This window comes from Nelumbo lutea, chromosome 4 (genome assembly GCF_056320005.1).
Source record: "Nelumbo lutea isolate HS-2025 chromosome 4, American lotus-T2T, whole genome shotgun sequence".
NCBI lineage: Eukaryota > Viridiplantae > Streptophyta > Magnoliopsida > Proteales > Nelumbonaceae > Nelumbo > Nelumbo lutea.
This window is the reverse complement of record NC_142687.1, coordinates 59813391-59957569: the sequence shown is the minus strand read 5'-3', so window position 1 is coordinate 59957569 and position 144179 is coordinate 59813391. Positions and strand designations below refer to the sequence as shown.

Here is a 144179-nt window from a genome sequence, read left to right as displayed (position 1 = left end):
TTGAGGGAGAGGTCCTCTCTTGTCAGGTAGTGTATGATCATTATGGGCTGAGAGGTTAAGTGTAAGAACATTGAGGATAATACCTGATGGGCTAATCTTGCATCTGCCCACAATCCGTGGGTGTTACAAGGTGGCTTGGCCCAGGGACCACTTAGGGTAAGTGTTGGGCCCATAGAGCCCATCTAATGGGTTTCAGGGGTGCACTGTCCATAGCTGTGTATTCGGCCAGGCCTTGTAACAAAGGCTGGGCTGAACCCATGTGGCTGATGTGTAGATCAATGTTTGGGTCCCATGCCATACAAGGAAGCCCAACTGGGCAGCAGTTTGGAAGGCTAAATGAATACATAACCTTAAATGGGCCTTAAGCCCATTTCGAACTGGGCTGATTTGATTAGTCACTTAAGGGGCGAATTCTGAGATGGATCAACTGATAGGATTGGGCCCACACCCTATCCAGTTAGAGAGTCCAAGATCTAAATAAGATTTAGATGTAGAAACTTCCTAATTAGATTAGGAGATGGCTGATCTAATCTGCAGATAAGATAAGGGTTATCCCTTATCTTAAAGGGATTTCTAATCCAGATATGATTTGGGTTAGCAACTCTTAATGGGATTAGGAGCTGATCCCTTTAAGTCTATAAAAGGAAGAAAAGAGCAGCAACCTTTAGACATCAACACAATCACAAGCAACATATAGTCTTGTCTTCAGAGCTGAAATCATAGAAGAGAGAATTTTGCTCCCTATAAATACTCTCTAGCCACTTCTTTCCTGCAACTGCCGCCTACAGCAGTTCGATCTCCAGTTCTTGGGAGAAATCAAGATTGGATATTGATTCCAATCTTTTGGAGAAAAGATTGGTGGGAGTTGTATTCAAAAGCTGTCCAGGTGATTCTTGAGAAGGATCATGTTCTTTTGGAAGAACACTGTTGATTCTGCTCCGCCCTGCACTGTGCCATCTTCAGTGGGAGCAGATTTTGGATCCTACCTTGGGTGTGAACATCTCCATTGAGAGATATTATTTCTCTGTATTAGGCATTATCTCTCCCTACTCCTTTTGGTTCAGATCTGGTTCAGTTTGTGGTTCAAGAATGATCCTTGAAAATGCGATTTTCTAAATGGAAAATTTGATTACCAGTTGAAGGGAGAGAGAAATTTTTGAAATCCGCCCTTATTCCGCAATCTTTGGGCATCCATGTGATGGATTTCCTATCCCTTCAGTGGTATCAGAGCTATGGTTCAAATCTTGAACCATTCTGTTTCAGATCTGAACCTGCGCAAATAGGGAGAAGGCGTTCTACCCAATTTGCGCAAATATGGGTTTTGGGAAATTTGTTCTAAAAATTGACGGGAAAATAATCTGAAATTAATTTTATATAAATTTGATTATTATTTAGAATAGTTCTTTATAATTTTCTTGATTTATGGGCTGTTCGTACAAGAGGAGATCGAATTCTTGGTTTGTGTAGGGAGAATTGCAAGATTTGCAGTTTATTGAATTTATTTATTACAATTGGTCTGTAATAATTTTTTTTTTAATTTTAGACTCAATGTATAGGCATTTGATCTGATGTAATAATTAATAGAAATAGGATTTCTATTTATTTTTATTTTTGGATCAAAGATGGCGGCGCACTGAAGGAGATTTCGCAGATGGGACATTCGCTATCTGCGATTTGTAGTTTGTGAAACTGCAAATCTGTTATCTAACCTCTGTTTTGCAGGATGGAGTGTGCGAACAGCCTTGATTAACTGATTCTTGTTTTTCTTTTATCAGTTATTTAATTTCAGATTATTTTCTTGAATTAAGGATTTAATTAAAAATCAAACCCTAGACCCATTCGAACCAAGATTGGTTCAAATTGTTTGGACCAAATCTAAGGTTTAATCAAGGCTGAAAGTCAGCCCTAATTTTCCCACTAATGGGCTTGAGGATTGATATTTAATTAAATGGTTAATTCGGCCCAACCTGTAAAGGCCCAGTTTTAAATAGTTAAAACTACTAAAAGCCCACTTCAAAGGATAAAGCTATATGGGCCGAACTGATAACCCTAATTCAGCCCATATACCTAGATAATATTAATGGTTAATATTATGGATTTTTAACGGGCTTCTAATGGGCCTTATAGATAATTAATTGATTGGATCAATTTATCCTTGCGTGAGATGTTTGGATGTGTGATGTGCTGCGTACATGGGCCATAAGTGCTTGGCCCATGCTCATTTGACAGTGGCTCTTGTGCACACCATGGCTGAATGCACATCATTGCCATTGTGTTCTTTCTGGTCATTGGATGACCTCCCTTAGTGGTGGGCCCCTCACCTCATCAAGAGGTTACGTGCGGAACCCTAGCCGATTTAAGGCCCACCGAAATCTGGCTTTATGAAAGTCAGTGGGAGTCACTTTCGTTTGACCTAAATCAAACTAGGGCATAATTATTTGTTCCCTCCAGCTAATATTAGTGCAAGTGATAGGGAGATTCATATGATGAACTCTCTAAAGGCCTTCCATCATTAGCATGAGGATGCATCCTTCAGTAATGAGGAAACGCACCAGAAAATGGGCTATCCATTTGCTGTTGGGCTTGTCTGAGTGTTTCATAGGATGATAGGGGCGTCATAGACCGATGTGGGAGGGGATTCACCAGAAAATGGGAAGTCTCTCACGGAACCTTGGCGTTCACGAATATGATGGGTAAGCACTCACTGGATAGAAAGGTTTACCTGAAAATGGCTCTGAACCTTGTCTGACAGAGGCCAAAGGGAAAACTCATATGATGAGTGGATATGATACTTCACAGAAAGGTGGTGGGGTTATGCAGCTGAAACAGTTGCTCCATGCACCCTATGTCATTTCCCACATTTCCAGAGACAACCCGTAGTCTCCGTCACTGAGAAAGGAGGGAAATCTTAGAGATGAATAAATAGAAATGGATCATAGATTAAAATCCATATCTATGAAATGAACATGAATCAAATTAGGTTGTGGACTGATGTTTTATCTTTTATCAGAAAATGGCAAACGGATCTTTTGCAAAGCTTCTTGACGACAACAAGCTTAAGGGCCCAAATTATGCCAACTGGTACAGGAACCTTATTATGGTCCTAGCTTCTGAAAAGTTGGACAAAGTGGCAAACAATCCTGCCCCGAAGCGTCCGGGTGACAGGGCTTCTGAGGCCTGAAGGAGAGACTATCAGGAATGGGAGGAGAAAAACTCCCTGGCCCGGTGTTACATCATTTCCTCCTTGGACAACCCAATACAGAGGCAGTTCGATCAGATCGAACTTGCCAATGACATATTGGACAGTCTGAGGACAATGTATGAAGAGCAGAATCATTCTACTCGACAAAAGGTCTTGAAACAGTTCATGACCACACGAATGTCCAAGGTCCAACAAGTTCACGACCATTGTCTTTGGATGATGGGTTACATCAACGAACTAGAGGCTCTTGGATCCGGGCTGGATCTTCCAACCCAGAAAGATGCTATCCTTAATTCTTTGCCTCCTTCCTTCAATCCGTTCATCATGAACTATAACATGAACAAGTTGAACATCATGTTATGCTTGCAAGAGCTCAGCAATATGTTGCAAAGAGATGAAGAACTGATTAGAAAGGATGAGCATGTAGATATGCTTGTTGACTCTAGCAAGACGAGCAAGAGAAAGAGGAAGGCAAAGAAGCCTTAGAAGAAAGCCACTAAGGGTAAGAAGCAGAAGAAAGACAAAGCATCGGATGCCTATCACTTCTGCAAGAAGACCGACCACTGGAAAAGGAATTGTCCTACCTACCTGGAATCCAAGAAAGGTAATTTCGAAACTTGTGTTATAGAAACCAATTTATTTGTAGCTTCTGCATCCTGGTGTATTGACTCCGGGGCTTCAACTCATGCGTGTAACTCACTACAAGGTTTCAAGATAAGTAGAAGGCTGAGTGAAGGAGAAGTCACTCTCTACTTTGGGACTACTGCAACAATAGCAGCCGCGGCAATAGGAACCGTGGAGTTAATTTTTAGAGAATGAAAAATTGTACTGAAAGATTGTCTTTATGTACAAAATTTAAGAAGAAATTTGATTTCTATTTCAAAACTGTGTGCAGATGGTTATTAATACGATTACTATTAAAAGAAATAAGAAATTCATCGCATACGGGGAACTGGAGAACGATCTCTATGTTCTACATCATTCTCTAGAAACTAACATAACCGAAACTACGTCAGCTGAAATCCCCAAGAAAAGAGCCCGTGATACAGTTAATCCCACGTGTCTGTGGCATTACCGACTTGGCCACATCGGTGTTGACCGAATCACAAGGTTGGTAAAGGATGGTCCTTTGGATTTTCTAACTGTAGAAGATCTTCCCACCCGTGAGCCTTGCCTACAAGGCAAGATGACGAAATGGCCATTTAACGGTAAGCCTGAAAGATGTACAGGCACACTTGACCTAATACATACTGAGTGTTAGGACACGAAATCAACACGTGTATTTCATCACCTTCACAGATGATTTCTCATGATATGGTTACGTGTACCTAATGAGATACAAGTCTGAATCCTTTGAAAGGTTCAAAGAGTTTAGACAAGAGGTTGAAAAATAGTTGGGGAGAGAAATTAAAGCCCTTCGATTTGATCTAGGTGGCAAGTATCTCTCTGACGAATTTGGAGACTACTTAAAGGAAAATGGGATAGTATCACAATTAATTCCTCCTGGTACACCATAACTTAATGGTGTTTCAGAGAGGAGGAATAGGACCTTATTGGATAAGATCTGGTCACTTCTCATACACTAAGAGTTACCCACATCCTTTTAGGGTTACGCATTAGAGACTGCGATTTACGTGCTGAATCAGGTTCCAACCAAATCGGTTCCGAACACTCCATATGAACTTTGGACCGGAAAGAAACCAAGTGTCAGACACTTGAAGATTTGGGGTTGTCCAGCACACGTTAAAAGAACGAGTGCAGACAAGTTGGAATTCAAGGCCAGTCGTTGCCTACTTGTAGGCTACCCAAAAGGCTCTGTAGGTTACCTTTTGTATGACCTAAGTGAGCAGAAAATGTTTTGCAGTTGAAATGCCCAATTCTTTGAGACTGATTACATCCTGGACACCCATCGTCAGGAAATTGTTCTTGATGAGGAGAACTCAGGAGCAGTGGGAGATGTCCCACAAGTTCCAAGGACTTCTAATCCATATATGATTTGGGTTAGCAACTCCTAATGGGATTAGGAGCTGATCCCTTTAAGTCTATAAAAGGAAGAAGGGGGCGGCAACCTTTAGACATCAACACAATCACAAGCAACAGATAGTCTTGTTTTCAGACCTGAAGTCACAGAAGAGAGAATTCTGCTCCCTGCAAATACTCTCTAGCCGCCTATAGCAGTTCAATCTCCAGTTCTTGGGAGAAATCAAGATTGGATCTTGATTCCAATCTTTTGGAGAAAAGATTGGTGGGTGTTGTATTCAGAAGCTATCCAGGTGATTCTTGAGAAGTATCAAGTTCTTTTGGAAGAACACTACTGATTCTGCTCCACCCTGCACTATGCCATCTTCAGTGGGAGCAGATTTTGGATCCTACCGTGGGCGTGAACGCCTCCATTGAGAGATATTATTTCTCTGTATCAGGTATTATCTCTCCCTACTCCTTTTGGTTCAGATCTGGTTCAGTTTATGGTTCAAGAATGATCCTTGAAAATGTGATTTTCTAAATGGGGAATTCGATTCCCAGTTGAAGAGAGAGAATTTTTTTTTTAAATTCACCCCCTTATTCCGCAATCTTTGGGCGTCCATGTGATGGATTTCTATCCCTTCATTAAGTGTTGAGATTCACGTCAAACAGTGGAAGGTAACAAAAAATAAGTATGCATATCAAGTTCAGGATTAGAAATCCACTATAAAAAATGATAAGAAAAAATCAAGACAGTCTGATTAATTTTGTTAGGGATGATCTTGAGATGGGAAGGATCTATGATTAGTGTAATTTAAGACTACATTGCTAAGGGACTAGCAATGGTTAAGTTAGGGGTGTAATAACCTTACATTTTGATGCCTTAAGGGCATCAATTCAAGGGTATTTTCGGCCTTAGAGTAGTCAAAGTGCACCCTTTTTCTAGCTAAAATCAATTATGTGACCTCTGAAGGTCTCTATGCAAATTATGTAAAAAACTGGGAAATTTTCATGGCTGAAAAGTAGTTTTTGGGAATTTGGTGTGAAGTCCAACTGAGAAAGGGGGCGTTTTTGTAAAGAATTGAGAACAGGAGGGCGCCTCCTATCTACTAAACCCAGTTGGCGCCCATCCTATTGTATTACCATGCTCCCCTCTCCTTAGCAAACCCTAAGGAGCCTTTTTAACCTAATCTTTTCACTCTTAGCAAACCCTAGCCGCCCCTAGGTGTTTAATCTCCATCCTTCACCTCTTTTAATCTCAACCACTCATTTTAGGGCTCTCCTTTGTAGCTTCTAAACCCTAGGGTGCCACCTATTCTGCTAATTCTCACCATTCAGCTCCTCACCTTTAAATCTCAGCCACGACCTCCATTCTATATCCCAACCATTCAATCTAGCACACCACATATTCTTTTAATCTTAACCCTTTAACCCTAGATGTTCTAATCTACACCCTCCATTTCTGGGTGCCCAAATCTCAGCCCTACATAATATTGGGTGCCCTCTCCTTCCATTTTTAGCCATAAGATCACCCCAAAACCATTTCAGCCATCCATTAGAAACCCTAGGGCATTCATAACTTTGCTAAATCTCAACTGTTGCCCCCCATCTTTCACCTTATTTCTAGTTGTGTCCACCCTTCTCTATAAAAAGGGTCCTAGGGGCCCTGTAGAAGGGGTTGATCAATTCACCCAGGTAAGACGGAAGGCTGATCTTGAGAAGTTCAAGAGTAGAGGAATAAGAGGATGCCCAGGCAAGAGGAGGGGTTCCTACTAGCAGTTCGTCAACACCACTACTACCACCTCTAGATTTGAATCCTAACCATTTTTTCTTCAGTTTTACAATTATTTTCAATTCTATAATTTTCAGTTTAATTTTTCCTTCACGCCAATTTATTTTTATTAGATTTAATTTGTCTTTTATTTCTTTTTTGCATATCTGATATTCAGCTAGGTAAGACGGAAGGCCTAGCTTGAAAGTTCGAGGGTCAAACGAGAGATCGGGAGACTGCTACCTCTAATCGGATTCTCAGACATTTTTATTTCTTTCCTATTATTTATTTACTTTATGCACTTGTTATTTCTAGTATTGTTTGAATTTGGTTTTAATGAATTCCATTTTTAATTAATTAGTTTTATTTTTCTATAACTCCCCTCTGTGTTCTATCTCCCGGATCTAAGTACGTAATTATTTTTCCCTTGTTGTGGATACGACCTGTTCTCACCCATTTACTGCGTTATTATTTGTTTAAGAGTCTGAATAAAATTATAAATGTTTAAATTGGTGTTCTAAACTGTTTAACGATGCACTTCCAGACACACTAGAAGCTTGCTTAAGTCCATATATGGATCAACTAAGTTTACATACCATGTGTTCCTAACCTGCAGCTATGAAACCTTGTGGTTGCTGCATATAGATATTTTCAATATGATCTCCATTCAGGAATACAGTTTTAACATCCATTTGCCAAATCTCATAGTCACGGTATGTAGCTACAGCTAGCAAGATCCTAATGAGTTTAGGGAAGGCCACAAGTGAAAAGGTTTTGATGAACCTACAATTTATCTATAATTTTTGAGGACTTTAGCATGGATTTTTATGCTGGTTTTATTAATTTTTGCCTTAATTTAGCTTAATGCTAAGAATAAGTTTCAGGGGTAACTAATCCACGAAAAGAATGTTCAAAAAGACCAAATTCAGCCCAGCCCGGTTGTGGAAGCAAGAGAGAGCACTTCGGCCCAAGAAGAGCAAGTGGATTCCTTGAAAAAACCCAAGAAAAGAAAGCCTAGCAAAGAGTAGAACTCGGCCCAGCAAGGAAGGCCCATTCTTAGCCCAAAAGAGCAGCTCAATTTATAGTTATCATGTGTTAAGAGAGAGCCTAAATGCAGCCCAAATAGCAGCCCTTAGGAGGCTTTCAAGAGAGCTCTAGAAAGTTCAAGAAAGGGGTGTAATACACCCCATTCTATAGGCTTCAAGAAGGGGCAAGAGCCCCCTTGAAAAACTATATAAGGAGGCCTCTAGGAAGGGGGAGACGGGTTCAATTGCTTGAGAGGAAGGCTCTCCCACTCTTAGAGGTTCGACCACCTTGAGAGAAGAGAAGAGAAGAAGGTTAGGCACAAGGAAGAAGAAGAAGAAGGGATGAAGGAAGTTCAAGACAAGCAAGCTAGAAGAGAAGGTGAGTTTGAAATTGGGGGTTTGTGATTCAAAGATCATTTGTAATAACTCAATTGTAGTTTCATTCTCCTTTAATTTAAATTTTGTTTATTTGTTATATTTTATTTCTTCTTTCTCCTTCTTCCATTCTTCCTTGATGTATTTTAGCTTGTAAAATTTCAGTTCAGCAATCTAATTCTTTTTTATTCATTCGAATGGTCATGAATTGTACTTGGAGTTTCTTGAATAAGGGTGTTATTGTAGATTAATTCGGCCAACTAACCTTCAAAACTCAGATCTGAATTCTCAAATCTGAGATTGCAAGATCTGAATTGCTTGAAAGAGAATTCAGATCTGCAATTTTCAGATTGGCCGAATGGATCTAAAGCTTGGAATTCCTAGAGTGTTTGAGAGAGACTCTAGGAATTCAGATCTACTATTCAAGAACTGAATTGGATGCAAGATTAGAGATAACTTGCACAATTCAGTTGGTGATCAATTCAGTTTTGAATTGATGCCTTAGAAGTATTTGAAGAACTGCATGCATGGGGATTAGATTCTTGTTAGAGATAGAAGAATTGTCACGCATGCATAGGATGAACATGCGCTTGAGAGAGGCTGTTCATGACCTTGGGGTTTCACCAAACCAAGGCTCAATTATGATTTATTCGAATGATCCAAATTGATAGGTTGCTGAATTCTGAGATTGAAATTTACTGCTTACTCTTTTAACTTGATTTGAAGGCAATTGGACCAATGATTTGGATAGATTTTAATTTAGGATTTTTTTAGCTTTCATTAAAGTTTTGATTTATTTGTTAATCAGATAAGAAGTACTCAATTTAGTATTGATACTTGTTTCCTAAATCCTCGTGGGAACGATACTTCACTCACTACTTTATTACTTGAACGGTTAGTGCACTTGCTAGTGTCACAATGAGCCACACATCATGTTTTTGGCGCCGTTGCCGGGGATTTAGGGAAGCAATATTAGGAAACATTGGGCATTCTTAATCTAATCTCATTCAACATTGCATTCATAGTTGGTTCAATTTGCTTAATTTTTCATTTCAGCTTGGATTGCAATTGTTGTACTACTATAGTTGTGCTTTAGTAGATTACTTTCTCTTCCTTGTTTCAGTTTAATTTTAATAAAGGGAGGCATGTTTTACTTTCTATCTTGAAGTTATTGTCTTTTAAAAGAAAAAAAATAAAAAATAATAAAATAATAAAATAATATAAAAAGCTGAATGTTGCAGATCTGAGTTGCATTCGGAACTCAGATCTGCTATAGCAGAACTGTAGCACTCAGCTGAGAAAATTTGTTTATGTTTTAGCCCTTTATCTTCTTTTTCTTTCATCACAAAAAAAAAAAAGAAAAATATATATATAGAAATTGAAAAAAAAGGGAGAGAGAGAACCATATAACCAAAAGAATGGAAACCAAGGATTTAGATCAAAACTCAGACCTGAGTTCAGATCTGAGTTTTGTTGTAGCAGATCTGCAACAGTTCAGATCTGAGTTCCCTTGAACTCAGACCTGAACTGTTGTAACTTTCAAGGCTAATTGGGGGTTATCACCACCCCAATACACCCTAGAACAAATCTGCTATTCCCCAAGAACAAGTGGATAGCCATGGTTGAAGAACTTCGGATCTGCAATCACCTAGATCTGAACTGGGGTTGTGAACAGAGCAGGATACAGGGCAGACTTTGCTGTGTTAGATAACTTGTACTCCAATCTATCTGAGCTGATTTGGTTGAAGAAAAGCATATTTAATCTGAGAACTTTTTTTTTTTTTTGCCTCAAGAGATTTCATGCAAAGTGGCACTTCCACACCATTTTTTCTATTAGAGTTCAGACCTATAGCAGGGCTACTATAGCAAACCTGCTACAGTAAGACTGAATCAGGGTAGGTTTTGAACAGGTTTGTATTACAATTAACATTACTAAATTGGCATTGTGAATTGTCCTGGGCTGATCTTTGAAATTTTTTTCAAGTTAGATAGCTCTGATTTCAGCTGCGCATGAATAGAAAGTCTAGCAGATCTGAATGGGTTTGTACAGCCATGTGTACTATATTCCAATAAGTCTATATTCCATCAAGGGCTACATTGATGGAGCAATGTTTCTTCTCTTGATACTTGATTGTTCCATCCTTAGTTTTAGTTTTAATGTAGCTTATGCAAATCAAATTTCTCTTCTTCTTTTGGTTCTAAAAAAAAATTAAATCTCAAAATGAGTTCAGATCTGAATTGCATTCATCAATCAGACCTGCACTCATCCAAAAAATTTTGGTTGCATTGCTGTATTTTGTTTTAGTTTACTTCTTTTAAAAAAAGAAAAGAAAAATAGAAAAAGAAAAAGAAAACAATGAAAGAATAACATGTGAGCTTTCAGATCTGAAACTCAGATCTGCCCTGATTCAGTCTTGCTGTAGCAGGTCTGCTATAGTAGCCCTGCTATAGGTCTGAACACTAATAGAAAAAATGGTGTGGAAGTGCCACTTTGCTTGAAATCTCCTGAGGCAAAAAAAAAATTCTCAGATTAAATGTACTTTTCTTCAACCAAATCAGCTCAGATAGATCGGAGTACAAGTTATCTAACACAACAAAGTCTGCCCTGTATCCTGCTCTGTTCACAACCCCAGTTCAGATCTAGGTGATTGCAGATCTGAAGTTCTTCAACCATGGCTATCCACTTGTTCTTGGGGAATAGCAGATTTGTTCTAGGGTGTATTGGGGTGGTGTTAACCCCCAATTAGCCTTGAAAGTTACAGCAGTTCAGGTATGAGTTCAAGGGAACTCAGATCTGAACTGTTGCAGATCTGCTACAACAAAACTCAGATTTGAACTCAGGTCTGAGTTCTGATCTGAATCCTTGGTTTCCATTCTTTTGGTAATATGGTTCTCTCTCTCTCTTTTTTTTCAATTTCTATATATATTTTTTTTCTTTTTTTTTGTGATGAAAGAAAAAGAAGATAAAGGGCTAAAACATAAACAAATTTTCTCAGCTGAGTGCTGTAGTTCTGCTATAGCAGATCTGAGTTCCGAATGCAACTCAGATCTGCAACATTCAGATTTTTTTATTATTTTTTATTTTTTTTTCTTTTAGAAGACAATAACTTCAAGATAGAAAGGAAAATAGGTCTCCCTTTATTAAAATTAAACTGAAACAAGGAAGAGAAAGTAATCTACTAAAGCACAACTACAGTAGTACAACAATTGCAATCCAAGCTGAAATGAAAAATTAAGCAAATTGAACCAACTATGAATGCAATGCTGAATGAGATCAGATTAAGAATGCCCAATGTTTCCTAATATTGCTTCCCTAAATCCCCAGCAACAGCGCCAAAAACTTGATGTGTGGCTCATTGTGACACTAGCAAGTGCACTAGCCGTTCAAGTAATAAAGTAGTGAGTGAAGTATCGTTCCCACGAGGATTTAGGAAACAAGTATCAATACTAAATTGAGTACTTCTTATCTGATTAACAAATAACTCAAAACTTTAATGAAAGCTAAAAAAATCCTAAATTAAAATCTATCCAAATCATTGGTCCAATTGCCTTCAAATCAGGTTAGAAGAGTAAGCAGTAAATTTCAATCTCAGAATTCAGCAACCTATCAATTTGGAGCATTCGAATAAATCATAATTGAGCGTTGGTTTGGTGAAACCCCAAGGTCATGAATAGCCTCTCTCAAGCGCATGTTCATCCTATGCATGAGTGACAATTCTTCTATCTCTAACAAAAATCTAATCCCCATGCATGCAGTTCTTCAAACACTTCTAAGGCATCAATTCAAAATTGAATTGATCACCAACTGATTTGTGCAAGTTATCTCTAATATTGCATCCAATTCAGTTCTTGAATAGTAGATCTGAATTCCTAGAGTCTCTCTCAAGCACTCTAGGAATTCCTTCAGCTCTTCTTTCTTCTTCCTTGTGCCTAACCTTCTTCTCTTCTCTTCTCTCAAGGTTGCCGAACCTCTAAGAGTGGGAGAGCCTTCCTCTCAAGCAATTGAACCCGTCTCCCCCTTCCTAGAGGCCTCCTTATATAGTTTTTCAAGGGGGCTCTTGCCCCTTCTTGAAGCCTCTAGAATGGGGTGTATTACACCCCTTTTTTGAACTTTCTAGAGCTCTCTTGAAAGCCTCCTAAGGGCTGTTATTTGGGCTGCACTTAGGCTCTCTCTTATCACATGATAACTATACATTGAACTGCTCTTTTGGGCTGAGAATGGGCCTTCCTTGCTGGGCCGAATTCTACTCTTAGCTAGGCTTTCTTTTCTTGGGTTTTTTCAAGGAATCCACTTGCTCTTCTTGGGCCGAAGTGCTCTCTCTTGCTTCCACAACCGGGCTGGGCTGAATTTGATCTTTTTGAACCTTCTTTTCTTGCCTTTTTCCTTCATTTTCTTGGATTAATTACCCCTAAAACTTATTCTTAGCATTAAGCTAAATTAAGGCAAAAATTAATAAAACTGGCATAAATATCCATGCTAAAGTCCTCAAAAATTATAGATAAATTGTAGGTTCATCAGGTTTCCTGATAATCGATTCCCTCTTTCTGAGTGTACCCTTTCGCCACAAGATGAGCCTTATAGGTCTCAACCTTACCATCGGGGTCCTTCTTCCTCTTATAGATTCAAGGGGAGGGTCTACTAGAGTCCAGACTCCATTGGTCTCCATTGAGTTCATCTTAGCTCTCATGGCATCTACCCACTTCAAGGAATCTATCTCCAATATAGCTTCTAAATAAGTCATGGGATCCTCCTCATTGGTTATGGCTTCCACCAAGTAACTTTCTTGGTCATAGCCGTAACAAATTGGATGCCTAAAAACCTAGGTAGATCTTATGGGTTGGTTATTTTTTGGAGTTGGTGGGACATCTCCCACTACCCCTGGGCTCTCCTCATCAGGAACAACTTCTTGATGAAGACTATCTAGGATGTAATCTTCCTCTAGGAAATGGGAATTTTGACTGCAAAACACCTTTTGCTCTTTTGGATCATAGAATAAGTAACCTACAGAGCCTTTTGGGTAACCTACAAATAGACAACAGTTAGTCTTAGATTCCAATTTGTCAGCACTAGTTTTTCTAACATGTGCCTTACATTTTGGAATTTCAAATGTCTTACACTTGGTTTCTTACTGGTCTATAGCTCATATGGAGTGTTAGGAACGGATTTGGTTGGAACCTGGTTCAATATGTAAATTGCAGTCTCTAATGAGAAACCCTAAAAGGATAGACCCCTCCTACATTGGTCTATGACACCCCTATCATCTTATGAAACAATCCAACAGATCCAATAGCAAATGGATAGCCCAATTTTATGGTGCATCTCCTCATTACTGAATGACCCATCTTCATGTCAATGATGGAAGGCCTTTAGAGAGTTCATCGTATGAATCTCCCTATCATATGCACTTATATTTTCAGGAGGGAACGAATAACTACGGCCTAGTTATATTAGATCAAACCAAAGTGGCTCCCACTGACTTTCATAAAGCCAGATTTAGATGGGACCTAAACGGCTAGGGTTCCATACGGTTCCTCTTGGGAAGGAAGTTGATGTGGGGCCCATCAAGCAGGGAGATCATCCAATGATCTTATGGACACCATGGCAATGATTTATATTCAGCCATGATGTGTGAAAGAGTCACTATCGAATCAATACATCAAGCATCCATACATCACATGCATGAAATCCATAATTAATCCAATCAATTAAATAACTGTAAAACCCACAATTAATTCCCATTTAAAACCCATAATATTACCAATTAATATTATCTAGGTATATGGGCTGAACTGCAAAGAGCAATTCAGCCCATATAGCATTCATGTTGAATTGGGCCAAGGCAGTTTTAACAAATTAAAACTAGGTTTTACAGATGTGGGCCGAATTACATCTTGCAATTAACCATCAACCCTCAGCCCATGAAGGAAATTTTAGGGCTGAGAAAAGCCCCCATCGAACCACATATTCAGTCCAACCAGTTTGGTCCAATCTGGTTTGAATGGGTCTAGGGTTTGATGTTTCAATTCTAGATCCAATTCAAGAGGATGATCTAAAAATTAAATATAGATGATAAATGACAATCAAAATTAGTAAACAAACACACCAGTGGGCTGTTCGTGTGGATCCAAACCTTCAAGAAAAAATTAGTCACAGATTGTAGTTTCAATTTCTACAAATCGTAGATCACAGATTTCTTATCTGTGCAAATCCTCTCCTTCATGCGAACCAGCTTTGTCTTCAATGAAATAAAATAGAAAACCTAGTTTTTCTATTAATATGACATGAGAATTGAATTCCTATACATTCCGTCTAAGATTAAAAAAAATAATTACAGACCAATAATGAATAGAAAAATGCAGACGTGTAGATTTCTTGTGTCGTAGAAAGATTTCGATCTCCTCCATATGAAAAGCCCAAAATTCAAGAAACATAAATAGAATAGTTCTAAATATATAACAGAATATTAAAGATTAAATTTTTAGACCAATCACCCAAAACTTGGAACTGATTTCCCAGAAAAATGCTAACTGCGCAAATTGGGTAGAACCGATTATGCCTATTTGCGCAAGTTCAGATCAGATCTGATTTTGTTTCAAGAATGTGAACCTGGCTCTGATACCACTGAAGGGATGAGAAATCTATCATATGGAGGGCCAAAATTTGCAGGATGGTTGGGTGAAATTTCAAAAATTTCTCTTTCTCTCATGTGGGAATTGGGTTCCCAATTTTAGAAAATTGCATTTATATGATCATTCTTGAAACAAAACTGGACTAGATCTGAAACCAATAGGAAGTGAGGGATATACCTAATATGAAGTAGTAGTAACTCCCAATAAAGGTGTTCGTGCCCAAGGATAAAACCAAACCCACTTCCCCTGAAGATGACACAATGTATGTTGAAGTAAGATCAGCAGAACGACTCTTCAACAAGAACCAGGATTCTTCAGCCAGAATTAGACAGGGGCTGGTGAGCACGACTTCAGATTGCTTTTTCTACCAAAAAGCAATATCAAGAACACTTCTTGATCACGTCCACAAGTGGAGATAGAACTGGATAGGGGTTGCAAGAACATGAGAGAACTCTACAAATTGTTGTGTTTTAAAACTGAGGAATTCGCCCCCTATTTATAGCCTTCTCAGGATTAGCCTCCTAATCTAATTAGGAGAGAGTTTCTTGATCTAAATCTGATATTTGGATTTCGACTCTTGAATGGATAAGACTTATCTTATCTTTCAGCTAATCCTAATCAAATTATCAATCATATCTTGCCCCCTTTTTAATTAACTAACTTAAGCCCAATTCGAATTGGGCTTTAGGCCCATTTACTACTTATCTTATGTGCTCACTTACTCCTTAACCTGTTGCTCAGTTGGCTCTCTTTGTATGGCGTGGGACCCTTATATCGATCTACACATCAGCCACATGGGTTCAGCCCAGCCTTTGTTAAAAGGCCTGGCCGAATTAACAGTAAGAGACAATGAACCCCTAAGCCCATCACCATGGGCTCTTAATGGGCCCAACATTTACAATAAATGGTTCTTGGGTCCAGCCACCTTATGAAAACCCAAGAACAATAGGTTGATGCAAGATTAGTCCAACAGGTATTACCCTCAATGGTCTTACACTTAACCTCTCAGCCCATAATGACCAATAACCGTCCGACAAGAGAGGACCTCTCCCTCGGCTGCAAGGTACAATGCTGCACTTTCTACTCACATGGATCTTGGAAATTAAAACCTTTTTGCAAACATTTTGAAACCATAATATATATATATATATATATATATATATATATATATATATATATATATATATATATATATATATATGAATATCCCTATATAAATATATTTTGCAAAAACAAATCTCAACGTTTGAAATCAACTGCCGACAGTTTTGGTTACCAACAATGAGGGTGCATTTTCCGATCATTCACTTTGTCTGGAAAAGGGGCTGATCCTATCACTACGATCACCCACTCAAGTGAATTCTTTGACTGACCCAACATACTCAGGTTTTGGCCCACTCTAAGGATCTCACTGATTGACATATCAAAGACAACCAAATCTGACACCTAGTGCAGTACCATAATCAAGTCTAGGGGTCAGGTGTAACATTCCAGTTTTGCCCATCTATCTCCAAGGTCCAGGGCAACATTGGAATTTGGTCTGATTCAAGGTTTCAAGAAAACCCACACTACATGTACCTCATGTCTCACCCATGCAGCTAAGACAAGCCACCCTAACCATCTTGGCGGCACATCAGTGTCAACCTTTGCAGGAGAAATCTCCCTAGATCTATCCAACGGCTGTGAAGATTCTAAACTAACATTAGTCTCATAAGTGTCCAGTTTAATGGTATTACACAGAAACACACCATATCACATGAACCAATTATGCACTTTATTCATTTACAATAAATGGCATAAAGTACATCAATCTAATTGGAGCTAAGGGCATATACTGTCTAGCAGTAACTCCCAATGCAGGGTTCACACTCAAAGAGATGACCAAAACACGCTTCCACTGAAGTTGAGACAGTGTGTAGTGAAGCAGGATTAGCAAGATGGTTCTTCAGCAAGAACCTAAATTCTTCAACAAGAATCGAGCAAGGACAGGTGAGCATGACTTCAAATTGTTTCTTCTACCAAGAAACAATATCAAGAAACTTTCTTGATCAAATCCACAAGTGGATATCGAATTGGCTAGGGATAGCAATAATTGGGGAAGAATTCTACAGTTTGTTGTTGTGTGTTTAATCTGAAGAATTTGCCCCCTATTTATAGCCTTCTCTGGATCAGCCTCCTAATCTAATTAGGAGAGAATTTCCTAATCCATATCTTATATTTGGATCTAGACTCTTTAATGGATTAGACCTATCTTATCCTTCAACTCATCCTAGTTAGTTTAAAACTGAATTTGCCCCCTTTTATTTAACTAACTTAAGCCCAATTCGAATTGGGCCTTAGGCCCATTAAGCTTATATGCTCACTTACTGTTTAACCTGCTGCCCAGTTGGCTCTCTTTGTATGGCGTGGGACCCTAACATTGATCTACACATCAGCCACATGGATTCAGCCCAGCCCTTGTTACAAGGCCTGGCCAAATTCACTATAGGAGACAGTGAACCCCTGAGTCCATCACCATGGACTCTTAATGGGCCCAACATTTACATTAAATAGTTCTTGGATCCATCCACCTTATGAAAACCCAAGAACTGTGGGAAAATGCAAGATTAGCCCATCAAGTATTACCCTCAATGTACACGTAGCCTCTCAGTCCATAATGATCAAATACTGTCCAACAAGAGAGGACCTCTCTACAAGATACAGTGTTGCACTCTCTACTTACATGGATCCTAGGAATTAAAACCTTTTGCAAACATTTTGAAACCATAAAATATATATGTATATCTTTATATAAATATATTTTAAAAAACCAATTTTCAACGTTTGAAATCAGCTACCACAAGTTTAGGTTTCCATCAGAGAGAGTGCATTCCCTGATCATTCACTTTGTTCGACAAAGGGGCTGATCCTATCACTATGATAACCCACTCAGGTGAATTCTCGGACTATCCCAACTGATAACTCTACATTTTGATGCCTTAATGGCATCAATTCAAGGGTATTTTCATCCTTAGAATAGTCAAGATGTGCCCTCTTGGTCCAGTTCAGGGTTTCAAGAAAACCCACACTACATGTACCTCAAGTCTCACCCTAGCGGCTGAGACAAGCCACCCCAACCAATTTAGCGGTACATCAGTGTCAGCCTTGGCAGGATAAATCTCCCCAGATTTATCCAAAGGCTGTGAAGATTCTAAACTAACACGAGTCTCATAAGTGTCAAGTTTAAGGGTATTACATAGAAACACACCATAATGACATGAATCAATTATGTATTTTATTCATTTACAATAAATGTCAAAAGATACATCAAGCTAATTGGAAACAAGATTTGATCTTGATATTTTTTCTTGTTAGAAGAAACAATTTTGAAGCTATGCTCACTACCCCATTCGATTCTTGCTGAAGAATTAGAGGCTCTTGTTGAAGAACTACTTGTTGACCCTGCCTCATCCTAAGCTATGTCATCTTCAATGGAGGGAGGATTTGGTACACTCTTTGGGTGTGAACACCTGCATTGGGAGGAGCATTTTTGCATCGATTTTGTATTAGGTATACCTCTCCCTAATCTTAGTTTCAGACTTGGTTTGGTTTGTTTACAAGAACGAACCTTGAAAATGCAATTTTCTAAATTGGGAATACAATTCCCAGATGGGAGAAAAAAAATTTTGAAAATTTGCCCCAACCTTCCTACAAGGTCCGGCCATCCATATGATGGATTTCCCATCCCTACACTACAAGAAGAAGAAGGGCCCTAATGGAAAGGTTGAGACCTACAAAGCTCGGCTTGTAGCGTATGGTACACTCGAAAAGAAGGATTCAATTATGATGAACCTTTTCGCCTATGGCCATGCTCAAATTCATACATATTCTATTAGATAGTTACACACTATGACTATGAAATATGACATATGGATGTCAAAATAGCATTTATGAATGGAGATCTTACTGAAGATATCTATATGCAACAACCGCAAGGCTTTGTTGCCTCGGATCAGGAACACATGATATGTAAACTGAACGGGTCCATTTATGGGTTGAAGCAAGCTTCCAGAAGTTGGAACATCCAATTTGACTCAACGGTCAAACAATTTGACTTTGAGCAGAATCCAAATGAACCCTATGTTTACAAAAAGATTGTGGGAGAAAAGGTTACTTTTATGATTCTATATATAGATGACATTCTACTCATTGGGAATGATGTAGGAATGTTAACTATGGTTAAGGATTGGATTTCACAACAATTCTCCATGAAAGATCTTGGAGAAGCCTCCTATATCTTAGGACTTCAACTCTATAGAGATAGATAAAAAAGGATAATACGATTATTTCAATCTACTTACATTGACAAGATCATCAACAAGTACAATACGAAGAACTCCATGAAGGGATTCGTTCCTTTTAGGCATGGGGTCACTCTCTCCAAAGGAATGTCACCTAAGACCTCTGAGGAGATTGAGGGCATGAGAGAGGTTCCCTATGCCTCAGTCGTAGGGAGCATAATATATGCCATGTTGTGCACTTGGTCAAACATTACTCTGGCTGTGACTGTGGTAAGTAGATACCAATCTAACCCTAGACATGAGGATTGAACTGTTGTGAAAAACATATTGAAGTACTTACGAAGGACTAAAGACTATTGTCTTGTTTTCAATGGTCGCTCACTATAGATGGTTAGGTATACTGATGCTAACTTTCAGTTTGACCCAAATGATAGAAAGTCTACATCTTCACGATGGGGTCCTATGTAGTTAGTTGGAAAAGCAGGAAACAAGGGTACATAGCAAATTCCATGACCGAGGCCGAATATATTGTCTCAAGTGAAACTACCAAGGAAGTAGTATGGATGAAGAAATTCATCCATGAATTAGGAGTTGTTCCATCCAATACATCACCCATTCCAATGTTGTGCGACAACATTGGAGTCATTTCGAAGTCTAAGCACACTGAGAGGAAGTATCACATACTACGAGAGATTATTGGTAGATGGGACATCTAGATTCAAAAAGTAGCATCAGTGGAGAATGTGCAGACCCATTGACTAATCCACTGACACATAAAGTGTTTGAGAAACACGTTGAAAATATGAGACTAAGGCTTGTACCCGATTGGACCTAAGTGCAAGTGGGAGTTGTTAGATAGTGTATGCCCTTAGCTCCAATCAGATTGATGTACAGATACATTTATTGTAAATGAATAAAAGTACATTATTGTTTCATGTTAATATTAGTATGCTTCTGTGAATTTACCCCTTAAACTGGACACTTATGAGACTCGTGTGAATTTACCCCATTGGATAAACTTGGGGAATTTATCCTACCAAGGCTGACACTTATGTGTTGCCAAAGAAGTTGGGGCAGCTTGTCTTAGCTACTAGGGTAAGACCCGAAGCACATGTAGTGTGTGTTTGGTTAAAACACTGAACCCAGACCATTTTTCAATTATGCCCTGGACCTTGGAGATTGATGAGCAAAACCGGAAAATAACACATAACCCCTAGACTTGATTATGGTATTGCACTAGGTGTCAGATTGGGTTGTTTTTGATATACTAATCATTGAGATCCTTTGAGGGTCAAAATCTAGGTATGTTGGGGCAGTCTGAGAATTCATCTGAGTGGGTGATCATAGTGATAGAATTGACCCTTTTACCGGACAAAGTGAATGATCGGGACTACACTCTGATGGAAACCTAAATTGTCGTTACTGGATTTCAACTGTGTTTGAGATTTGGTTTTGAAAAATATATTTATATGATATATATTTATAATGTTTTAAGAAAAAGTGTTTGCAAGAGGTTTAATTATTGAAATCCATCCAAGCAGAGAGTGTGACACTGCACCTTGCAGCCAAGGGAGAGATCCTTCCCTGTCGGGCAGTGTTTGATCATTGTGCACTGAGAGGTTAAGTGTAAGAGACCATTAAGGGTAGATTACCTAATGGGATATATCTTACTTAAGTCCATTATCCTTGGGTCTTCATAGGATGGTTGGATTCAAGGATCATTTAACTGTAAATTTTGGGCCCATTTTGAGCCGATAGAGATGTGCTTAAGGGTTCATTGCATATAGCAGTGAATTCGGCCAGGCCTTTTACAGAGGCTAGGCCGAACCCATGTGGTCTTATGTGAGGTCATTGTGGGGTCTCACACCATACAAATCAAACCTAAATTAGCCAAGAAATACTCTTGGTGTTGTGAGCCATATAGCTAATGGGCCTAAATCCCATAATTAATATGATTAATTAAGGTGTTCAGCTGTCATGTGACATGGGCGAATCTGGGTTTGGAGATGAGAATGGAGCACCCATTCTCTTAAGAGGATAAGACCTATCCCTTGATAGAGTCCAGATCCAAATAAAGATTTGGATAAATCTCCTAATTTGATTAGGAGAAGTGCTCCATAAAGGATAAAAGAAGAAGAGGGCAAAGTGCTAAAGAAGACTACAAATTATGCTCTCTCTCCTTTTCTCTTGCCACCCAAGAAACCCTAGTTTGACCTCACCTTTTGGGACTGATAAGGATCAATTCTTTCTCTGATCTTTGCAATAATAATATAGAGAAAATTCGTGCTCACCTCCCCAATTCGATACAATGAGTTGGTTTGCAGTTTTTTTGAAAGATGCGTTGCTGAACCAGTTTCAACTTCAAGCTATGCCATCTTTAGTGGAAGCTGGTTTTAGGGACTGATTTAGGCGTGAACTTCCACCCTGCGAGCTACACTTGTGGAATTCATATCAGGTATACATCTCTCTCTTGTTTTTGTTTCAAATCAGATCCAGTTTCAGTGCAAGATCAATCCAAAAAAAATGTTGTTTTTTGAATTGCGGGGAATTAGATTCCTAGAAGGTTAAGAAAATTTTTGAAAATTTGCCCATCCATCTATCATGGTTCGACCATCCATATGATGGATCCTAACCTTCCATCATTGCCATTGTTTGGGGTTTACAATGACAATTTGCATTCTTCATAACCCCTCTTTGATGAATTTGTTTTTCTACTCAGTCCTGCTTTGAGGGACTTATGATTACTGAAATAATCTCTATTCAAGCTACATAATTAACCCTTCATTTTGGCATTTCATGACATTTGCACCATTTGTAGAGATTACTGATAACTCTGCATTTTGATGCCTTAAGGACATCAATTTAGGGGTATTTTTGGCCTTAGAATAGTCAAGATGTGCCCATTACCCAGTTAAATTCAATGTTGTGGCGTCTAAGGGTCTCTGTGTAAATTTTGGGGAAAACTAGGAAGTTGGTGTTGAAGGAGTGAGAGATCCATCATATGGATGGCCGAACCCTGCAAGAAGGTTAGGCGAAATTTCAAAAATTTCCTCTCCCCTCATTTGGGAATCACATTCCCTGTTTTACAAAATCTGCATTTTCAAGGATCAATCTTGAACCATAAATCGAACCAAATATGAAACCAGAAGCAGGAGAGAGACTCTAAATACTACTCCCACTGGAGATGACACAGTGAATGTTGGAGCAGAATCAACAGTGCTTGTCCAACGAACTGAACCCTTCACAAGAATTTGCTGGAGGCTGCGAGCACAACTTCAGATCAGCCTTTCCCCAAAGGCTGATACCAAGATCTGATCTTGATCACTCCTACTTGAAGAGGAGATCGAACTGGCAGTTATGGCGGCGGCAGGAAGGAGGCAGCAAGGAGAAAATAGCATAGTCTCACTGGATGCTATGTTCTCTCTTCTGTAACTCTAGCTCTGAAATTGAGGATGTGATCATCTAAGAGGCTGCCGCCCCCTCCTCCTTTTATAACCTTAAAGGGATCAGCTCCTAATCCCATTAGGAGTTGTTGATCCATATCATATTTGGATCTAAATTCCCTTTAAGTGATAAGGATAGACCCTTATCTAATCTGCAGATTAGATCAACCCTCTCCTAATCTTATTAGGAGGTTTCCAGATCTAAATCTCATTTAGATCTAGACTCTCTGAGTGGATAGGGTAAAGACCCTATCCTATCTGCTAATCTAATCTCAGATCCACCCCTTAATTTAAATGATCAAATCAGCCCAGTTCGAAATGGGCTTTAGGTCCATGAAGTCTTAGTGCTTAGTATGCTTCCAAACTGCTGCCTCATTGGGCTTCTTTATATGGCATGAGACCCAAACATTGATTTACACATCAGCCACATAGGTTCAGCCAAGCTTTTGTTACAAGGCTTGGCCAAATACACTGTTATGGATAGTGTACCCCCTAAGCCCATCTCATGGGCTCCTAATGGGTCCAACACTTATACTAAGTGGTCCCTGGGCCAAGCCACCTTATAAAAACCCAAGGACTGTGGGCAGATGCAAGATTAGCCTAGCAGGTATTACCCTCAATGGTCTTATAGTTAACCTCTATGCCCATAATGATCATACACTGCCCGACAAGAGATGACCTCTCATTTGGCTGCAAGGAACAGTGTTGCACTCTCTACTCACATGGATCTCGGGAATTAAAACTTTTTGCAAACATTTTGAAACCATAATACAGATATAAATAAATAAATAAATATATATATATATATTTATATCTGTATATAAAATATATTTTGCAAAACAAATTTCAATGATTGAAATTGGCTACCGACAGTCTTGGTTTCCATCAGAGAGAGTGCATCTCCGATCATTACCTTTGTCCAACAAAGGGGCTGATCCTGTCTCTATGATCACCCCACTCAGATGAATTCTCAGGTTGTCCCAACATACCCAAGTTTTGACCCCTCTAAGGATCTCACTGATTGACATATCAAAGATAGTCCAATCCGACAGCTAGTGCAATATTATAATCGAGTCTAGGGGTCAGGTGTAACTTTCCAGTTTTTCCCATCAATCTCCAAGGTCCAGGGCAACACTAGAAATCTGGTCCAGTTCAGGGTTTCAAGTAAACCTACACTGCATGTGCCTCAGGTCTCACCCTGGTGACTAAGACAGGCCACCCCAACATTTGGCAGCACACCAATGTTAGCCTTGGCAAGATAAATCTCCCCAGACTTATCCAACGGTTGTGAAGATTCTAAACTAACACAAGTCTCATAAGTGTCCAGTTTAAGGGTATTACATAGAAACACACCACAAGAACATGAATCAAATATGTAATTTCTTCATTTACAATAAATGTCATAGTGTACATCATTCTTATTGGAGCTAAGGGCATACAACTATCTAACAACTCCCACTTGTACTAAGGTCCAATCTGCTATAAGTCGGAGTCCCATACTTTCCACGTGTCTCTCAAACACTTTCTGTGTCAGTGGCTTAGTCAATGGGTTTACTACATTCTCCGCTGAAGCTACCCTCTGAATCAGGACATCCCCTCTACCAACAATCTCCCGCAGTACGTAGTACTTCCTCTCGATGTGCTTCGATTTTGAGTGGGCTCGTGGCTCCTTATCTTGAGCAATCGCCCCATTGTTGTCACACATCAATGGGATGGGTGATGTGCTGGATGGAACTACTCCAAATTCGTGAATGAACTTTTTCATCCACACGACTTCCTTGGCAGCTTCACTTGCGGCAATGTATTCGACTTCGGTTGTGGAGTCTGTCGTGAACCCCTGTTTGCTGCTTTTCTAGCAAACAGCACACGATCCTATCGTGAAAACATACCTAGATGTAGACTTTCTATCATCTGGATCCAATTGGAAATTGGCATCAGTATACCCATGGATTTGTAGTTTGCAACCATCGAATACCAGACAAAACTCTTTTGTCCTTTAAAGGTACTTAAGTAAATTTTTCACAGCGGTCCAGTGCTCTTGCCGTGGGTTGGCCTAGAATTTGCTTACCACACTCCCTGCCTGAGCAATGTCAGGACGAGTGCATAGCATGGCATACATGATGCTCTCTATGGCTGAGGCATAGGGAACGTCCTTCATGCCCTCAATCTCCTCAGAAGTCTTGGGAGACATCTTCTTGGAGAGAGTGACTCCATGCCTGAAAGGAACACTTCCTTTCTTGGAGTTCTCCATGCTGTATCTCTTGACAATTTTGTCAATGTAAGCAGATTGGGATAATCCTATTATCAGCTTTGATCTATCTCTATAGAGTCAAAGACCCAGTATATAGGAGGCTTCTCCAAGATTTTTCATGGAGAATTGCTGTGAAAGCCATACTTTCACCGCAGTCAACATTCCTACGTCATTCCCAATGAGTAGAATGTCGTCTACATATAGAACCAGAAATGTAATCTTATCCCCACTAGACTTTTTATAAACACAGGGCTCATCTGGATTTTGCTCAAAGTCAAACATTTTTACAGTAGAGTCAAACCAGATGTTCCAACTCCTAGAAGTTTGCTTAACTCCATATGTGGATTTATTTAATTTACATACAATGTATTCCTGACCCACAGCTATGAAACCTTGCGGTTGTTGGATGTAAATATTTTCAATATGATCTCCATTCAGGGTTTGACATCCATTTGCCAAATCTCGTAGTCATGGTATGTTGTTACAACTAGCAGGATCTTAATGGATTTAAGCATAGCCATGGGCGAAAATGTTTCCTCATAATCGATGCCCTCTTTTTGAGTTACCCCTTTGCCACTAGACAAGCTTTGTAGGTCTCAACCTTACCATCGGGGCCCTTCTTCCTCTTATATATCCATTTGTAACCAATTGTTTTTACCCCGGGGGGTAGATCTACTAGAGTCCAGACTTCATTGGTCTCCATTGAGTCCATCTTAGCTCTCATGGCATCCACCCACTTCAGGGAATCTATGTTCAACATAGCTTCCGCACAAGTCTCAGGATCATCCTCACTAGTCAAGGCTTCCACCAGGTAACTACTATCCTGGTCATAGCCAAAACGGATTGGTGGTCTGGATACCAAGATAGATCTTCTAGGTTGGTCAATACTGGGAACATGTGAAACACCTCCCACTGACCCTGAGCTCTCATCATCAAGAACAACTTCCTAACGATGATTGTTCAGGATATAATCACTTTCCAAGAATTGTGCATTTCGACTGTAGAACACCTTCTGCTCACTTGGGTCATAGGTAACCCACAAAGCCCTTGGGGTAGCCTACAAATAGGCAATGGCTGGTCTTGGATTCCAATTTGTCCGCACTCGTTCTTATACGTGCGCAGGACAACCCCAAATCTTCAAGTGTCTGACACTTGGTTTCTTTCCGGTCCAAAGTTCATATGGAGTATTCGGAACCGATTTGGTTGGAACCCGATTCAACACGTATATCGCAATCTCTAATGTGTAACCCCAAAAGGATGTGGGTAACTCTGAGTGTATGAGAAGTGATCAGACCATATCAAATAAGGTCATATTCCTCCTCTCTGAAATACCATTAAGTTGTGGTGTAGCAGGAGGAGCCAACTGTGATACTATCCCGTTGACCTTCAAGTAGTCCCTGAATTCATCAAAGAGATACTCGCCATCTTGATCCAATCAAAGGGCTTTAATTTCTCTCCTAATTGTTTCTTGACCCCTTGTCTGAACTCTTTGAACTTTTCAAAGGATTCGGACTTGTGTCTCATTAGGTACACGTAACCATACCGAGAATAATCATCGGTAAATGTGATGAAATACACATGCTGGTTACGAGTCTGAACACTCAGGGGACCACATACATCACTATGTATAAGGTCAAGCGTGCTTGTACATCTTTCAGGCTTACTGTTAAATGGCCATTTCGTCATCTTACCCTGAAGGCAAGGCTCACATGTGGGAAAATCTTCTACAGTTAGAAAATCCAAAGGACCATCCTTTACCAACCTTGTGATACAATCAATACTGATATGGCCAAGTCGGTAATGCCATAGGCACGTGGAATTAACTGTATCACGGACCCTTTTCTTGGGGATATCAGCCAACATAGTTTCGGCTATATTAGTTTCTAGAAAATGATGTAGAACATAGAGACCATTCTCTAGTTCCCTGTATGCGATGAATTTATTGTTTCTTTTGATATTAATCGTATTACTAAAGAAGACAGAATATCCATCCGCACACAGTTTTGAGACAGAAATCGAATTTCTTCTTAAATTCTATACATAAAGATAATCTTTAAGTACAATTATTCCATCTCTAAAAACTAACTCTACAGTTCCTATGGCCGCAGCTGCATCACTTACAGAAGTACCCAATTAAAGCGTTTCTTCTCCTTCACTCAGCCTTCTGCTTACCTTGAACCTCTATAGTGAGTTACATGCATGAGTTAAAGCCCCGGAGTCAATACACCAGGACGTAGAAGCTACCAACAAATTGGTTTCTATGACACAAGATTCGAGATTACCTTTCTTGGAATCCAAGTATGGAGGACAATTCCTCTTCTAGTGGGCGGTTCTTGTCAAGAGGGATTTCTGCAAGCTGTCTGTCCGGTCTGCAGCTACCACCACCAGATCCAGATTCTGGATCATTTATTTATTTATTTATTTTATTTCATTTGTTGATTCCCATACTTTATTAAATTCTGATATTTATTTATTGTCTTGTTTAAATTCAAAACATTTAATTTCAGCAATAATAGATTTTATTTTCGTATTTTCTGCCACTCCCGATTGCATTCTCTTGTTCGGATCTAAGTATATATTAATTTTTCACTTGCTTCATTGTGGATACTCTCACCCATTTACTACGTTAGTAGTTGTTTGAGAAACGGTAAAAATTATAAATGTTTAAACTGGTGTTCTGAAGTGTTTAACGAGGCGCTTCCGAACACACCAATTATTACTCTAACTATTTTCTCTCAATGCTCATGGTTACCTTCTTTAATGCATGATTAGTTTGATTTATAATTTCTAACTTATAGTTTCAAAAAAATTGTCCACTTATAATGCTTCAACTATGAAGCATGGGGTGGTTGTTATGGAAAAATATTGATGACAATAAGGAATCAACAGAATTTTAACGATCATCTTTCCTAAGGGTAAATTATATGGGTTCAGCAACAATTATTCCTTGAACTTTCATTTGTGACAAAGACTCCCCTGAACTTTAACTTCGACACAAAGACCTTATTCTGTTAGAGCTCCATTAGTTAACTTCTAAAAAGATTCTCATTCAGCTATTTAAAACCATTCAAATTTCCAAATTACACTTTTCCTATTTATTTGAACAGTTTATGATTCAAATAGCTTTCTAAAATTTATTTATTTGAACAATTTATGATTCAAATAGTTTTCCAAATTACCCTTTTCCTATTTGAACACTTTAAGATTCTCATTCATGACAAAGACTCCCATAGTTGCTCCAATAATTCTTTGCTAATTTCTAGTTGGATTCAATATTTAAATGAAATGAGAGTTGTAAAGTAGGCTCAGCCACCCATGGGCCAGCATGGCCCAGCACAACTCAGGCTTGGCCTGGTCATTATAGCAAGTGGGTCATGCTAGGCCTGGTGTGAACTCCTATGCCATGCTGGGCTAGGGTTTTGATACCTGCAAGACAGCATGTTGAAGGGAAGGGAGATCCATCATATGGATGGCCGAACCATGCAAGGTGGCTGGGCGAGATTTCAAAAAAATTTTTTCTCCCTTCTAGAAATCATATTTCTAGTTTAGAAAAATTGATTTTTCAATGATCGTTCTTGAAACAAACTAGACCGGATCTGGAACCAAAATAAAAGGAGGGCTATACCTGATACGGAATCCACATGGGTAGCTCCCAATGTAGGTGTTCATGCCCAAAGAGGATACTAAAACCTGCTTCCATTGAAGATGGCGCAACCTAAGATGAAGCAGGTTCAGCAGTGCAGTTCTTCACAAGAACTACAATCCTTCAGAAAGGATCAAGCAAGGGATGGTGAGCATGAATTATATCTAATTTTTCTAGCAAAAATCAGAATCAAAATCCAATCTTGATCGGTTCAAGAAACTTGAAATCAAATAGGGTAGGGCAGCAAGAATAGAGGGAGAGAACCGTGAGCAGAAAAGGTGAGAAATAAAGCAATTCGCCCCCTCTATTTGTAAGCCTTCAAGATCAGCTCTCCAAATCATATTAAGATGACTTCTTCGATCCTAATCTTTATTTGGGTCTAAACTCTTAAGTGGATAAGACTTATCTTATCCTTTTGCTGATCCAAACCCAAATTCGCCCCAAGTCACATGACTGCTTAAGCTGTCATGTGACTTCTTAATTTATCCAATTCGTTATGGGCTTTATGCCCATTAAGCTTGTAGGCTCACTTTCCTTTTAACTGGCTAACTTTTCTCTCTTTGTATGGCATGGGACCTTAACATTGATCTTCACAAAAGCCATATCGGTTCAGTCAAGCCTCTATTATAAGGCCTGGCCAAATTCACTATTGAATATAGTGAACCCCTGATCCCATTAGTATGGGCTCTTAACAGGCCCAACATTTACATGAAATGGTCATTGAGTCCAACCACCTTATGAAGGCCCAATGACTATGGTCTTAAGTGAGATTATCCCATCAGGTATAAAAGCCTTAAATGATTTTACACTTAACCTCTCAGCCCATAATGATCAAACACTGCCCGACAAGAGATGACCTCTCCCTCGACTACAAGGTACAGCGTTGCACTCTCTGCTCTGATTGATCCGAGGAATTAAAACTTTTTTCATAAAACATAATATATATATTTTCATATAAATATATATATTTTGCAAAACAAATCTCAAACATGGTTGAAATCGACTGTCGGAAATTTTGGTTTCCATCAGAGAGAGCGTAGTCCCCGATCATTCACTTTGTCTGACAAAGGGGCTGACCTTGTCACTATGATCACCCAGGATTTGACCCCCACTAAGGATCTCACTGATTGGCATATCAAAAACAACCTAATCCAACACATAGTGCAGTACCATAATCGAGTCTAGGGAACAGATGTAACTTTCCAGTTTTTTCCACCAGTCTCCAAGGTCCAGGGCATAACTAGAAAATGGTTCATGTTCAGTGTTTCAAGTAAACACACACTACATGTGCTTTGGGTCTCACCCTAGTAGCTGAGACAAGCTACCCCAACCGACTTGTCAATACATTAGTGTCAGCCATGGTAGAATAAACCTCCCCAAGTCTATCCAACGGCTGAGAATATTCTAAACTAACACGAGTCTCATAAGTGTCAAGTTTAAGGGTAATTGAACAAAAACATACCAAGTATAACATGAATCAATTATGTACTTTTATTCATTTACAATGAATGTTTAATGTACATCAATCCTATTGGAGCTAAGGGCATACGCTGTCTAACACATGTCACAACATGAACAATTGCAAAGCATATATATATCTGTGTGTGTGTAAATTTTATTTTTGATCATGTCACAACATGAACAATTGCAAAGCATATATATGTATATCTGTGTGTGTGTAAATTTTATTTTTGATATCTGTATATAAATTTTTATTTTCAATTTTACTACACTATTTTATTCTAATTTTGTTTTTTAAATTTCATATTATTATTTCTTATATAAACAATTTTATACATCAAAATTCATATTGAATAAAATTTTAAGGATTTTTTTGTAATTTATTTTCTATCTTGTTAATTTATTTTATCTTTTTCATTATTTTTCTTAATTTTTCTATAACGGTTGTATCATTCATGGCCTGGCCCAATATGGGCCGTGGGTGGGCTTCCGTTTTGAGGAATCTAGGGAGGCACGACCTGCTACTATGCAAGAAGCCTACAAAAGTCACATTACACCTATAGATGAAATAATAGAGATTTATTACTTGTGATTGTAGATATAAATTTAAGGTTTTGCTTGTTTTTTCTTGATTTATTGGAGAAATGAGTGGATAATTTTATATTTTAAGATGAAGAGAGACATTCATGTCAGTGGAATTAAACAAAATTAAAAAAAAAAAACCTTGTTTTCTATATCAATGAAATGATCTTGTTACTTTAGTTATTTTTTTGGAAGAAATGAAAGTATTTTTGGGTTAATTAGGGTTTAAGAGAAAAAGGGTGGGAGAAAATATGGACAATTCAAATGAATATTTTGGTAACTTAGTGCACTCCATTATCTAACTTAATGGGTAAGGGGTATTTGTGCAAAGTGAAAGTTCAGGGGGTATTTGTTGCAATTTGCAAATGAATATTCAAGGGATAATTGTCACTGACCCCATAGTACATGGGTTGTTATAATTTACCAAAAAATTAATAAAATTCTACATATTGGAAAAGTTAGATATGTTTTGAAATAAACTGTAAATACAGTAAAAAACAGTAATTTTTTCTTGACTGAATTGCTCCTTGATACAATCCCGTTAGTCAAGGCTGTTCCTGCCCGACCAAACCTTTCTCCCTCTCTCATATTCCTGCTTCTCATTCCTTGGTTTTTGTCTTCATTTTCATCTATAGATTATTCATTTTATTAAAAGAAAAACAAAAAGGTCATCATCTCTTTAGTTTTCCTGTCTTTATTTTCATCTATCATTTGTCTCTGGTCTAGGCAAGCACCGCCAAATTTAGCAGAACTTCAACGCAAAATTCACCTCTAAATTTCATAGGTATTTTATCTATAAACCACTAGAAAAAAATGGCTAATTTGTACTCTGCAAAGCTTCATAGTTTCAGCCTTTCTGGAAAAAAATAGCTAATTTGTACTTGCAATTTCATAACTGGATTGCTGTTTTGCTTCTTTAAACAGATCTCATTAACTTATTGACCAGAAGGATACAGTTTTGAGTTTTGAGGGTTTTTTCTTGGTTGGAGAACCAAAGCTTTTAATTTTTCCTTCTATCTAGTATGCTCTTTATGGACAATTATCTATTTATGTTAACAAATGCATCTTTTGATTGTTTTATTTACTTGACCAACGTTCTCTTTTGGGATTTGAATCTAAAAACTGTTTTATCTAATTTCCTTTTTTTTTTTTTCAGTAAAGGTTTCAGGCAAAATTATCTTGTAGAATCCTTCATTAATTCCTTTAGAATATCTTTGGTTTGAAGGAAAAGATAGGAAAAGGAAGGGAAAGACAGGAATCAATACAAGGTTTGTAAAATTTTTCCTACCTTTCCCTTCCTTTCCCTACATTTTCATAAATGAATGGGCCACGACCAGAAAGCAATTTTTGTACACTACCTCCGAGTGCATTCAGAGGTAGCTCAGTTGCTAACGAAAATTTTCGGTGTTTGGAGGATCAGTACAAATGTGCAACCAAATGACCCCCAACTGCTGAAAAAGCAATATTTTCAGTGTTTAGAGGTCGATTAAACGCTACTGAACACCACCTAAGGAGCTCTTTGTCCGGTTGAATGTTTCCTGTTGGGCAGTTGCAAAAATTGGTCTTAATACTCTCAAACCGTTCCCTCAGTTGAATGTTTTATAGCTGAGGACTTTGAGTTCTCTTTGAGAAAAGATGATGAAAGAAAAAAAAAAAAAATTGCAAGGATTCATTCCTATTAAGACATTCCTCGGAAGCTTCTTTCTGAAGTCTAGTCGTCTAGAAAGAATGACCCTAAAGATCGACTTGTCGAAGGAAGGGCCTAAGGAGAAAGGCTTTAGGTTAAATGAAAGGGCAATTCGATCAAAAAATTGACTTTGGTTCTGTTTAATGCTTTTACAATTTGCTTTAAAACATATGTAATTTTGTCAATATTTATTAATATTTTTATACAGAACAGAGAGTCGCAGGAAAGTTCTTAACTTACTGCTTCTTTGTCTTCTATCAACCGAAAAAACAGCTTTAATTTGCCTCTAATCCTTTTTAATTCTTTTTTGGTAAACACTGGGAGGAAGAAGCACTAACGATACACATTGGTCTTTACAGGGTCTGACATGCCTCATATCGTTAAGCATCATCCATTACTGGAATAGCGCTACATTAAAAAAAAAAAAATACATCGAATGAATCAAATAACATCATTAAGCATCATCCATTATTTATTAACATCAATTTCAGCCTACTTTCATATTAACCCTCATCGATTTAAACTTTAAATCCAATCAAACTCCACTCACTTCCCATTACTCCACATCAACTCGACTTTAAATTTCAAAGAAATCGAATAACATCGAATAATACACTATTAATAGGGATTGAACCCAAACCACCCGCTTCACAAGTAGGAATAATCATAACCCAGCAAATAGTAATATAAGTTTGATATTTTTGTCCACGTACGGAATTAATTGATTCTTCCTCTATTTTCCAATGTAATGTTTTCCAAATATATTGGTGGTTCATACTTCATATTACATAAAGTTTACATTTCTCATGTATCTATACTTTATCTAGAGAATGTCTTGTATCCAAATTATACCAGTATGTCCATACGTTTCCACAGTATATCGCAATGCACATCTTAAAATTGCTTTCTAATATACTCTGCGATTTATCTATGAAGATGTTGTAGATAATGTTGTAGCATAAATACAAGCCATTAATTGGTCTTCATTCTGGCTAGTCATAAAGCATCCACTCTGAAGAGAAACTAATATGTAACAGTATTATTTTTAATCTTGGTATTTGTGTCCTAAGCTTCTTCCCTACATATTTTTTCCTCGTTTTTGCCTAACCTGGTGTTTACAAAAGTATTACAGAAGTAAATGGTTATAATTAACCCAAAAACTGATTTTCTATATACAGTCAGTCTTCTTTTTCTTTCACTATATCTTCAATTCAGAACAACAAAATTGCTTTTTAAGCCTCAATCAGTTACCAATTATCATTAGATCACGATAATTAGCATTTCCTCATCCAGGTTGAGCAACTTGCTGAGTGGCATGATATGCAGCCAGAGCATCCATTCCATTTTAACCATCTGGATTTAGGTTTGACTTCATTGACTTTTGTTAGCTAAACAAAAGTGCACAGGGAATACCGGCGTATTATAAAAAGAGATCTGAGCAGCCACATTCAGATCATAAATAGATATCTAAGATCATCCACTGTAAGACGAGTTGCAGAGCCACCAGTCAGATCTTCTCCTAGTGCAGATGCAACCATTTTTCGCTTCTCCTCCTTAAATGTCCGGAAGGAAGATGAACAAAATTAGAATATCAAAACCTTAATGTCAATGTACCAATATACTGGAATACCGTTATTACCGTTAAGAGATAGTTTCGACCAAATGATGGAAAGAAATTTATAATATACAAGGCTGTCAATTTTACATGATCCACAACATCATTACTGAAAATGCATTAATACAGCACAAAGAGCACATGCAATGATGTAGCCCAGAAAAATGTGATGGATCTATTTTGTTTGTATGTCTAAATAAAGTTTAGCATGTACAATCACGCTTTTTTTTTTTCCCTTGTTTTTCCCCTCCCACTTTATCCAGCCAGCAAACCAACCTAACCTTGCTCTTTTGAATCCCCTTCTATCTCTCTCCTTAAAGACATAAATACCACCATCTCTTTTCCCAATTGTCATGTGTCAGTTTCATTAAGCGCCCTATAAATTTCCCTTGCATCTTCCCTCACCCCTCACTCTTCCCTGCTGCCACGTGCTGACTGCCTCCAACAGCATGAAATGCTTTAAAGGCCCAATCACCACCCTCCAAAAGCTACTACCAAATACTCCCACTTACCCTTCCGCTTCTTTCGTCAGGTCCACTCACTCCGTTGGTTTATCACCCAAGTTTCCAAAACTACCCCCATCTTTTCATCTCTCTTAATCTTCCACTTCAGCCTCAACAAATGAACTTCCTTTTGTAAACTCAGCCCTTCCGTTATTTATGTTTCTTGAAGAGTAGAAAAGAAAAATATTCATTAAAATAAAAAAATAGGGAACTTAATACATCAGAGGGTGATGAGGCAGCACCCTGATTAACAAAATCTGATGCAACAAAGAAACATCACCATAGGAGAATGAGAGACCAAATGCTACAAACATCTGAAAAGAAATGTTTAAACCTCCGCAAAACACATGAATAGATGCACGTAGCTCCACATTTCTCCCCAAAATCATTAATTGACTCCTTCAAACACTTCTTCCTGATCGTCTCCATCCTCATTCCACAGCTCTCATCTTTCCTCTTTTGTGAACTTCGGATCTCTTTCTATCCAAGCTTAATTCCTTCATCCTCCCTCCGCTCTCCCCGTACTCCTTCCAACAGTTTGATATTTAACCCTTCACATATCCTCATCCAACACCTCCTCCTCCCCCCTTCTTCGACCCGCTCTCAATCCTCCCCTCGCCTTTCCTTTCTTTTGTTTTTTTCCTCCCTCCGCTCTCCCCGTACTCCTTCCAACAGTTTGATATTTAACCCTTCACATATCCTCATCCAATACCTCCTCCTCCCCCCTTCTTCGACCCTCTCTCAATCCTCCCCTCGCCTTTCCTTTCTTTTTTTTTTTTCCTCCCTCCGCTCTCCCCGTACTCCTTCCAACAGTTTGATATTTAACACTTCACATATCCTCATCCAACACCACCTCCTCCCCCCTTCTTCGTCCCACTCTCAATCCAACACCACCTCCTCCCCCCTTCTTCGTCCCACTCTCAATCCTCCCCTGGCCTTTCATTTCTTTTGTTTTTTTCCTCCCTCCGCTCTCCCCGTACTCCTTCCAACAGTTTGATATTTAACCCTTCACATATCCTCATCCAACACCTCCTCCTCCCTCCCCCCCCCCCATCTTCGTCCCACTCTCAATCCTCCCCTCGCCTTTCCTTTCTTTTGTTTTTTTCCTCCCCCCTTTCTCTCTCGAATTACTCGAAAGCTTTTATTGCGAAATCTGCCCCTCCCCAAAATAACAGACCCAAAGACTTGCCTACTGTCCCCCCCCCCATCTTCGTCCCACTCTCAATCCTCCCCTCGCCTTTCCTTTCTTTTGTTTTTTTCCTCCCCCCTTTCTCAAATTACTCGAAAGCTTTTATTGCGAAATCTGCCCCTCCCCAAAATAACAGACCCAAAGACTTGCCTACTGTCACCTCCCTCTCTAGTAGCCCCTTGATTGCCACTTCTCCATTATCAAATGTTATCAACCCTCCCTGATCCTCACTCCTCTTCTCTTCCAATCCCCCTTTTCTTGCCTTCGAAGTTACCTCCTGATTTATCACTTCAATCTTCTTCCCATTCTCAGGATCCATTTTGGTTTCAATCGCTCTTCTCTTTCTATTTTAAACTTTTCAGCCGAACACTTCCTCTTCCTTCCTCTACCTCTCTCTTCTTCCCCAGTTCTTATTTCCCCCTCCAGCTCCCTCACGGTCAACTCGTTTCGAGTGTATACTTCACTATCTAGTTGATTAACAGCCAAACCCCTCACGTGTTCCAGCTCCCCTCCTTCAACAATCAGCCTGTCCTGTCCTTTACTATTGGTTCGGTTCATCGTTTTTTCGGTTTTTTATATTTATAATATATATTATAAATAAATATATAATAAAAAAACTAGAAATGCATATAAAATATTATATTTTAAATAATAAATAATATATTATATATTATAAATATGTATAATGCATATTTATTATTTTATAATATATGAGTAATATAAAATATATGAAAAATATATATAGTATACATACATATACATATAATATATAGAAATACATGTATACTGGTCGGTTCGGTTAATTGCCAATTTTTTATATTGGTTAACCAAAACCGAACCGGTACCTTTGATTTTTTAAAATCTTGAACCGAAACCAAACTGATCGGTTCGGTTAACAGGAATTTTCGGTTCGGCCTTGTTGGTTCAGTTTTGTTTTTCAGTTTTTCTTGCTCACCCCTACTCACCTCTACCCATGTTGTTTTCTACCTATTGATTGCAATAAATTTGCCAAGTGAAATTCTTATTGCTACAAAAATTATGACTTAAACCAAATATTAGTAGGGCTCCAACCACTTTAATGCAATAGTAGTTTTGAGAGATTATTCCATCTCAGAACATTTTTGTATTCTCACTTCCCATACCTCTAGACCCCACACTAGGGAAGATGAAAAGAAATGATCCCTCCACAGTGTGTAGTGTACGATGTGAATAGGTTTTTGAGCCTACCAATACACTAAATACTAGGAGTTAGGAGTTAGGGCATGTGGCCACTTTCGAAGGCTAAAACCCTTCATTGAGGTGTCTTGCTCAATTCTTGAAATTAACTTTTTTTTTATTCTAGGAGTATTGCTCCTTTGATGCAATACACAATTTTGAACCTTGCTTTGTAAACCGAGTCATTGAATTTTCATTACTTCAAAATGCACTCCATTTTCTTTACATCCAAATTCAATCTCATGAACCTATGCACTAAGCATGATTCTAGCAGTGTTAATCTTTAATTCAGCTGGCCAATATCTGGTAACTGCACCCTTACATTGCCAGTATTAACACAAAGATTAGTAGCAAATGCATAAACGCCAACCATTCTAGTTTCATCTTCTTACATCACTTGACAGCCTATAGAGAACAGTATTAAGACTCATAGAAGTATTTGACAAACAAAATATTAGGTCTATGAACTTCAATACTATTGATTTTATTGTACCAATTCTTTATTTGTATTATGTATCTTACTTCAAACTCAGTTCTGTACAAAAACATATTCCCACGGGGAAAGATCTGCACGAACAAGACATGTACAATGGACTGTGTAACCAATCAAGAGTGAACACGCCAGTGATCTATACAACTACAGGTACCGAATGTACAGATCATTGGTGTATTCACTCTTGCTTGGGTTGCATAGCCTAATGTACATGCCTTGTTTATGGCAGATATAGAGTATATATTTCCACTTACATAATTATATGTGAAACTCTGAACCCTTCATCTGCCAACTTTATATAGGTTCATGGAAACATTGGACATTGAACAACAGTGTACATGTTATTACTAAGACAATTTTGATGTCTTGATATCCAACAAAGAAAACATAGCAATAAAATAATGCAAAATTGAAAGTGCAAGGTTGCAATGAAAACTAAAACTAAGAAGATAATAACATCATAAAAATTTATAATGACAATGTAATAGAAATAAGGCAAAACACAAGTTCGATTCTCAAATTTCTAATTGAAGCACATTGAAAATAGAATATCTAATTCTTTATATTGTCTTAGCACACCTGTCAAAACTCATATGACATATCTTAGTACTGATTTGAAGTAATTTTGTTTTGGCACAATCATTGGGGTATTGAAGGAGGGTTCAGAAATTGAATGAACTTTTCTCCCTTGTCAAGAAACTTAGATGGCAGAAGATATTACCTTAGGTCATTTTAACATGTGCCTTTGAGGCCCAGCCTATTAGTTTGATTTGTCTAGTCATATTTTAGTTGATGTTTAAAGCTTTTGAGTCATTATATGAGAATTTTAAGTGTCATTAAGTCTTCTTTGAAGTTTGAAAAGAAATAGGATTGCAGCAGCAATTCATCAAGTTTATATATTTTAGTCATCAACACTATAAATATGTTTGGGTGTTTTACACAAGGATTAATGAAATTTATTTGAGTTCCTAGAGCTTATGCTACCTATGATGAGTGTGCCCATGCCCTAAAGTGATTCTAGGTACCCTGTGAGTGATTCTAGATTTATTCTCTATTGTTAATGTCGAGAGTGTAGGGGTATTTTAGTCTTTATGTTTATGTTTAAGTTACTGATGTGTAATGTTCTATTAGTACTTGTGTCCCTCACTTAAGTAGGGGCAAATGTGCCTTTTATGATTTAATAGAAACATATAAATTGATCTGGCTGACTAGAGAGAGACTGATTTTCTCTCTTGTTCGAACCAGACTTCTCTCCTCCATTTTCTTCTCTTCTTCCTCTTCTCATCTTTCTCTTATTTCTACAGTGACTATTCTAACAGAATTCAAAGGCAGATTGGATTATAATATGGCATCAGAGCTAGGTTGAGCAAATCGAATCTGCCCAGAATTCTGATCTTCACGCATCCAGTCTAGGGCTTTCTTCATTTTTCTTCGCCATCAGTTGGAGATAAGGAAAGGGGCTGAAAAGGAGTGATCGCCCTCTATGCCTCCAGTCAAGCAGTTCATGGTTTGATGTGGTTTGTAGGAAGCCCCCCCCCCTAATTGATGAAGAGAAGAGGGCTGATTCGAGTGATGCAGTGGAGTGTCGAGTATAGTTTGATTTTCTGGTGATTAGGTAAGTGGTTTTTATGCAGTTTTTATTGTGAATCAAATGGTGGGTGTGTTCCAGATCGTGTGATGAAAATTCAGATTGTAGTGTGTTAGGGTTTATGCAGATTTCAGTGTGGTTTGAAGGGGGAGTGACCTTCGAGTAGTGTGGTGAGTTTTCAAGTAGTCGTGTGGTAGGGTTGTGGTGTAGAGAGTGCAGAATTCAGCAATTACAGGTGCTGAGAACGGTGCGGTTTAGTGTGCAGTGTGGTAAGAGGTGATATAAGAAATTTTTGTTTTCTCAGCCATGGGAGACAACAGTGACAGTAAAACTAGTGTGATGGTTCCTACTGACTACCTGAATGTTCAGATGAGCTCTATCAAGTTGAATGGAGAAAATTATGTGCCTTGGGTGAAATCTGTGGTGAACAGGATGCTTGGGCCTCCAATGAGATTGTGGATCACATCAAGTTTGACCATGGATACACATCTAGCAGTCCTCCTGTGATTAATTTGCTGGAAATTATACAAGAGTTTGAACACGACCAGCGACGAGCATTCCTACAATTTGTGACTGGGGCACCTCGTCTCCCTCCAGGGGGCTTAGCTGCTTTGAACCCAAAACTAACAATCGTGCGCAAGCACTGTAGCGAGTGGGTTGATGGAGATTTGCCTAGTGTGATGACTTGTGCCAATTATCTGAAACTTCCTCCTTATTCTTCCAAGCAAAGAATGAGAGAGAGGATTTTGTATGCTATTACTGAAGGACGGGTCTTTCCACCTTTCTTGACTTCGGGGCATGCCATCCACGTATATTCAACTGTGAATTTGTAAGTATTAGTTTAGGTGGTGGTGGTGTAGATAAAGAATTGGAGTGAGCAGATGATGATGGTGATAGGGAGCTACTAATTACGGAGGAAGGGGAACAAAGAAGCCCCCATCTTCGTTTAGCAATTAGGGGTTGTGTAAATACAAGGCATAAGAAATTTAATATCTAGATAGTAGCTGTAAAAAGTTGAAGGGACTCGGAGAGATTTCCATCCATCGTTCTTGTGTACAAAGTTGCTATGTACAGGGAACCCTAAAATGCTTCTCTCCAGCATGTGAATATGTTATCGGTGTTCATAAGGGAGGAAAAACCCTCTACTGAATCTCCTGAGTATGGTGACTGGGAACAAGAAGATGCACAGATTATTACATGGTTATGGAACAGTATGGAACCCAAGATTAGTATGAATTTCATGTTTCTCGATACTGCCAAGAAAGTGTGGGACCATGCTAAGAAGCTGTATTAGGGACAAGACAACACAACTAGAGTATATCAGCTGTATCAGGAATACTTTAATTTGCAACAGGGTAATCAAAGTCTTGAGGAATATGCCAGCATGAGAAACCTTCGTAATGAGCTGAATGTGTATCACCCCCTAACCTCTGATGTTAAAATTCAGCAACAACAGAGAGAACAACTAGATGTGACCAAATTTTTGGTGGGGCTAAAGTCTGAATATGAACCAATGCGGGCACAAATACTAGGAGGATCAGCTCTCCCTTCCTTAGAAGAGGTGTTTGCTCGACTTAGGAGGATTTCTATTGGATCTACCGAGAATTCTAGTGTTTTCGATAGATCAGCCTTTGCAATATCAAGGGGTTGTGGTGTTAGAGGTGGAGCTCGGGGAGCTCAATCTGGCCATAGTGGTAGCAGTGGACCAGTATATGGCCATAGTGGTGGTGGTGGACCTATGTATAACCGTGGTGGTGGTCGTATTGGTGGTCGAGATTCAGGGGAGTTCATGGCAGAGTACGCAGTTCTGGTCCGAGATGATGTACACACTATGGTATGGATGGACATACCATCAATTATTGCTATGATTTGCATGGTCCACCTTCAACTTGGGCCAACCATGCCATGACCAGTGATAGTAGTTTCAGACAAGAGAGCCATTTAGCTAATCAGATGCCCCCTATATTCCCAGGAAGGAGATGATGAGTGTTCCCCGTGATGAGTATGAGAGATTTGTTCAAGCCACATTTCAACAAAATACAACCACTCTTGCACACTCAAGTATGGCTTGTCTGGCATCCACACCCAATCCCTGGATTCTTGACTCTGGAGCCTCCGATCACATGACTAGAACTCCAGGTGTGAATCCCTGGATTATTGACTCTAGAACCCCCGATCACATGATTAGAACTCCAAGTGTGTTTTCGTCCCTCTCTTACTACCCAACATCACAATCAGTTACCCTTGTTAATGGTTCCACATCCTCCATTTGTGGTGTTGGTAATGTTAACATGGACCCTTTATCTTTATCCTCAGTGTTGTATGTCCCCAAATTTCCTTTTAACCTTATATCTATTAGTAAGTTGACCAAGTCTCCTAATTGCTCTATCACATTTTGCCCTTCTTCGTGTGTTTTTCAGGATCTCAAGACGGGGATGAAGATTGGTGGAGGGCATGAAGCTGCTGGATTGTATTACCTTGATGGTGGTGGAAGTACGTCAACAGCTCTCCAAACATCTCTTTCTCCTCTCTAGTGGCACTATCGATTTGGTCATCCGTTGCTGAAAGTTTTGAAGTCTCTTGTTCCTTTGTTGAGTCATCTTTCTGTTTTGGATTGTGAGTCATGTCAGATGGGGAAACATCATCTTCTTCCCTTTAGTCCTAGGGTTCATAAACGTATGTGGAGTCCTTTTTCTTTAGTTCATTAAGATGTTTGGGGTCCTAATAAAGTAATGTCATACAATGGTTATAGATACTTTGTTATTTTTGTTATTCTGATATGACGTGGCTTTATCTAATGAAAGAAAGGAGTGAATTGTTTACCATTTTCCAAAAATTTTATGCTGAAATTTGCAACCAATTTGGTGTATACATTAAAATTCTTCGTTCCGATAATGGCTGTGAATATTTTTCTACACCCTTTCAGGAATATTTGGAAAATGGCATTATCCATCAGACTTCATGTACCTACACCCCACAACAAAATGGGGTGGTTGAGAGAGAATCGTCACCTTTTGGAAACTACTCAATCCCTCATGCACCATATGAATGTACCAAAACCTTTTTGGAGTGATGTTGTGCTTACTCCTTGCTTCCTGATTAAACGGATGCCCACGTCTATCCTTGATGGTCATTCTCCTTTCACCACTTTGTTTCCTGCCTTGTCTCCGTTTCCCCTTTCTCCTCGAGTTTTTGGGTGTGTTTGTTTTGTTCATAATCTGGGACTAGGAAGGGACAAGTTAGATGCACGATCCATTAAGTGCATCTTCCTTGGCTATTCCCAGACCCAGAAAGGGCATAAGTGTTATAATCCTAGTTCTCGACGTTCCTTTGTGTGTGTTAATGTTACTTTCTTTGAGTCCACTCCGTTTTTCTCGGGGTGAAGTGATGTTTCTTCCTCCTCACCACCTCCTCCTCTTCCACTTCCCATTGTGGATCCCATCCCCCCTTGTTCCAACTACAACCAAATCTTTGCTTCCGATGCCCGTGTGCCACCACCTGTTGAACGGCCACCTATTCGTCAAGTGTATACACATCGCCAACATGTATCGACTCCTCCAGCTCCATCATCGTCGACAGACCCGGCAATTGTTCACACACCAACCCCAACCCCGGTTTCTGAACTTGATCTTCCCATTGCCTTGTAGAAAGGTAAACGCAGTTGCACCCTTCATCCTATTTCTAATTATGTTTCTCTCACTCACCTTTCTGCTTCCCATCGCCAGTTTACCTCCCTGTTATCCTCTGCTGTTGTCCATACGGATGTCCAGGAAGCTCTTGCCTCTCCAAGGTGTGACATGCAATGGAGGAACTCTCAGCTCTAACTCATAATCATACATGGGACCTCACCACACTTTCTCCTAGTAAGCAGGCTTTCAGTTGTAAGTGGGTATACACTGTTAAGTACTTACCTGATGGTAGTGTAGAGCGGTTGAAAGCTAGACTGGTTGACAAAGGGTACTCCCAAACATATGGTACTGACTACACGGATACCTTTTCTCCGGTTGCTAAGATTGGTTCAATTCGTGTCATGATATCTCTAGCTGCTATGTATGATTGGCCTCTCTTTCAGCTTGATATCAAGAATGCTTTCTTACATGGTGATCTACTTGAGGAGGTCTATATGGAGCAACCATCGGGGTTTGTTGCTCAAGGGGAGGATGGTAAGGTGTGCCGACTAAAGAAGGCCATTTATGGACTTAAACAGTCTCGTTCATGGTTTGGTAGGTTCAGTGAGGTGGTAAAGAAGTTTGGTATGAAACAATGCCAGGTTGACCACTCAGTCTTTAGTCATGACTCTCAGGCTGGAAAGATCCTATTGGTGGTATATGTAGATGATATTGTTATTATCGGGAATGATAAAGTGGGAATTGATAGGATGAAGATCTTTTTGCAGGAACACTTTCAGACAAAGGACCTTGGTAAACTAAAGTATTTCGTGGGTATAGAAGTAGCAAGGTCTAAGCATGGTATTAATTTGTGTCAAAGGAAATATGTTCTTGATTTGTTGGAAGAAATAGGATTGTTAGGCGCCAAACCAGATGAAACACCTATGGAAGCAAATACTAAGCTGAGCAGTGATATGGGTGAAGAGTTTGAAGATGCTGGAAAGTACCAGCGGTTGGTAGGTAAACTAAACTACCTAACCATTACTCGTCCAGATATTTCATTTGCGGTTAGTGTGGTAGGTCAGTTCATGCAGAGACCTCGAGTTCCACATTGGAATGCAGTTCTAAGGATTGTGAGGTATTTAAAGGGGGCTCCTAGTCGTGGCTTGATATATAGAAGTCGAGGAAAACTTGAAATAGAGGGGTATATTGATGTTGATTGGGTTGGCTCTATATCTGATAGGAGATCCACTACAGACTATTATACTTGGGGGTAATCTAGTGATACGGAAAAGTAAGAAACAGACAATTGTGGCAAGAAGCAGTGCAGAGGCAGAATATAGAGCTATGGCACATACTACTTGTGAATTAGTGTGGCTGAGAAATCTTCTACAGGAGATGGGATACTCTATTAACACTCCAATGAAGCTCTATTGTGACAATTAGGAAGCAGTGCATATCTCTTCTAATCCGGTGTTTCATGAGAGAACCAAGCATATACGGGTTGACTGTCACTTTGTGAGAGAGAAAGTGTTGAGTGGAGTGATAGATACTGCATATGTTAACACAGGAAACCAACGAGCAGATCTGTTCACCAAAGGGTTGAGTCGGGGAAGAGTGGACTACATATGTAACAAGCTGGGACTATATGATATATACTCACTAACTTGACGGGGAGTGTTAAATGTCGATTGTGTAGGGGTATTTTAGTCTTTATGTTTATGTTTAATTTGCTGATGTGTAATGTTCTATTAGTACTTGTGTCCCTCACTTAAGTAGGGGCAAAGGTGTCCTTTTATGATTTAATAGAAACATATAAATTGATCTGGCCGACTAGAGAGAGACTGATTTTCTCTATTGTTCGAACCAGACATCTCTCCTCTATTTTCTTCTCTTCTTCTTCTTCCTCTTCTCATCTTTCTCTTATTTCTACAGTCACTATTCTAACAGAATTCAAAGGCAGATTGGATTATAATATCTATCTTTTTATCTTTTTTACTCCTTAAGAAGCCATTAGTCATTAACAGCCATAATTTTCTCATAAAAATCCATTCATGCACATCCTACATCAATTGTGACTTATGGCTGTTGATAACTGCAATGGCTTCTTGAAGGATTAAGAAAGGATGCATGGAGGATTTAGTTTGAGGAGGAATGAAACAAGAGAACCAAAATGAACTGAGGTTATAGAAAAAATAAGGATTCTAATAAATCAACCAAATTCTAGGTTGTGTGGTTATGATATGGCAATTTTAAACACATTTTTCAAAAAGAAGGATGAACACTTGTTAGGAGAACCAAAATGAATGATGTTTAAGGGTTGCAAAGTTATTCCAGAGGAAAGTATAACACATAGACTACTGGTGGTAGATGAGCATAAGGTTTAAAATGTTGAAGTCAATGGAAATTTTGATCATCTAAATATAAGAAACATGTACAAACAGTTGTAAATACTGTACAAATTACAGACATGGTGAAAACATTGTGAAATATGCAAAAGTATAAAATGATATTTTATGAAATGAAAACAGAAGTACAAGCATACCTTTTGAAATATTTACCTTGTTCCAAATTATTAAACAAAGCTAATAAATTGAGGTTATAGAAAAAATAAGGATTCTAATAGATCAGCCAAATTATCTATTTTGCAAACAAAAACTAATATTTAACTTCATGTTTGGAAGGAATATCAAACTGGCTCAAAATAGTAATCATGTCCATTAGGTGGGCAATAACATTGCTACTCCACATATCTACAATATTATCACCAACTTATGTTGTAATACATCTCTTGTATTCCGCATAGTGCTGATAGTGTTAACTAGGAATGTCAATTCCAGTAAAATTTCATGTGGTACACATGGAAATGGAAATATGTTGTGGAAATATTAAGAAATTTATGGGCATTTTATACCATGGATGTGCACATTAGGAAAAGAAAGATAAGTAGGAAAGAAAGTAGGTGTCCACGAATTAGGTGGGACAACCTGAAAGGAGAAAAACTAGCTCATTAAGAGACAAGTTGATAGTAAAAGGAAAATGGAATTTAGATAGAAAGACTACTATTATGTGCATTGAAATGGAAAACTGCATGAAGAAAGTGGTAAAGGATGTCCTAGAAGAATCTAAAGGGAAATAGTAAAGTGCTGATGAAACTTGGTGGAATAAAGGAATTCAAAATATAATCAGATTAAAATCAAGCATGTTACAAAGAATGACAAAAGAATAAAATGCAAAAAAAAAAGCACTAAGAAAAATATAAAACCATAAGAAATGACACTAAGAAAAGGTAAAGTTGAATTAAGGGCATGTAAAAAGCTCCATCATAAATTAGGCACTAAAAAGGGGGAAAGATGATAGAAAAGAAAGGTAGAGATTTATACCATGTTAAGTGCATGAAAGAGAAAGATGAAAGATTTTAAGTAAAAGAATAAGAAATCAGGCAAAGATGGAAAAATCGTTGGTGTAGTTAATCTCCAAGCAGAAAGGGTTATAATCGTTGGTGTGAAGCCTGAAACTGTTCCTCAAGCAATTGACATCCTAGTCAATGGAATTTGGAGCAAAGTTGGGTTGGCGATGGAACCTGAAGCATCACTTTGGGGGGAAGAGTTAAAGATTGAAGAGGCAGCTGACCTGGCAGTTTGGAACCCACGTTGTAAGAAGGGGCCTGAACCAAGAAGTGCCTTGGAAAAGGAAAATTTTCAAAGAAGGGTCCAAGTCAGACCTGAAGGATGGCCAACTACATTGTAAGAAGTAAAGAAAAAATTTGGGTCCAATTACTTCAGATCCATTGGGAGGATTCTTGAGCGGAGTAGTGGACTCACTTATAAGTTCCACCAAGTTTGAAGATGCTGGATCATGTGAGATTTTAAGTGGTCACATGAGGCATGACCTGATATCAACTAGGGACCATAATTCTCATCTATCATCATCCCAAGTCGATGGAATTACTCGTTTCTAGTTGACCTTGAAGACTTTGTTGCAGTGAGTCCTAAGGCTGGAGGCAATCTTCAATACTTCTGAAGCAGCGATTCATCAACCAAACTCCAGATGTGTCAAGAACAGATCAGAGGACTTCGAAGCTGACGATGATAGTTGGTTGATTGTGACCAATTGGATGATAATAATGGTGACTCTGATTCAGAGTCTGGATAATTGGAAGATAGCTGTCTTCAATACCGGTGGCAATTGGTAGTGGTTCTAACCAGGTGGAGGCGTGGAGTATAATGAGGCTGTTAGCGTGGGAAACTGAAGTTCAAATAAGGGGTTACCAAAACCAAATATTCAATCTCGGCAGGGTGTCTGTAAGGGATTGGTGGAGAATCATTTGAGGCTGAGCAGAGAGACAATGGACAGGGATAAGGCATAAGCAGCAGATCAATGGAAGTAAACATGGGGTTAAAACAAATATGGGAAGTTCCGATGGTAGAAGCTCCAATTGGGCAAAGTAGCAAGCCCCAAATTGTTGAATAGGAAAAGACATTGACCCTTCCTGAGTCATCTGAACCTGTCCTTCCAATGAAACCAGATACTGTTGTTAATTCATTTTTGGCTTCTAACCTTTGCTCTGTGCCTGAAGCTTTCTCTCCAAGTTCCAAGGAGACCATCTTGCTGCAAGCCAAGCTTAAAATAGTCAAGAAGAGGAAGAATAATAATGGAAGGGAAGTAATTACAGAAGGGAAAAAGGGAAGGGGAATTTAGGAGATGACAGAAGATTTCTTTGAATATTTGAAGAGAAAGGAAATAGAGGCAGAAATATCTCAGGGATGGAGGTGAGAAACAATGGTGATGCGCCTAAAGTTTCTCGTGGGGAAGGCTCCGGTGAGTCAAGTGTGAGAGAGGCTCGACCTTAGATGAATGATTCTATGGATGATTTTGTGGAGAAGCTGGGTTGTAAATTATAGAACCCAAATGACTTGAAATTATATTTGAGGAAAAATTAGGAAGAAGGTAAGATGAGAAAAAGAAAACTTAGTGAGGTAGAAAGGTCGAGGAGAGATGTGCAGGGGGGCAAAGAATTTAGTGGGAGAAGGGTAACGATTAGAGGAAGTAGGGAGGAATGAAAGTAGGGGTCAAATAACCAAGAGGAAATGAAAATCTTGAGCTGAAACGTAAGCGGTTAGGAAGGGCTAGAAAGAGAGCAACTATTGAAGCAATGTTGGGGAAAGAAAGGTAGGACCGTAGGACATAGTCTTGATCCAAGAATCCAAATTGGCTGATGTTGATAGTCGTTGGGGAAGAAGTATCTGGAAAAGTAGGGTCCTCAACTGGATGCCAGCAACGAAAAAAATGAACATTCTGCCAATCAATCCAGATCAGTCCAAGTCCATTCACCACAAAGGAAGACTGATGTATGAGGTTTTCAGATCTGCTTAAATGTCTCTTTCTGAGAAAATAGTTATCATGCTACTTCACTTACAAGTTATGGTTCAGCCACTCGGATACCCTATGACCTGAACAAGCCGAGTAAATCATCAAACCAGCACCTACAGCCATGTACGAGTTTTAAAAGCGCAAGGCGCGAAAAAAGTGCAAAGGGCAATTTGCACCCGAGCCATAAGGTGCAAGGCGAGGTGTATGCCTTTTTGAAGCAGGACGAAAAAAAAATGCCAAAAAAATATAAAGAAAATGTCAGAAAATTCAAAAATAACGCCAAAAAATTCAAAAAATAAATATTAACATAACATTAATAAAAATATATATCTTAAATTTTAAAATAAATGTTAAAAAACCTATTATCTTAAATTAAAATACAAAAACATAACATGTAGAGCACATTCAAATGAAAACTTAAAAATAAAATCAAACATATAAAACATTTTCACGCAAGTAAAGCCCACAATCTCTTTTTTTATCCTCAATTGCATTAATTCAAATAGCTAATGTGATGTAAAACATCCCATATTCCTGATTCTACAAGCCACCTTTGTACCAAGCCCCTCGAGGCAAGCCCAAACAAGTGCACGCCTTTTGAAAGTGTTTTAAAAGGCATGGGAGGCGTACGCCTGGAGGTGTGCCTCCAGGCGAGGCGCTCCCAAAACGACCCAAGGCATATGCCAGAGGCACTGACACCTCTGAGGTGTACTCCTCTTGTGCTTTTTTCATAAAGCGTGCTAGAGGCGTACGCCTCATGCACTTCATGCACACCTGATATAAAAAGACAAAAAAAGGAAAAAAAAAAGGAAAGGAAAGGAAAGGAAAGAAAAAAAGAAAGAGAAGAAAAAAAGAGATAAGGAAAGAAAAGGAAAGGAAAGGGAAGGGAAGAAAAGATACGGGGAAAGAAAGGTAGGACCGTAGGATATAGTCTTGATCCAAGAATCCAAATTGGCTGATTTTGATAGTCTGATTCTATTTGGTACTGTTTAGATACGTTGGACCATTGATAAACTTTCTCCAGATACGAATACATCTCAGAAGATTTTTTCATTCTCCTCATAAGTACAAAAATACGATAATCTATAGAGCTCAAAATCCAAGAAACAAGCTTGTCATTATCCAGCTTCCATTGTTGTAGGGCCTTTACCTCGGTCTCAGTTGGTTTAGTGACAATAGGTATCCTTCCAAACATTTCCCTTCAACATAAAAATCAAAATGGAACTTCCACATCCCATAATTCTGTCCATTCATCTTCACAGGAATAATATCCCCTTTGTTTAAAGCCATTATAGCAAGAAAATAGCAAAAACAGGGTTTGATAGAAGTCTAAAAAACTAGGCTGAAGTGAAAACTGATCAAAACAAGTGATATAAACAGTAATCGAATCTAAGAGAGTCAAAAACTGAGAAAGGAAGCCCCTTACTGTTACCAGAGATTGTCCAAGATCCAGTAATAGAAGAAAACTGGATACACAGTCCAGAAAAGGAAAGTCCGGACACAGCCACCCAGAAGAGAAGTACAGATCTCTCTCAAAACTTCATGGATCTCAATGAAAATTTCAGAATATGCTGAGAAGGGCTAGGCGGCAATTTCTTTCAAATCTTACTGCAAACGGATGTCAAACAAGAGAGATTCAATGAAATCTCTCTTGCTGGATGCGCAGAATGCAGAAAACTGGTTCCTAGAAAGATCAAGACAGTCCAGAACCAATCGGCAGTGATGCAAGTTCTCCACGTATCAAGAAAACAAAGTGGATCAGAGAGAAGAGGATCAAAGAAAAACCTGCTCTAATACCATGTGAACCAAACTGAGAGCAAGAAAGAGAACAGAATTAGGGGTGTCAAGAATGGTCGACCCCCACCCCAAAGAGCCTCTTTTATATTAAAGATATAAAAGATATGTACAGTTACAAGAATGCCCTTATAGGGCTGAAATATAAAAGGAACAAATAAAATAATAAGAAAACTATATTGTACAACAAGGACTATACTAATAATGTACATCAAGATATATATTCACACTTCTAGTCCGGATCTCGCTCCTTTTCGTGTCTTCCAACGTCAATGCTGTAGAGATCACCAATGTGACAAAGATGTGGAGCCACCAAACACTGAGCAACCAACACTGTATGATTCCCAAGAGGTGAGTTGATCCCATAGCCCCCATTTTGGTTGTGGATGACCTTGACATTCCTATTGCTCATAGAAAGGGGGATCAGGTCATGCACTACCAAACACCCCATTACCCAATATGTGTCCTATGACCACATTTCCCCCTTTCACCATGCCTTCCTATCTGTAGTTGATAGTATTCCCATACCCAGAAATGTGGCAAAGGCTTTAAAATACCCTAAATGGACAAATGCTATGAAGGAGGAGATCAATGCCCTCCATAAGAATCAAACATGGGAGTTGGTGGATCTTCCAACAGGAAAAGACCCAATGGGGTGTAGGTGGGTGTTAACAGTGAAGCATAAGGAAGATGGGACAGTTGAAAGGTACAAAGCAAGGCTGGTAGCTAAAGGGTACACCCAAGTTTATGGTGTTGACTATGATGAGACATTTGTTCTAGTAGCCAAGATGAATTCAATATGGGTTCTTCTATCATTGGTTGCAAACCTTGACTGGAAATTGCATCAACTAGATATAAAGAATGCCTTTTTAAATGGTGATCTGGAAGAGGATGTTTACATGGTTCAGTCTCTTGGTTTCTGTGCCAAAGAAAGTGAAAGTAAGGTGCTCAAACTAAGAAAGTCTCTCTATGGTCTAAAACAATCTCCTCGAGTGTGGTTCAGTAAATTTCATATGGCGATTCAACAAGTGGGGTTCAAGCAATGTCCGTCTGATCACACTCTCTTTGTGAAGAGATGTCAAGAACAAGTGTTTGTGTTGATAGTGTACGTAGATGATATCATCATTATAGGAAACTAGAGCATAGAAATACAAAAGTTAAAGGAATTCCTAGCCTCTCAATTTGAAATGAAAGATCTAGGCCCCCTAAAGTACTTTCTTGGAATTGAGGTTGCCCGCTCAAAAAGGGGCATCTTCATCTCTCAAAGGAAGTATATTCTAGATCTGCTACAGGATACAGGCAATTTAGGTGAAAAACCAACCAATACCCCTATGGATGTTGACCACAAGCTAGGAAATTGTGATGGTGAACTACTAAAAGATGTGAAACAATTTCAAAGATTAGTGGGAAGGTTGCATAATTTGTCCATGGCATGCCCTAAAAGACCACACATGGAGGCAGCAGAGAGGATTCTTAAGTACTTGAAGAAGTATCCAGGAACAAGGTTACTATTCAGCAAACATAATCATCTGAAGGTGGAAGTCTACACAAAAGCTAACTGGGTAGGTGTTGTGGATGATAGAAAATCCACTAGTGGGTATTGTACCTTTGTAGGAGGATATCTAGTGACATGGAGAAGTAAGAAGCAAAGTGTAGTGGCAAGGTCAAGTGGTAAAGCAGAGTATAGAGCCAATGGCAGATGGGGTGGCTGAAGTTCTTTGGCTGAAGAACCTTTTAGGGGAACTTGGGGTTACTGTCCACAATCCTATGTCCCTCTACTGTGACAATAAGGCAGCCATTAACATAGCTAGGAAGCCAATCCTATATGATAGGACCAAGCACAATGAGGTGGACAAATTCAAGGAGCTTGTAAGAATGCACCTGCGGCACCCCTTATGTCAAATCCAAGGAGCAACTTGCAGATGTTCTCACAAAAGGACTTCCACACCTGCGACACAATGAGTTGTGTGACAAGTTGGGTATGATAGATATATTCAACCCAACTTGACGGGGAGTGTTGTTAGATTTAAGCTGTTTTTTTATTCATGTTGTTAGAATGCTGTCAGCGTAGACTGCTGTCAGCATGTTCTTTCTTTATGTTTTAGGGTGTGCCACCAGGGACCTACTTGCAATTTCTCTATTTTTTATTTTTGTTATAACACATTAAAATAAAAGAGATGCTGGGTGCCGCCAGCACTCATTTCCTCGACTCTCACGCTTTTCTCTTCTTCTCCCTCCTTTCTTCTCTCCTCTCTCTTCTTCGTCTTTCTTGTAAGATTACAAAGATTAAAGAAATTCAGATTTATGGCAGATCTTGCTCCAACACCATCTAATCTGCCATAAACAAATGTTAGAGAGAAGAAAGGAAGAATACAAAGTAGATTTAAGAACCAAAAAGCAAGTGGCAACTCCCCAGTATTGTTATTTAAATAGGGCAAACTTCAAGAAGGGTACAAAGACTAAAATGCCCCCTGTGGCCAGAATTACATAAATTAACAGTATACAACATCAAAGTCCTTCAAATGTGGCACCAGAAATCCCCTAAAGTCAAACCTTGCAAAATTCTAGGGTTTCATTCTAATGAGTTGCAAGCAGATTGTACACTTGTTGACGTTGACACCATCTGTATGGGTGCAGGGTGCTGGCAATAGCAGTCTCACAGAAAACATGTTAGAGCAGATCAAACTTGAAGAGGGCTCTAATACAAAGTTGAGTAGCAATCAACTGTTTCTTGTGTGTTTAGTGTGAGAAATCAAATAAAACAGCAAACAAAAATGAGAAGGGAAGGGAATATGAGAGAGAGAGAGAGAGAGAGAGAGAGAACGGGCTGAGAATTAGTTCTCATGCCCTTATCATTGGCATTTATTTATTTATCATTTTGATAGATGATAATGAAAATTTTATTAATTAAAGAACTAAGTATATATCACACAATTCCCCACAAAGAGGGGCAAGGTGCTGCCTCCAGACTACATCATAAAGCTTATAATTGAGCCCAAAAGAGCTGATTCCTATGTACTTGTTTAGCTAGGAAGTCTGCCAGCCCATTTGCCATTCCTTCCCATTGAATTGTGACTGAAATATTTGAAGTTAGCCACTGAAATCTTCTCAAAGCCCTCCTGTACGGCCAGGCTGCCATCTCTGGTTCTTTTAGCCATCCAATAACCAATTTGGAATCACCTTGAATCATTAAATGCTCCACTGCCAACTCTTTTGCAATTTCTGCTCCTTGTAACACAGCTTGGAGTTCTGCATTTACTGAATCGCCCCAGCCTATAGGACCAGAAAATAGAGCTACAATCTGATCCTCATCATTTCTAGACTCCCCCTATTCTATATGGCCCCAAGTTGCCCAAACTACAACCATCAAAATTTAGTTTAATGAAGCCTGCATTAGGAGGCTTCCAATCCACCACCGGCTTGCTTCTGGCTGAGAAACTTTTAGCTAGTTGTTTCTAATTATTAGAACAGATCCAAGGATTTTACCCAACTTATTGAAAGGAAGGGAGATCCATCATATGGATGGCCGAACCATGTAGGGTGGCTGGGCAAATTTTCAAAAATTTCTTTTCTCCCTTCCGGGGATCATATTCCCAGTTTTAGAAAAACTCATTTTTCAATGATCGTTCTTGAAACAAATCGGACCAGATCAGAAACCAAAAGAAAGGGAAGGCAATACCTGATACGGAGTCCACACGTATAGCTCCCAAAGTAGGTGTTCACGCCCAAAGAGGGTACCAAAACCTGCCTCCACTGAAGATGGCGCAGCTTGAGATGAAGCAGGTTCAGCATTGCAGTCCATCAGCAAGAACTGCAATCCTTCAACAAGGATCAAGCAAGGGATGGTAAGCACGAATTAAATCTGATTTTTCTTGCAAAAATCAGAATCAAGATCTAATCTTGATCAGTCCAAGAAACTAGAGATCGAATAGGGTAGGGTGGCAAGAACAGAGGGAGAGAATTGAGAGTAGAAAAAGGATGAAACTGAAGCAATCCGCCCCCTTTATTTAATACCCATAAGGATCAGCTTCTCCTAATCCAATTAGGAGTTTCCTAATCCAAATCTTTATTTGGACCTGGGCTCCTTAAGTGATAAGGCTTATCCCCTTATCTTATCTACTGATCCAAACCCAGACCCGCCCCATGTCACATGACTGCTTAAGCTGTCATGTGACACCATGATTAATCATATTAATCTTGGGCCCTAGGCCCATTAAGTGGGCTTACTTCCCCTTTTAATTGCTGGCTAACTTGGCTTTCTTTGTATGGCGTGGGACCCTAACATTGATCTCACAAAAGCCATATGGGTTCAGCCTAGCCTCTGTTACAAGGCCTAGCCGAATTCACTGTTGAACACATTAAACCCCTGAGTCCATCAGTATGGGCTCTTAATGGGCCCAACATTTACACTAAATGGTCCTTGAGTCCAGACACCTTATGAAGGCCCAAGGACTATGATCTTAAGTGAGATTAGCCCATCAGATATAAAAGCCGTAAATGGTCTTACACTTAACCTCTCAGCCCATAATGATCAAACACTGCCTGACAAGAGAGGACCTCTCCCTCGACTGCAAGGTACAGTGTTGCACTCTCTGCTCAGTTGGATCCTGGGAATTAAAACTTTTTGCAAACTTTTTTCATAAAACATAATATATATTTTTTCATATAAATATATATTTTGCAAAACAAATCTCAAACACGGTTGAAATCGACTGCTGGCAGTTTTGGTTTCCAACACAGGGAAAGCAGTCCCCGATCATTCACTTTGTCCGACAAAGGGGCTGATCCTCTCATTATGATCACCCAGTTGAGCGAATTCTCAGACTGCCCCAACATACTCAGGTTTTGACCCCCGCTAAGGATCTCACTGATTGGCATATCAAAGATAGTCCAATCCAACACCTAGTGCGGTACCACAATTGAGTCTAGGGATTAGGTGTAACTTTCCAGTTTTGCCCACCAATCTCCAAGGTCCAAAGCATAACTGGAAAATGGTCCAGGTTCAGTGTTTCAAGTAAACACACACTACATGTGCTTCGAGTCTCACCCTGGTAGCTGAGACAAGCTACCCCAACCGACTTGGTTGCACATTAGTGTCAACCTTGGCAAGATAAACCTCCCCAGGTCTATCCAACGGATGAGAAGATTCTAAACTAACACGAGTCTCATAAGTATCCAACGGATGAGAACATTCTAGACTAATTACATAATGTGAATCAATTATGTACTTTTATTCATTTACAATAAATGCCTAGTGTACATAAATCTAATTGGAGCTAAGGGCATACATTGTCTAGCATTTTGTTCCTCCCACACAGTCCACACCAAAGCAGCTCTAACGCACCTCCACAAAACTCTTCCTCTTCTCTTTGGCCACCTGAAAGTTGTAGGAACAAAAAGATTGCAAATCTGCTCCAGTTCTGTCCACCTGCACAAAAAAAAAAAAAAAAAAAAAAAGCTTTTTCCCGAAGGCCTACAACAAAAGGGCAAGTGATTAGTATATGATAGCAACTTTCTCCATTTTCTTTGCATAGGGTGCACCAATTAGGAGAGATACAAAGACTAGGCCTTCTTTTTTGCAAAACATCCAAAGTGTTGATTTTCCCGAGGAGACTTCCAAATAAAGGTCTCCCACTTAAGGAGGGACAAGATTGGACCAAACTTCCTTATGAAAAGGTTGAGGCAATGGAGAGGAGAAAAAGGAAGCAAATAATGAAGCGCAAGAAAAGGATCCCGAGGGTAAAGGCTTCCAAATACAGGAATCTACAGGAGGGTCCAAGCAAATGGGGTCAATAGTTTTAAGGAGAAAAGCAACCTGGTCAAAGCTCAGAATCTCTCAAATCTCTTCTAAAACCCAGATTCCAGTTTATACCAGAAGAAAAGGATGAGGATACAAACCTTTGAATTGGTTAATTTTTAAAACACAAGATGGAATACAATGAGGGAAAGAGGTCCTTGAGTGCACAGTCACCAATCCAAACATCCTCCCAAAACAAAACCCTATCTCCAGTACAAACATCATACCTGATCAGGTTCAGAAAACGGGAAGAATACTATGAATAGCCTTCCATGGGGATTTCAGCGTAGCACGCCGAGATACACCAGCATCCCAACCATTGTCTACAACACCATGCACACTTCTTACCACTTTATGTGAAAGTCTCTTCCTTTCTAGAGGCCACCTCCACAACCATTTGCTTAATAATGATGTATTTTTCTTCCTTAGATTGCCTAATCCCAAACCCCCTACTCCTTCCTCCTACACACTATTTCCCACCTAACCACATGATCCTTCCTCCCTTCCCCTGACTCTCACAAGAAATCCCTCATGACTCTCTACCTTCAAAATCACCTTTGGTGGCATTCTAAAGACGGAAAGAAGGTACATTGGCAAGTTCGCAAGAGTAGCTCTAATTAAAGTGATCCGACCCTCGAGGGAAATGTAGTTTCTCTTCCAAACTGCCAACTTATTTGTGCACTTTTCTACAATCGAATTCCAAAATCTTCCTTCTCTTGGATTATCTCCTAGAGGCATACCCAAATACTCCAGGGCCAGCTAAAGGTAAGGCAACCTAAGGACTCTGCTACCTCACTCAACTCCTTTGTCTCCAAATTTTCCCCCACTACACAAATCTTTTCAAAATTGACCTTCAACTTCGACACACATTCCCACAATACCCTCTCTTCCTACCCTCCATCCTCTAAACATATCTAACCCATCAGCTCTCGAAATGAGCCTACTAAACACATCGGCTACAGAGGTGAAAAGGAAAGGAGAAAGATGATCCCCTTGTCTCAACCCTCTAGATGCTGGAAAGAAGTCTCTAACCACTCTGTTAACTAAAACTGAAAAATGGTAGGTTTTTAAACAAGTTTCAATCCAGCCACACCATTTCTCTACAAACCCAAAGTTCCTCAAGGATTCCAACAAAAAAGACCAATCGACCATGTCATACGCTTTCTCCAAGTCCAGTTTATATATGAAACCTTTCTTCCCCTTCTCTTGAAGTCCTCCACACATTCATTTGCTAGTCACTAGACTGATGGGTCTAAAGTCTTTCAATTGAACAATATCTCCCTTTTTAGGAATCAAAGCCAAGAAGGTGGAGTTGATCCCTGGACTTATAAAGTGAATTTCCACAAACTCCTCGAATACTGCCAACAAATCTAACTTGATGATATCCCAACAATCCTGAAAGAAAGCCATAGTGAAACAGTCAGGTCTAGGTGCTTTAGATCTATCCATTGAAAACACAACTCCCTTTATTTCTTCCAATTCAAAACCTCTTCCAACTGATTTGCCACCTCTAAGTCCAATCTAGGCCACTCTAACCCTTCCACTCTAAGCCTCACATCCCCCTATCTTTTGTAAACTGCCCTAAAATGATTCGTGAAAACATTAGCAATCTCCTTTTGATCATCCACAACTTCACCATTTATCTCTAACTTTTCAACAAAGTTTTTTCTCCTTCTTCCATTAGCGATTGCATGGAAAAATTTAGTATTACCATCCCCTTCCTAAATCCATTAATGCCTTGATTTTTGTCTCCAACACATCTCTTCCCTCATCACTATCTCTTCCAACTCCTTCAGCGTCCATCTTAAGGTCCTTTCTTCTTCTAAGAGAGAATCGTGTCCTTTTTCATCCAAATTGCTAGAGAGCCTCCTGCCAATCCAATCTAAGGATTTAAGGCCTTTGCTCAACTCCCATCAAATTATCAGTATAAATATCTCCTTAGGAGAAGCACCTCAAGTTCCAAAAAGTCCTTGAAAATAAGATATTATCCTTTACTGTGGTAATTGCCAAGAAAACAAAAGATAGCCTACATTATTATGGTGTAAAACATTTATATTATCAACGGTATATGGTTTTCCAATTTTTTTATTTTTTTTAAAAGAAACTATATACAATTGATAATATACATGTTGTACACCACAATAGTGTAGGCTATATCTCATTCTCTTTGTAGTAACCTTACAGTGAATGAGGGGATTTTTGTCAATCTTTTACCAAGTATATTCCACCTCAGAAAAGCAACAACAAATTGTCCACACCACTTTGAAATATGAAAAGGCAAACATGAGATATTAATCTATAGGAGCCCACCTTTTTTGTATCTATAGTACATTATATCAACTGGCAGTTCTGAACATTCCAGCAACTTCAAGATTCCCCTCCCTCCATTAAGACTTGAATATAGCACAACTTCTACCTTTCTTCTCCGTGAAAGGCCAGCACTGAGGTTCAGGAAAAAAAGTAAACTTATTTTAAGTAAACTAAGATCACAAATCAAATTAATGGGCACTCATAACATCCGCAGACTAGTTGAGCTTAAGTGATGAGGTACCCCCATTTAATCAGCTTTATACTGTACCCTCCCATACACCCAAACCAACTCAAATTATAAAAATACAACCTTTGCATCCATGGAAATCCTTCAAAACAAGAGATCACATAGAAAGAAAAGAAACAGTATACAAAAAAAATAGAGCTAGAAGCAGACAACAGCAATCAAAAAACCACAACAAACAGCAAATAGAACAGGCTCCTACAAATAAGGTTTTCAGATGTACATGTACAGAGTAAGATTTGTCTTGAACAAAAACGACAAAATGATGAAACAGTAATTTAAAAGGGTAAGAGAACGGAGCCTCCACTTCCAGGCACTGAAGAGACTGCAAGTACTAGCACCCTTCCTTCAGCACCCCAACCTTTATTTCCTGACCTTGATGTCCCAATTGCCATAAAAAAGGGTGAGAGAAACTGCACCAACATTGTATCTCCAAATACATTTCCTATGAGTTACTTTCCTAATACTATTATTCCTTTATATCCTCTATTTCTTCTCAGACTATCTCCAAATCTATATCAGAAGCTCTTTCAGAGTCAAAATGGAGGGATGTGAAGATAACTGAGATAGAAGCATTGCATAAAAATGATGCATGGATTTGCCTGTAGGGAAGGACCTTGTGGGGTGAAAATGGGTCTATACCATCAAGTATCATGCAAATGGATCCATTGAGAGGTTTAAAGCCTGATTGGTTGCAAAGGGGTACACACAGATATATGGGGTGGACTACTTAGAGATATTTGCTCCTATTGCTAAGATGACCTCTGTAAGGGTTTTGTTATCTCTAACAGCGAACTTCGGTTGGCCCTTATATCAGTTTGATGTAAAGAATGCCTTCTTAAATGGGGATCTGCATGCAGAAGTATGCATGCCCCTCTCTCTTGGGATGAATGATAACGATATGCAGGGAAAAGTCTGTAAACTAAAGAAATCACTTTATGGCCTTAGGCAATCACCTAGAGCATGGTTTGAGAGGTTTTAGGTAGCCCTTATCAAATTCGACTATATCCAAACCATAGTTTTCAAGGTGCCAAGGCGAGGCTAGGTGACAGGGGGGCACCTTGTCGCCTTGTCACCTAGGCGATGGATTTTTTTCTGGTATTTCCCTAGGTACCATAACCATATTTCCTTAATAATTATTCATAATTTTCATAAGAAAAGTATAGTGTTCATGTTAAAATATAGAAAATCAACATATTCATGAGAAGAAAAGAAAAAGTAGAAAATGTGTTGACTAGACAAAATTTTAAGTTCTTCCTTATTGGTTCAGGCTTTAAAGTCTTTGGGGGTTCAATACAGCATTTAGCAATGTTTATATTGATTCAACCCTAACAAATAAGAAAAATACTAAAAAACAATTAGTAATATAAACACAAAAAATGAATAATAGTGCCTATTTTATAATTATAATGTCAAAAAATAAAGAATAAAAAAGTATTTTATAATACATAGTACAAAACTTGAGCCTCAAAGGGCACCTTGTCGCCTAGACATCACCTTCACAACTATGATCCAAACACAGTCGGATCACAACCTCTTTGCAAAGAAGAGAGCTACTTCTACCACTTTCTTGATTGTTTATGTAGATGATATAGTAGTGACTAGTGATGATGTGTAGGAGGTTGATAGTCTCAAGAGGTTTCTCAATACTGAATTTGAAATCAAGGATTTAGGGGAATTGAGTTACTTCTTGTAGATTGAGGTTTCTAGATCCAAAGATGGCATCTTCTTTTCTAGGCGCAAGTATGTACTTGATTTACTTACTAAGATGGAAAATCTTGGGGATAAGTCAGTTGCTACACCCATTGATTTGCATCATAAACAGTTTAGTTCTGACGAAAAATGTTGGATGTAGGGGAGTGTTTCAAAGGCTACTTCAGATGTTGTTGTATCTCTGCATGACCAACCTTAATATTTTCTACAGTTAGTGTTATCAGTCAATTCATGCATGCTCTTGGGATACACACATGGCTACAGCAGAGAGGATCTTGTGCTACTTGAAATCATGGTTTCAAATGTCGCGAAATGTTGCTAATGTCGCCTGGCATATGTTGATGTCGAGGCTCACTAACATGAAAATGGATGGTAATATAAAAATTACATTATTTTGGTCGACATTTCCTATATTTTGGAAATGTCGACCAAGTCGGTCCAAATAACCAAAAAAAAGAGAGTTTTTCCTATTATGTCAACAGGATGTCGACTAATGTACATTAATAATATAATATATTAGTATATTATATTAATATAATACAATATATTAATATAAATTATTCCATTAATAATTTCTATTTAATATTTCAAATAAAATATTTATAAAAAAGAATTAAAAAATATAAAAACAAAGAATAAATTAATTACTTTATAATATAAAACATAAAATATTTTCAAGTAATAAAATATTAACTAGTTAGTATTTTTTAAAATGTTCATTAAAATCAGAAAATGTTTATTAAATTTTATAATAAATCATATTCTACATTTAATATAAAAAATCAGAATAAATTTATTAAATTGTATACTAAATCATAATTTATTATCAATTTAGTATTAAAAATCATAATAAATTCATTAAGTTTAATAAGAAATCAGAATTTATCATAATCTTAATAGTACAAAAAGGAGAATCAGTTTGTTAAATTTATAATAAAACATAATGTATTATAACTTTAATATTTAAAAAATCAGAATATATGTATTTCTATTTACTAGTGTGGAATAAATATATTAGAATTTATAATAAGTCAGAAAAAAATAAGAAAAGAAAATATCAGATAACCTTGTAAAAACATCAAAATGCATAATAAATCAGTAAATCATCATTTACTAATTTGTTATTGATCTTAGTTTCTTAGCTTTATATAATGGTTGGGAATAAGATAATAGTCTAGAAATATGTATTAATGCTTCTTTTATCATTTTACAAAATATCATTGCATATTTCCACATATTTCATAATATTTCCACAATGTCTCTAATTTTTACAATATTTCCGCTTGACATTTCCGACATTTCCGACATATGTCCTATATTTTGGTAAGCGACATTTCCATCGACATCGACATTTTAAACCCTGATTGAAATATACACCAGTTAAGGATACTTTGTTTGGGAAGAATGGCAACATGAAACTAGAAGCCTGCACATGCAAATTGAGCAGGTTGTGTTGATGACAAGCGGGCTAGGTCTTCAACTAAAGCAGAGTATAGGGCTATGGCCCATGGTGTGTCAGAATTATTATGTTCACGGTCTTTGGTGGAGGAAATGGGCATTAGTTATGATAAACCACTAATGTTGTATCGTGACAACTAGGCTACCATCAATGTAACACATAACCCTATACATCATGATCAGATCAACAATATTTAAGTGGATAGACACTTCATCAGTGAAAGAGTAGCACCAGGAGAAGTGTGCCTACCTTTCATTGCTTCTGAAGATACATCTAAGATTGAGAGGGAGTGTAGCAATGTTGTGCCAGATGGAACCATAGGAAGACAGCATTCTTTTGATTTTTCTTTTAGGTTAATGGGCTTCACACATATGGACCTGTTAACAACGTTTATTTGTTCTTTTTAGTAGCCACCCTCTTAAGGGGTTTCTTGCAATTACATCAAGATTTGTATTTAGAATTAATAAAAGTTAATTAGGAGAGGGAATGAAAATAGATCATACTTCTCATCTCCATCCTCCTTTTCTTCCATTGTTCTTCTCTTCTCTCCTATTCTTATTTCTTCCTTCCTTCTTTTTGATTATTCCAATTCTCTATTGCTGGTTTTTCTACTGTAACCAAATTTATAGTTGCATCCTATAAGGCCTATAGATTCATAAAGTTCACTTAAATTTCCTTAGTGACACAACTGAGATGAGACAACAGGCAAGAATGCTGCAAAAATCATGTGAATTGATCATACTAAAAGGAAAGAACATAAAACAGAATAATGCCTAGCTTATTAGTGAACAAAAGTTATGACACCCAAAAGTATTGATAAAAAAATTATGAAACCCAATCTTGTTAAAAAGTGGGTGAGGGGGGGGGGGGGGGGGGAAGAGGAAAGAAAGTGAAAAATAGCTTATACCTGGAGAGCTAAAATCCGATCTTCCACCGTATCTTTAACAGTTAAACGTGAAACAGTTACTTGACGAGTCTGCCCAATTCTATGCGCCCGGTCAACAGCCTGATCTTCTGTTGTTGGATTCCACCAAAGATCAAGAAGAATAACATGACAAGCAGCAACCATGTTTAAGCCAAGGTTTCCTGCTTTGAGTGACATCAGCATAACAGTCACCTGCAATAAAAAGTATAATTTGATGTAAGTAAAAATACTATAGCTATAACCGAAGCCCATGGTAGACAACAAAACATTATGACAATTATATGTTGGTACATAAATAATGAGCACCCAAAATAGTAGCAACATGAGACTCCTACTAATTTTATTTACTCTCTGAAGACTTTAAAGCCCAAATTCATATCCCAGTTTCCCCATGAACTAATCTGCTAGAACTTTGACCAAGCTCCAGTTTGCCCACCAAAAAGAAAACATAAGCAGCCATAACCACTTGATTATTTTTGTTAGGGAGTCAAACCTCTGGATCACCATTGAAATCTTTCACAGCCTTGTCTCTCAAAGCCAAGGACATCGTCCCATCAAGTCTTCTGTACTGGATAAAAGAATCTTTCAGTGAAATCTCAAGTAAGTCCAGCATCCTAGTCCACTGGGAGAAAACAATGGCCTTGGTTGGTCCTTCACTTCGAGAGTTTGAATCTATGTCCCTTTGTTTTGCAGCATTAACCTCAGAGAAGCACTGCTCCGAGTGTGTAGTTTCAGAAGATAAAGAAACTTCATTATGCCTCCATCCTTCAGAATAAATTTCCGCACTTGACTCTTTTAATTTACAATGAGACAATAGAATATCAAGAGCAGCTCTGATTTTGGAAGAACTATATATATTCTGTGGAACTACAGATTTCTCAGCAACTTCAAAAGCATTCTTGGAATAACTACCAAGATCATCAGAAATAGAACTTCTTAAAGTAGCTCTAGAAAATACAACATTAGAACCAAGTTGTTCTTTGCATTGAGGAGCAGGGCATGTGTTATCATCACCCGTTAAATATTCAGATACACACTGATAACAAAAGACATGACCACATATCGTAACAACAGCATCCTCAGGTAGGTCCTGCAAAAGTATCAGATGTCATAATGGCCCAGAAGGATGGATAAAAAGTTTACATATAAAATATTGTACCTTCAAATAAAAAGAACTAGTTGGTTGTATGGGAGAATATCTAACATAATTAACAGAAACAACACTTTTGCAGTTCCTCATCTAAACATCATTACCATTGTTGCATGGACTCTCCTAAATGGATGAAGTGTCCCCTTGGACAAGTGCCAGTTGACGGCACCCCATGGACAGCTAATGTACATGATGGCTACTATTTTTTCCTATGGAACGTTGATAAGTCACAAACATAAGTAGTATGCACTATTGCACTTTTCCTTTAGACATCTAAATACATGTCCTTTCATCTTGCTGAGTCAGACTTCTGGACATATATTAGATTCTGAATTTTGTGCCAAAGTCCATGCAACACTGATTATGCAACTCTTGGCCATTTACTTTGTAGCTATCCTTTTATAGGGCCACCATAATTGTTGGGAAAGGTATCCAAGAGTTGCATAAACTCATTCTTTATTACAACTCTTCCATTTTGTAATAAACAAAATTTGGAAAGGTAAAAGCGAATAAAAATATCCTCTGACCAACTCTGCATGTGAAGGAGCAATCACACTCAAGCATAAAGGAAATGTACAAAAGAATACATGAACACCATAAGGAGAATCATATTACTCATAAGTAGATCAGATACTAGAGAAAACCAATGTCATCTCCAGCTTCCAAAATTTGATCCTCTCAAATTCATTGTATTGGGAAAAAGTAACTGAATTACATGAGAATGAAAAAAAGAGTTTATATAACTCCAATATTTCAGGAAAGAGTAAATGAATTATAATAGAATGAAAAAGGTGTGTACATAAGAGTGTACAGATCTGCACAAGATATAGACAAAAAGCAGCTCATGCCTAAGAAAAGCTACTTAGGAAAGGTGCACTGAATTAGGGTTGAAACTCGAGCGGGTTGGGTGGGGCTGAAGGTCAACCCAAGCCCAACCCTAAAGAGACAAACATTGCACACGGGCCAGGCCCAACCCAAGGTGGAGCCCAAGCTGATCAACCTAGGCCCAACCTGAGCTTAACCCATTACAACTCAGGATAGGTTTGGGCTTTGGTTGGGCCAGGTTGTCTTGGGAGAGTTGGTTGGGTTTGAAAGTATTTATGTATATATTTTTATATATCCATCTTTTATTGGGCTTTATGGCCCAAATTAAGAGTGGAATTGATTGAAAATCTGTACAATTTTCATTGCAAATGTACCAATACATATTTTATACTAGGGCTGTTCACAAAATGGTAAAAACCGACCAAAGTGGTCTGATTCGACCAATTTTGTAGTTTTCAAAGACAGTCTTTTTCGGTTTAGAAAACTTCAGAACTCAATAGTTTAGTTCGGTTGTGGGTTATGCTTTTATAAACTGAATCAAATCCAACCTGAACTGACTTAAGTAACCCAAAAAACCTAACATCTTACCTATCTTTTTTTTTTTTGATAAATAACCCAATTATGCATTACCTATCTTCAAATGTCCAAAAGACAACCCAATTATGCATTTAATTCAAAGCTAATGTCTAAAAGGCAAAGGCTATCAACAATGATTTTGGTTATGTTTAATTCAAAATGTATAAACTAATATCAATCAAAATATAATAATTTCTTTTTATTATTTTCTTATTTGTTAGGGTTTAATCAACATAGACATTGCTAACTGCTGTATTGAACCTCAAAGACTTACTTTAAAACCTGAACCGATAAGGAAGAACTTAAAAGAAAAAGAAAAAATAAATTGTCTAATCAACACTTATTCTTCCTCTTTTCCAATAAGAAAAATTGGGGTTCAGCCCCTATATTTTTTTATTTTTCTTTTTTTTTCTTCTTTTTCTTCTAATGAATATGTTCATTTTCTATACTTTAACATGAAGTTTATACTTTTCTTATGAAAATTACAGATATTTATCAAGGAAATATGACTATGGAACCAAGGGAACTACCATAGGATATATGTTTTTACTTAAAAACATCCATCTCCTAGGCAACTAGAAGACAAGGTGCTCCTTGTCAACAAGCCTCACCTTGGCACCTTGAAAACTATGACACAAATGTAAGATTAAAGAGTGGAACAAAGAGCACTTTGAAAGAATTGAGGAGAGGAAATTATGAGTAACTTCCCAAACTGAGCATTTGGATAACAAGGAGAGTCAAGGGTTGTTAAGAGAAGAAGACAAGGTCTTGAGATGGCTTTCGTAAAAAGAACTAGAAGAAATCTTGCTGAGGGAAGAGATGCTGGAGGCAAAAGTCAAGGCACCAATGGATTAAAGAGGGGGATGACAATACTAAGTTTTTCCATGCACTTGCTAATGGAAGGAAGAATTTCGTAGAGAAATTAGAAGTGAATCGTGAGATTCTAGTGGATCAAGAAGAGACTGCCAAGTGATTTGTGGATCATTTTAAGGTAGTATTTAAAAGGCAAGATGATGCAAGGGTTACTATGGATGGATTGAATTGGTTGAGTTTGAACCCTAAGTTGGCAAGTGTTGGAAAAGGATTTTCAGTTGGAGGCTAGTTGGATTTAAGGGTGTTTGAAAACATGATATTATTTGGTTGTAATTAATGGGGTGGTTAGAAATTTCTTTCCAACCACCAGAGGTTTGAGACAAGGAGGCCCCTTCTCTCAGTCTCTCCTTATTTATCTTGGTAGCTAAGGTTTTCAGTATCTTGAGAGCTGATAGTTTGGATCTCTTTAGAGGTTGGAGGGTAGGGACGGAGAGCACAATTCTGACACATTTGCAGTTTGTTGATGGTATAATCATTTACTTATCAAAACTATTTATAAGCTCTGGCCACATTTAACTTCTAAGAATGTGTCTCTACAGAACTATTCCATATCTCCTTCAGCATCCATCCACAATAGTGTTGTTTAATGTATGGTTGCACAGAGTTCACCAACCAACCCATACAAATATAGTTTTCCTGTATCCCTTTCTCATAAGTAGGATTGTCCTCCTTAGGTTTCTTCTTACCACCTGTGAGATTCCCCACTCCCAAACCAAGTCTGGATTTTATTCCTTTCTTGAGTTCCGCTTAAGATTGTTCCTTTAACCCAAAAACTGCAATATGGAGTATTTTGAAAACAAAAACAACCAACCAAACCTTCATTACTGACCTCCAAGTGAGAAACCAACAAGAGTACCACTAGTTCTAGGGTTTCAGACAACCTTGCAACCTGGGAGAATAGGTAAAACACCAGCTGCTCCGTCCAAGAGTTCCAGAAACTTGTCCAAGTTGAATCGATCTCAAAAAGGCTTCAAGAGAAATTGCCCAATGTTTAAGTGCCACTCTAGGTCAAACCCCTTAATCTAAAATACTTCTCTAGTCGGACAGGGTTTGAGCTGAATCTCCAAGCACCAATCTTGGGGTTCAAAACTAATCAAAAAATTCTCCAAAAACCTCCACAAATGAGGCCGCATCAAACACTTACAATCAGCAACTTAGTTCTCCATACACACTACCAACTGGAAGGTGTATGTGATTAAATGAGAGAGAAAAAGAAAACTTTGGATGCTCTGATACCAAGATGAATAAAACAGAAATAAGAAAAGGTATTTAATCAAGAAAAAGAGGTGTTGCAAGAGAAGTAGGAAGTCAGAGCAAAAAGAGAGAAGAAAGTAGAAGAGTGTGACGGAGAAGAGAGAATCATAGTCCTCTCCAGTCCCCTATTCACATCTTTTATTAGTTTCACGATAATGAATAATAAATAAATACCCTTAACAGGGCGGCTGGTAATAAACATAAAGATAAATGGTTGAGTTGATTCCATGAAATGAGAACATGCACAAGGAAAAGCTGTACTAAGGCTCTGCCTTGGAGAACAGAGAAGAAATTTCCTAGCTCTCAGTTATTCATTTTTCTGGACACCACAATAAGCTTGTTTGCCTTGGGGAACAGAAGTAAAATTTCTTTAGCCTTCAGTTTTTTATTGCTCATTCTCCTGCTATTATTTCATTAATAAAGTTTTCCTTGATCTGTTATCAATCAAAAGTTGCTTCTAGAGATAACTTCATGAGGAAATAATCTATTGAGATTACACCAGACAGGTCACCTCCTTGGAGATTATTTTATCAACAAGTACCTCATTAAGATTAAAATGCGGACAAGTCAACTATGGAGAAAAATCTTGAGTAATTTTTTCAACTTTTGTTAAGAACACAATTGGTTGAGTATGCACATGCAGCAGCAAGATCAACACTTATTTATTGGGATTAAAATAGAATAAAAACTTACAATGGAACAAAAAATTACGAGGTTTTACAAGGGGAAAAAAACTTACACTGCATACACTACAAATTGTAGTTTCCAAAACATTTAATAGATTAATTAGCATTTCCCTTGGGAGTTTCCTAGCCATCTCAAAGGAAGCTTTTCCCACAGAATCAGAATGAAATCCTTTAACAAGACAAGGATGGTCACAAGCCTGACGAAGACGCAAAAGCATCAATAAAATATTTGCATAATTTTGGTTCACTGTGCCAGCATCAGCATATTCCTGCAAGGTAATATTAGTAGCTTCAAGAATAAGCACGAAAATATACATGTTTACAAACTTTAGAGTACAATGGAAAACACAACCTCAGTTCACAATAGATGACAACTTTGACCAAGCAAGTGCACAAGAAATTTGAAATCTATGAAATGATGGCTAAACGATTATGCAGGGAAACATATAAAATGTATACAATTTTCTTATAAAAGATTTCTCAATGTAACTTTTGTATCTGTAGAGAACACTAAAGTGGATCCCACTAAGGTGGTCCCCACTGTTCGTATGTCAGCAATAAGTTATGATTAGGATTAGTCTTTTATGATAAGATTAGGATTAGTCTTTTATGATTTCAGCTTTATCTTATCTTGCCATGTAAGCAATTCTCCTTTTATAAGTATCTATGTATATAAATTTAAGAGTGGGGCGGCTGTTTCAAAACAACCAACTCTCTCTTTTCTCAAAGTCTCTCTCAAGCTCTCTCTCTCTCTTCTCCCTCTTCTTTCCTTATTCTTTTCTTTTTTTTTTTCTTCTCTTTTAAGTGTCTGTTCAATCTTGAACAACTACTTGGTATCAGAGCATTCGATCTAGGGTTTCTCATGTGGAATTAATTCAACCAACCACATGAGAATTATTTAGGGCTGAAAGATTTTTTTCATTCGACTGATTCTTGGAGATTACAAGAAGTCTTAAACAACTGTCCAAGGATTGAAAAGTCCTCCTTGTAATCAGGAAGAATCAGAGAAGAATTAAGTGATCAAGGTTAGGTCTTTGATCAAGATTGGAGGTGCCAATCAGATTTTTTGGTTATCTCATCAAGACTGAAGTTGGCGATCAAGAAGATTTTCTCAAAGATCAGTTCTGTTTTCAGAAGTTTCTGGGGTTGATCAGAATCAATATCAGTTTTGAGCAAAACTGAAGTTGGCGATCAGAATTTCAGGAAGATTTTTGAATCAAGATCAGTTTTTCAGAAATTTCTGGGTAAGGTCTTATTCCTTCTTGAGGTCAGCAGCAAGGATAGCCTAATTTGTGAGGTACGACTATATAGAATTTTTTTTCTTTTCTCTTCTAGGGTTTTAAGAGAAAACCCTGAAATCCAGGACTGTTACTGTGTCCGGATAATCTGTTTAGGAGTTCTGTACCCAGTTCTGCTGAAACCTAGGCCAACTGCTATTAGTTCTCAGGTTCAGTAGGCTGATTGATACAGTGATACAGTGAATTGGAAAGTTTTTTTTACTGAATCTGTTTTCTGTTTCTAGACCTACTGTCGTTAGTTTTCAAACCCATTAGGCTGATTGTTACAGTAAATGGAAGGTGTTTTTTTGCTTAACCCCTAACCAAGAATGGAGTTCAAGAGCCAAGGGGAGGGTGTTTTTGGAACTGGTTCAGGTAATATGATTGAGAACACTTTCCAGATTACAACTGTTAAGTTTGATGGGTCAAATTACTTAGAATGGGCTCAATCAGCCATGATAGCCATTGGGGGAAGAGGAAAACTAAACTATTTTGCTAGGGGATATGAAGGAACCAACTAAGGGGGATCCCACTTATGCTAAGTGGATTCAAGAGAATTATTTGGTGATGACATGATTGTGCAACTCTATGCAGCCACACATCATCCGAAATTACTTATGGGCAAAAACAGCTAAGGAAATTTGGGATGTTGTGAAAGAAACCTACTCTCAACCCCTTAACGTTGCTAGGGCTTATGAGCTGAAATGTGAGGTTAAAAATCTCAAGCAAGGTGAGAAACAAGTTTCTGTTTATTTTTCAATCTTAAAATCCCTGTGGCATGAAATTGATCACCTTGAATCAATTGAATGGGAAAGTCAGAAGGATGCACAGACTTACAGAAAGCAGATTGAAACTAATAGTGTTTGAATTCCTGGCTGGTCTAAACTCTGAATATGATATCGTGAGACAGCAATTGTTGACAAGAGACAGTATAACTCTATACCAGGCCTATTCCTTAGTACGCAGCGAAAAGACTAGGAGAAAAGTTATGCTACAACAACAGCCTTTTGAATCAGCTCTAGCAGCAGTTAAGCCCAAATCTGAGGGTGATAAGGAAAGAGACATGAAAAAGGAAGCTAATAAGGACCTAGTATGTAAGCATTGCAAGAAACCTAAACATACTAAAGATACCTGTTGGAAGTTGCATCCACATCTAGTTCCAGCAAAAACTCAAAAACAAAAAGAGGAATGCAAAGATGGCTGTTAACACTGATAGTACAACCTCATCTAGCACAAAAGGCACTCCTTTAGACACCCTAGCTTCTGTCCGAGCTGCTCTAATTCAGTTGGAAAATAAAGTTGGTAATTCAGCTCCACCTCCTCAGACAGCATAAGCACCCCCTACCTCAACTTTTGCTCATTCAGGTAATCAGGCCTCAGCTCACCATGCCTCGGCTACAGGTAATACAGAACATTCATGGATAATAGATTCAATAGCATCTGACCATATGATTGGCTTGCCGTCACTGTTTACTACCTATCACTTATCTTCCAATAGAGACAAAGTGCCCATTGTTGATGGCTCCATCATTCCTATTTCTGGCAAGGGAGACATCAAGTTGTCTAATGCCATTTCCTTCTCTTTGGTTTTGCATGTTCCTAAGCTTAGTACTAATTTGCTTTCAGTTAGTAGCATTACAAAAAACCAGAATTATTCAGTAATCTTTTTCTTGGTTTGATGTGTTTTTCAGGATCTGGAGACAAGGAAGGTGATTGGGACTAGCCGTAAGGCAAATGGAGTCTATCTGTTTGGAGGGAGTTCTCATTGGAAAAGATAGTGAGACTAAGAGGTCTTGTGTTTCTCAGTCTGTTGATCAGGCTATGCTATGGCACAATAGAATGGGTCATTTAACTTTTCGGGCTTTGAAGAGTTTGTTTCCCAATTTATTTGAATCTATCTAGATGTCTAGATTGAAATGTGAGAGTTGTGAACTTACAAAACGCTGCAAGACAACCTATTCATTAAGTAATAATAATAGAAGTAATATTCCCTTTGAAATTGTGCATACTGATGTTTGGGGACCTTACCATACCACTGCCATGGGGGGGTACAGATATTTCCTACTGTTTGTTAATGATTATACTCGTTTTTCGTGAGTTTATCTCATGTGTTCTCGAGATGAGGTTCCAACACTAACTCGGATCTTTCTTCAGATGATTTTAACCCAATTTGGGGTCCAAATCAAAATTTTTAGATTTGATAATGCGAAAGAATATTTTGCAAACCCATTAGCCTCCTATTTGCTTGAACATGGGATTATCCATCAGAGTACCTGTCCTCGTACACCACAGCAGAATGGGGTTGCTGAAAGAAAGAATAAACACATAATGGAGGTGGCTAGAAGCATTATGTTTACCTCCAATGTGCCTATACGTTTCTGGGGAAATGCTATTCTTACAGCAGTATATCTCATCAATAGGATTCCTTCACGGGTTCTTGACATGAAACCTCCATTTACCCTCTTATATCCTGATAAAGAGTTATTTATCATTCCCCTTAAAACCTTTGGTTGTACATGCTTTGTTCAGATTCTTGGCCCTCATCGTTCCAAGTTTGATCCTAAGGCCTCAAAATGTATTTTTCATGGTTATGCACAAACTCAAAAGGGATATTGTTGCTATGAACCTACTTCTGGGAAAAGATTTGTCTCAATGGATGTCACTTTCTTTGAAGATCTACCCTATTATCCAAGGGTTTCTCCTTAGGGGGAGAGTAGTGAGGTTGGGATTAACTCATCAGAAATTCCTTTACCTGTCCCATTGAGTGAAGAGGGGTGTAATGGGGAGGGTTGTCAAAGGTGCAGGGATGTGAGAGTCTATCACAAACGATGGAGGCAGGTTGATTTTGGTCATCAGCAGTCCAAGTCGGCCCTAGTTCCTTTAGCAGATCTAGATCCAAGTACCACTGCCTCTTCACTAGATACTACAAATGAGAGATCTTCCACCATGGAGCCTTCACTTTCATTGAATGACCTTGACCTTCCCATAGCAATCCGTAAAGGCAAACGCAATTGCACCACATCCGCAACTCACTGCATTTCCCAGTTCTTGTCCTATGAACATTTGACTCCCTCCTATAAGTCTTTTCTTACATCCATTGCTGAAATTCCCATTCCCAGAACAGTACAGGAAGCCTTGTCAAATCCTGAGTGGAAAAGATGCAATAAAAGTAGAAATGGATGCCCTAATCAGAAACAATACATGGGAGATAGTTTATCAGCCTAAAGGGAAGAAATCAATTGGATGTAGATGGGTGTTCACTATGAATCATAATGTTGATGGTTCTGTTGAAAGGTATAAGGCCCGATTAGTTGCAAAGGGAATTACTCAGACATATGGTATTGATTACTTGGAAACTTTTGCACCAATAGCAAAGATGACCACTATCAGAGTCCTATTATCTCTTGTAGCCAGTTACTCTTGGTCATTGTATCAGATAGATGTTAAAAATGCCTTCCTCAACGAAGACTTGCAAGAAGAAATTTACATGCAATTTACCTCTTGGATTTTATGGTATAGAGACAGGAAAGAAGGTTTGTCGGTTAAACAAAGCCTTGTATGGACTAAAACAGTCCCCCAGAGCTTGGTTTGATAGATTCAGATGAGCCCTTGAAAGGTTCGGACATGTACAAGCCCAACCAGACCACACCTTGTTTATTAAGAGAGTGGATTCTTCCTTAACCTTGTTTGCTGTATATGTGGATGTTATTGTAGTAACAAGAAATGATAATAGTGAGATTGAGTCCCTTAAGCAACTCCTTCATCAAGAGTTTGAGGAAAAAGATCTGGGAGAACTACGATACTTCTTGGGCATTGAGGTAGCCAAATCCAAGCATGGGATTTTTGTTTCTCAAAGAAAGTATGTTCTAAACCTATTGGAAGAAACAGGAAAGTTGGGTGTTAAGCCTACTGACAAACCTATTGAACAAAATCACAAGATCAGTGCAGAGGGTGGAGAGTCCCTTGAAGATAAAGCTATGTTGGAAAACTTCTCTATCTTTGTCTCACTCGACCCGATATCAGTTATGCAGTCAGTGTGGTTAGTCAGTATATGCACTCTCCTAGGACTACTCACCTCCTTGCAATTGAGAGGATACTAGCATATTTGAAGAGATGCCCAAGTAGAGGCATTTTATTCAAGAATAAGGATCACATGAAGATAGAAGTTTACATAGATGCTGATTGGGCTGGGTGTGTTGATGATCGAAGATCTACCTCTGGATATTGTGCTTTTGTAGGAGGTAATCTTGTCTCTTGGAGGAGTAAGAAACAAAATGTTGTTTCTCGTTCCAGTGCTAAAGCTGAATATAGGTCCATGTCAAATGGTGTAACTGAGATTCTATGGTTGAGATCATTATTTGAGGAGTTAGGTATTGTTTATGAGAAACCCTTGATGTTGTATTGTGATAATCAGGTTGCCATCAATATAGCCCATAATCCGGTACAACATGACAGAACTAAACATATTGAAGTGGATCAAAATTTTACCAGAGAGAGGGTTACATCTCAAGAAGTATGCCTTCCATACATCACCTCCAACATGCAGTTGGTAGACTTTCTCACCAAGGCGGTTCCAAGGAAGAAGTTAGAGGCAGATCTATGCAAGTCGGGAATGACAAACATCTATTCCCAACTTCAGGGGGAGTGTATAGAACACTAATGTGGACCCCACTAAGGCGGTCCCCACTGTTCGTATGTCAGCAATAAGTTATTATTAGGATTAGTCTTTTATGATAAGATTAGGATTAGTCTTTTATAATTTCAGTTTTATCTTATCTTGCCATGTAAGCAATTCAGTCCTTTTATAAGTATGATACTATGTATATAAATTTAAGAGTGGGGCGGCTGTTTCAAAACAACCAACTCTCTCTCTCTCTCTTCTCCCTCTTCTTTCCTTATTCTTTTCTTTATTTTTTCTTCTCTTTTAAGTGTTTTGTTCAATCTTGAAAAACTACTGTACCAATAGAATCCAACAGTTGGAGATGCATAAAAGTATTCTATCAGTACGTAAATAACAGTTGACTAGACAACGGCTAAAATCAAGGATCTGAGTAACCATTTGATCTGATTTGTTCATGTGAGCTCTTTCCATTTGATTTTACTGCCTGTGATGAAGGCACAAGGACAAACCATATGAAATCAACTCTTTGTTCAGGCTTCAGAGTAGTCAACACTTTCCAAGGGAGGACAAAACAGCTAGGTGCTACCAAACCTCCTTGACGACAAAAGAAAATTATTAAACTGGAACATAATATATGTATCCTGGATCCTTGTTCTGAAGAGTTTCTTGAGTATCATCTCTAACATTCTCAATCTCAACGAGATGGGGATTATCATATTAATTAAAAACAGAAAATGAAAGGGATGAGTTCATGTTTTAGTGAGATCTATCTCAGGGACAACCAACTTCATCATCTAATTGTTCTCCGTGAGGTCCCTCAGTGCTTGATAATGCTTAACTAGACTTGATCTCCCAAGGGAGCGGAAGGGAGTAGAAGGATCAAAATTCCAGATCTAATATGGTTGCCACCAAGCCTAAGAGAAGTGGTCCTCACCTCATACTAGGTCTTCACCAGAGAAAGGAAGATTCTACTTCTACTGCACAGAACTCTTGTATGATGCAAAATAAAAGCTTTTACCTGAGAACTTGGTGGACAAAAGAATGGATAAGAAGTGCAATTGCAAATGTCTTCAGCCACATGCATCAAAGGATTAGAGATTTTAAACGGAAAAAACAATGGCAAAGAACAATGAGATAGTTTTGAAGAAACACTCAAATGACAACCACTAAACTCAAAGAACCAACCTGACATCGAATAACAAAACAGCGTCAAATACAAAACCGGCCAAAACCCAAACCATTCAAGAACTGGCATTAAATTCGAGTTTTCAGTTGCATCAATACCCTTATACCCCCCTTAACGAGAAACATCACAAAAACATCTTCCATATCTGTTTAAATAATTGTCTCTAAATAAATGACCACCATGGCAAAACCAAAAACAAGATAGTCTACTTAAATGGTTGCCAATCTCACCACCCAATACTTCTCAAACTCATTATATACTATCAATTTGGCACTTCCCTTTGCAAACCTCTGGAACTTCTAATATCATCAAATCCCTCAAATCCTTTTTATTTCCATGTTCACCACTCCTAAATATTCTATTTACCACATCTGGAAACCCTTTTACTTTTTGATAATTAGCTTTAAAACTTTATTTAATATGAAATATATATGCAATACAAGCATCCCTTACCCATAGAGAGGTGCAAGATGCAACCTATCATAGCAGTACAATCAATCCACAAGCGAGCCAAAAATAGTTGCTCCCTATTAACCACTTGCTTAGCTAGTGTATCAGCCAATCCATTTTCTGATCTTTGTACACATGAAGTATTGATACACAAAAGTTGTGTATCAGAAGTTTCATATGGGTCGTGGATGCAGATTCACGGCCATGGATGCAACAAAGATTGTCACAGACACTGGGGGTGAGTCTGTAGTTGTTGAAGAGATGGGAGAAAAAATTTGGGGTTTAACTGCACAACATTTGGAAGAAATGACGAGAAAGGACTTTGAGGAAAATGAACATACAGAGAGGAAGAAAGAAATGAATAGGGGGGAAGGGTTGATGGCAGACAAAAAAGAAGAAGACAGGACAGAGAGTATTATGGAGAAATTGGGTTGTAAGGTGAAGAACCCTAATGACCTAAAAACATACTTAAGGACCAAGAAAACTGAGGTGAAGATGAGAAAAAGGAAGATGAGTGAGGTGGAGAGGTTAAAGCTTGATGTGGAGGGAGATAGAGAGTTTAGTGAGAAGAAGGGTAGGAGAAGAGGAGGCAAGTAAGACAAGGAGCCAAGGTTAGGGATGCAAAAGAGAAGTGACTTGATGAAAATGATCAGTTGGAATGTACAAGGGTTAGGGAGTGCGAGGAAGAGAACCCTAATAAAGGAATTGCTGAAGAAGTCGGATGTCGTTTTGTTGCAAGAAACTAAGCTTTCGACATTTGATGACAGATGGGCCAGAAGTATATGGTGGTCTAGGGGCATTGGTTGGGCATTGTCACCGTCATGGGGTTCCTCAAGTGGTATGGTAATACTATGGAAGAAGAACATGTAGCTGGGAAAAGAGGATTTGATAGGGAAGTTTATAGTGTTTCTCAAATTTCAAAATGAAGAGGATGGTTTTGAATGGGTGTTAACATGCATTTATGAACCTAATGGGTACAGAGAGAGGAATTAAATGTGGGAAGTGTTAGACAATTTTGTATGCCCTTAGCTTCAATTCGTTTTGATGTACTTTTGACATTTTGGTGTAAATAAATAAAGTGCATGTTTGATTCATGTTGTTTGGTATAATTCTGTGTAAGACCCTAAAACTGGACACTTGATGAGACACGTGTTAGTTTTAAATGTTCACAGCCATTGGATAAGTCTAGGGAGATTTATCTTACCAAGGTTGATACTGGTGTGCCGCCAAGTGTTGGGATGGCCTGTCTCGGCCACCAGGGTAAGACCCAAGGCACATGCAATATGGGAGTACTCGAATCCTTGAACCGGACCAGATTTCCAGTGTTGCCTTGGACCTTGGAGACAGATGGGCAAAACTGGAAAGTTACACCTGACCCCTGGACTCGATTATGATACTTCACTAGGTGTCGGATCGGGCTGTCTTTGATATGCCAATCAGTAAGATCCTTAGCGGAGGTCAAAACCTGGGCATGTTGAGGCAATCTGAGAATTCATCTAAGTGGGTGATCATAGTGACAGGATCAGTCCCTTTGTCGGACAAAAGTAATGATCGGGAATGCACTCTCTCTGATGGAAACCAAACTGCCGGCAGTTGATTTCAACCGTTGGAATTTTGTTTTGCAAAATTTATATATGATATATATATATATATGTACAGTTTCAAAGTGTTTGCAAATGGTTTTAATTCCCGGGATCCATCTGAGTGGAGAGTGCGGCACTGTTAATTGCAGCCGAGGGAGAGGTCCTCTCTTGTCGGGCAGTGCTTGATCATTAAGGGCTGAGAGGTTAAGTGTAAGACCATTTAGGATAGTACCTGATGGGCTAATCTTGCACCTGCCCACAGCCCCTGGGTTTTTATAAGATGGCTTGGCCCAAGGACCACTTAATGTAAGTGTTGGGCCCATAGGGTCCATGTGATGGGCTCAGGGGTTCACTGAGCTTTTTAGTGAATTCGGCTAGGCCTTGTAATAAAGGCTGGGCCGAACCCATGTGGCTGGTGTGTAGATCAATGCTTGGGTCCCACGCCATACAAAGAAGCCCAACTGGGCAACAGATTGGAAACTAGTTAAGCACTGAACACTTAATGGGCCAAAAGTCCATTTCAAGCTGGGCTGATATGATCACCCATCTATGGGGCGGATCTGGGATTAAAGTTAGCAAAAGTATTGGGCCTTTAACCCTATCCACTCTAGGAGACCAAATTCAAATCTAATTTGAATTTGGTAACCTCTTGATAAGATCAGGAGTAAGCTAACTTAATCTGCAGATAGGACTAAGATCATCCCCTATCCAAATACTGATTTGGATTGGTATAACTCCTAATTAGGAGGTTTCTTAATCAAGAAGAAAAGAGGAGAAACCCTAAGTGATAGAATGAGATTTTGAACCTAAGGGTTTTTGGCAAGAATACATCTTGCAAATTGAGATAGGATCCCATACACACTCCAGAGAGAAGAGAAGCAATTTCAGCCATCTTTGTCTCAGGAGATCTCCTCCAGCCACCCCCCCCACTCTTTCTGACAAGATTCGATCTTCGAAGCAGAAAGAAATCAAGAAATCAGTTCTTGACATCAGCTTTGCAAAAAAGACTGAAAAAGATTTGCTGCTCAGAGTTTCCAGAGGATTCTTGCGAAGGATCCAGAGTGTAGGACGCACTCTGCTGGTTTCGTTCCACATACAGCTGTGCCATCTTCAGCAGGAGCGGATCTTGATGCCCTCTTTGGGCGTGAACACCAACTTTGGGAGATACTGCTTCTCTGGACAAGGTATAATTCCTCCTTTTCCTTTTGGTTCAGATCTGGTTCGATTATGGTTCAAGTAGGATCCTTGAATATTGTATTCTAATTTAGGGAATATGATTACCAGTTGGAAGAAGGAAGGAAAATTTTGAAATTCGCCCACCCATTCCGCAACCTTTTTGGCGTCCATTAGATGAATCCTACCATTCTTTCAGGAAGAGCTTGAAGATATACGGGGATTGTGAGATGGACCATGGTGTATTGGAGGGGACTTCAATGTGATAAGATTTGTTGAGGAGTCTAACAAGATGAGACAAAGGGAAACCACAAGTATGAGGAAGTTTAATGAATTCATAAACAATTGTGAATTGAAGGAGGTGCCTCTTGGGAGTAGTAATTTCACTTGGTCCAATATGCAATCTAACCCAATCTGCTCTAAGCTTGATAGATTTTTATTCACAATGGATTGGGAAGCCCACTAGGGAGATTTGACCTCTTTGGCTCTACCTAGGTTAACCCCACTGGCCTATCTCTTTATCTAAGGTGGAACTAAGAGGAAATGGTCCAGCCCCATTTCGGTTTGAGAACATATGGCTTAGTCAACAAGGGTTTAGAGAAACGGTAAAGGACTAGTGGATGGAGATTAATACTGGTGATAAGTCGAAGGGTATGAAGTTTCAGCATAAGCTTAAAGAGTTGAAAGCAAGGATCAGGATTTGAAATGATCAACAAATTGGCAGATTAGAAAAGAAGAAACAAGAGGTAATTGACAACATCAAGATGCTGGATAGTAAAGAAATTGATGGAATTTTTGGAGAAAGAGAAAAGCAAGAGAGAGGGAGGCTGAGAAAGGAACTGGAGGACATTCTTTTTAAAGAGATCTCCTGGAGGCAGAAACCTAGGCAAACATGGCTGAAGGAAGGGGATAGAAATACAAAATTTTTCCATATCTTAGCCAATGACAGGAGGATGAAATTTTTCATTTCAAAATTAGAAGTTGAAGGGGAAACAATTGATCAACAATTTGAAATTTCTAGTGCCATTGTTAACCATTTCAAGTCGATATTCAGGAAACCTCTATTTAGGAGACTTGGTGTGGAGGGGTTAGAGTGGCCAAGAATTGAGGAGGATCAAAAAAGATGGTTAGAAAGAAGATTTGGGTTAGAGGAAATAAAGGAAGCAGTCTTTTCAATGAATATAAAGCACCAGGTCCAGAAGGCTTTACTATGGCTTTCTACCAAGACTGTTGGGACATTCTAAAGGAGGAAATCCAAAAGGTATTTGATGAATTTTTTAATAGAGGGGTAATTAATCCCAATCTAAATTCTACCTTCATCACCTTGATCCCAAAGAAGGCAGGAGCATCACATCCAAAGGACTTTAGGCCCATTAGCCTTGTTCATAGTCTTTATAAAATCAATGCCAAGGTGTTACCAAGAAGAATTAGATCAGTGCTTCCTTCTATTATTTCTTTAAATCAAGGGGCCTTCGTACAAGATAGGCAGATTTTGGATCAAATTCTTTTTGCCAATGAGAGTGTGGAGGATCTAAAGAGATCTAGAAAGAAAGGATTGGTTTGCAAGCTTGATTTAGAGAAAGCTTATTATTTGGTGGACTGGGATTTCTTAGTGGAATTTATGAGGAATTTTGGCTTTGGAGATAAGTGGTGTAAGTGGATTAAGGGTTGCATTAGTACCTGTCATTACTCACTTTTGGTTAATGGCATAGTGGTTGACCACTTCCCAGCCATCAGAGGAATTCGACAGGGGGATCCTCTTTCTCCTTTCTTGTTCACTCTAGTAGCAGAAGTGCTGGGTATTCTTTTTTAGAGAGCAGATTCAAGGGGTTTGGTGAGAGGTTGGAGAGTGGGAAGAGAAAGAGTACCTATCAATCATTTGCAATTTGCTGATGATACTATTCTATTTTGTGAGGGAGGTGATCTGAGTTGGGTGAGGAATATGAAGGAGGTGATACAAGTGTTTGAGAAAATGTCAAGTTTGAAAGTCAACTTCAATAAGACTTTTGTAGCAGGTATCAACATGGAAAATGAAGAAGTTTATGAATGTGCAATGATTTTGGGGTGTGAGGTATGCCAATGGCCTATGACTTAGTTGGGTTTACCTTTGGGGGGCAACCCTAGAAGTGTAAATTTTTAGATCCCGGTGGTGGATAGATTCTCAAAAAGGCTTGCCTCCTGGAAAAGGAATTATCTATCGATGGGTGGGAGAATCACTTTGATCAAATCGACATTAGCAAACATGCTAGTGCACTTCCTTTCAGTCTTTAGAATGCCTGTGAGGATTTGTAGAAGGCTAGAGAAGATGAACCAGGTGAGGAGAGGAGGGATCATAGAGTGAGATGGGAAATGGTGATTAGAAGTAAGAAGTTAGGGGGTCTAGGAATTGGGAATATTCAAAAGAGGAATACAGCCTTACTGGGTAAGTGGCTATGGAGATTTCCGGTGGACCAAGACAAACTGTGGACAAAAGTGATAAAGAGCATTCACGAGCTGACGACAGATGGGTGGGATGCTAGAATTTCGGCTAGAGCTTCAGCAACAACACCTTGGAAAGCCATCCATGCCATTCTTCCTTGCTTTCTACCCTTCGTCAGGTACAATTTGTGTTCTGGAAATATGGTGAGGTTCTGGGACTCAAAGATCAATTTCCTTGCCTTTTCTCCCTTCTAGGTACAAAAACTCAACTGCCTCATCTTTAGTTTCTTCCGTTGGCCCAGGACTTCAGATTAATTGGGATTTGGGTTTCAGACAAGGTCTCAGGGATTCTGAGATGGATTTGGTGTGGTCATTGATTCAGTTTCTCCAAAATGTTTTTTTAGATCCAATTAAGGGGGATTACTGAATTTGAACCCTCTCTTCTTCTAGCTCTTTCAGCTGTGCCTACATTTTTAGTGCCCTGGCCCACTCTTCTGTTACTCTTGCCTCTCCCTTCCCTTCTAAAGAAGTGTAGGGAAGACCAGTCCCACCTAGGGTTGGAGCACTCTGTTGGGAAATAACTTTGGAGAGAATTAATACCTGCGATCTCCTTCAAAAAAAGAAGCCTTCTTGGTGCTTGTCCCCGCACTGGTGTACCCTTTGTAAAGCTGATGGTGAGTCTTTTTCTCATTTACTTCTATCCTGCCCTTTTATTTCTTCTATTTGGGAGTGGTTTCTCTCTTTATTTGGTTGCAAGTGGACTCCTCCATCACGCATTCTTAGCCTCTTCACTTATGCAGTTGGTTGCCGGATCAAAAAGAGGAGAAAGGTCTTGTGGAGATGCACTAAGACAAAAGTTTGTTGGACAATTTGGAAGGAAAGGAACCAAAGGATATTTGCTGAAAAAGAAAGTAGGGACACAATGGGTAAAAACAATGAATCTTTTTGAAGATGTTTCAATAGAGACCATCATGAATAATTGGCAGGAGATTGCAGTCTCGGTTCCCAGTAGACTGAATGTCCTTCCAACGTGGATCCCTCTAATGGAAGGCTTTATCAAACTCAACTTTGATGGGAGCAGTGAAGGAAACCCAGGGCCATCAGGGGTTGGTGGGGTGTTCAAAACAGAGGCAGGTTCAGTTGTAGCCCTTTTCGCTGGACCATTTGGAGTTGGAGACTCTTTGAGAGCAGAGATTCAGACCCTCCTGGAGGGGGTAAAAAGGGCTAAGGGAGTTGAATATAAATAAGCTGATTATTGAAGGCGATTCGCAAGTGGTAATTGGCTGGATAGAGAAGGCAAACGACGGGTTATGGGCATACATTAATGAAAAAAGACATTTCAAGTGGCTAACCCAAGGAATGGATGTGCGTATCCGGTGGGTTAAAAGATGTGCTAATTCATTTGCAGATGCTTTGGCCAAACAGGGGGTGGGAAGAAGTCATTTGTTTTGGGCTACTATGTAATCTTTTTGTTGGGGGTAGGGGGGGGGGGGGGGGGGCGTAAGAGGGTTTACCTCCCCCCGCCTATGTATTTTAATCATCTTATAATCTATTGAAAGTTTCCTGTTACTAATAAAAAAAATAATCATTAGATTAAAAATTAATCAGGCTTTGAGAATTGGGTCAGGACATCTCTAGGAGGGCTATGATCCTTTAAAATTGGCCAAATGCCCAAACTTCATATATTTAGTGTTCTTGTGACACCAAAACAATGATACAATATGCCCTATCAATACTTTGAACCTTGTCTGTACCCATTGTATTCTTATAATTATATTGCTATATAACCATCTGAACTTTGTAATTTCATCCTTAATAAGCCCATACCATAGATTCCTGATTCCCTAACCAACCCCCATCCACCTTGGCATCCACTTCAGTAATAAGTTTGTCCACAGTTCTCAGGAGAATCAGTACACTCACAGCCATTTTCCTTCAGCATCTTGAGGATCCAGTTCTTCCCCATCCAGTTTACAGCTCAGCAGCAATCTCAGCTCCCAAGATCGCCAGATTGGGAATTCTTCCATCCTTCAGCCTCAGTTTCAATCGCTGCTCCAACTTTCAGGAATCAGACAGGCCAAAGCCTCACCATCGTCCCACATACAAAAGTAGTCCTTCACCACCAGATTTTATTTGGAGTACTTAGTTAGATACAATGGTCACAAATGATCATATCTTGCCTCATAATCTAGACATTCAAAGTAACTTTTCCTTTGGTGAAGAAAAGGAATAATTGGCTTCCCATCTCCTCCACTGTTCCATTGCTTCCTTGCTCTAAGGGCTTGATTCCACATTTTGAAAAGTTTGAATGTCTTGGACAATTCCATGAAACCTTTCCAATCTAATCCTACAATGACCAACTTACAGAAAGCATTAAAAAACTACGAAATTTCTCTTTTTTTGGATAAATGAAAAAAAATAAAAAATACAAAATTTCCTTGCCTTTCTAGTATTTTTTAAGGTAAAGGAAGAAGATTGTTGTATACTTGAGAATATAATTAGCAAATAGATGGCATTATATCTACAGTTTAAAATATCCATAAATTTCCAAATTTGTCCACACCTTTTACTGGAATGAACATATTCCCCCGTAAACACAAATGGAACTATGTTGTTAATGGACATGATTACCACTTTGACAACTTGATATTCTTTCTAAACATGAACTTAAATATTAGTTTCTGTCTGTGTAATAGATTATATTGTTAATAATCATTTGCATTTTCTATGAGTTTAAATTTTGCTTGATAAAAAGAAATCTTTTGGTAATAAATTGATTTAACTCATTCTACCATGTACTTTAAACTCTAAAGGTTTACAAGCCAACTTCATAAGGTAATATTTTGTTTATAACCATAGTTTCGTAGTTTTGTTTAATAATTTGGAACAGGATAATAATTTAAAAGTGTCTGCCTATGCTTCTTTTATCATCTCACAGAATATAATTCTATATTTTTTCATATTTCACAATGTTTCCATCATGTCTATAATTTTGACAATATTTACAACATTTCCGACATGTTACCTATATTTGGATGACCAACATTTCCACCGACACCAGCATTTTACACCTTGATTATATCTAGAGTCTTAAGGTAATTACACTTTGGTGCATATTGACTGATTTAAGGATTTTCAGTTCTCAGATTTTTTATTGGGAGAATATCAAAAATACCAAATATTAACAGCCGAATAGAAGAGAGGAAGGAGAAGAGAAGAGAGTTTTAGAGTCAACTATTATGACTGGCGGCACCAGTTTATATTAATATAGGGCAACCATAATTAAAAGGGAAAGGACCCTTAAGCCCCTACTTAAGTTACAGCACAAAAAAAAAAGGAAAAAACTACTTTAACTAGTCCAAAATGACCCTCACTCAGCAGAATACAAACATAAGAAATAAAGTTAACATTCCAACACTCACCCTCAAGTAGGGACATGGATGTCAATCATGCCCAACTTGTCACAAAATTATTATGCCGCACATGATGAAGGCCCTTGGGGAAGATGTCTGCAAGTTGCTCCTCTAAACTAACATATGGAGGGCACACTTCTCCGCTCACAAGCTTTTCTCTAATAAAATGCTTGTCAACTTCAATATGTTTTGTTCTATCATAGAGGACTGGGTTAACAGCTTTATTGTCACAGTAGAGTGACATAGGTTTGTTAACTGCAAAACCCAGCTCTCCTAACAAGTTTTTTATCCACACCATTTCAGCAACTCAATGAGACATGGCTCTATATTCTGCCTCAGCACTGGATCTAGCCACCACACTTTGCTTCTTACTTCTCCAGGTGACTAGGTTTCCACCCACAAAGGTACAATACCCAATGGGAGATTTTCTGTCATCGGTTGCCCCTACCTAATCAGCATTTGTATACACCTCCACTTCCAAATGCCCATGTTTTTGGAATAGCAAACCAGCTCCTAGGAACTTCTTGAGGTACCTAAGGATTCTTTCACAGCTTCGAAGTGAGTTGTCTTAAGATTATGTATGAACTGACTAAGGACACCCACTGCATAGGCAATATCAGGTCTGGTCATAGACAAATATAAGAGCCTCCCTATAAGTCTCTAGAACTTCTTCACATCTTTCAAACACTCCCCCTGACTGTCTCCCAACTGATGGTCTCCCAACTGATGGTTGGGTTCAATGGGTGACTCGATTGGTTTCACTCTCAACTTGCCTGTATCCTCTAATAGATCTAGTACATATTTCCTTTGGGAAATAAAGATTCCCTTTTTAGAGCGGGCAACTTCAATTCCAAGGAAAAAACATAAGGGGCCTAGATCTTTCACCTCAAATTGAGTGGCTAGGAATTTCTTCAACTTCTGTATTTCAGTTTTCCAATCTCTAGTAATTATTATGTCATCAACATACACAATTAAAGCTGCAATTTTCCCTTCACCTTTCTTCACAAACAAAGTATGATCTGATTGGCATTGTTTGAATCTCATCTGTTGTACAGTTAAATGAAACCTACTAAACCAAGCCCGAGATGATTGCTTCAACCCATATAATGATTTTTTTAACTTGCACACTTTCTACTCACTACCTTAGGAACAGAAACCTGGAGGTTGGGTCATGTAAACCTCCTCCTCTAGGTCACCATTCAAGAATGCATTCTTGATATCCAACTGGTTAAGTTCCCAATCAAGGTTAACTGCCAGTGAAAGGAGGATTCTGATCGAATTCATCTTGGCTACTGGAGCAAAGGTCTCCGCATAGTCTACTCCATACACTTGTGTAAACCCTTTGGCTACCAATCTAGCTTTGTACCATCCTACTGAACCATCAGCTCTATGCTTTACTGTGAATACCCGTTTGCAACCCACTAGTTCCTTCCCTCCAAGAAAATCCACCAACTCCCATGTGCCATTTTTGTATAAGGCATTAATTTCTTCCTTCATTGCATCTATCCATTCAAGTTTGGATAAAGCTTCTGCTACATTCTTAGGAACAAAGACACTGTCAATAGAGGAAAGGAAAGCACGGTATGAAGGTGAAATATGATCATAGGACACAAAGTGAGAGATAAAATGATTAGTAGTACAAGATCTAACACCCTTTCTCTTAGCAATAGAAACATCAAGATCATTAACAACAAGGGGATCAATGTTAAGAGGTTCAGGTATATCAATGGGAACAAGTGTACCTGGCTGATAAAGAGGATCTACCTTTGGTGAGTCCGATGATATTGGTTGCATAGTTTCATGTTCCACGGCTCTTGAACTCTATTGGCATTTATGACAACAAAGAAAGACACGAAATGGAAAAGGATCAGGAAGAGGAGACAGTTGAACCTAAGTGTATTTCTCCTCAACCCTACCCTCTCCCTAAGGAGAAACCGAGAAGATAGGTTGACTCTCAAAGAATGATACATCCATGGAGACATAGTACTTGCGTGGAGCAGGACCATAGCAACGGTAACCCTTTTAAGATAATGGATAACCAAGAAAAACACGAGTGGCACGAAGATCGAGTTTACCACGAGTAGGAGACAAGTCATAAACGAAGCAACGACAACCAAAGACACGCATTGGAATGGGGATAGCGGAGCTATAGGAAACAAATAGTTGATGTGGGGCCTTATACTCTAGTAACCGAGATGGCATACGGTTGATGATATGTGCAGCACACGTAATAGTATCCATCCAAAAGCATTTCGGAACATTCAAATTAAGTAATAAACCACAAGCTACTTCAAGTAGATAACGAGTTTTTCTTTCAGCAACACCGTTTTGTTGAGGTGTCCTGGCACAAGAGCTTCGATGGAGGGATCCACACGAAGCGAAGAACTCCGTGAGATCACTATGGAAGTACTCTTTTGCATTGTCCAATTGGAAAATGTGAAGTTTAGTTTAGAATTGAGTGAAAACCATTCGTTGAAAGTCTTTCACAATCTTTGGCACTTCAATTTGGACACCTTATGATCCCTCCTATCACCCAAAAACAATCCTAGAAACACACCAAGGATGAAGCCCACATGCACACACTGCAATCTGGACACGATCTGACCAACCAGCTTATATTGTACAAAAAAGGCAAGATTTTAGGTTGATCTTGAAGGGATGAAAGATCCATCATATGGATGGCCGAACCCTATAGGAAGGTTGGGCGAAATTTCAAAAATTTCTCTCTCCTATGTAGAAATCGCATTCTCTATTTTAGAAAACTGCATTTTCAAGGATCAATCTTGAACCAAATCAAACCAGATCTGAAACCAAAAGGGAGGAAAAGGATATACCTGATACGAAGTAGTAGTAACTCCCAATGAAGGTTTTCACGCCCAAAGATATAACCAAAACCCGCTTCCACTGAAGATGACACAGTGTGTGGTGAAGTAGGATCAACAGGACGGTTCTTCAACAAGAATGGAGTAGAGGGCTGGTGAGCACGACTTCGAATTGCTTCTTCTACCAAGAAGAAATATCAAGAACAATTCTTGATCACTCCCACAAGTGGAGATCGAACTGGGTAGGGGGGGCAAGAACAGGAAAGAACTCTTTAGATTGTTGTCTTGTATCTGGTGTCTTTTTCATGTCCACCCTACTCTCTTATTTATAGCCTTAAAGAGACAACCTCCTAATCTGTTTCCAGATCTAGACTCTTTAAGTGATAAAAATAATCCCTTATCTTATCTGCAGTTCAAGATCAGCTTAATCAAATTAGGAGTTTCTTTATCCAAATCTTTATTTAGATCTGAACTCTTTAAATGGATAAGACTCATCCTCTTATCCTTATCAACTGATTCAAACCCAGATCTGCCCCTATTTAATTAATCTAATTAACCCAGTTTGAAATTGGGCTTTAGGCCCATTAAGTTTATGTGCTCACTTAACCTCTTAACCTGCTGCCCAGTTGGCTCTCTTTGTATGGCATGGGTCCCAAACATTGATCTACACATCAGCCACATGGGTTCAGCCCAGCCTTTGTTACAAGGCCTGGCCGAATTAACTGTAGGAGACAATGAACCCCTGAGTCCATCACTATGGACTCTTAATGGGCCCAACATTTACACTAAATGGTCCATGAGTCCAACCACCTTATGAAAACCCAAGGACTGTGGCAGATGCAAGATTAACCCATCAGGTATTACCCTCAATGGTCGTACACTTAACCTCTCAGCCCATAATGATCAAACACTACCCGACAAGAGAGAACCTCTCCCTCGGCTACAAGGAACAGTGTTGCATTCTCTACTCACATGGATCTCGAGAAATAAAACATTTTGCAAACATTTTGAAACCATAATATATAAGTATATCTCTATATAAATATATTTTGCAAAACCAAATTTCAAACACATTTGAAATCCACTGCCGACAGTTTAGGTTTCCATCAGAGATAGTGCATTTTCCCGATCATTCACTTTGTCTGACAAAGGGGCTGATCCTATCACTATGATCACCCACTCAGATGAATTCTCGGACTGTCCCAACATACTTAGGTTTTGACCCCCTCTAAGGATCTCACTGGTCGGCACATCAAAAGCAGACCAATCCGACACCTAGTGTAGTATCATAATCGAGTCTAGGGGTTAGGTGTAATATTCTAGTTTTGCCCATCTATCTCCAAGGTTCAGGGCAATACTGGAATTTTGGCCTGGTTCAAAGTTTCAAGAAAACCCATACTGCATGTACATCAGGTCTCACCCTGGCAGCTAAGACAAGCCACCCCAACCAACTTGGCGGTATATCAGTGTCAGCCTTGGCAGGATAAATCTCCCCAGATCTATCCAACGGCTGTGAAGATTCTAAACTAACACGAGTCTCATATGTATCCAACTTAAGGGTATTACACAGAAACACACTACAATAACATGAATCAAATATGTACTTTATTCATTTACAATAAATGTCATAATGTACATCATGCTGATTGGAGCTAAGGGCATACACTGTCTAACAGATCTCAGATTTGAACTAACCTAACAGTCACACTCCACCAACTTCCAGACCACCCAAACACATCGACTGCTAGGAGGGGTCATAAACCAGTATAGTTACACCACAAGGGGTAAAAAAATCAGGTCATTCACGACCTACAGATCTATATTCTCAGATATGGGATCACACGATCCATAAAAGAAGAGGTTCGAACCTCACAGCTTCTTAGAAGGCATTCAGTAGTTTGGATTCATATGTTTTTTTCTTGGTACATGACCAAGATAAAAGAAAAAATATTAAAAGGATTTGTACCAGTCGTAGGTCTGTACTTTTGATCTCAGTTGAAGAAGACAGCAAGTTGAGGAAGTGGAAACTTGTTCGATCTACTCACAGGTCTAGTAGAACTGCTCTAATACCATATTAACAGCCGAATAGAGGAGAAAGAGGAAGGAGAAGAGAAGAGAAGAGAGAGTTTTGGAGTCAACTACTATGACTGGCAGCGCCAGTTTATATTAATATATATAGGGTGACCATAATTATAAGGGAAAGGACCCTTATGCCCCTACTTAAGTTACAGCACAAAAAACAAAGGAAAAAACTACTTTTAACTAGTCCAAACGGACCCTAACTCAGCAGAATACAAACATAAGAAATAAAGATAACATTCCAACACCACATGGTATTTTATTTAATTTACAAAAATGAAAAAAACCATACTTTGAATAGCTGATCCTTATCTCTGATCTTCTACACCTCTGCATTTTCCATCTCTTAACAAAAAAATGACAAAAAGCAAAAATAAAAATAAAAATAAAAATAAATGTTTGATATAAGAAGCAATGAAGCAGCATACTCAACAAGTTTCATTTCAGTGCATCAAAAGCCAAACCTTATGAATGACCCATCAGTATATTTAGCACCCTCAAAATAAATATAGGATAGTAAACAGATCAGTACCTTGAACTGTGACCTTGAATCTGCTTCAAGCTGGGAATAGAAGGCCCGCTCCTCAGAAGTGAATTCTACCTTTTTTAGAAGTACTACTTTTGGCGGTAAGTTAATAATAGGTTCCCCACCAATCAGTGTACCTAATCCAAAATTACAGATGATAACCAGTGATTCAGAGCCATTAGTATTCAATACATTCACATTACATGTCCATAACAGCTAAAGTCACACAAATTTCTACACATGGCCAAGAAAACTCTTTATGCTGATAGCAAGACCAAAGGAATCAAAAACCATTGAAGCTAATAGGTTTCCATATAATACTTAATACAGTTAAATCTAAAGATGTCATGGATCCATAGAGAATCCAGATGTCCTAAAACATTATTCAGGGACTGGTAACTTCCCTGGTGCAAGCATCTGGTAACTCTCTGGCATGAGGCATCTCCTAGTGAGATGGAATCTCAGGAAGATTGAAGGGGATGGAATGTGGTACAAGAACGGAGAAAGGAGGAAGGAGGAACAACATGGAGTGAAGGGAGAACCAGGAAAGTGGTCATTGGGGTAAAAGAAAAAGAGGATGGGGATTGGAAATATAGGAATAAGAGAAGGTAGAAGTGACAAAGAGATGTGGGTGGATGATGGAAGTGAGTACTCCGTTGAAACTAGGAAAGAAGCAATTCCATCTAGAAGTGGATTGGAAGGAGGTTAAGGAGAGGAGCCTTCGTGAAGTTATGTTTGGTAGGGTCAGTAAATTCAAGATGGAAGTGAGTACTCCGTTGAAACTAGGAAAGAAGCAATTCCATCTAGAAGTGGATTGGAAGGAGGTTAACGAGAGGAGCCTTCGTGAAGTTATGTTTGGTAGGGTCAGTAAATTCAAAAAAAAAAATCACTTGTTAGAGTCGGCAGCCATAAGGGTAATCTGGTCTTTTGTCATGTAATTAGAGTTGAGTTGTCTATTTTGTCTTTGTTTAAGTTATGTGGCCCACATTTAATGAGGGCCATAATTGTCTTTGTAGTTCAAGATACATAACCTACAAATAAGAGTGGAGTTGGCTGAGAGACTGTTCTTTTTTCTCTGGCTGAACACTCTATTTTTATTCTCTTTCTTTCTTTCTTATTTCAGAGCTAGAACTGAACCAGTGCTAACCGAACCATTAACATGGTATCAGAGCTCTGGAAATCAGTCTAGAAATCTGTTTTTCTTCTTCCTATTTTTTCTCTTTACATCACCGTATCAGGCCTGAATTCTTGACATATCTCATCAACCAGTTGGAAGATCAATATGAGGCCAAAAAGGGTTGACCATTTTTCCTTCTAGGAGGTAGCCATGCCTCAAGTAATTGTGGTGTTTGTTTCAGTGGTGTGCTAGAAACCCTCTACTCAATGACTAGAACAGGGATGGTTTGTGGGCAGGTGTTAATAGGTCTTCATAATCGGCTGATAGCATGGTGTTTTCTCCCCCTCTCAGAGTGGATTTCAATTGTTTGGCAATGCTGGTTAGCAGGTATGTGTAGGGACTGATTTTCCTTCCCATTCGTGTCTGACTGTGTGTGCCAGCAATAAGTTTCAGTACTGAACCCTACGACAGTGAGTGTTTGAACTTTTTCCTGTTTTTCTTTTAAACAATGGCAACAATTGGAGAGCGTAGTGATAATAAATCAGGTGTTATGATTTACAAATGACATCCATCAAATTAAATAGTGAGAATTATGTCCCATAGGCTAAGTTGATGGAAGTGTTTCTAAGAGTCAAGAAGGTAAAGCATGTGAAGGAGAAGAAACCCTTAGCTGAGTCTCAGGGGTACAGTAAGTGGGAACAAGAGGATACACAGATTATGAGCCTGTTAGAGCACAAATACTAGGTGGATCTACTCTTCCCTCCCTTGAGGAGGTATTTGCCTGACTCCGGAGAATCTCTATTGGACCTTCAGAGAATTCAGCCCTCCTTTTGACCTTGATCTTCTCATTGCATTGCGAAAAGGTAAACATAGTTGTACTTCTCATCCTATTCCCAATAATGTTTCTGTTGCTCAACTTTCTACTTCGTGCCGACAACTATCTCTTTTATCCTCTATCTCCATCCCTAAGAATGTCCACGAAGCCATTACCTCCCTAGTGTGGCGTCAAGCAATGGAAGAGGAATTGTCTACAATGGCATGCAATCACATTTGAGAGCTTACCACTCTCCCTCCTAGTAAGCATGTTGTCAGATGTAAGTGGGTGCATACTGTGATCTGTGAAATATTTATCAGATAGCAATGTGGAAAGGTTGAAGGCTTGGTTAGTGGCTGAAGGTTACTCTCAGTTATATGGTATTGACCACACAAAAACTTTATCTCTAGTGGCTAAGATTAGTTTTGTCTGATTGTTGATTTCTTTAGCAGCATGATTGGCCTCTCTTTCAGTTTGACATTAAAAATGCCTTTTTACATAGTGACCTTCTTGAGGAAGTATATATGGAGCAATCACTAGGGTTTGTTGTTCAGGAGGAGGATGGTAAGGTTTGCAGACTTAGGAAGGCAATCTACAGATTGAAACAATCTCTACATGTGTGATTTGGCAGGTTCATAAAGTGGTAAAAGACTGGTATGAAATAGTGTCAAGTAGATCATTCTATGTTTAGTTATGAATTGGAGGCCGGAAAAATTTTGTTAGCGGTATATGTAGATGGCATTGTCATAACTAGTAGTGATAGTATGAGGATTGACAGATTGAAGACTTTTCTGCATGATCACTTACAAATAAAAGACCTACATAAACTGATATGTTTTTTGGGAATAAAAGTTGCAAGGTCAAAGCACGGTATTAACTTGTGCCAAAGAAAGTATGTTCTTGACTTGCTAGACGAGACAAAACTGTCAAGTGCCAAACCAACTAAAACACCTATGAAACCAAATGTCAAATTAAGTACTAATGCAAGTCAAGAGTTTAAAGATCTTGAGAGGTACAAAAGGTTGGTGAGTAAGTTGAACTACTTCACTATTACTCGGCCAGCTATATTATTTGTAGTATGTGGCAAGTCAGTTTATGCAACATCCTTGAGTTCCACACATGGATGTAGTTCTGAGGATTGTTCAACATTTGAAGGGAGCTCCAAGTCGTGGATTGTTATACAAGAATGGAGGAACTCTTGCGATAGAAGGGTAAATAGATGCCGATTGGACTGGCTCAGTTTTTTATAGGAAATACACTGTAGAGTATTGTACCTTCCTTGGGGGAAATCTGGTGGTTTAGATAACAAATTGTAGTAGCAAGAAGTAGTGTTGAAGCTGAATATAGGGCCATGGCACATACTACATGTGAACTAGTGTTGCTAATAAATCTTTTGCAAATGGGATTCTCAATTTACAGACCTATGAAGTTGTACCATGACAATCAAGCCGCAATCCACATTTCCTCTAACCCAATTTTCCACGAGAAAACAAAGCATATAAAAGTTGATTGCCACCTTGTAAGAGAAAAGGTGCTCAGTGGAGTGATAAGTATAGCACATGTTAATTCAAGAAATTAATGGGTAGATTTGTTTACAAAAAGGGTTGAGTCAAGGGAGTGGTTACATATGTAACAAGCTGAGATTATAATGACATATACTCACCAGCTTGAGGGGGAGTGTTAGAGCCGGCAGCCATAAGGATAGTTTGGTCTTTTGTCATGTAATTAGAGTTGAGTTGTCTATTTTGTCTTTGTTTAAGTTGTGTCCCACACTTAATGAGGGACATAATTGTCTTTGTAGTTCAAAATACATAACCTATAAATAAGAAGGGATTCAGCTGATCTTATCTTTCTCTTTCTTTCTTATTTCAGACCTAGAACTGAACCAGTGCTAACCGAATCATTAACATCACTAAATGAAATACAATAGTGGGCATGGAGATGCTGGAGATTCAGAAAGGGGGTTAGAGTTCGATGATTGCCTAACTCTAGAATACTATTCATCATGTCAACTGAAGAAGAGGTAAGCAGTATATGAAGGATAGGAGATAGAAATATGAAGGGGAGTTGCTACACCTAGCCCCTTGGAACATGAGCAGGTTACAATGGGAGGTGAAAACAAAAAAGGCCTTTTGGGTAAGGATTTACGACTTACCCACTTCATCAACGGTCAATTGAGTGGTAAGACAAATAGGGGAACTTTGTAGGGGTTACTTGTAGAAAGATAAATCCAACAGAGCAAGACTGCAAGAGACAACAATGTGTAGGACGGAGATAGCATGCCCATGATAATAGTTTGGCCAAACAGGACAGGACATAGTAAGCAAAGGTCAGGAGAAGAATCAAAGGAATGGAGATTTGCAAGGAAACCTATTAGCTCAGCCAAAGCAGACTGAAGAAGGCGCTAGCATGGCAATTGAGTAGAAAGGGTGTTGCCCAGAAGATTGCAAATCAGCTTGGTGTGGAGTCTCTACTGATAGAACGGGACTCAAAGGTGGTGGTGGGGTGGTTGAAGGACTTAGAATATGTCATCTGGTGCTATAGGAATGAAACCAAAAAATTCAACTGGCTAACACAGAATATGAGCATACAATGGGTGGGTAGATAGAGAGCATTTTTTATTGGAGAGGACACAGCTCACGCCTTTCTTAGGGATTCTTGTATTTCCTTGACCTTTTGAATGAATAAATTTTTCTTCACTGATCAAATGGAATTTAAGTAAATGAAAAACGAAATTCTTCTTCACTGATCAAAAGAAGGGTGTTGCTCAACAATAGTATAGGATGAGATGGCAGCTGGGGAGGGCCTCAGTTCTGATGTAGCAGGAGATGTCAGGCGAGATGGAAGCCTAATCATCCGATGCAATCAGAGGAAAAGGGTGTTACCTCTGATTGTTTATCCAAGCAAGGGGTAAATAGAAAGCATTTCTTTTATTGGAGAGGACACAGCTCGCGCCTTTCTTAGGGATTCTTGTATTTCCTTGACCTTTTGAATGAATAAACTCTTCTTCATTTATCAAAGAAAGGGTGTTGTCCAACAATAGTATAGGATGAGGTGGCAGTTGGGGAGGGCACAGTTCTGATGTAGCAGGAGATGTCAGGCGAGATGGAAGCCTAATCATCCAATGCAATCAGAAGGAAAGCAAGGGCCTCAAAGTTTAAAGACATCTAAAACAGTTCAAACTTTAAATTTCAAATGAAGAAGCTTTAATTCAAAAGGTGGTTTCAAAATGTCTCGAAGTGTATAGAAGAAAGATTTGCTGAGGGTGAAATAGGAACAGGTAACAACAATCAAAGGAGGCGAAAGATATATCAAAGGCAATTGGGCAGGGAAAGAACTTTAGTGAGGGAGTGGAATCAGGATAGGATCAAGTCAAGCATAATGTTGGACTGGGATCAAGAATTAATGGAGACATCTCAACCAAGACATGAATCGAGGCAAGAAATAGAGGATCACCATGTTTAAATAGATTTAGTTGAAGCTCTCCTAAGCAAAATTTGAGAAGATGTTCGAAAAAGCTAAGGAGGCCAAAGTGAGCAAGAATGAAGGAAAGGCTTAATGAAACAGGCACTAACAAGACCATTTAGCTAGAGTTTAATGTCAAACAAATGGGAAGACAGTGAATTTTGGCGAAACAAATGATCAGGTGGAAGGCAAGAAGTGGAGCTACCTTGGCTATGGAATACACAAGGGAGGAATTGGTTCCGATTGAAGAAGACTTAATTATAGGAGAAGTTACTCCAATAGAAAGCTTTGAAACCATGGAAATGAAGCCATTAGCAATGCTACCAACAGAATAATGGCTACTCATAAGGGAGAAAACCTTAAGTAATCAAAAAAGGAGAAAGGGCACAATGGGACTGGCCCTTGGGAGGGAATGCCAGGGGGAGCCAAAATGAATCTTCTGCTTGGGTAATGTCAAAGTTACTACTATTCAGCAAGTTCTTGGGGGTATAAATGAAAGGATTAGAAGAAATCAAGGCATATTTGATGGAGGTCAAAAGAAGCATGACAGAGGAGAAATGACAGGGAGTTGTTCATGCTATCATGGGATTTAAACTAGTAGGTGGGTTCGATACCAACTAGTAATAAGGATGGCTAATAGGAGAGAAATTGCTAAGATGGATGTTGGGATGGAAAGTACTTTTGAGAAGTAACTACAAAGATTATATCATGGGACATGAGAAGCCTAAACTCAAGCTACAAAAGAGTAGTAACAAGTTCATTGAAGTAGCAGAGGCCTGATGTTTTGTGCCTACAAGAAACAAAAATGAAGGTGGTAGAGCCATCAATAACTAGAAGCGTTTGGGGAGATTGCAACTATGAATAGCACTAAATGAAGCATTTCTTTTAGACTCAATGAAAGCACCTTAGCCAAAACTTTGTATAAACTCGTGATGAGGCATATGGGTCTAACATCATCGGTAGAAGTATTTCCCCGCACATTTGGCTTTTAATAATAAAATAAAATTTATTAAGAGAAAAAAAAAAAAAAAAGAAAGACGATTACAAGAAAGGTAACCAGAAATCACCCAAGAGAAAGAAAAGAACTTCACAGCCCACCCAAATCTCCAAAACCATAAAATTTTAATAAAGAGGAAGGAAATACAACAAGGTGATAAGCTATCACCCACAGAATCTTCTAGATATCATTATCTACCAAAAGAAGAATAGTAAAAAGGAATCAATCCAAACTTTTTAAAGGAAAATGGTGGGAATTCTCACCTTTAGTACGGCGCAACAATATGGGCTTCAGAATTGCTCGAAGCTTCCTGTAACCAAGGATTGGATCTTTGGATATTTGATATTTTATATTATCGCAAAATGTCTTATAGGTAGTGTATGGATCATATTTCAAAAATCTGAAATAGCTGTACAGATCATCAATTGCATTTTGTATAGGAGTTCCAGATAAGCACCACCTCCTTTTGGCTCGGAGGCCACTGCAAGCTCTAGATACCTGAGTTCTGTGGTTTTTTATGGTTTGAGCTTCATCCAGTATTACCCTAGACCAAACCACTCTTGCAAGTGGACCACTGTCTGAATCAATAATCGAACCATTAATTCCTTTCTTACACTTCTTTCCCTTCTTACAACCAGTATTAGATGCCATTTTCCTTTTCTTGTTCATCACAAACTCAGAAGATAGTCCATACTTTTCAGAAATTCTTTGACTACCTTCTTCGTCATCAACTAGAGGTTGCTTTGGAACTTCATTAGTTACAATAGAATAAGTAGTGAGAACTACATCATATTTTGCCAACTCAACAGGATCTCTGGTCCTAGTACCTCCATGATAGACCAAAACAGAGAGCTTAGCACCATCAGCAACTTTATCATCTAGTTCTCTGGCCCATTGACGAAGAACACTTGCTGGGCAGACAACCAATGTGCCTGCCGCTGGCCTTCCTGATCGAAAGGCAGTTACAGAAGTACTTACTTCTGAAATCATTTTGACATCATCAGATTCTCCACTACACTTTAATTTTTCAGGCTCAAAAGTGCCAACATCATCATCGTCATCATCATCATCCAAACTCAATGCTTCAGTTCCGGGATTGCATAGAACGTCTGAAGTTGATTTTGGCTGTTGATGCCTTTGCATTTGTATTAGGGCAATCATCGATACAGTCTTACCAAGGCCCTGTGAAACAACAACATGATAAGCCTCACTAAAATGTTAAGCAAATATCCAAAACAATGCATCAAACACAAACAAAACCTAGGGAGTCAACCGAACTCCAGACAAGCAACCTGATCATCTGCTAGAATTCCACCTAAACAGTTATAATTAGGTAACTCCTTCTGAAGCATCCATGCCAAGGCAATTTTCTGTAATAGGACAATTAAACACTATGAGTTCCAAAATAAAAAGAAAATGAATTAATTTCAATGAAGCTACAGACTATAAAAAAGCGGACCTGGTGTCTTAAAAGAGGCACTGCCAAAAGACCATCAGGTGGAGTAGCCTCTAGTTTTGGTTGAGAAAGATCCTACAACAAACAATGAACAAAATAATTAAATTTAAACTCAAGTTTGAAACAGCAAACCACTGAAACTTGGTTTAAAACTTTAAGTACCATTTCCATGTTAAAGAGAATACAGTGTCTTTCACAGTGGGAAGTTTCAAAAAGACTGCATATAGTAGTCTGAAACTATCTCCCTCAGTTTTCTTGTAGCAGTAGGAGAAATTTTAATAAAAGAAAATTGTAAACAAAACAAGAGAAAACCTATACAAAGGACTATAGGAACAAAGCAGTTACTACATTGACACCTTAAAGGCTGAAACTAATCTTCCACAATTATTTGAGGACTCTGGTCTGCAAACCTGCATGGTATTGGAACTGTCACCACCACCAATGCAACATGCAGGATTCTTGCAAAAAGACTATATCATCATCACCACCACCACCTCCCTTATCCCACTGATGTGGAGTAGAAACTATGAAACCAATTTCTACTTTTAAGACTATCTAGACACTAGAGCCATACATTCTGTTAATGAGTAACTAAAGATCCTCAATAAAGGAATTACCCCATGTAGCCATAAAGGGATTGCACCATGCTGGTACCAGACTACCAGTTATCCATGGTCATGGGAGTAGACTGCATACAGACCTAATTTCCAGCATGTTCTGCACAATGTAGCATCTTCCGGAAGGGATGTCAAGGCTGGACAGGCTAGAAGAATAAGGGGCATTAACAAGGGAGGCTCAACTGGAAAGGGAAGGTTTGAGAAGAGGTTTGGAAAGAATTATTTTGAAGAAAGAAATAAGATGGAGGCAGAAGTCAAGGGCTATTTCTCTAGGAGAGGGGGATAAAAATTCAGCATATTTTCATGCATTTGCAAGTGCCAGGAGGAGAAACCTTATTACAAGAATTGAGATAGGGGAAGATATGGTGGATACATGGGAAGGGATTCAGAGGAAGGTAATGGAATTCTACAAGGGCCTTTATGGGGAGAGGGAATGGAGTTGGGTGACTCTAGGGGCTTGGAGCCTAAGCAATTTTTCAGCAAATTGGTTGGAAAGAGAGATTGAGATTGAAGAAGTTATAGAAGCTCTGAGAAGGATAAATGGGGATAAAGGCCAGGACCAGATGGGTTCAAATTCAATCTTATTAAGGCTAATTGGAGTTTCTTGGAAGAAGACTTCGTTCAGTTGATCAAGGAGTTTTGTGATTGAAAGAACTTGACAAGAGAATTAATGTCACCATCACACTGATCCAAAAGGACGGAGCAGTGAAAATAAAAGATTTCAGGCCAATAATCTTGATTAGCAGCCCTTACAAGTTATTAGCTAAGGTGTTGTCCAAGAAGTTGAGGGGAGTAATTCATGAGATGGTGGGAGAAACCTAAATGGCATTTGTGGAAGGGATGCAAACTTCGGATGAGGTATTGATGGCCAGTGAATGGCATTGAGAAACCTTATGATCATAGTTGTCAAGGTGACGCCTAGGCGACAAGGCGCCCTTGGAGGCTAGCCTTGCCCAGTCGCCAAGCAGTTTTGTGCACTGGGTTATAAAATACTTTTATATTTTTAATTTTTTGGCATTATAATTATAAAATAGACATTATTAAACTAGAATATTCATTTTATGTGTTTATATACTAATTTCTTTTTATTATTTTCTTATTTTGTTAGGGTTTAATCAACACAAACATTGCTAACTGCTGTATTGAACCCATGGTTCAAAGTATCGATACACCTCTGTGTATTGGGAGAGGTGTATCAGTACTTATAGCGATACTCCCCCTATATTTTTTTCATTTCTTTGGTTTTCAATTTCATTTTTAAATATATATATATATATTTAAAAAAATGGGTCCTCGAAAACACCTATAAACAGGTATCGAGACCCCAAAGATACAATACAATATACCTGATACGGGGCATATTGTATCGAAATTTTGATCCTTGATTGAACCCTCAAAAATTTCAAAACCTGAACCAAAAAGCAGAACTTCTTAGCTTCGATGTCAACATCTCTTCGCCATCTCCCAGCCATCACCATCTATAAATATATCAATATATCATGACAATTAACTACTGATCTTCACAATCCAAATACAGCATTGTCAAAATTCTATCATTTGCATTCTGAATCCTGAGCCCCAAGGGGTTCACTTCAAATCTCACCAGTGGATCCACTTATGGAAAAATCTACCAACGATTATCTGAATCTTTCTACACCATCCACATAATGGCCACAGGGACTTCTTTCTGCATTTTTTTAGGGGTGCAAATGGATCAGATCATGATCCGATCTGATCCCATATGGTCGAATTCGGATCACTCCTGTTTGGATCTTCAGACCGGATCCGGATCCAGATCCCCCTATCCGATCCAATATATATTATATATTTGTAGATATAAATATATAAATACATACATATATAAGTTATTTATTTATTTATAAATGTATTTTTTATATTATATTTTTATAAATTTGTTATATTATTTATTTTTTTATAAAAAACATGTATATATATGATGAAAATAATTAAAAAATCCTTGTATTTTTTGTTTTTACTTTATTCAAATTAGTATAATTTACTTTTCTTTTAATAATTTATTAATTTTTAAAAAATACAAGTTAGATCGGATCAGATTCGAAGATTCGACTTACCGGTAGGATTTGAATTCAAGTCGAGTCCTATCAGATCGGATCGGATCGGATCCGACATGAAAAGTGTCGGATCATATTCGAATATACCCTGATTCGAATACAATCAAATCCGTTTGCATCTCTAATTTTTTTCCCTCTTCAGAACTATTTCTTTGATAGTAGAAGAAAAGATTTCATTAAAAGAAAAGAGTACAAGCTGTTAAGATGTTAAGGCAACACCTTCAAGCAAAAGCATACAAATGGATGAAAATTAAGTTTCATGAAGCAAAACAAAAATAATAGAATCAAGGGTTCTAAGTGGAATCTTGAGATGAAAATTGGTGATATGAAAGGTTATGAATATATATGGGGGCACCCAATTATGGGAGTAATTGAAGATGGTTTTGTACAAAAGAATGAAGATAGGAAAAGGGGCAAATTTTTGGATTTTGGTGTAAACTAAAGAACAAATGTACTTAAATCAACTTTAGACCTTTGGATCTGCTGGTTGAACCCTTTTGATGAAGAACTATGCCATGTTAATGACTTTAATGGACATTTACAAAACTAGAGGGAGATAGAGAGAGAAACCCAGAATTACTCAACAAGATACCTAGAACCACTTACCGCTATTAGCACAAGCTATAAGAAATGCAAGTAAACCCAATTTCAACTCACATGTTATTTGCACTCTACATATATAATAGACACTATGTGACTAGGTTGGCCAATCCTACTTGAACTAGAAAATACAAAAATTACAAAATTACCACTATCATAAGAAATACAGTAACTGCTAAACAGATTAACCAATGACACTAAAATTTTAAACATGGATAAACCAGGACTAAACAAATAATCATAGAGAAACTATGACTAAACAAGTCAAACATAGAGCCAGACCCAATAGATAATATGTAAAATGATCATAATACTCCTAATGTCCAAAAATACAGAAATACATGAAAAAAATCCAGATTTGCAATTTTAGCTCTTTGATTCCTGTGACAAATAGCTTTCTTATATGTAAACTTAGAACCAATAGTGTCCCTACTGGGGCACTCCCAATAGGGACTTGTAAGCAGAAAGCTTTGTTAGAGAATAACAAGAAAGATGCCATTGAATAGACACATGAAAGCTAAAATTTTCTACTTGTTCACTAAATCTGCAATTCTTAGTCTGCAGGAGGCTGGAAGTTTCATTATAGGGACTAGAGTGGGCTTCATGAAGATAATTCTAACAAGGCAGTGGTATCTTTCAAAAGGTATGAAGATAGTTTCTTGAGAACCTTCAGTCATATCTCCAATAAACTAAGTCTTTGGAGACTCGTTAACAAAATGATTAGACACACTCCAAAGAAGTGGGTAAAAATAAGCTGAAATTATGCTCACTCCAAAGATGCTCTATTAGAGACAATAATGACAAAAATAATCGCATTGGATGAAAACCTTGCCTATATTTGATTCCTTCCCTACAGATAATATAGCTAGGGAAAGGTGTTGATTGCAAACTTGACCACACAACCAAAAGTTACGCCCCTTTGGTTATCTCTTTAGTATACATCTTGTCAAACTTAACTTTGACGGGAGTAGTATAGTATGAGGAACCCCAGGAAGGTCAGACATTGGTGGAGGCTTTAGAGATGGTAAAAGTGTTAGCTTGGCATTATACACAGGTCCTATAGGCCAAGAAGACTCCTAAGGACAGAATTCCTTATTGTGACAATTTTATAATCTTTTGATGTTTCTGGTGTTGATCAATTTGAGTCTTATTAAGAGGCAAATTAGTTTATTGAGTCTTATCAAATAGTTTTTAATATTTTAAAAGTTGAAATGAACTTATGTCAATTTTCTTTCAACCTGTTCTTCAGGGGTCAAATGCTGTCTGTTTTGTATGATTTTGATGTTAACTAGAATAAAGCACGTTCTCCACAAATCTGATGTGCTTTGAGAAGTAGAAGAAGTTGATTGCTTGCAGTCTAAGGGTAAAATGGCTCCTCAGTCGAAGGTTGAGAAGGGGATTTCCTTTGAAAGAAATGGAGTTTGTCATAGGAGATTTCTAGAAGGGGAAAAGGGATGGAGAAGGCAGATGAGGTGTTTGGGTCATGTCAAGAAGTCAAGGAAAACCTGCTGTGCACAGTGGGCTTGACTTGGAAGAGGTGGTTAACATGGAAGTGGAGGTAAGGATAAGTAGTAAACCGGAAATCCTTCCCAAAGAAAATCCCTTTGAATTTTTTCAATTCTTTCAGCCACTTGTGATGAATCCTAAGTAAGGATAAGTATTAAACCGGAAGATTTGAGAGGGCACTCTTTATTAAGGTTATTCTTCCCCCAAAGATAAATATTTTACCTTACACCCATCCAGCCTCTTCTCCACTCTTTCCACTATTATTCTCCATGATGCACCTGATTTTGAGGATCCCCCAATTGGCATCCCTAAGTAAATAAAGGGGAGTTCTCCAATTTTATATTCAAAGGCTTCAGTGCATTCCATTAGAACCTCCATTTTAACCCTCCCAACTCAAATCAACACATTTCTTGATAAGTTCACCTTCAGCCCTGTAGCAGCTCAAAGTTTGCCAAAACTACTCTTAGATTTAAAATCTGCTCAAATGAAGCGTCCAAGAAAATCAAGGTATCATCTGCATATTGCGAATGAGATGTACATGATCCATCTCTGCCCACTTTGAAGCCTTCAATTAGACCCAACTGCCCACTTCTTTCCAGTAACAGATTTAGAACTTCCGTAACCAAGACAAAGAGCATAGGAGAAAGAGGGTCTCCTTGCCTTAAGCCCCTCGAAGCTTGGAAAATTTCCGTAGAGATACCATTAATAAGAGTAGAAGTTCAGGACTGTTATCAGTCTTGAACTCTAATGGATTTCAGGATCGAAGATAGGAAGAAAGGCAAGAGGAAAGAAGAGGAAGAGGGAGGAGAAGCAGTAGAACACAAGGGTTGAAAGGAGGAGCAGAAGCTTAATGTTCTGCCGCCGCCACTTTAATTAATATTTATAGGTTATGCTCATTACATGGAAAGGACAGATCTGCCCTTAGTCTTTACATAACAAATAGAGCAAAAATAAGACTGAAATAAATAACAACTGAAACAACTAAATTACCAATAGCTAACCCCAGGCAGACTAGAACATCTTCTACCCTACGAACACAATGGGACCGTAGTTGTGGGGCCCACATCAGTGTTCTCTACACTCCCCCTCAAGTTGGGAATAAATGTTTATCATTCCCAACTTGGATAGATCTGCCTCTAGCTTCTTCCGTGGTACAGCTTTGGTGAGGATATCTGCCAGCTGCATATTGGAGGTGATGTATGGGAGACACACTTCTTGTGATGAGACCCTCTCTCGTACAAAGTGTCGATCAACTTCAACATGTTTAGTCCTGTCATGCTGCACTGGGTTGTGTGCTATATTAATAGCCGCTTGATTATCACAATACAGCATCAGGGGCTTCTCATACTCAATACCCGACTCCTCAAGTAGTGATCTCAGCCAAAGATTTTCAGCCACTCCTCAAGTAGTGATCGGGAGACAACACTCTGTTTCTTACTCCTCCAAGAAACCAGGTTACCTCCCACAAGAGCACAATATCCAGAGGTAGACCTTCTGTCATCAACACTCCCAGCCCAATCGGCATCCGTATAGACTTCCACCTTCATGTGGTCGTTGTTCTTGAACAGTATACCTCTACCCGGGCATCACTTCAAGTATGCTAATATTCTTTCTGCTACTAGAAGGTGTGTGGTTCTAAGAGAATGCATGTACTGACTGACAACACTAACAGCATAACTAATATCTGGCTGGGTGAGGCATAAATATAGGAGCTTTCCCACTAACCGCTGGAACATAACTTTGTCTTCAAGCAGCTCCCCACTCTCTGCACTAATCCTGTGGTTCTGTTCAATGGGTGTATCTGCAGGTTTGACACCTAGATTTCCAATTCCAGCCAAGAGATCTAAAACATATTTCCTCTGAGAGACAAAGATCCCCTGTTTAGATCTAGCAACCTCAATACCCAAAAAATACCGTAGTGTATCCAGATCTTTCACCTCAAACTCTTGATGAAGGAGCTGTTTGAGGGACTCAATCTCATGGTTGTCATTTCCTGTCACCACAATATCATCAACATATACTGCAAGTAGTGTCAGTAACGACTCCACCCTCTTGATGAACAGTGTATGATCTGACTGGGCCTGTACATAACCGAACTTCCCAAGGGCTAGTCTGAATCTTTCGAACCAAGCTCTAGGTGACTGCTTCAAACCATACAATGCCTTATTGAGCCGGCAGACCTTCTTACCTGCTTCTGTATCATAGAATCCAGGAGGCAACTGCATGTAAACCTCTTCCTGCAAGTCCCCATTCAAGAAGGCATTTCTTAACATCCATTTGGTACAAAGGCCAAGTGTAGCTTGCTGCAAGAGATAATAAAACCCGAATGGTGGTCATCTTGGCTACCGGGGCAAATGTCTCCAAGTAATCTATACCATAAGTTTGAGTGAACCCTTTTGCAAGTAGTCGAGCTTTGTACCTCTCAATGGAACCATCCGCATTGTGCTTCATAGTAAATACCCACCTGCATCCAATTGGTTTCTTTCCTTTGGGCAAGTCAACTAGCTCCCAGGTATTATTTTTCAACAGGGCATCCATTTCAACTTGCATTGCACCTCTCCACTCCGGGGCTGATAGGGCTTCTTGCACTGTTCTCGGAATAGGGACATCAGCAACGAAGGTGAGATAGGACCTGTAGGAGAAAGATAGGCAATCATAGGACAAAAACTGGGAGATGCAGTGGGCTGTAGATGTGGTGCAATGCCGTTTTCCTTTACGGAGGACAATGGGAAGGTCAAGGTCATCTACAAAGGGTGAGGTAGCAACAATGGAAGGAGTCTCTGTGGGCCTTGGGACTGTAATATCTGGACGTGGAGCCACAAAAGAGATTGGAGCTGGCTGGGACTGCTGATGACGGGGATCAACCTGCCTGCATCACCTGTGATAGACTCTCAACTCCCAATCCCTCTGACCATCCTCGCTACTACAGCCCTCATCACCAACTGGAATAGGTAAGGGAACAGCCCCAAAAGTATTAACCCTATCCTCACTGCACTCCCCCTGAAGAAAAGGACCCAAATCTCCATGCTCACTACTCTCCCCCTGAGGAGAGACCCGAGAATAGTAGGGTGTCTCCTCAAAGAAAGTAACATCAATGGATACAAACTTTTTCCCTGAGACAGGATCATAACAACAATAACCCTTTTGAGTTTGTGCATAACCAAAAAAGATGCATTTGGAGGCCTTGGGTTCAAACTTGGAGTGATTGGGACCGAGAAGCTGAACAAAACGGGTACAACCAAATGTCTTGAGGGGAATAGTGAACAACTCCTCATTGGGGTATAGAAGGGAAAAATGAGGTTTCATATCAAGAACCCGAGAAGGAATCCGATTAATAAGATATACCACCGTAAGGATAGCATCACCCCAAAAGCGAATAGGGACATTGGAGGTAAACATAATACTTCTAGCCACCTCCAAGATGTGCCTATTATTCCTCTCTGCAATCCCATTCTACTGAGGTGTATGAGGGCAAGTGCTCTGGTGGATAACCCCATGATTAATGAGGTTTGATGCCAATGGCTTAGCAAAGTATTCCTTTGCATTATCAGATCTAAGCACTTTGATCCTGGCATCAAACTGAGTTAGGATCATTTGGTGGAAGTTTTGGGTCAAGGCAGGCACTTCATCTCGTGATCGCATAAGATAAACCCAAGAAAACCAGGTGTGGTCATCAACAAATAACAAAAAATACATGTACCCACCCATAGAAGGAATGTGATATGGCCCCCAAACATCAGTATGCACAATATCAAAAGAACTATTACTCCTTTTATTACTCAAGGAATAAGAGTTTCTACAATGCTTAGCAAACTCACAACTTTCACACTTCAACTGAGATGACTCAACAGACTCGAACAACGTAGGAAACAAACTCTTCAAGGACCAAAAAGATAAATGACCCAATCGGTTATGCCAAAGCATAACCGGACTCACAACCTGAGAAACAAGTAACTTCTTATCCACTAACTCTTCCCGACGAGAACTCTCGCCGAGCAAATAGATCCCATTCGTCTCACAGCCAGTCCCAATCACCTTCTTCGTCTCTAGGTCCTGAAAAACACATCGGTCAGGAAAGAAAGTTACTGAGTAGTTCAAATGTTTGGTAATACTACTAACGAAAAGGAGGTTAGTATCCAATTTAGGAACATTCAAGACAGAGGACAAGGATATAGTATCTGACAGTTTGATGTCACCCTTGCCAGAAATAGGGACAAGAGAGCCATCAGCTATAGATACTTTATCCCTACCAGAGGATAAGTAATAAGTAGTAAACAAAGAGGGCAAGCTAGTCATATGGTCGGATGCACCTGAATCTATTACCCAACACGGTTCAGTAGTACCTGGAGCAGAGGCATGGTAGGCTGAATCTCGAGTACCTAAGTGTGCAAAGGCCGATGTGGCCGGAGCTGATGATGACTGCGGTAACTGAGCTGAACTGCCAACTTCCTTCTCCAATTGTATTAGAACAACCCGAACTGCAGCTAAGGTCTCTAATGGTGTGCCTCTCGTGCCAGATGAGGATGTTGAATCAGTAGTCATAGCCACATGAGCATTACCCCTTTTATTTCTCAACTTTGCCGGGACCAAATGTGGATGCAGCTTCCAACATGTTTCTTTTGTGTATTTATGTTTCTTGCAATGCTCACACACCACATCCCTTTTATCTTCCTTCTTTCTGTCCCTCTCTGAATCACCCTCTATTTTGGGTTTGACAGCTACCAAGGCAGGTGTAAGTGGCTGAGGTTGCATCATGACTTTCCTCCTGGTCTCTTCACTATGCACTAAGGAGTATGCCTGAGAGAGGGTCACACTATCTCTGGTCAAAATCTGCTGCCTCACAATATCATTCTGAATTCAGTCCTGCCAAGAACTCAAACACTCTGTTTGTCTTGATGTGCTTTCTATGTATCTAAGCATCTTTGGGACTCTCCCACTCAAGAGTCTCTAAGTGATCAATCTCATGCCACAGGGACTTCAAGGTAGAGAAGTAGACCGACACCGGTTTCTCTCCTTGTTTAAGGGAATTCACCTCACATTTCAACTCATATGCTCTGGCAACATTAAGGGGTTGGGAGTAAGTCTCTTTCATCACATTCCATATCTCCTTGGTTGTCTTTGCCCATAAGTAATTTCGGCTAATATGGGGCTGCATAGAATTACAGAGCCATGTCATAACCAAGTAGTTTTCTTGGACCCACTTGGTATACATAGGGTCTCCCTTGGAAGGTTCTGCCACATCTCCCAAGAGATACCCTACTTTGCCCCTTCCCCCAATAGCCATCATGACTGATTGGGCCCATTCCAAATAGTTTGATCCATCAAACTTTACGGTTGTAATCTGAAAACCTATCTCAAAACCACCACAATAACTGCTTTCTGCCTGATTCTTAAACTCCATTTCGGTCAAGAACCAGAAGTCTCAAAAATAGGGTTACTACAGTCAAAACCAGCACTAGGACTACCAACCACACTCACAAAATCAATATAGAACCAATCTATACTCACAGTAGATGTGCATGAAATATGAATAAAACTGATCTGAAATCAACAACCACACACAACATCAACAGTCCGAACTGTTTTCACCCCTTTAGAAGTGTTTGAAACCCCAAAAGAAAACTGAAAAACAGTTTGAAGAACAATCTGATATGCTGAAGCCAATTTGAGGTTTTAATCAGTCCTAAAAGCTGTACACTCCAGACAGTACCGTACGGATAAGGTTTGTATTAGGGTTAATATGAAACCTTAAACTGATCAATCTGATATGCTGAAACCCTAAAACTGAACTATTAGGATTTGCCGCAGGGATAAGATCACAAGGTTCAGTCCAATACTAGGGTTTGCCGCAAGGATAAGACAAAACCCTAGAGAATAGAGAGATAAAACCCTAGAGTGGTTCGGCCACCCTTGCTGGATAGGTCCAACCTATCTTCTTTGATGTTACTTCTCTTAGAAAATAAAAGACTTACAATAAGATGCAATTCGCTGCCTACCAAGGTTACCCAAACCCTAGCCTTCTCTGATCCTTCCTAATCACCAACTCGCTGCAACTGTGGCACTTCTTCAAACAGCTGCTAATCCTCTGGAGATCTCCAAGAACCAGTCAACGAACTCTGCTTTCTCAGCTTCCAGCCTTAGATGTTTCTCATGTGGTCGGCTGGACTAGACTCACATGAGAAGCCCTAGCTCTGATACCAAGTAGAAGTTTAGGACTGTTATCAGTCTTGAACTCTAAATGGATTTCAGGATCGAAGATAAGAAGAAAGGCAAGAGGAAAGAAGAGGAAGAGGGAGGAGAAGCAGTAGAACACAAGGGTTGAAAGGAGGAGCAGAAGCTTAATGTTCTGCCGCCGCCACTTTAATTAATATTTATAGGTTATACTCATTACATGGAAAGGACAGATCTGCCCTTAGTCTTTACATAACAAATAGAGCAAAAATAAGACTGAAATAAATGACAACTGAAACAACTAAATGACCAATAGCTAACCCTAGGCAGACTAAAACATCTACCCTACGAACACAGTGGGACCGTAGCTGTGGGGCCCACATCAATGTTCTCTACAATAAGAATGGAATATGACATTGTAGATATGCAAGCAAACATCCAGCTACTCCACTTCTCTCCAAAACCCATCAGCCTTTGTATCTCTTCTAGAAATCCCCACTCCACATGATCAAGGTTCAAAGTATCGATACGTATCGGCCCGTATCAGCCAATACGTATCGTATTGGGAGCTTCCCGATACGCCCCTACAGAGGGTGTATCGGGGTTTTGACCAGTTCAAGGGGTGGACGGACCTTAAACTGACCGCTCAGAACCAGATTTGAAAAAAAAAAAACTAAAAAAACTACCGATATGCCGGTAGAGGCGTATCAATATTTTGAACCGTGCACATGGTCATAGGCTTTCTCAATGTCAATCTTGCACACTAACCTAGATCTTCCACTTCTTATTCTGGAGTCTATGCATTCACTTGCTACTAAAACTCCGTCCAAAATCTGTCTACCTTCCACAAAAGCCATTTCCGATTCTCCCACCACCTCAATTTCCTCAATCTTTTTGATAAAACTTTGGCTAATAATTTGTAAGTGCTGCTGATCAGACTAATTGGCCTGAAATCCTTCAGCTCTACTGCACCATCCCTCTTTGGAATTAAAGATGTAAATGTAGCATTGGCCCTTTTCTCCAGACACTTTTCCTTGTGGAATTCTTCGAACATCTGATCAAAATCATTCTCTAACATATTCCAGCATGCCTTTATAAATGAGAAATTAAAACCATCTAGACACGGAGCCTTATCCCCATTTATTACTTTCAAAGCCTCCTTAACTTCCCCCAAATCAAAATCTCTCTCAAGACAGGTTGCTGAAACGTCACTCAGCTTCCTTGGAGCCATCTCCCCAAGAGGCATCCAGTTCCAAATTCTTGAAGAAGATAAATTCTTGTAAAATACTATCACTTTACTTTGAATTTCGTTCCAATCCTCCACCATCTCCTCCCCCACCACCTGAATTCTAGGGATAAAATTCCTCCTCCTAGCATTAGCGTAGGCATGAAAGAAGGCAGTGTTTTTATCACCTGCTCTCATCCATGTCAATCTTGATTTCTGTCTCCATTTCTGCTCTTCTCTGTAAATTATTCTTTTTAATTCACAATCCAGCCTTTGTCTATCAGACTCCTCTACCCTAGAAACAATTCTTTCCTCCTCCAACCTGTCCAAGAGGACCATTTTTTCTAATATTTCCTTCTTTTTTCTTCCTGTATCCCCAAAGACTGTTGAACTCCAAGCCTTGATTTCTCCTTTCAGCAATTGAAGCCTCCTGACCAATCTAAAGCCTGCAGACCCTTCTACTTGTAACTCACCCCATTTATCTTTTACCCACTCTAAAATGAAGTTTATAAAGGGAGAACCAGCTCATAAAAAGATTTCACCTCAGTTGAATTCCAACCAAAATTCATAATACCATACTTACATGCAATCACCTTCCTCCACAGAGAATCCCTTTCACACTGAACCTCCACAACCACTTCACCAGAAATGCATTTTTTTAAATAATGTAACTTTTTTTAAATAATCTAAACCTTCTAATCCCCAGCTCCCCATCGTTTTTGTCCCTTCAAATGCACTTGCACTTCAGCCAGTGATATTTTTTTCTCTTGGCTATTAACACTATAAGAAATCCCTCTGCAGCGTTTCAATTGATTCTGCAGCCAAAGATGTCACCTTGAATAAACATAAGTAATAAACTGGAAAATTAGAAAGGCAACTCTTAATCAAAGTTATCCTCCCCTTGAATAATAAGTAATTCCCCTACCACCCAATCTTTGTCCAATCCTACCCAACACTGTTTGCCTAATAGACTGGAGAACATTTTTTTCTCTATAACATCATTAAAGCAAAGTTAAAGAAATAACATATACAACTGTCTTTTTTTATGAATAATAGTATATACAACTGCCAACCCTGAAATAGGGTGTTGATCCCATTATAGTCCTTTTTACAGCTCTGCCCAGAGTAGATTCTCCTCATAATCCCTTGTTTAGCTAAGGTATCAGCTAGTCCATTAGCTGACCTTCTTGTCCACTTGAATGAAGCCCCAATCTCCCGTGTAATGCTGAAAATTTCCCTTACAGATCAAAATCTCTCTCATAATTCATATTATTACTTCTTTTTCTTTACCACTCATCAAAAAAAATAAAAAACCTTTTTCTTTACCCACCACATTGTGGTAGAACTTTCTCCTTTCCATCCTACATCACTACTAGACCTTCCATAACCGCTTTCTCAAAACACCTTGTTCATAACGTACAAATAGCAACCCTTCTCCAATTAGTTATCAATATTTATGCTAATCAGGTCATCACCTCACAATGTTAAGGGTTGAGTGAATAACCTTTCCAAGTCCTTTTGTCAATTAAACAATGTAGCAGCTATGAACTGGACTCCTGATCATTCCTTTTATGTTTCTTATAAGTAGTTCATCCAAATTGTTTTAATCATGGCATTTTAAATAAACAAATAAATAGATAGTTTCTTATGTGAATGCTCAAAAGCAATGTAATTAATTATCTTAAAATATAAACTAACCCATAAGATCATTCTATATATACTGAAAATGTATTTAGCTCCAACCGCCAATGGCTAGTTGCAGGAGCCTAGGGGTTTCACATCATATCATAACATATTAATGATATTGGAAGGTCCTGAAAGCACAAACTAATGAATGCTATTAGGAATACCTGCAGTGCTGCCTGAAAAATCAGTCTCTCATCATTCTCCATAGGTTTTTCGTCTCCTAAACCTGAAACATATACAGGATTACTTGAACAAGCATAGTGTGTACTACTAACAGATCTTCCCTGCACCAAAGATGAAGGCAGCACCCTGATTCCACTACTTTCATACATAACAATTTCATCACCAACCCTGTCTGAATTGTCTTTCATGTAAATATTAAAATCCGTTACATTTGTACCCACGGAATGATTAGATCTTCCATAAGCATCAGACATACGACTGCTATCCCCATTCTCCAAAGAAAATTTTGGTTTAGTAGTTGGTGCAGAAAACTGAAGCAAAGCTGGAAGCTTCCTCCTTAAGGTTTCTTGGGATGAAAGCTTTTCTGGATCAACTGGCTGACCCACATTCTGATTCTCTTCCAAATGCTTGGGAACATCTGTTTCCCCAAAGTGCTGGGTCAATGTCACTCCCTTGTCACTAGAACTAGGAAAAAATTGTTCTGCAGGCCCTTTATTAGAAACATATGTTCTAGGCAGCAGAAGCTTTTGAGATGATTCGCCGTAACCTGCAAATTTAAGCAATGGCTCAATGCCAGATGATAAATAAATATTCTCAGTTAGGTATGAAAAGAATTCACATCCATAATATATTGAACTTTACCATGTGAATTAGAGCAGGAGGTAGAAGCCCAAGATGGAAGCTTCCTAGGAATGGAAGAAGCAGCAGATCCCCTTGGAAATGATGTTTCTTTTTCTGGGAGAACTTCACCTTCACTATCTGATGAATTAATTTCTATTGGATCTACTGAAGCCATAGAAGCTAAATAAGGACTTTTCCTTTCAGTGGAAAACTTAGAAAAATCACTGACTGGAGTCTGAATCTGCAAATAAAGAACAATGTCTATATCTGATACTTTTTTCTGAAAAAGATAAATGTTATTATTATCTGATCATAAACTAGCAACCCCACAAATAATAAGCATTGTAAAGTCATTAGGAAGTTCAATAATCCAACTCACTGGGACCATGCAGTGCCTCAAAATCAAGCTGCAAATCCATCCCTTCAGAAAAGAGCAGCATCTTCGAGTAGACTCAAGGAGATCAAGAAGAAGATTCTCATGCTCCTGCATCTACTGCAACTGCGTACCCACTTTAATAAGAAGCCCCAGATTGATGAAGCAAAGACTTAACTGGATAATAAAGTGCTAGAACCTACGTTTCTGCAATGTTACAAGCAACAGATTGATCTATAAATAGGATATATGTAAATGAACATAAAACAACTTGAGTCTCAGTATAAGCACTTAAGAGAGTTCACATAAATGAATGTATAGAGACTGGGCCAAATGGTCCCAGTACTCTTTTATTCTTGTCTGTTTTTCTTAGTTAAGTTTATGACAATGGGCCTGATAACTTCTTTTTATTCCTAATACGTTATGTTTATGAGCTGGCCGCCCCATTAAGGGCATCATTGTAATTATGTTCATTAATGATTAAGTTAATAAAAGTGACTAGGAGAAAGGAGAGAGAACTGATCATACTCTCATCTCCTTCTCCCTTCTTCCTCTTCTTCTCTTGCTATCTTCTTTCTTCTCTTCTATTTTCAGAATAAAATATTCTCCTTCTTTAGCGTTGAATCACATCTTGGTATCAGAGTAACCCTCTCCTCTTTTTTTCTCTTCATTCCCATACACCCTTGATTGGAAGAGTGTACGAAGAGTTAGGTTGCTGATATTTCTTAGTTGGTTGCTGCCTAGTTGGAAAAGGGTTTGGAGATAGAATCAGGCTATTAAGATGCCAAGAAATTGCTGTTTTTTGTTTTGCCCAAAACCCTAGTCGACTAGAGATATTTTTTCTTTTGATAGATAACTTAAATTTTATTAAAAAAATAAGGTAATAGCTTTTTTTTATGATTTTTTTTTTGATTATTGAAATAAGTTTATTAATGAGCAATAGACAATAGTACAAAGTCCCCAAGTAGAGGCACAAGTTGCAACCTCTCTGGGCTAGTTAAGTACAAATTCCAGATTACTAATAGTTTACAAAGTAGCACAAAAAAGGTTTTCCCTGGAAACCCCCTGTTTGGCTAAAGAATCAGCCATAGAATTAGCAGACCTGCTAACCCATTTTACCTCAAACTCCCATATTGCTGGTTAACCATGTTACTTTTTTTATGAGATCTTTGTAGCCCCAAATGGTAGTATCCGGGTTTAGAAGCCATCCCGTTACCACCTGAGAGTCCCCTTCAACTAGGAGATGCTCCACCCCAAGCTGGTTAGCAATCTGAATTCCTTGTACTGCAGCAAGGATTTCTGCCCTTGTGGAGTCTCCTACTCCCACCGGTCCTGAGAATAAGGAGATTATGTTGCTGTCCTTATTACTCAGGACACCCCCTATACCTGAAGGCCCTGTATTGCCTTGGCTGCTTCTATCAAAATTCAACTTACACGGAACCCTTTTTTTTTGATGAATTATTAGGTAACAGCTTTGCAAGCATCCCTTAGAGAGGCATGATATGGTACCTCTCAATAATAAAGCAAATTACATTTGTTCCCAAAACAAAAATGACTTATTCACCCCTTTCTTAGCCAAAGCATCTGCCACCCCATTTGCTGATCTCCTCACCCATTGTATCCTCAAATTCACATTCCTGGTAAGCCATTTAAATTTTTTCATTTCACTCCAGTAGCACCAAATTATAGACTCTAGATTCTTTAACCACTCCCCCACTACTTTTTAATCCCCTTTGATCACCACGTTTGCCAAGTTTAGCTCACTAGCAATCTGCACCCCTTCTATTGCAGCAAGCAGTTCTGCTTTAAGAGATTCCACCACACCTGCAGGGCCAGAAAAGAGTGCCATAAGTTTACCTTCTCCATCCCTCAAAACCCCTCCTACTCCGGAAGGGCCCGGATTACCTTGGCTACTCCCATCAAAGTTCAGTTTATCAAAACCTTTAATTGGAGGTAACCCAATAACCACCACTCTGTCCTTTCTATAAAAGCTTCTAGCAACTGCTTCCTAATTCCTCTAAATATCATCAAAAGAAAACTAGGAGAACAGCTCCAAGGTCTTAATCCAATGGATCACCCTGACTATCACAAGTCCTAATTTCTTCCTTCTCTCCTTCTCTGAGAAGATTCTTGCATTCCTCTCTTCCCAGATGGTCCAAATCAAGGCTGTTCTAACACATCTCCATATAATCCTTCCCCTCTTCTTTGGCCAAGTAAATAGAGAAGGATCAAATTGCATATTAACCTCCATAGGTAAAGTCCACCTGCACCTGAACAAAGAGAAAAACCAACGCCAAATAGCTGCAACAACGGGACAGGAAATCAGTAAATTATGGAAACTCCCATTACTAGATTTGCACAAGACACGCCAGTTACAAAAGAAACAAGAATTAGGTCTTCTCTTCTATAGCATGTCCAGAGTACTTATCTTCCCATGAACTATTTCCCAACAGAAAGCTCTTACTTTGGGTGGTATGGGTCTACACCAAAACCCTTTAAAGGGAAAACGAGAGATTGAGGATTCACAAAAGGACTTGAACAAAGAAGCACAAGAAAGGTTGCATCGGTTTTCCTCAGGATATGGACTAGAAAGGTTGCATTCACCCCTGGACTAACTCTATGCTTCATGGAAAATTCATTGAAGACTTCAAACAAATCATCTTTCACAATTTCCCAACAATCTTGGTAGAAAGCCATTGTAAAACCATCTAGGCAGGGGATTGATCTATCCATTAAAAATGTTGTCTTCCAAATTTCCTCTCCTTCAAAATTCCTTTCCAACCAATTTGCTACCTCAGTCTCCACACAAGGCCACTCGAATTCCCCCACACTCGTTCTCTCATTCAAGGCCTCCTACAAAATTGATTTGAAGTGGTCCACAAAGATCTTAGCAATCTCATCCTGATTGGTTATCTCCTGCCCTTCCATCTCAAAATTGGGCACATAATTTTTCCTCCTCCCATTTTCTAGGGTATGAAAAAATTTTGTATTACCATCCTCTTCTTTTATCCACTTACATCTAGATCTTTGTGTTAAGGGCCCGGGAATAGGATCTCGTCACGGGTCGGTCCACGGGGAAAACCTCCTATTTTCCCTTGTTCCTTCCTGCTCTTGATTAACCTATCTTGGCGCCTCTGGTGATTTGTTCAAGAGATCACCAACTCTCCTAACTCATTTCTTAAACTGAATATTCGATATCTCATTCAATAATGGGGTCTCCTTAAATAGGAGACTAACAAGAGTCCTAATCAAAGGGAGTCTCCTTGCTGAATAGGGAGACTTCCAGTTCTATCTTGCTAAGGATAAGATAAGCTTATCCTAATCTGATAAGCTACTAACAAGATAAGAGATAAGAACAATAAGATAAGAACAAGCAAATGAGCTAAGCTAATCTAGATAAGGGGGGGTGGTGGGAGTTTTCAATCCTCGGCTGGTAGCAGAAGAGGGGGTCGTTGCTGCTGATCTTGGGGGTACCCATGAGTTTGGTGGCCGACCCACATTAAAAATTCCGCGGCTGAGCTGCAGTTTGCACTCGAACGCACAAGCTAAGTTCATGGTTGTGACCAAATTTGGGGGATTCTGCATCTCGACATCCACCCGCAAGGGTTCTGATAGCCCTGCCGTGAACATATCCACTTGCTGGTCGGGTCGCATGGAGGATGCCCTCCCGAGGAGGGTTTGGAACTATCACTGATATTCAGCCACCGTGTCGGTCTATTTAAGGTTAATCAGCTCACCCAGTGGGTTGCTGGTCAGTGGGGGTCCGAACCTAAGAAGGCAATATGACTTAAACTGGGGCCAACTGAGCCCGGGTTCTTATTGCTCTAACCGATAAAACCAAAGTTGTGCTTCCTCTATTAAGTGAAAGGTGGCTAGACTTACCTTATCCCGGTCATCTGTCCGTTGGTTCTGAAAAAATTGCTCGTAGCGATACAGCCAGCCTAAGGGGTCTCCGTTGCCGTTGTACGACGGGAATTCCAGCCTGCTGTACTTGGGGACGACTGCGGTTCTTTGGCTAACGAACTGCTGCTCGCTGGAAGACTCTGGCAAATCTGATCGGCGGCCATTGGCGGCTGTCCCTCCTTTAGAGTTCCCTTCCCTAGAAAGGAATAGCTCCATCAGGCGTCGCAGTTCCCTCACTTCTTCTTTGATCTCACGAACTTCGAAGCTGGTCTCCACGAGTTGGTGCTCGAGGTCGTGGACCCTGGATGGTAGCTGCTCCAGATCACCCATAACGCCTTGCTCTGATACCAAGTTGTTGACGGCCCGGGAATAGGATCTCGTCACGGGTCGGTCCACGGGGAAAACCTCCTGTTTTCCCTTGTTCCTTCCTGCTCTTAATGAACCTATCTTGGCGCCTCTGGTGATTTGTTCAAGAGATCAACTCTCCTAACTCACTTCTTAAACTAAATATTCGATATCTCATTCAATAATGGGGTCTCCTTAAATAGGAGATTACAAGAGTCCTAATCAAAGGGAATCTCCTTGCTAAATAGGGAGACTTCCAGTTCTATCTTGCTAAGGATAAGATAAGCTAATCCTAATCTGATAAGCTACTAACAAGATAAGATAAGAGATAAGAACAATAAGATAAGAACAAGCAAATGAGCTAAGCTAATCTAGATAAGGTTGCTGTTGCCGAACTGAATAGGATGAGTATCACTGAATCATTACTGCTGCTGGCGGTGGGTCAGGTGCCTGTTGCTGCCGGCGGCAATGGTACGTCTTCCCGAGGAAGGCGTCCATAACACTTTGTCTCCAACAAATCTCTTCCCTTAATAAAACTTCTTCTAGCCCTTTCTTAACCCTATATCTAAACGGTCTTTCCCCCACAACTAAGGTCCCCTGGGCTTCCTTCTCATCTAACTCCTCTAATTTAGACAAAAGTTTGGGCTTTTATTCCTCTACTCTACCAAAGTGCTCCCTATTCCATTCCTTTATTTTCTCTCTCAACCTCTTTAATTTCTTGTAAAATTTCACTCCTTTCCACTCCACTCCTCTTAACTCCTTCCACCAAACCCCCACTTTTCTCACGAAATATGGGTGTCTAAACCACATATTTTCAAATCTAAAAGGGGTAAGACCATTTGCAAAGGTTTCTAGACCTAACTTAATTGGACAGTAATCCGAGTAGTGATTTAATAGACGCACCTGCAGGCAAGGTACATTTTAGGGTATGTGCCTCACCTAGGTCCCAAGTAGAGCATTTTCAAAAGGTGAATGCCTAGTGCGCCTAGGTGTGTGCTAGATACACCTTGATCTTCAGCCCATGTGTGTGCCTTTTAAAAATATATGCATTTTTTCTGTTTTTTTTTTTTTTGTGTGTGTGTTTGGTAGTTGGATCGGGGGTAGAGTCCCTCAAGGCAACATTAGCAAATATGGGGTTCTCTCCGCTCACTAAAGGCGGCTCGTAGAATCAAGAATACATAATATTTAACATCACAATTGCAATTTGAAATAATGCAATTGAGAAAAAAAAAACAAAAATAGTTAAGAGTTTACATGCTTGAATATGTTGTATATATTATGCTTGATTTATTTTTAAATTTCCATTTTAAATATGTTTTACATGTTATGCTTATGTATTTTAATTTGAGATAATAGGTTTAAAATTTGAGTTTATATTTTTAATTAATAATGTTTAATATTTTAATAACTTGCACTTTTTGAATTTTTTGGATTTTTTTGAATTTTTAGATTTATTTTGCATTTTTATGCCTTGCTTCAAAAAAGGTCCATACCTCACCTTGCACCTCAGGCGCAAAATAGCCCTTGTGCTTTTTTTGTGCCTTTCACTTTTAAAACACTAGATCCAAGGTGACTCTAGATAAAGTTCTAGAAACTTTGCTTCATGGGATTCCCAAATTTCATTAAACAGGAACGTATCTAATTTTGAGCATTGGGGTACTTCCTCAAAGTTAGACCAAGTAAATCAGACTTGCATCAGGGGGATTTCCTTCAGTTCACAAAATTCTATAAATTCATTAAATCTCCTAATGCTAGTGGTCACCTACTAGTTGGGGTTGTTTGTTTCATTTGAGAATCTAGCCACATTAAAGTCCCCTACCACACACCATGGCCGATCCCATAGACCCCTAATAGCATAAAATTCCTCCCACATTTCATTTCTTTTCCAGTATCTATTTGGGCCATAAACATTGGTAAATACCAAGATAAAACCATCCCTTATGTTCTTGAACTTCATTGATATCGAGAATCTCCCAATCAGTTCCATCATTGACTCCACCACCTCATCCTTCCACATTGTTACAATTTGCATGTTATCATGTTTTTGTTGTGAGGAAAGTAAAAAAAAATAATCTCAAGGGTTACGCTTTGACAAAACTATCAAACTGAGGAAGATGAGAGAACAACAGCCCTCCATCGTTCCGACACAGTCCTCTAAGTCAAGCTAAGTTAATCAGTTTCCTTCTTTGTTTTGTTCTCTTTTTCCACTGGTTTAAAATAGTGGTTACGCCCCATTTTTCTCCTCTTCCTTTTTGTTGGACTAAAGCCATTCTTCTATTCTGGTTTGAATCATATTATTGGACTAAAATAGGGGTTCCGCCCCCTTCTTTTGTTCTTAAATTTCTTGTCTGTTTTCAGCTTTTTTTCCCTCATTATTGGTGTCTGAAACAGGGAATCCGCCCCTTCTTTTATTCTTCATATTCTTCTTTTATTTTAGTATTTTTTTCACTAGCTTTTCCGGATCTAGAACAGGGGCTCCGCCCCCTTCTTTTGTTCTTAACTTCTTACATTTTTCAGTTTTTTTTGTTCTCATCATTGGTGTCTGAAACAGGGACAGAGTCTTTTCTTCTTCATATTTTTTCTTTTATTTTAATATTTTTTCACCAGCTTTTCTGGGTCTAGAACAGGGACTCCGCCCCTTACTTTTCTTCTTCATTTTCTTCTTTTATTTAGTAATTATTCTCATCAAGAAACACTGCAAGAAACACAAGCACAAAAGTAAGTGCAGAATACATAAAACCAAAAAAACTAGTTCCGAAGGGGTGGAAATCCATCGGCTTTTATTTTTAAATTCCATCGCCTAGGCAAGGGCTAGACACCCGCCTAGGCGCCTGGGCGCCCCATGGTCGCTTAGCCTCGCCTTGGTGCCTTGAAAAATATGCTCTGAAGAATGAGATGAAACTTCACAAACTCTGCGGATGCATAAGGATGAGGTTGCTGAATGGAGAATTAGGGTTTCTCAGGGGAGAAGATGATATTCCCCCTTGGATGAAAGTTTGGATAAGATTGATCTGAAGTCCCTATAAATTTAGAATGATATCAGTAGTTTAAGACGGGAGAAATCTTTAGCTATATATTATTCTATGCTGAAGTCCCTATGGCATGAGATTGATGTAAAAACAATTGCATGGGAAAGTACTAAGGATGCTAAGACTAATAGAAAATTGAATCAAAGGCCAAGGTTTTCGAGTTTCTAACTGGACTCAACTCTGACTTTGATGTAACCAAAAAAAAATATTTTAACAAAGAATGAAGTGATTCTTTCTCAGGCATACACCAAGGTCAATAGTGAAGAGAGCAGGCGAAAGCTACAATTATAAGCTAAACAATTTTTAGAACATTTGCACATGCAAGGATAAGTCAAGGGGACTAATGAGAATAAAGAAGTGATATGTGAGTATTGTAAAAATCCTAAGCATACTAAAGATATTTGTTAAAAAACTGAAACCGGTAATTCAAATCAAAAAATCTGATTAAGCCAACCAGTCAGTTCGGCTTCAGTTAACCTATTAAAAAAAAACATGCTTAACCAAACCAATCGATGTATATATATTTACAATATCTATTTATAGTATTTATATATAATAATATTATAATATATTATAAATATAAAAAACCAAATAAATGAACTATTCAACTGGTTAATTGATTAACCGATTGATCTAGTTCATTTTGAGTTCAGTACTTTTCAAAAACCGAAGGACCAATTCGATTTCAAATATGTGCCCACTGAGCACTCCTAGAGAGACCAAGAAAAGTGCATTGTCTAGTACCAGATTTCACCTCTACATCCTTGCCCATACCCACATGTGCTCAGCTGGAATAACTAAATTATTTCCTAATAAAGGAATATTCAGAATCATCTCGAAGCACACGAGAAATGCATGGCAGTCTTTTCTATATAAAGGAGTGATTGAGAACCCTAAAAGAGAGACACTCAAGACACCTTGAGACCTCAGACATTCCCATTAACTTCAGAACCAAATCAATCTTATCCAAACTTTCATCCAAGGGGGAACACCATCTTCTCCCCTGAGAACCCTAATCCTCCATTCAGCAACCCCATCCTTATGCACACGCAGAGCTTGTGAAGTTTCATCTCATTCTTCAGAGTTGCAAGAATTCTTATTTCACATTTCCAAAACTTCAAGATCTCACTGTTGGGGCATTCTCATGCCAACTTTCAATAATTCTTAGACCACAGCCACACCATAGTCTTACAATCCCCTTAAGCGTCATGTTCAGATGAATATCTATACATGTTAGCATGTCACTTGTCCTGTTTTTTCCATAATTTCTATTCTGGCTTTCAAAACTAGAAGCACTTTGATAAGCTGAAGAAACCACCAGCATGGGTAATCTTTATACCTTGCATGGAAATCTTTTTTTATATTATTATCTTGCATGGAAATCATCATCCTCCAGGCACCATTTCCACTTTCAAATTTAAAGATACCACAATCCAAGCAAATATGAATGTACCAAATCAAGACAAGGGTAAGGTTAAATTTAAGAGGGAAGGGGGAATATTAGGAATGAGACATAGCTTATTTAGGACCCGTTTGGCGCATCTTCCCGCGCGGTCTGCCGGCTATTTATGAGGTTGGCAGACTGCGATTCGGTCTCTTCCAGTATGGTTTGCGGTAGATCTAGCCGCCAAAATCCAATGCACCAAAAAGACGTGAGAAGCCCAAAACGGGCGATTTTTGGGAAGCTCCAAATGGAGCTTTTGCGCTTTTTTCTATTCGTCTTCATGCGCAAAAAGGCACGCCTTAGCCAAACGGGCTTTCAGGCTGCTCAGATCTTAATGCAAAAGCTCAATGCGTCTTTTGACTGTCAGAGCTACCAAAAGATCTTCCCAAAAAGACTTCCCAAATGGCCCCTTAATTTCTTGCTTCTTTTTAAATACGCCAAAACATGCATTGTTCAGTTTAGGTAGTTGTATCATAAAAGGAAGGTTGAATGTATTAGGAAAGCTCAGATTTGATTATTTGTCTTTGTTAAAGTGCACATGCTGAAGGGTTGAGGGATGTAAAATAAAATTGAGTAGAAGAAAGTAAATTTAATTTGAGCTACATGTTGTAGGTGATTCTTCCTCATTATTTTATATTTTCTCTTTACTTTTTTCAGTAAGATCACTTTACACTCGTAAGACAACCAAATGTATGTTAATCCAGTTACAATTTCGCTCATAATCCTCCGCAATCTGCATACAACGCTGTACTTGTGAAATGAAGGAAAAAGTTTATTTCGTAGTGTCCTGAAATCTGACGCATAACCTACTTTTTTTAGTCCACTGTTATTTGCAATTTCCCATCATTAGCACAGGAAATATTTATAAAAGGGTAGGTGGAAAAAAGAAGGAAGCAAGCATGTCTAATGACGAAAAGGATAGTATTGTTCATCAAAATTTAACAAAGAAGACTTTAAACATAGAAACCCTACAAAATAGTATCAAAAGATAACAGAAAAGAAGAGGTACAAAAATTATGCTCCTTGCAATTGCTATCGCTAATTTAATCAAAAATATGATAAGAATTCTCAACAACAAAGTAATAATTCTTCCGGTAAACAACCTATAGAGTTTAGACTACAAAAATTGACATAAAAAGTAGAGCAATCCAAGAAGTTGGGAGACTGAATTTAAAAAACAGAAACGTCTAGAAAACAGGCATAAATTAATAAAAACTTCCAATTGAACTTACAGTCAGATGAGAATAGTGACTCCAGCTTTCTCTTCCAGATCAGTCGATTGACAAAAATGGCAACAAAATCGAATCGCTCGACTGGTTTTGCATTCAAATCTGGCAAAAGAAACCGCCTTGAACCCTAGAATTTGACCATTGACAGAACGGCTAGAACTGTGGCCTCAGAGAGAGAGAGAGAGAGATGACCGGCTTCGGACTACTGCTTGCTATGTCGAAGGCAGGGAGGATGTTCGCGGTTTTCGCGCATGATACGCTGTTCTCTAGAATGCGCCGCAGCGAGATGGGCGTATGGTGCGAGAGGACCGGGACTCAGGCCTCAGGGACTGAGGGAGTGGGTTACACTGCTACAGTCTCAAGAGTTTTGGTTGGTCCACCAGGCAGTCGGCAGTTTGCGAGATCACAGCGGGCGCCCCACATGCACATCTCAGCGTGGATTCGGAACATCTCCGAATTTGTCGGTGGGAGATGTTTCCGATACATGTCCGAAGTTGTTAGTGGGAGATGTTTCCAATATAGTGTTGGGATATGCAGTGGGGCGTTTGTGGGGCGCAAAATTAGATTTGATCTCACTAGACCTTGCTAGCACAGCCCTTTCAACTTTGGAATATCTCCCATGGAAACAATATATAAATAGTAAGGGTAGAGCTAATCAATTTCCTAAAGGATAAGAGTATTATTACAAATTTGTCCTTGTAGAAATACCCATAATAGCTATAAGTAGCTAGTTTGAGCTTTGGGGGCATCAAATGAATTAATTGCCCCCCAACATCTATATAAAAGCTAGTTTGAGAGGACATCTTAGTAAAGTGATAATTGACTTTATAAAAAAACAAAATACATCTCCCAACAACTATAAAATAACTAGTTTTCAACAGTATTTCAATCAATTAAATTATTTCCAACTACTATAAATACCCTTGCCCTCCCACATTCTCATCACACCAATCCTCATACTCTCTTGTACTCTCATAAACTCATATATTCTCATATATTCTCTCATATACTTCCTCTTGCTCCTTAGTTCCTAATTCTCAACTTAATTCAAATTTCAATAAGGAGAAAGCTTATTCAAGTGTTTTAAGTTTGCAATCTGGGAGGCTTAAAAGATTCATCAATTGAAATAAAGTTAGTATATATAATTAATGGGTTGGGTAAGCGATAATTATAATTTATTAAAATGGTCAGGTCCTCTCATAATTCCTTTCCCTACAACTTCTATGATGTCCAATTATAATACGATAGCTTTGGTATGGGTTTTAGTACTAAAAAATACCCCTACTACTTCTAAGGATGGCAAGAAAAAGATCAGTGATGTCTAAAAAATGTTTCAAATAGAAGAAGTTTTGGGGAAAGGAAAAGAGAGTAATTTGCATGAAATGCAAAAGTGGTTTTAGTTATAGAAGTGTAGGTATATGATGGTCACCTAGACCATGAGAGCACGAAAGGTGCTAAACCAACACCACATGAACACCTGCGATGAGTTCAAAACCCACGTAGACATGCAATAAGCTCAAGACCCAAAATGAACTACAATGAGCTTAGTACCCGTGCAGACTTGAGATTAGCTCAAGTTCAAAGCTCATCGCATGTCAAAAACGAGTAAAAGAAATAAGTATGTCACTAATAACACACGTGACAAAACATCTAGTTAGACTAGAAAGGACACGTGAGATAAGTAGTGGCGTCACCTGCGCTACGTCAGTCTAAGAGGCTTGCGAAAGGAAGTAGCACACGTGTATTACGAGAATCCTTAGATGAAAGGAAATCTCATCATTGAGATATCTCATTAGACACATGGCGAAACCTTAGTATTCCCTAACAACTAACACTGAATCCAAGATTCCCTTCCTTAATGAGAATCAAACATTTTTGGCTCATTCTTTTCGGGATCTCGGGATCTCTCCTTATAAATAGGGGTCTAACTCATAACAAGATCATTATTCTATCACCTCGTTTGCCCTAGCCTTTAGCATACATCATACTCTCAGCTTTCCTTTGTCCTTTAAGGAGTAAGTAGTCTTACCTCCCTATTCACATTAGAATCTCTGGTTATTCCTTGATCATAGAGGATGGATGCCCACAGGATTAACCTTTCCCCTATCCCTGGAGAGCAAACCAATGAACAAGAAAACGTTAACCTGGAGACCGGAGATCAGGTTGGCCCGGGAAAACACCACCACCCCCTCCTCATTTTGCCTACACAAAAGAATATGTAATAATGATAATGAACAAATTGGTAGAAGACCGTGCCATCAACCTGCCACTACCACCAACAGGAGTTGACCCGGAGAAAGAGAGGCATGGAGCGAGGTGGTGCAACTTTCACTAGTCACCACACCATGATCTGATGGACTATTTCACACTCCAACGATTGTTTGTGCAAAAGGTAAAACTTGATGATTTTGTCAAAAGGAAACCGGCTCAAGTAGAAATGAATCCACTCCTCGCACACACCTAGGGAGGGAGTATCAATGCGGTTGGAGCATCGGGCCAGGATCACCCAGACATGCTGATTTAAAGGTTCGAGCACAGCGTAGAGCTACAAAGTTCTTTAGTAAGCAGGGGCTAGTGCCTCAACAAGGAGGCTTGCCATCAGGGCACTGGCAAAAACACTCAGAAGACCATTGGATCTCCATTGGTCCGATAGGTTGCACATGAAGTTCACTCAAGACGACATGCTAGCCACTGCCCCCACCACAATTGGAACTTGTACATTACAGTGAAGATAGGGGTTATGAGATGATGCGGTTGATAATTAACCAGGGCAGTTCTATGAACTTGATCTCTATTCACACCTTTAGATTGATGAACATTTAGAAAGAAACTGTCAAAGGACTGTCTATGGAGGTCACGGACTTCAATGGCAACGCTTCCACCATAGAAGGGTCCATCGAATTGCCGATTGAGATCGGGCCATTCACCATCACCTAAGAATTGCCCTATTGGGCCACCCATTGATACTTGGTTTGGCCCTAGTCCCATCGACATACCATCAATGTATCAAGGCAAAACATAGAGGTCATGTGGTGAGGATTCCGATGACATGCGTCCCTTTTGAAAAGACAGAAGCCCATTTGCATGACCCGATCTACTATACTGAACTGGCCGACGAAGGTGAGACAAAAGTGGCCAAAGTGGAAGGTGTGCAGCTGCTGAATCCTGTGAGCGAACCCCCTACATACCAAAAAAGAAGAAGAGAACAAGGTGGATACGAATTACCGGCAATGACAGAAAGAGTTACTACACTATTGTAGAGGAGTATGAGGACGATGGCACATTTGCTATATATATCATCAAATGCTTACTGTGGGCTATAATGCCATCGCTAAAGTTGAAAATAATTTGAAAATAATCACTATACATGCATGTTCTACTGCGCTGAAATCAAATGGCTACCATACATACATTTGCTGCTAAAACCAAATTATCACCGTGCATATGACCAAATGAGCTCTCTAAGCTATATGTCTTCACAATTAAGGAAATATATGCACATATTCTCTAATTGTTGCCTCAATCAAAACTATTTTGTCGTACCACCTCCACAAATGGATATCGCAGTGATCTCATCGCAAAAGGATAGTAAACACCCAAAATAGAGCCCACCAAAATCAAAGGTACAACACGATGAATTAGTGCATACAATTAACAACATAAAAAAGATACTAAAAATTACCCAAAAAAACAGGGGCAAAACAAAGAAATCATAGAGTATTATGATGAGGTCCACGCACCTCCCAAGCACATACAAGACTCTATTGATATTGTGGAAGAGCTATTAGAGGAAGTGAACATGGATGCAAAAGGAGTAGAGAAAAGGACATTATACATCTCGGCCAAGTTAGGACACGAGGAGAAATAGAAACTTTTAGACCTTCTGAAAGGTACAAGAACTTTTCTTTTCCACATCGCAAATATTAGACATTTGTTAAAACGAAACTAAATTGTATTTTCTTTCATAGAGTTCCAAGATGTCTTTGCTTGGTCATACGACTAGATGATAAAATTGGACTTGGGCCTTGTCAAACATTCATTATGCATATATCCCAAATTCAAACCTATGGAAAAACCATAAAGGATCTTCAAACCAGAAATAGCTCTAAAAATCAAAGAGGAGGTCGAACGACTTCTAAAAGTAGGCTTTACCAAGCCCATCGCATACCCACAGTGGTTAGCCAATGTGGTTCCAATCAAAAAGAAGAATGGACAACTAAGGTTAGTATCCAAGTTCTAGTACACTATTTTTCGGTTGTTAGAACAAAATTAGCACACTAACTTTTCTCACCCCTACCTTAGGTGTTGTGTCGACTTTAGAGACTTAAACAGAGTTTGCCCCAAGGATGAGTTCCTTCTGATGAATATGAATATCCTGATAAACTCAATAGTAGGGAACCGATTGTTCTCCTTCTTAGACGCCCACAACTAGTACAACCAGATTTATATGGACCCTATAAATGCACCACACACGGTGTTCAAAATGCCAATCAGCAACTTCTACTACAAAATGATGCCTTTCGGCCTGAAGAATGTTGGAGCTACGTGCCAGGGGGCGATAGTGAGTGTATTTCATGATATTGATGCACAAGTAGATTGAATGCTATGTAGATGACATAGTGGTCAAGGCAAAGAAAAAAGAAGACCATTTTGAAGTACTTAGAAAAGTGTTTATCAGATGCAAAACTTTTAACTTGTGACTCAACCCATTAAAGTATGCATTTGGAGTACAATCTAGACAATTTCTAGGTTATAGAGTTGATCAAATTGAAATCCACCTGGATGAGGTTAAAGTGAAAGCAGTCCTAGACCTACCTTCACCAAGCACTAAATCTCAGCTAAAAACCTTCCTAGGTAAAGTCTCATATCTCAAAAGGTTCATCCCTGGCCTAGCACATGCAGCAATGTTGTTGCTAAAATTAACCAAGAAATCCACAACGTATAAGTGGTCAATAAAACATCAAGATGCTTTCAACTAGTTGAAGCAAACTTTGGCTAGAACCCCATCCATGTCACCACCTAAAAGTAGCCAAGAGTTTAACGTGCATATCGCATCAAACTCAAAGGCCGTAGGATGCTTGTTAGCCTAGGACAATGATGAGGATGTTAAGTGTCCAATATACTACGCCAGTAGAACCTTGAAATCGGTAGAAAAGAACTATTCCCACATGGAGCAATAGTGCTTGGCATTAGTATTTGCAACCCAGAAATTCAGACACTACATCTTAGGCCAAAAGGTGAAGTTGATCGCAAGGAACGATCCCATTAAGTACTTCATAGATAAACCTCCACTCTTAGGAAGATTAGTTAAATGGATGATGCAGTTGAATGAATATAGTATTGAGTACACCTAACCAAGGGTGATTAAGTGCCAAGCGGTTGCAGACCTCTTAATTGCCTTCCCTACCAATGTTAGTTTCCCCATGTATGAAGAAGTACCCAGAGAGCTACCTATAATCACAGTAGTAGAAGATGGAGAGTGGACCCTGACCTTTGACGAAAGTAGTACAAACACCTCTGCCAGAGCTAGAGTCACATTGGCCTTGCCTGTCGAAGATACCTCAACCTATTCCTTCAAGTTGCAATTCCCTTATTCACACAACATAGCTGAGTATGAGGCACTGGTATTGTGCCTAACAGTGGCCAGGGACTCTAAAGCAAAGAAAATAAGAGTAATAGGGGATTCCAAATTAGTGGTTGGGCAAATGGATGGCAGCACCACAATAAAAGAGTTGATAATACTACCATATAGGACACTAATCCAAAGGTTAACCAGAGACCTGGAAGTAACCTATGAGCACCAAAACAAAGCCAAAAATAGACATGTCGACGTATTAGCCATACTAGGATCCAAAATACAACCAAGTGAAACCCAATCAAAATTATAATTCAAATGCACTATGAACCATCGACAAAAAAGATTGGGACACTGGGTAGAAACAAAAGATGACATAACAACAAAGGATTGGAGATATCATAAAGAACCTAAGTAACCCAATAGAGGTAATGCAAAATGGCAATGTACTATTAAGGTTCCAACTAGTAAGTGAAGTGCTATACCATAGATTGGCGAATGGAGTTAGGGCAAGATGCTTAGGGCCTAAAGAGGTAGAAGTAGTCTTGAACGGAACTAATAAAACTTACTATGGAGACGTAATCACAACACTTTTGGCCAAAGATGAAAACATATTCAACCAAGATCTAGAACGGCTGTGAGAAATACAATCCAAAGGCAAACAAGAATGAGTGTCTCATAGTGGGTGAAGCTTAGAGAGCCATGTACATAGACTACATTGAGAACAACATCACACCAGTTGACCCGGTTATGAGAAGATAATTCTTAGCAAAAGCCAAAAGATTCTATCTACATGATGGAGCACTGTACAAAAACACTAGAAAACCTTTGTGATGCCTAGCCGGTAAAGAAATAGAAGAAGCACTAGATGCAGCCCATAGCTTTGAACCAACCCCACACCAAGGACAACTAGCCTTGCACAACCATATCTTGCACTTAGGCTTCTACTGGCCTACAATGCTAGAAGATACCCAGAAGCATGTACAAAGGTGCCACAAATGCCAAGTACATGCCAAACGGATACACCGACCAATTAATGACCTCCACCCCATTTATCACACCGTGGCCTTTCCACACCTGGGGGTAGACTTGATGGGCAAAATACACCCACCTTCCCAGGGATACTACTTCATCATAGTAGCCATGGATTACTTCACAAAATGGGCAGAGGACATACCTCTAAGGAGAATTTGTGTAGAGAACATCACTGATTTTCTAAGGCAGCACATAGTCCACCAATTTGGGGTCCTAATGAGGATTTTGACAGAAAATGGGTTATCCATAAAAAATTAGGAAGTCTAGGACCTATTAAGACAATATGGGGCAAGACTAGGCACATCTACAACCTATTACCCACAAGGGAATGGTCAAGCAGAGGCAACCAACAAGACATTGTTAAAAATGTTGTGTAAGATGGTAGCAAAAAACCAAAAGGACTTGGTAGAAAAGTTATCGAAAGCACTTTGGGCTTATCGCACAACAATAAAAAAGAGCACATAGGCAACACCCTATTCTTTGGTATATGGTCAAGAAGATGTTCTACTGGTAGGGATACAAACAGTATCCGCCTGAGTAGCCTATGTAATGAGAAAACACTTATGAACAAATGAAATGGACCAATTGCTTAGTGAAAAACTAGAATGTATAGAAAAGGATAGAGAGAAGTCACTACAAAAGCAAATCAAATACAAACAACTCATGGCCTCTAACTTCAACAAACTAGTAAAGTCCAAAAAATTCAAAGAGGGCGGCAAGGTACTAAAAACAACACTCTATGTCAGACAAGGTAAATCAACTAGAAAGTTTGCACCTAATTGGGTCATACCATACATCATCCAAGAAACTCACCCAACTAGGTACTATGTACTAAAGAATGTAGCTATAAATGAATAGGATGAGACAACGAATGGTCACTGGTTGAAGCCTTCTAATGAGTAGTAATGCAAACCGTAATTGTGAATTCTTGAAGAAAAACATGTCATATATTTTTTGTACTTATCATCAGACAAAGTCTGTTGTACTCAAAACAGAGCATGTTACGTCTCCTTTGTGCATATTTTCAATTTTGAATAAAGCATGTTGTAGGCAAGGTGGTGGCCAGGCTAGGGGGATGGTTTCCTTGAAGAACAAAGGAAGACCAGAGGTGAGGAGTTAATAAGAGGATCAAGGCAAGGAGAGTGGAGAGACGACTGAGCAAGGAGTCCAATAATGGGGTTAATCAATGGCTAAATGAATGAATTTTGTTATGAGAATGATCTCTATTTATAGGGAAGATCCCGAGATCCTTAAAGGAATGAGCTAAATGTGTTTTTTTTTTCTACTAGGAAAGGGAATATTAGATTCGTTGTCGGTCATTAAGGAGCATTGCTAGGGTTTTGCCATGTGTTCCTATGGGAATCTCTTCGAGGATTGACTTTCCTTTCACTCGAAGATCCTCATAACCCACGTGTGCTACTACCTTTTGCACCTTACTTAACCGATGTGGCGCTAGTGACGTCACTACTTGGCGGACGTCTTATTAGACCTATGTGGCGCCTTGTCACATTCATCACTTTGAAATTACATATGCAGCTAACATTCAAGCCCAGTTCTTAATGAACCGGGATCCCACAGCGATCCAGGGTTCATTGCGGGGCCAAATGTGTGTAAAACCTCATCACAAGTTCAACTCAAGTCTGTTTTGGGCTTGCGCTAAGCGTAGGTTCATTGCAAGCGTGTGGTGAACCATAGGTTCATCGCAGACCTGTGATGTGTTATAAGTTCATCACAGAGGAAATATGAGCTACAAGTTGATCGTAGGCATCCATGTGGCATCAATCTAGTGTTTTCTGTGCTCTAAGGGAATAAGCGAGCACTATGTGCCTACACATGTTATATTTCCTTACACACAATTGCTCTCAACTAAATTGTCCAAAGTTCCTTTTTTAACTATGTACTATATATATATATATTATTATATTTTATTCCCTGTCAACCGTAGGAAGGCTTTGGCAACCCCAAGTATGATGACATAATCCCTTGAAACCCTAGGAAGGCATTAGCAACCCCAAGCACGATGACATTTTCCCTAACAACCCCAAGAAGGCCTTGGCAACCCCAAGCACGATGACATATTCCTTGGCAATCCAAGGAAGGCCTTGACAACCCCAATAATGATAACATATTCCCTAGAAACCCCAAGAAGGCCTTGGTAACCCCAAATGTGATGACATATTCCCTAATAAGCCTAGGAAGGCCTTGGCAACCTCAAGTGCGATGACATATTCCCTAGCAACCCTAGGAAGGCCTTGGTAACCCCAAGCGTGATGACATATTCCTTGGCAATTCCAAGAAGCCCTTGGCAACCCCAAGCATGATGACATATTCCTTGGCAACCGCAGGAAGGCCTTGGCAATCCCAAGTGTGATGATATATTCCCTAGCAACCCTAAGAAGGCCTTGGCAACCCCAAGCGCGATGACATATCTCCTGGCAATCCTAGGAAGTCCTTGGCAACTCCAAGTGCGATGACATACTTCCTGGAAACCCCAGGAAGGCCCTAGCTACACCAGGAGTGATGACAAACTCCATTATTGAGCCTTCTAATAAGCGATGACTTACCCTGGCAACCCCAGGAAGGCCCTGGATACACTAGGTGCGATAACACTTAATCCCCTCAAATGCGATAACATATCCTGGCAAACCTAAGAAGACCTTGGAAACCCTAAGGACGATGGAAGACATTGGCAACAGAAAAGTCATGATAGAAACAAGTGCGACAATGAATCTCAACACTTAGCATAATCAAGTGTGATGACATATCCTACCAAAACCAAGAAGGCTTTGACAATCTCAACTGCACTAGCAGACCTTGGGAAAAGAAATCCTTTGGTAATTTCACATGGGATGGATTACCCATAAAAACTTAGTACACCATAAACAAGTGAACCCACAACTGTCCGAAAAGGACTTCATATGCGATGACACATCCCATAGTTACATTGGAAAGCACAATATATATACACAAAATTAGTATTCCCAAATTGTGATGACAATGACTTGACTACAAGGGTACACTCGTAATTACGATGAACAACCTAAACAACCTACTATGCCTAGTAGCAACCCATCAATAACTAAGTGGTAACACTCCAAACAACAACCCACTACGGGATAGCATTTGTGTCTAAAACACTACCATAGTTAAATAAATGATTATGGCCTGGGCGTAAACACCTAGCTGATATCCCAAAGATACTCTGCATTGCACAGATAATGCACAATTTATTCATTGCAAAAGCAACGCATTTCAATCTTACACATAAGACAAATCGGTAGGCTCTATCACCACTAAATGGAGGCCCAAATTATCAAAAGATACATAGGGCCTAAATGACATACTAGTATCACACTTAACCCAATAATCCTACTAGCATTGCCTTTAGCCTAACAGACCCAACAACATCACTCCTTTTACATCATGTTTTGTACAAAGACTGGGGGCCTACAACTACCAAAAATTCATAGAAAAACAACATACAAAGATATGAACAAAATTTCTCCTTTCATTAAAATGTCAATTTGGGCCCGAGCCCAGCCCTCATAAAAAGCCCAAAGCCTAACCTACTCACCACCAGAGAGAGAGAGAGAGAGAGAGGACTCACTGCTAGAGAGAGAGAGGACTCACCATCAGAGAGAGAGAGAACGGTGCCCGAGTTCGTTGTCGGTTCCTAAGAGTTTGAGAGTGAGGAGAATTGTGAAGATAAAAGATGAATAGAGGGAAATGGGAAAGGGTTAGTCGATTCAAGAATTTAGGGTTTAGAAGAAACTAAAAAAGTCAAGTTGGTCTTTTAGGCCCGAGGTCAAGCCCATACGCTAAAGTTCATGTTCAAGCCCATTCAGGAGCTAGGCCGACCCATTGGGCTACCCAGCCCATGAATAGGTCTAATGCTCAAGACACTCCTATGGAGAACCCCTAACCAAATGCTCCTCTACTTGAGACAATGCAACGTCAGATTCAAATTCACAATCTGTCCATGATACTGACAGCCAGAAAGAACGAGGCACCCTTGTTGCCCTGGATCTCTTAGGTACAGGAGGATGATTGCCTTCACCCTCTTTAATAATAAGGTGCTTACCCATATGAATAGTGCCCAAAAATTCATGCTCCTCCGCAATAACTACAGAGGAACTTGGCTGGGAGGGGGTCTCTTCCTGCCCCCGCTTAGCTGCGTAACTTGGAGGGGGGCCATAACATGATGGGGATGGGGATTCATAGCCATAAACAACTGCATCCCACTGAACAAGGAACAAATGTAGGTTAAGTGCAGAGACCTGCACAACTTGACTCTCCTGAATCCTACGAGAGGGAATCGAGAGGCACCTGGGAACACCAACTCATTATGATGGGTTCTAGAACACATATTCACCCAAAGATCTCAGGAACTACAATCCCATACCATCATAATCAAACAGCTGGAGAAGCTAGTCAGAACAGTATGTTGTTACCTGTGCCTTGCTGGCCCGATCAAGATACATGATGACCACACGCTAGAGCACAAGACGCACCATACAAGCAAGAGGGTGATTGGCTTCTACAACGCACTGTTGGTCACCATCCTCAGGAACGCTGGCACCATTGTAGAGCGACATAGAATTACGAATGACCAAATACCTCTTCCCCCTACAGACACCCAAAGTCTGTTCCTCGGTCAATTCCCCCTCCAAAGTTGCAATGGTGACAGCCATTGGGGACAGATGATGGAGGGTAACACTCAATTGAAGCTACTCACTGGCGAACATGAACAGAGAAGGAGCAAAAACCTAGTTACAACACTGTTTGTAGCTTGGATCCATTATCTGATGGACAATATCCTTCATCTAGCCAAACAAATAACCCAAAAACATAGAAGCAAATGACAATTGATTGCTATTGGCAGCAAGAACAACATGAGGAACTGACACTGTGCGTAGACCACAATCTAGGTTACCTGGGAAAAGGAACCGGGAAGCAAAATAGAGAATGACAGCCGCAAAGTGACACTGGCTATCCCCTCTTGGAACCATAATGTCACCCTCACTGTTGGTCTCGAACTAGGAAGCCACCCATGCCTCCAACAACATCTTTCGACGGGCGGTCAATTCATCCACCTGGGACTTGAAAACACTGATTTCTTTCATTAAATCTGCATACAAATTGGACAAATTGGAAAGAATCGACTCATTGAACTGCAAATGATAGGAAAACACTGTCCCACCAACAAGAAGAGCCAAAAGAGTGGCAACATCTTTAGTGGTGACGCCGAACTTGCCAAGAGTACCCATGAAGGTGTGAGTACGAAAACACCAGTGCTCTATAAGGGGTTTCATATAGCTGACCCCCTCCTTACCAGGGAGGTCCATGAAGTAGTCAACAAAACGCAAAAGATCAGCATCTCGAAGTAGTCGGCAGAACATTGGGTTTTCCAGAATATATTGTGCCCAACTGAAATAGTTCATTGGTGACTTTAAATCGTCAATCCTCATCTCATGGCACCAGAATGACATTGAGTGGTCCAAATTGACCATACAAATACATAAGCTCTCTTCCCTCTACATCATCAAACACTCAATCCTTGCCCCTGGACCCCAGAAACCTTTCCCCCCATCAGCCATCTTGGCTGCCTCACACTCCGAGAGCATGTCCATAGTATCTACAACCCTCACAATGTTGACAAAGGGACACTTAGACCTTTTCTGCGAATGGGGAGCCATTATTGAGAATAGAGTACAAAAAAAAAAAAAGAAAAGCAAAGGAGAATAGAACTCAAGGAGAGAAATGTAGACCAGCACAGAGAACACAATCAACTCAAAATAGGACTACAAGTAGAAAGCATAAACCACTCCCGGGCATCACCCTCTTATAGAAACTCTACACGAGTTTGGAAGTCCAAATGGTGCCGTGGAAGACGAAGGAAAATGACCACTTTCCCACCATCAGTCAACTGAAAATAAAGCCTAATGAAATTACAAACATGCTCTAAGAAAGGGCAGACAATTGGCACATTCATTTAAAATGGACTGCCATGTTAGCAAACTGCCACTTCGCAAAAAGGGACACCTAATTCCTGAGCCACCCATACGTTTACAACACATTAATGGGAGTCAATGGTTATGCAAAAGACATGATGAAAAGCACATCACACATGCATAACGGTCGGTTTCACCGATTCACTTGACAGGCAAATGTGAGGAGACATTTCATCCCACAATGAATTCCAATAGAAACCAGATAGTAGCACAATGTGCATACCCTTGAATACAAATGGGGGATGAGAAGAACCCCACGCAGATAACCAAATTCACCAATATATTTCACAAGAGGCAATGCTTTGCCAAAGATAGGGGGGCTGATAATCGAAACCATGATCTCAACTGTCTTCGGCAAAGTACTTCCCTATTGAGACAGGGGCTGGAAACTCAGATCACCATTTAGCGCAAAGCTGCTTCTCAATAGAAAGTACCCTGTCAAAAGACAGGGGAGATGAATTACAAAGAAAATGAGAAGTTAACTCAAAATAAATGCTCCTAATAGCCACCCAAATAAAACCACTAAATCAAATACAAGAGTGCTTATTGATAAAATTCTCTATGTAAGCTTACAGAGGGGGTTAAAAATTCTCTATGTAAGCTCCCCCATTCTCTTTGAACCTCTAAAGCAAACCCAACGACAAAAATGCTTATCGGTAAGCTCCCACTTTCCAATAAGCAAAGGGGCTAATGTAGGTATATGATGGTCATCTAGACCATGAGAGCATGGAAGGTGCTAAACCAGCACCACATGAACACCTGCGATGAGCTCATAACTCGGTACACATCTGCGATGAGCTCGAAACCTGCGTAAACATGCGATGAGATCAAGACCCAAAGCTAGTTGCAATGAGCTCAGGACCCGCATAGACTTGCGATGAGCTTAAAGCCATCACACAACCATGATGAGCTCATAGTCCCAACACTGTGAAAGCCAAAGAATTGTGGTGCCATGATACCCATAGTCCCCCATTCTCTTTGAACCTCCAAAGCAAACCCAACGACAAAAATGCTTATCAGTAAGTTCCCACTTTCCAATAAGCAAGGGGGCTAATGTAGGTATATGATGTTCACCTAGACCATGAGAGCATGGAAGGTGCTAAACCAACACCACATGAACACCTGCGATGAGCTCAGGATCCGCATAGACTTGCGATGAGCTTAAAGCCATCACAAAACCACGATGAGCTCAAGCTCATCGTAGGTCAGAAACAAGTAAAAAAAATACATGTGTCACTAATAATGTGCATGATAGAATGTCTAGTAAGACTAGAAAGGACATGTGAAATAAGTAGTGATGTCACCCGCGCCATGTCAATGTAAGAGGCTCTCAAAAGGAAGTAGCACACGTATATTATGAGAATCCTTAGATGAATGGTGATGATGCACGATCTGGTCGCTCCCTCGTGTACTGTGATTTGGCTCGAACAAGGTTCCGATTTGCCAGAGCCGAGATGGTGTTTGGATGTCCAACCTGAAGTAAGCTACAAAGGAAAGAAGTTGAGAGTACCCGAGTAGTTTTTACCCAAGGAGAACACTTCGATGCTTAAGCCAAACAAGCGGTATGGAAATCTCTTAAGAGTGTGAGAGAGCTTGAGTGTATCAATGTCCACACATCCCTAGGTGAACTAGAACCCTTTTTATAGTTTTCAAGGATTTAGGGGGCTCTAATAATGCTCCTGAGCTTCTGGCGGAACTGTTTCCACAAAATGAGGCGCATAGGGGTGTTAGTTACACGATTCCAGTGGCGATTTGGAGATTGTTCTCTTGGATTGCGGCATTCGGTATGGCGAGCTGCTCTAACAGCCGCAATGTCGGCATCCCTGGGAGTGGGGCGCATGAGCAATTGGACGAGCTCACTTCGCTGGTTGCCTCAGTTCACCTCAACTCGCTTGCCTTCCTGGCTAGGTTGTCCGTGTCTCTAAGGGTCCCGCTAGCTCGCCTTGCTGAGGACAAGGTTGGCCTTTGCGAGGTGCTTCGAGCTGACATGTTGAGTTAATCTGCTGACTTGGTACTATGTTGTCGATAACGCCCACATGTCACCTTTTGTATGTGAGGACCAAATTACCCCTCATCAAAAGGAAAGCTTGTCCTTAAGATATCTCATAAGGGACATGGCCAAAGCTTAGTGGTGTTCCCTAGAAACTGACACTGAATCCATGATTCCCTTCCTTAATGGAAATCAGGCACTTTTGGCTCATTCCTTTTGGGATCTCGGGATCTCTCCCTGTAAATAGGGGTCTAACTCATAATGAGATCATCATTCTATCACCTCATTTGCCCTTGCCCTTAGCATACCTCCCGCTCTTGGCTTTCCTTTGTCCTTTTAGGAGACCTTGTATGTATCCTTACCTCCCTACTCACAAGTAGCGAAGGGCATACTAATCATTTGGCTAGACACATGGCCATTCATTTAAAAAACAATAATGAAGGAACTCAAGCACAAATTGGGTGTGGGTTTTTTTGTAATTTTAAATACTCACAAGAGAAAATGAGAATATATTGTATATGATTCCTTTGTCCTTTTAGGAGACCTTGTACGTAGCCTTACCTCCCTACTCACAAGTAGCGAAGGGCATACTAATCATTTGGCTAGACACATGGCCATTCATTTAAAAAACAACAATGAAGGAACTCAAGCACAAATTGGGTGTGGGTTTTTTGGTAATTTTAAATACTCACAAGAAAAAATGTGAATATATCGTATATGATGAACAACCATTTTTATTAGATGAAGACCCTATGCTTGAAAAGTTTTTATAAGAATTTATAAATCCCCTATTTTAAAAAAGCTTTTAGAAGTACTATCAAAGCATATGCTTTAAAAAGTTTTTATGCATACAAACAACATTTAATTTCTATTTTATTAAATCTTAATATAGAATTACATTTACATATAATATTTGGACTTCCAAATATAACATTAGTTATATTTGTGTAACAAGGCATTTTATTGATGATTTTTGGTTTTTATAAAAAAGTATAATTTTAAATTTTACAAGACTTTAATGGCTACATACTAATCCACCAAATCCTACAAGTATTTCAAATACTTTATATATTTATGGTATTGAAAATAAACTTTTTTCTATTAGTTTTGATAATGCTAGTAATAATGCTTTTGCTATAAATATTTTAAAATCTCAATTAAAGCCATTTTTAAATAGAAACTTATTTTATATTAGATGTGCATGCCGCATTTTGAAATTTATTATAGAAGAAGTTTTAAATATTATTTCACCTAATATTTCTAAAATTAGAAACTTTATTATGTATATTACAACTTCTCAAACAAGAAAACAAAAATTTAAATATTGACGTCAATAGTATGGAATAAAATATTAAAGATTGGTAAATCGTAATTTATATAAAAGATTTTTCACAACAATTTTATGATGCAACTAATTTATTTTGAGGTTTTTGTTACCTATGTTCTTGTGTTTTAGTTAATAAATCGTATACAGTTATTGAATATTTTGTAAAATATAGAAATGATTTAAAATTTCAAAAATATCATTGAAGTAATGAAATTAAATTAAAAAATATATTTCAAAATATTTCACTTTTACATTGTTTAGTTGCAATATTAGATCTTGGGATTGAAAATGATAGTATAGATGTTTTACTTAAATCTTATTATAATAATATGAGAGTTGATCTTGGCACAAAAAAATGAAGACGAAGTTAAAAATTTATTTTTTGAAATGTATAGTATATATGAATCACAAGTATTTGGACATAGGAGAATATGTACATGCTCCACTATTGGAACCACTAGTTCTACTAGTGGATTAGATAAGGTTTGGTCGTTAATAAATGAAAGGCAACAATCAATTGCCACTTCATTTGCATGTTCATTTATTGAACTTTATTTTTATTTGCAAGCTATTTTAATAGATTTCCTCACCTATGGGGAATTACATAGTTTTAATATTTTATCCTAGTGGAAAGAATATGGTAAAAAATTATATAGTAGGTACTAGGGTATTGAACGAGAAGAAAAAATGCACAAATGACAAATGTCTAAAAATGTGCATATGTTTGAAAAAAAAAATTGTTTGTAGGATAGAGATGAGAAACTACAACATCAAGGAGGGCATGACACTTCAACTAATTGTGGTTCACTAGATGTGGAAGATGCAAATCAAAATCAAGGAGATAAACAAAGTGGACTTGAAGTTAAAGAAAATATTGAAGTCAATATTTTTTGTATAATTGTACAATACTTTTATTGTAGATTTTATTTTCCAATTTTATCTAAATGTTATTTGTGATTTTTCAATGCTACTATAAATTTTTATTTTCAAATTTATGATATTATTTTATTCCAATTCCATTGTATTTTTTCAATTTAATTTTATTACTTCACATATGATCAATTGTATGCATTAAATTTAAATGAAACAAAATTTTTGAGTTTCTTTCAATTTGTTGTCTATTTTTTATTTTGTTAACTATTTTTGTTATTTTTTTTACTTTTTTTACAAAATTATTGTCATTTTGCTTAGCAAACGAAAAAAAAAGTGAAAAACTTAAGAAAAAACTCAAAAAAATGTGTAGGCATTTGGCCCACCTTGGCCTAGCCTATGGCCTGGCATGGCATGCACTCATCTAGGCTTGTGCCACGAATCATGTTGGGGTTCCCCTTTGAGGGGTTCAACGTTAAGTAAGCCCTATTGGGACCAATGCCTTATCTAAGGGAGGTGTGAATTGGGTATAGCTTAAAGAATTTAAGTTTTAAATGAGTTAAGCTTAAAACCCTTCCCCCAAAACTGAAGCTAACCTATCTTGTTAGTTCTAAACAAGATGTAGCAAAATAAGGCTTAGTCAGAAGGCTCAATAGTTAATTAGGAATATGCTCTCAATGATTAACTTTACTATTGAATATGAATCTATAGCTTCAAGACAAATAAACAATATAACAACTAAGGTTGTAGAAGTTAATGGTTAAACAAATATATAACAATAAGCACAAATAATGAACTAAAATTAAATAATAGCTAACATTAATGTAACAATGAAATGAATAATTTGCTAAGAGGTTAGTAGTAATGCAGTTAGACTTGTTCATGGGCAAGGGTCGAGCTTGGCTTTTGCTAAAGTTTGAATGAGCTTGACCTAAAACCCGAGCCTGACACAATGTAAAGTCCGGTCTGTAAACAAGTCTAAACGTAGTTAAATAAAGAATAAGTAATAAATGTAAATAACTATAGAGAGTAAATAGAAACTAAGGGTCCATTTGGTTTGTAGTAAGAATTGAAATCCTCTGGTTCAATCCTATAGTCTATTTAGTTAAGACAGGAATGGGAATGAGAATTGGAATTAGTAAGAATGGCATTTCATTCCCAAGGGAGGGTACGAAAATGGCCATTCCCTCAAATGGGGGAATGCCATTCCAACAGGAATGGGAATGGGATTCCGATTCTGCCCAACTAAACAGTTGGAATTGGAATAACCCATTCTGATTCCTATTCCAATGAACCAAACAGGGCCTAAAAGTAAATTTACAAAAATATAAATGATAGCTACTTAAAAGAGTGTGGATATTTAGGTAGCTAAAGAGGAAGGACTAACCATAATGGGATAGTTGAGAAATGGACAAACTATTCAAAATAATCAACTTGAGATTCAACCGGTTATTAGGTTGCTACTAGAATCTCAAGGACAAATAATTGCTTAAAGTAAATAATAATATTGAATAATAAATAGAACAATGAAAGTAAAAGACTATAAATGTAAAGTAGTTAAATAAATGGTTAATAGTTGGTGAAGTTAGTGAGCAATAAAATACCCAAACTATTGAACTAGAAGTTAATATAGTTAATAAAGTTGGTATTGTTAGTGAGATGTTTAAGCTTTTGCAGTTAACTAAAGAGGTTAATAAAGTTAATAGCAAGTTAACTATAGAAACTTGGAATAGAACAAAGAAAGACAAATCAAATAAAGCACAAGAGACAAGGCATACAAGATTTATAGAGGTTCGATAAAAACCTCTATCTATATCCTCTACCTCAGGGGTGGCCTAAGGATGTAGGTAGGTCTACAACCCTTCTATCTTTAGCCGCCTTTTTATTTTCTTTCAATTGGGGGGGGGGGTTGATTTAATGTCTATTTACCACTTGAAATAGGTTAGTCCCAAAAGACTTATTAATGGAGCGTATTGGAGGTTCACCGATACGATATTATCGGCCGATATGACCCGATGCATGACGAAGTTTAATCCTTAACAATACCTAACAAGCAAGACTTGCAGGTGCCTACAATACCTTACATAATAGGGCTTGTAGGTGTTTGCAATAGCTTGTAGTTGGGTTTTCAGGTGCCAACAATACCTATTTGGTGTTCAAAATTAAACACTTACTTGCTTTCAACATAATACTGACATAACACGAGACAAGTTTATAGCAAGAGACCTCTAAACAGGTAGATATAGCAAAATATAGCTTAAATGTATTCAGTTGCAAGAGTTTTCTCAAGGTTTTCAACCTAATGAAGAAACCTACAATAAATGGGTAAGACTATATAAGCTCAAAGGATTCTCAACTTTTCGTACTCAAGAATCTCTTCAACAAATGACTCTTACTAACTTGCTCTTTCTTAAAAACAACTATACAATATTTATAATGATAACAAAGTTATTTTTTTTCTCTTCTTTCTCTTTCTTGGTTTGAGTCAACCTAAAAACATCTACCTAGAGAGGATTTGAGACCAAGTAAACATTTTGTAGCCATTAGAGGGATTTTTCCATTCATAGAAATTATCCAATTTTTTTCCAACATGGTACAAGGCTTTCCAAAGATAGCAATAGTCATTTATGCCTTCAAACAGTCAAATTTCTTTGAAGTAGGCTGTCTACCAAATTTTTGATAGTCAACTGTAATATGAAGAGAGGAGTCTTTTTTTCTCTTCCAATCCATCAAACGTGTATTAAACCTTTCCTTGTTCATTAGTTTTCCTTTTTGTTGGTTTCCTTTTTTTCTCTATTGTAATTGTTGACATATCCCATCAATTATGGGATTTTTCTTTCAGCTTCCTAGAATAATTGTCTGTACAACTATATATACCTATCTCTTCTTGTAATAATACACAAAAATATAAATTCAATTCAATGTTCAGAATTTTTTCTTTTCTCAATCTTGCCTTTGGCATGGTATCAGAGCTAATACATTCTTAATGACATTCGTTACTCCAACATTTGGTTCATGACTATCCATTTGAACTACAATAATGGAGTCAACTAGTATCACTGTTAAAGGAAACAAGTATGAAGATATTTCTAGTCCTTACTTCCTACATCATTCAAACACTCCAGGTACAATTCTTGTCTCACAAGTACTTAATGGAGACAACTATTTGTCTTGGAGCCGAGCGATGTTGATGGCACTTAGTGTTAAGCATAAAATAAATTTTTTTGATGGTTCCTTATCCAAGCCCAATAATACTCACCTAGTGGGTACATTGCAATAACTTGGTGTTATCTTGGATTATTAACTCTCTCTCTAGGGAGCTTTTTGCTACTGTGATTTGGGTAGATACTACTAAGGATGCTTGGGTTGATTTAAAAGAAAGTTTTTTCTGAAATCAACTCTCCATGTATTTATCAAATCAAATGTGACATCACTTCCCTGCATCAAGATGTTGCTTCTTATTTTACTAAATTAAAAGCTTTGTGAGATTAATTAAATGCATATCAGCCCTTGCCTGTTTGTTCTTGTGATGCTATGAAAACCCTTTTGGATTACCAACAATCTGAATGGACTATGCAATTTCTTATGGGCTTGAATGATTCTTTCTCTAATATTAGAGGACAAATTCTGTTAATGGATACTTTGCCATCAGTCAACAAAGCTTTTTCTCTAATACTCCAAGAAGAACGACAACGTGACATTGTATTAGCACATGTCACACCAATTGACTCTACGACATTTGCAGTGGGTTGATTTTCTCTGCAACAAAGTATTGTTCATGATGAAAAAGAGAAAATGAAGAAATCTCAACAACATCAAGGTAAGTGTGGTCAACCTACCTGTGATCATTATAAGCAGGTGGAACACACCATAGACAAGTGTTATAAATTTCATGGATACCCTCCTAGACATCCCCTATACAAGGAGAACAAATATAGTGTTGCAAATCAAGTGGGCAATGTTCAAGGAGATAAGTTGAATACCTCTACTCAACTGGCCATTACAGCAGACCAATGCTGACAATTTCTAGCTCTATCACAGTCCAATATTTCTCGATCTCTAGTGGGCAGTCAAGCAGGTACCATTGATTCAACGACTCATTTATCAGGTACATCTATTTGCCTTTCCTGTACATGCCATCCCTTACCCTGGATTTTAGATACTAGAGCCACTAACCATATGGTTGCGTCTTTGTCCTATCTCACTTGTATTTGTTCAACTAATTCAACATCTGTTAAATTGGCTAATGGAAATAAATTGATGTAACTCATGTTGGTACTGTTATACTATCTCCACCATTGGTCCTTAAGCATGTACTTGTTGTGCCATCATTTTGATTCAACCTCATTTCAGCCAATAAATTGACCAAACAATTAAATTGTGCAATCATGTTCTTCCCCATTCTTGTATTTTATAGGACCTATCTATGAGGATGAGATTGCATTGGGTAAAGAGTAAGATGGTCTTTACTTCCTCACAAGAAAGGAGGAGCAATCTAAATCCATTGCAACAGTTATTTCCTCCATTGACCTTTGGCACTATCATCTTGGGCACGCATCAATGCAACCTCTTGGTGTTTTAGCAAAATCTATTCCTGGTATTGATGTTTCTCATTTTCCTCTTTCTGAAATATGCCCTTTAGCCATACAATTTAGACTTTATTTTCCAATTATCTCCATTTCTGGTAAAGAACTTTTTAATTTAATTCATGTTGACATTAAGGGGGTTAATAATGTTAGACACTGTATGCCCTTAGCTCCAATCAGATTGATGTACTTATTGTTATTTATTGTAAATGAATAAAGTGTTAGACAGTGTATGCCCTTAGCTCCGATCAGAATGATGTACCTTATGACATTTAATGTAAATGAATAAATTACATATTTGATTCATGTTATTATGGTGTGTTTCTGTGTAATACCCTTAGATTGGACACATATGAGACTTGTGTTAGTTTAGAATCTTTACTGCCGTTGGATAGATTTGGGGAGATTTATCCTACCAAGGCTGACACTGATGTGTTGCCAAGTTGGTTGTGGCTTGTCTCAATTGCCAGGGTGAGACCTGAGGTACATGTAGTGTGGGTTTTCTTGAAACCATGAATCGGACCAGAATTCCAGTATTGCCCTAGACCATGGAGATAGATGGGCAAAAATGGAATGTTACACTTGACATCTAGATTCAATTATGATATTGCACTAAGTGTTGGATTGGGCTGTCTTTGATATGCCAATCAGTGAGATTCTTAGAGGGGTCAAAACCTGGGTATGTTGGGTCAGTCCGAGAATTCATCTGAGTGGGTGATCATAGTGACAGGATCAGCCCCTTTGTCAGACAAAGTGAATGATCAGGGATGCACTCTCTCTGATGGAAACCAAAGTTGTTGGGAGCCGATTTCAACCATTGATATTTGTTTTGCAAAATATATTTATATAGAGATACACACA

The 144179-nt window shown here is 38.8% G+C and overlaps 1 protein-coding gene across 5 annotated transcripts; it reads right to left on the bottom strand.

Moving 5' to 3' along the window:
- Positions 1–33212: 33212 nt before the first annotated feature.
- LOC148860814 (helicase-like transcription factor CHR28) lies at positions 33213–122531 on the bottom strand. 5 transcript variants are annotated; one of them, XR_016094891.1, is made up of 13 exons: positions 121928–122529; positions 111981–112181; positions 111623–111842; positions 110962–111527; positions 96903–96974; positions 96736–96813; positions 95707–96625; positions 89057–89187; positions 67556–67771; positions 62632–63228; positions 62121–62330; positions 57798–57928; positions 33213–33865 (listed from the first exon to the last, which is right to left on the bottom strand). XR_016094891.1 is itself a non-coding variant. In XM_088941217.1 (12 exons), exons 2-12 carry the CDS (start codon positions 112089–112091, stop codon positions 33761–33763), a joined length of 3225 nt encoding a protein of 1074 aa, XP_088797343.1. In that variant the 5' UTR covers positions 112092–112181; positions 121928–122531; the 3' UTR covers positions 33213–33760. The 5 variants fall into 5 exon arrangements, 4 of the variants coding, with proteins under 4 accessions (XP_088797343.1, XP_088797344.1, XP_088797346.1 ...); XM_088941217.1 differs by lacking the exon at positions 57798–57928 and having other exon boundaries at positions 121928–122531; XM_088941218.1 differs by lacking the exon at positions 57798–57928 and having other exon boundaries at positions 111981–112100; positions 121928–122255.
- Positions 122532–144179: the final 21648 nt, after the last annotated feature.

Bases quoted from the DNA above. Each gene is read 5' to 3' on its own strand.
- LOC148860814 (XM_088941217.1), bottom strand. From the start codon at position 112,091: ATGCAGGAGCATGAGAATCTTCTTCTTGATCTCCTTGAGTCTACTCGA. The intron at 89,188-95,706 runs GTGAGAATTCCC...ATTTTGGATTAG, and splicing joins ATTGTTGCGCCGTACTAAAG to GTACACTGATTGGTGGGGAA. The intron at 33,866-62,120 runs GTATAAGCTATT...CGGACATTTAAG, and splicing joins ATCGGATTTTAGCTCTCCAG to GAGGAGAAGCGAAAAATGGT.